This window comes from Chiloscyllium punctatum, chromosome 22 (genome assembly GCF_047496795.1).
Source record: "Chiloscyllium punctatum isolate Juve2018m chromosome 22, sChiPun1.3, whole genome shotgun sequence".
Taxonomy (NCBI): Eukaryota; Metazoa; Chordata; class Chondrichthyes; order Orectolobiformes; family Hemiscylliidae; genus Chiloscyllium; species Chiloscyllium punctatum.
In genome coordinates, this window is record NC_092760.1 from 59,259,028 (window position 1) to 59,389,477 (window position 130,450).

A 130,450-nucleotide genomic window follows, 5' to 3' on the forward strand; every position below is an offset into this window, starting at 1 on the left:
TTCTGATGCATCTTGTGGTCTCGTGATCTTCTGATGTGTGTGAGGCTAAGCACAGGAACAAAACCAGGAGGGTCCGAGTAGAACTGAAGAGGACAGACTGTAGTTCAGTTGGTGTCTAAAGAGAAACAAGGCCATTACTTCCCTACCTAACACTGAAGACAGTCAAAGAGTCAAAGAGTCATACAGCACAGATCCTTAGCCATGCCAACCAGGTTAACTAAATTTGACTAATCCCATTAATTTGCATTCGGCCCATAGCCCTCTAAACTTTTCTTATCCATATACCAGTCCAAATGTCTTTTAAATGTTGTAATTGTACCCACCTCTACCACCCTCTCTGGCACAGGTCCACACAAATACTCTTTTCTTTTGAAGCTCTGTAACAGATCCTATTTCAAATATTGCTTGCAGATGTTTGAAAATGAAAGGCTGAAAGATAAAATTTCTGCGCAATTCTTTTACCTGCAAAAAGCACAATTTCAATTGAGTTAGTTTTGTGCCAGGAACTGGGAAGGTTTACATATGTTGATCTATGAACTGCTCGTGTGGAGTACTTAGGTATGGGGAAAGTGTTCAGCCCGAATCACAAAGAATGCCAATTTCATAACGTATGCTGCGTATGCTGGTGAGTCAGAAACAAAAAGTGAAATTGCTGGACAAGCTCAGCAGGTTTCGCAGAATCTGTGAAGAGAAATTAACTTCAATGTTTTGGATCCAGCAACACTTCCTCAGAACTAATTCCAATTTCCTGTTCAGGACACGTGTCCACAAACCAGTCACATGTGCTGTAGTGAGACCTTTTGTTTTTACTCATGTGATGTGGACATAGCTGGCCAAGCCAGCATTTATTGACCATTCTCAGTTGCCCTTGAGAATGTGCCAGTGAACTGCTTTCTTGTACCACTGCTGTCTTTGTGCTGTAAGTAGACCCACAATGCCCTTTGCAAGGAATTCCAAGATTTTGACCCAGTAAAAGGGAAAGAACTACGATATTTTTCAAAATCAAGGTTGGTGAATGGCTTGGAGGGGAATTTGTACATGATTATTGACTGACCAGTAACATCCCTCAGGACATGGACCCATGCTTTAGCCTCTCTATTAGCCACTCCAGAGTCCCATTTTGACTCTTACCATGATTGGCTTTTGGAATTATGTTGTTTGAATGCAGAGTATGCAGCATGCAGAGGAGATTGTGAACAGAAATCTGCACACAGCCAGTAAACATAACCTTCTGGTAGAAGCATCCATCAAAACCATCAGATCCAACACCTACCTGGTCAATGCAAAGCCTACAAATCTCAGCTGCCCTCTGGATTCTTTGGCAGGGGTGCTATTTTTTTATTCCTGTTGATTTATTTAGTTGGAGAATTTGAAAGTTTGGCAACTAACATGGAATCAGCTTATTGATGCTGACAGGATTCTGGGATTTGGAGTATGGCTTTTGGAGTCTGAGGAGATGAGTTTGGGCACAGATGCAGAGCCAGATGAGTCTGGGATAGATAATGCAGATGACATACTGTAAGTAATCCTGCTTGTGACTAAAAAGAAACTATTGAAATGCATCACTGGCCTCCTCATGCTGAAAACATGCAATACACTTAGTTTATATTATGAAGCACTGAAATCAATGTTACTTTGAATATCACTTCCATATGTTTGAAACGGAATTGACATTTTTGGACTGTACAACTATGCTGAAAGATAAAAGGAGCTGTAAACAGCTGTACATAAAAGGCAATTGGTGATGGGGTACTGGCCTCTGAAGAGTTGTTTCAAAGATCACTGCTTTAAACAGATTGCATATCCATCGGGAACTGTAGAGATTTGTATCAAGGGAGATGGTAGGAGTCATGGTTCAATGAATAAGAGAGATGAGGGAAGGGGGTGGTACTGGGCTCAATAATTGCTGCAGAGCCCAGCAGCAACAACACACAGCAACCAGTTAAGAACTGAGTGAAACCTGAAGACTGGTCAGACTTTGTATAATGTAAAGGTTTGTAACTGGTTTTCTGGATGTCGCTGGGAAGATTATTACTCAAAGAGTCATAGAGATCTACAGCACAGAACAAGGCCATTCAGCCCATCAGGTCTGCAGTGGTCAAAAACAACCAATTAACTATTTTAATGCTATTTTCCAGCACTTGGCCCATAGTCTTGTATGTCTTGGCATTGTACGTGTGCATTTAAATGATTCTTAAATGATATGCAGGTTTCTGCCTCTCTCATGTTTACTTGCAGTGAGTTCTGATTCCCAACAAGCTCTGGTGAAAAAGCTTTTCCTCATATTTCCTCTTAATTTTCTGTCTCTTAGTTTAAATCTATGCTGCCTTGGCATTTATCCCTCAATCAAGGGGAAATGTTTCTTCCTGTTCTACCCTATCTATGCTCCTCATAATTTTCTACATGCCCTCTCTCAATCCCATCTGCTCTGAAAAAAACAACCGTAGTCTAACCTACCTCATAGTTAAAGCCAATGCAACATCCTGGTAAATCTCCTCTGCACCCTTTCCAGTATTAACCATTCCCTCATATACCCAAAGCGTACACAATACTTTCACTGTGAACTACTACCAGCTCCAGGTCTGATATTGAAAATTTAATGATATAATTTCAAATTATTATTTGATGGGTAGAATTAAGGTTTCTCCCACCTCTGACTCTCCCTCTGAAAGCTTTCGATCCCCCAGTTTCTCTACCATCAGGCTGTAACTTTTGCCTGTTTTCACCTCTATCCATTTTCTCTCCCTACATGTGTTGTGAAACCAGCAAAACTGATAGATCGTTGGCCTAAGGACAGTTGACCATGACTCTGATCTTTTGCAATCATTCCTCTGGCTGAGTATCTAACGGATGTTCTTCATTCCTACTCAACTCCTTAGCTTTCCATTAACTGACCTGCGTCGCACGGGGAGAATGTGCAAACTCGGCACAAACACTCACTGGAGGCTGGGATCGATCGCGGGGTCATTACAGCTGTGAGGCAGCAGTGCTGGCCACCATGCCATTCCCTAACATGATTGTAGGAATGTAGTCTCGTGACCTCTTATCATGGAAGACAGCTGCTCTGTTGAAATAAATACTTCCTTCCCTGCATTTTTAACCAGTCAATGTTATCTTTTTGACATGCTCTGAATCTGTGGATGTTCATCTGACTCCCATGGAGTTACATGGAGCTCATTCCAATTTTACTCAAGGAAATGTGTCGATATTAACCTAACATTTGCTGAAGTGAAGTGAAATGAAAATTAAATTAGAATGAAGTGGGAAGAAGAAAGCATGTAAAGCTTAATGATGAACTAGTGATTAGGAAACAATCATAGTTTTTGGAGTGTTTGCGTTAGATAGAAGCGTGTTTGCTTACATCAAGCAGTGAACTCAGGCGGTAAGAGCTGAACTGTTACAGTAACTCTGGAAAAGCTAACGTTTTGGTTAAAACAGGCACAGTGAATCAGATGTCATAATGTGAACCATTTATTGACTGAATTTGTGATTGTCACGGAATTATGCTGTGTAAATATCACACGGTTGATTAGATGGCATCAAAATGGCGAACAGCAACCGTAAACTAGGATTTTATGTCAAAGTTTATTATGAACAAGCGTGTCTTTCCAAAGGTTTAGGTTGATCCAACCGACCTCAAAAAATGGCACTTTTGTGATGTTTGCTATTTGTCAAACTGACCATTATCTAGAAACTGGGTAGGGTTTTAAAAAAATGTAAATGCAAAGATCCGATGTGTGGAAAGCCTACAAATCAGCTTGCCTCCCGGAAAAAAAATTAACTAGCTCAAGGCGTCAACAGCTGAATGAGAAGTTGAGATGGAGTGTGCCAACCACCTACTCCTGTCTGATCTACGCACAAGTCCATGTAAAATAGTTCACTTGTGATTGTAAGCATTGTATTGGTAAGACTTTTACAGAGGTTTTTGTAATGTACTTTGTTTTAATGAAGAACATTGGGTACATTCTGTTGTTAGAACTGCCTTGGGTTACTGGTAACCGGAGCCATACCAACGGACCACAGAAAATGGGAATAAAAGCCTATAAAACTCAATCAACAAATCTCAATCTGCTGATACGTCTGTGTTGAAATGCATTAGCTTCTCAAGTCAATTTGTGAAGAAGTTGAATGTCTTGATTCACCCTCTGTGGTTGTCTTCTTAATAAACTAGACATGTTCAGATCCTCGGTAGTATCAATTAGGGGATTTCAGAATTACGTACCATTATTTCTATTGCTCATAATAATTCTTTAATAGCCATTGGCTTAAAATGTTGCTTTTAATCTTGTCACTCATTGTCTTGCAACAGTGCCAAGTCTGTAGTATCAATTTGTTTTGCATACTATTTTGCGGTCTAATTAACTTCAGTTAAAGATTTCTCAATGTGCTACGTGCGTTGTACTATTCAGTCCCGTGCTCGGTTTATGTTTCTTCTGCTAAACATCATTGACTCCTTCTAGTAAAGTGACTGATTCCCAATTATGGCAATGCTGTAATGATTTCATCGAATGGAGGAACTACTCAATGGCTGAATAGCCTACCCCTGTTCCAATGATGTGTTTATATGTAAACTGAGCAGTTTTGATTAGCGACAGAAGGTTGAAGAGATCTGACAGTTTTGACACCTTCCCTAATGGGGACATTTTAATTAATCAGTGAGGGGGGAAACCTAGGAAACAGAATTTGTATTGGCATCCATCTGTTGTATTGTAAAACTGAGACCCTGAGCTGCCGATCTGATTGAAAACATCCTGCAGGTTGGATAATTGGACACCCTACTCGTGAGTTGGCTACAGTAACTGTTGTGCAACAGACTCAGGAGCTGGTAGAGCATCTGTAAATGGTGGGTTGCAATGGAAGTTGAACTAAGAACAGAGAAGAGAATGAGAAAATAGTGGTACGGGAAAAAGAAGAGGAGGAACTAAGAATAGAGGGGAGAAATCTTGGCAAGAATTTAGGCACTATCAAGAGGAGAAACTGGGCAAACACGGGGTGCAGGAATGGCAAGGGTTTGCGGAGAACCTGGGGGAGAGGGAGACCAACCTGGGTGGAGGGTGGGGAGTTTGTCGCAAGAGGGCTTCAAACACAAGGTGAAACCTGGAAGAAACTGGGGCTGGATGTGAAGAATTTGAGGAGAAAGAGAGAATGAATTGGTGATTTAGAAAGTGGAGAACAAATACGGAAGGGGAGAACCTAGCAAGAAGAGGTGAAACTGATGGAGATGTGGTGAGGGGTGGAAACAGATGGAGAAATTGGGAAACAAGTGGGGAAGGGGTGGGGGGGGGAAACATGGTAGGCAACCAGGAGGAAAGGAGAGAAACTGGGGAAGAAAATGGAATGGGAATGGTGATGCTCATGAGGCATTAGGAGAACCTGAGTGAAAAACAGATTTAAAAAAATGAGAATTGGTGAGGAAAGGCAGGTAGAAATGCAGGGAAAAGAGAGGAGGGGGAGATTAGGTTTTGATCACATAAATGTTGGAGAAATCTCTAGCAAGTTTTACAGAGATATAGTATTGCCAAGAAACAGAATTTCCACTGCAACCCACCATTTACAGATGATCTACCAGCTCCTGAGTCTGTTGCACAACAGTTACTGTAGCCAACTCACGAGTAGGGTGTCCAATTATCCAACCTGCAAGATGTTTTCAATCAGATCGGCAGCTCAGGGTCTCACGGTTTTACAACACAACAGATGGATGCCAATACAAATTCTGTTTCCTAGCTTCCCCCTCACTGATTAATTAAAATGTCCCCATTAGGGAAGGTGTCAAACTGTCAGATCTCTTCAACCTTCAGTCGCTAATAAAAACTGCTCAGTTTACATATAAACACATCATTGGAACAGGGGTAGGCTATTCGGCCATTGAGTAGTTCCTCTATTCAATGAAATCATAGCTGATCCATGGCTTAACTCTACTGGTCCATATCCCTCAACATCTTTGTTCAGATTTAAAGTTAACAACTGACAATTAACATCACACAGGAAACGACCAGTAGCCTCATTAAGATAGTTCCACAAGGCTGTGATAAATTGCTCACACTTTTCAGACACTCAGTAGATGCCTGGAGTCCTGTAGCTACCAAACAGAGATGTTTATTACATCTAATTGATTTATTGCAGAGTCGAATTGAAAGCACTTACTTCTCGCTCACAAGATATGCCAAGGCAGCTCAAGAGGATAGTTATGAATATCTGAATGTTAAAGACCTTCAATCTTCTGGCTTTATTTTGCCTGTTTCTTACCCGGAACAAACCAGTCACAGTCATGAGACAATAACACTTCATGGACGTAACTATGAAGTCATTCCATGGAGGGGAGTTGCAAGTTCAGGGGCTTCTGTTTTTTTTAAAAACTATAACAAATAAAGTGTTTACAAGTGAACACAGGAAACTTGCCGGTAAGTCTGCCATCAATTGTTTTATTAACACAGTTAAAGCGTAAAGAAATAAATCTGTATTATTGAGATGCCATAACTTTAAAGATATCAGCTACAGAAACATCATTGACAGAAATGAGCAACAATAGAATGTGTGAAAAGACTCTGGTAGCAAAACAATTCAAATCATGGAGAATAAAGCAATGAGGCATTTGATTTAACCCATATTATGTTGATAGCGTGTTGGAATACTTAATATGCCAGCAAAGAGCAAAGCAATGATGATTATGAAAATCAAGATGCTCAGAACTGTGGCTGCAATGTTGAGACCTCGTGATGTTGATGCATAATTCTTAGCTCCCTCTACATCTCCCACGACTTTGCGATCTCGGCTCTGAAAGAAAACAAGTGTTAATTTGTTAAAAAAAACAGCCAGGTTTGAAAATCTCAGTGCTAGCCGTATGCTTAAAGTTCTGATACTTTTGTAAACTGCTTTGCAAACTACCTTGCAGTGAAGAATTGAGTTCTCACTGTTGTGCATATTTCCTTTGACATGATGAAAGAATTCTAGAGAATTCTTGCACCTTGAATTATAATAATTTCAAGCATTATATACCAAATGGGTTTGTCACATTCAGTAAATTGCTTAACATGACAAGAAAGACCACCGATTTTTCACATCCAAAAAGTAACATTGCAAAACAGTGGAATATTTCAAATAACCCCTTTTTACAGTGACATTGAAATAAAAGATTGGCTGGATTGCCCAAGCTTACAACTGCAGATCCGACCAAAAAAAAATCTGAGAGTGTTCAGCATGAATGTTGCACAACAGTTGTGCTCAGTAAAATGTCAGCCGTTGTCTGGTCTGACAGTTCTGATCAAATGGCCTGGACTGTATCTTCATGACACATAGTTCAGACTACAGTAACCAAACAACCCAGTTAAGATAAACAAAAACAGAAATTGCTGGAGAGCTCAGCAGGTCTGGGCAGTATCTGTGCAGAGGAATCAGAGTTAACATTTCTGGTGGAGTGACCCTTCCTCAGAACTGCTCACACCTAGGGAATCTACTCCTTCTTCAACAGGCAGTCTTGGTAAAGCCTTCATGAGATTACACATCTGCTTTCCCCTTTTGAATCAAAGTTAATCAAGGATGTTAGCAGGGACTCCGTTTTAAGGGATTGGGTCAATCAGGACTGCTTTCCTTTTCAAGAGGTGACTAAATAGGGATCTTTCAAGATGAAAGATTTTGATAAATTCGAGAAGAACGGACTCCCTCTGGTTTGAGAATTTAACATCGATGAAAAAAAAGAAGAAAAAGAGAAATGATTTCACTCAGTTCTCAGGATGTGGAATATTTTGTCCTGAAAGTTACTGGAAGCTCAAGCCATGAATAACTTGGGGCAGGAATTTGGGGATACCAATTAATAAGAAGGACATTTAAGCAGGGCTGAGCGACCAAGCATAACAGCCAGCACAAGGTGGACAGGTCAAATGGTCTCTTTACATGCTGCACTCTGTTTCACGATCCATTGTCTAATCGTGTTTTATCAGATTGTGACAGTTCACTGAATAAGAAACGAACCCAAATCTTACATGACGGCAGCTATGCACCGATACCGGAACACAGTGGGATATATCAACAACGCCCACTCTATTCAGAAACTGCGAAATACTCCTGACAGTCACATTACCGAACAGCCGCCTCTGCAGCCCCCACCTCCCCGTCCCAGGGCTCCGTTGCCACAACCCCACCCCTTGTCCAGGTTCTACAGCCTCCCTTGGGGTGGACTGCCCCGAGTCCGCACTCACTTTAACCGAGAAGACCAGCGCCACGAAGCCGAGGCAACAGAAATTCAGGTAGAAGGAGTTGAACATAGACCAGAGGAAATGATCTCGGACCGAGGTCACATTTGGGCCGACGTTCACGACGGTGCTGGTCACCGTCTGGCCGAACTGCTTTTGCCCCTGGTATGGGTAAGGGCAGGGATTCATCGCCACTTGATCACCTCTGTATTCCATTTTAGTGCTGGCCAGAGCGAGAGCAAACTGCACATAATCGGTTCTGGACTCCGTCATTTATACAGTGGGGTGGAGCGAGGGATCGTGACCACCTCCAACATCCCGATTGACAGACATTGGATTCCACTCAAGAGATAGGCGAGGTCCCGGCTCAAGCCACACTGCTCCAGGGAACAACATCTCTGAACAGATGGATTATAAAATACCATCCGCGCCCACTGAGTGATCATTGGATAATATTACGAGAAAGTGAGGACTGCAGATGCTGGAGTGCCAGAGTTGAAAAATGTGGTGCTGGAAAAACACAGCGAGCCAGGCAGCATCCGAGGAGCAGGAGAATCGACGTTTCGGGCATAAGCCCTTCTTCAGAAATGTTACGAGAGACAAGGAAGAAGTCTGAAGCTTTGTGAGCAAACTTCAGGCAGAATTTTTTGCCCACGAGACAACTGAACTGCCTCCTGAGATCTTAGTGTTACAAATGCTCCACGAATGTGGAGGCTGAAGGCGTAGGTTGGAGCAAACTCAGTGGACACTGACAGTGTAGAATCACTCTGTTACATGAGGACCTTGAACTAAGTTGTGGTTATATATCAGAAAAGTGTGACATGTAAAAATATGATGTCGAAGTTTGGCGTGGATAAAGTGTCAATCATGCACCTGCAACATAACACTTTCTTTGTAATAATGACATCACGTATTTGCAATGCACGCACTGTGAAAGTGTTGGTTCAAATGCCGGGCATAGGTGATGATCACCATGTTATTTGCACTTGCAAATGTTCCTTTGTTCACCTTTGGGGTTTTGGTGTTTTTGCTGCCTTCTTGAACTGTCGCAGTCCATGTGCTATAATGCCATTAGGGAGGAATTCCAGCATTTTGATCCAGAAACAGTGAAGGAACAGAGATCTATTTCCAAGACAGGATGGTGAGTGGCTTAGAGGTGAACTTGCAGGTGATGGTGTCCCCATGTATCTGCTGCCCTTGTCTTTCAAGATTTATGATTGTGGGTTTGAAATGTGCTGTCTAAAGATCTTTGGTGAATTTCTACAGTACATCTTGTAGATAGTATAGAATGCTGCTACTAAACATCAGTAGTGGAGTGACTGAATTATGGTGATTCTGGGGCCAATAAAGCAGTTTGAACTGCAGTCATCCAGGCAAGTAAAGAGTGTTCCATTACACTCCTGCTGTGGACAGGCTGTGGGGGGTCAGGAGGTATTGAGCAGTGTTTCTGCCCTTCTATTACAGTCTCTGGCTAGTTCAGTTCAGTTTATGGTCAATAGTAACCCACAGAACATTAGTTGTGGGGAATTCAGTGATGGTAACACCATTTTTTTCAAGAGCAATGTTTGGATTGTCTCTTACTGGAGATGGTCATTGCTTAACATTTGTATACATTGCAAATATTACTTGCCAGTTTTCAGCACAGGTCTGGATATTGTCCAGCTCTTGCTGTTTTTGAACATTGACTGCTTCAGTATCTAAGCAGTCACGAATGGTGCTGAACATTGTGTAAGCATCAGCGAATATCCCCACTTCTGACTTTATGATGAAGGAAAGATCCTTGATGAAACAGCTGAAGATGGTTGCCGGTAAGACATTATCTTGAGAAACTCCAGCAGAGATGTCCTGAAGCTGAGATGACTGAGCTCTAACCATCACAGCTATCTTCCTACATGCCAGGTATGACTCCAGGCAGCGGAGAGTTTACCTCCTGATTTCCATTGCATTTAGTTTTGCCAAGGTTCCTCAATGCAACCTTGACCTTAACTGTATATAGAGATCTCAATGAGGCAGAATTTATCACCACTGACTTTAAAAAGACAGACACTTGCCACAATACAATACTTGAGAGATTTTCAAGGGTACTGTAAGTCATGAATCAAGCCTCTCTACACCCCCACTGTGAGTATAATGCTAGGTGCTACATCATGCAATCATAACTTGCAAATAGTTCATTTTGGATTCGGATGGGAAGGGTTCAGAGTACACAGAGCAATCACAAGATACTGTCATCTGTTGGTCACTTTACCAAGAAAGTAGATACCTCAAAGACCTATTAGACCTCAATAAATGTCCCTCACTGTTGGGGTATTGCATGTCTCATTGTTTAAAAATGTGTGTGCAGCTGTCATCTGCAGAGTATTCCACTCTCTGACTATTCTCTCAGCTAAGAGCCTATTCTGCACTTTATACTCCCGACATAGTTCCCTGCCAGCAGGAAAGATTAATGGTAAATCAGAGGATTAGGAAATCGAACAAACAATCTAAAAACCAACAAACAACCAAAAAAAAACTTAAATGGAGAGAAGATAAACTTTGAGGCTACTGCAAGTAATACCAAGGTGCCAGAAACAAATATATAAAATCAAGATAGGGAACAAAATGAATATAGGCCGCATCAAGAAAGAGGTTAGGGAAGTAATAATGGGGAAGCAAGCATTAAAGTGGAATTGAATAAATAATTTGCATCAGTCTTCACAGCAGAAGACACTAAGAACATGAGGGAGGAAAAAGGAATTGAAGAAATAAAGGCACTAGAGAAAAAGTGCCATCAAAACGTTAGTCTATTAAATCCTCTTGCTTTATCATTGATATATTAATGATTGCATCTTGATGTGCAGGAGCAATTTCAAAGTTTGCAGATAATGCAAAACTCGAAAGAATCTTAAACTGTAAGAAGGGCAGTGCAGAATTCCAGAAGGACATTGATAAGTTGATGGAGTGAGCAGACTGATGGCAGATACATTTCAGTAGTGTGAGGAGATGCATTTTGGTAGGAAGAATATTGAAAGACAATGTTAAATAGGGGTACAACTCTAAGGGTGGTGCAGGAGCAGAGAGACCTGGTGTATATATGCCAAGATTATTGGAAGTGGCAGGACAGAGAGAAATAACAGTAAGCAAAGCAGAGATCAGTGGCTTTATTAATATGAGCATAGCATATGTGAGCAGGGAAGTGATTTTGAACATTTTTGTTTGTTACACCTCAGTTGGATTAATGCAGCTGCATTATAGGAAGGATGTGAACACACTGTTGAGACTGCAGAAATTGTTTACAAGAATAGTTCCAGGGATGAGGAACTTCAGATATGGGAATTGAGTGAAGAAATTGGGACTATTCTCTTTGGAGGGAAGATGGTTAAGAGGAGATTAGTTAATGTTTTTCAAAATTATACATGAACTGGATAGTGTGTGCATGGAGAAAGCTTTCCTACTCATAAAAAGAACAGGAGTGCATAGAATTTCAATGATTTGTGGTAGGAGCCAGCCTGAAATGGGGAAAAACATTTTGACTCTGTGAGTCATTAGGATACAGAATATACTGCCTGGATGTATGATGGTGGCAGGTTCAATTGAGGCATTCAAGAGAGAATTAAATGATTGTTTGGGTAAAGATAATGTGCAAGAGTATAGGGAAAAAGCAGGCAACTGGCATCAGATAATGATCTTCCTTTAACAAGCCAGTGCAGATATGATAAGCTGAATGTTCTTCTGCACTGTAACATGAATCCTTCACAAAAAGATGTAATTGCAGAGCATTTGGAAATGCATAATATGATCAAGTAGAGTCAGCATGTCTTTATGAAGAAGAAATCATGCATGACAGATTTATTAGGATATTTTGAGGAGATAGCAAGCAGGATACATAAAGTGGTTGCAATACATTTGGATTTCTAGAAGAAGTTTCATAATGTACGGTAAGTTAAGCTACTTAATAAGATAAGATCCTATAAGTGGCAACACTATACAACACTTTTCACTGTAAGTTGTAACAAAATACACTTGATGATAAATAAATCAAATCAAACCAAGTCAATATATTTTGGGACTCTGGAAAAGCTTGTAATGTGTGTGACATGTAAAATGCGGAGGTTTTGGATCCACAAGACACTCAGGACAGTCAAATCAGCATGAAATGCTAGAGGGTAGCAGTCCTTGAACAACATGTGGGTGATTTGGAACAGTGACTGTCCTCACTGCACACCACACAAGGAGAGGTTTTTGGCACAGTTATTACAGACAGTGATCACTCCACATAATGAAAGGTAAGCAAGGAGGAATATAGATCTGGCAGGTGAGTGGGTGATCATTTGCTTAAAGGAAAGGAGACAGGAGGTCCAGGAAACCCAGGGCTCCTTGGAGCTGACTGAAATCTTAGAAGCCTATTTAGTGAACAACACGACTGTGCTGGGTGGATGACTCGAGGGAAACTCACAGTACCATGGTGCCTGAGGCTACTGTGAGAACAGTGAGAGGGAAGCTGGTAGGCAGATTAGTAAGGTAGTGGTCGTGGGTAATTCAGTAGTTTGGGGGAGGGCAGTTTAGTTTGCAGCCGAGATCATAATCTGTTGATTCCTGGTGCAAGGGTTTGGGATATAATGAAACGTCTAGATTAATTTCTAGAAAGGGAGGGTGAACTACCAATGGTTGTGGCTCATGTGTGAACCAACAACATAGGGAGGGATAGTGTGGAGGACTTGCAGGCTCAGTTTCAGGGATCAGGGAATAGGTTGAAATGCCAGACCTCCAGGGTAGCAATCTCACAAATATTACTTGTGCCTTGAGTTTCTCCATTCAGGAGAAGGCAGACCAGAGAGATGTGTGTGGATTGAGAGATGGGGTAGAAGGGAGGGGTTTCGATTTTTGGGACATTCAGACTTCAAAGTGTGTATCATCATCCTGGTGTACTGTGGCACAGCACAACTGGAGCAGACAATGAGTGGAAGTGCCGAATGCTGGGGAACTGTGAGAACGGGAACTGTCCTCGGAGCAAGAGGAGAAAGACATTAAGCCGCAGAAAGTTCTCCCTTTGCATAACACAGCTGTACCAGTTTGTTCAGGTCAGAAAGGATTTGATTGATACCCCGTTCCAGTAAATGAGGAAAAAGACAATGGTGAAATGTGAAATAGTTATAGGTCATCATGTCAGCATTTTGATTGCATTGTTGGGTGTGGGCTGTAGCCTGTATTTGTTTTGTTTGTGTTCGGTTTTGATGTCCGTAAATAAAACCTCATCTTTGGAATTGTTTGAATATTTGCCCGTCTGTGACGGTCTCCGACTGGGCTTCGATAAAATGCTGCTTAGCAGTCTGCTTTGGGGACAGAGTAGTGGAGACTAACAGTAGTAAGGAGAAAGTGAGGACTGCAGATGCTGGAGATCAGAGTCGAAGGGCGTGGTGTTTGAAAATCACAGCAGGTTAGGCAGCATTAGGAATCATTCCTGATAAAGGGCTTAGGCCCGAAACGTCGACTCTCCTGCTCCTCAGATGCTGCCTGACCTGCTGTGCTTTCCCAGCACCACAATCTTCGACTTAAAGTAGTAGTGTGGCTCATGACATAAGCTGTGGCTTGGCGGTTAGATGGGAAAACGAATTTAAACCTATGTGCCAAGGTGTGAAGGGCCTGTTTCCACACTGCAAGTAATCTAATCTAATCACAGAAAGTGTGTCAGCCATGTGTTGTGAGCAGTGTAGTGTGTTTCTGACTGCTGTGCCATTAAATTGCAGGTGAAGAGCAAACCCAGAATGCCAGAATGATTGGGTGTTTGGCTGGTATTTAAAGATGGCACTGATGCCAGACATGGCTGTTCTTTCCGAGATGTCTGATGCGTTGCCCCTTCTGTAAGTACAGTGACATAGTGGAGTTGAGCTAGCATTGGGGGATAGGAATGCTGTGTGGCGTGACAGTAGTTAATGGGGCAAGTTTAGGGCTATACCACGATTCAGCCAACATGATTCAGGCCACGACTTGCTTTCCTGCTTTTGTAAGGTCAGGAAAAGTGGGTACACTTCCATCCAAGTCACTAAGATAGATTGTAAACAGTGCATGCTCCATCTCTGTGGCGCTAACCTCAAACTGACTAACTAATCCTGCCATCCTGTTCATCACTCCAACCGCGAATAGGCAAAATTACTCAGCATTTGTGACTTGTTAAGTGGACCGATTGCAGACTAGTTAGTTGGGATTCTTGGAGGAGGTTCTTGACGCTTTTGCTCCACCCCGCATATAAATAGCCGGCTCCAGTTCGGTTCACAGTCTTTTTTTTCCATCAACATTACGACCAAGATGGAGTTCCGAGCTGACAATGTACCGCTGAGCACCCGCAGCTACCCTTACCAGGGGCTGAAGGACGACGAGCAGACGGCGAGCACCACCGTCGTTAACGTGGCCCCGAATGTGACCTCGGTCCGAGACCACTTCCTCTGGTCCATCTTCAACTTCGCCTTCATGAACTTCTGCTGCCTGGGCTTCGTGGCGATGGTCTTCTCGGTCAAAGTGAGTTCGGGCCTAAAGGGCAGACAGTCGGGGGAAGAGGGGAGACTGTGACCCTGGGGGGGGGGGGAGGAATCAGAGACCCCGGGAGGGGGAAGGGGGAGAAGGTTTAGGGGAGGGAGAGGCGCCGTCTCGCCGCAAAAATGCGCCCCATGAATGGGCGAGAAGCAGCCGCTGGCCCCCGGTCTGCTGTCCTCCGGAAAGCCGGTCTCGGTGTCCCCGGTACACACCCAGGTTGGTCCCCACGATGACCGGCTCGGATGGCTTTGGAGGGCAGTACCACACCGTGTCTGCTGATTGCAGCAAGTCGCTGGGGCTTTTTTTTTTGACCGTCTGTTTCTTTCGCAGAAACTGCGGATGAAGTACATTGGCGCCGTGACGTTTGTGATTTATCAAATAATGAAATCATCCGGCGGGGGTGGGGGAGAAGTCTGTGCGAATTGCAACTGGGTCACTCGTTCACTTCTGTCTTTTGAAATCTATGGTTGAATCCGTTTGCTTAAAAATCCTAGCTATTCCTTGTACTCAAAATAATTCTGTTGTTACCTCCCATCCTTTAACCGTTCGCTTGCCTACTTTTGCTGCTGTCCCTTCAGGTAAATAAATCGGTGAATGATTGCTTAACTAGAGCATTTGGGAATACGTGTTTGTTATACTGTTGATTCGGAGAGTAAAATATCAAACACATCAGTTTAACAGGACGAACTACCTGTGCTTGTCTTTGATTAGAATACCGAGACTACACACAGCAATTGGTGGGTAGCTCAGATAAATCATCTACTTCGAAATGACCTTTCCAACTTATTCACGTATCTCCTGGTGTAGAAAGATGTATCAATCCAAGTCTTGAAAAGACGTGATGACTCAGCACCCACAGCTCTATAGGGTGGAGAATTCCAAAGATTCTGAAGAAAGATCTCTGGAATTGTTAACTCTGCTCACACTCCACAGATGCTGCTCGACATCAATTTCTCCTTTCTGCTTTTCCAAAGATTCTCAAACCTCAATGAACAATTAACTTGGTCCCTTCATCTTGATAATGTGATGCTATATCCTAGATTTGTTGGAATTTTTTTATGGCAAAAGTGGATAGATTCTTGACTGACAAGTCAAAGGATGATGGGGGTAAGCAGGAATGTTACAGGAGTTGAGGCCACAATCTTATTAAATGTTAGAGCAGACTCAAGGAAATGAATGGCCCACCCCTTGTGGTTCATATTTGCATGCCTGAGGAAGTATTTTTATGTTGGACTTTGTCCAAGACCTTTTTTTGAGTTTCATACAGTTCAATGAAGTCACTTCTCATTTTTTTTCTAAATGAACAAATGGTATTTCCAATTTTGAAACCACCTGTCAATACAATCCTCTCATCAAAACATCCAGGGTAATGAAAATCATTACAGAGCTCCTCCTTTGGTAAGGCAACAGTACTCCAGGTATGGCCTCCCCAAGGCCCTATATGGTTCTAATAAGTCTCCTTCACTCTTGTACTCAAATACCTTTGGAACAGATGCATCTGTCTTGTTGTGGCAGGATGCTAATTATCTATGATTCAACAGCAGGAGAAAGTGAGGGTTACAGATGCTGGAAGTCATCATCCTGATGAAGAGCTTATGCTTGAAGCATCTCCTGCTCCTCAGATGCTGCCTGACCGGCTGTGTTTTCTTCAGCGCCACACTTTTTGACTGATTCCAGAGCAGTCAAGTTTCTGTATGCAAACATTGCTCAGTTTCTCACCATTCAAAACATATTGTTATATTTTTCCTCCTGAACTAGATAGTGTCAATTTTGCATTTGTGTTCCTTCTGGGTGTGTGTGGGGAGCTAGTTGTGCTTCTGTGTCTGTGGGTCGTACAGTCTTCCCATTTTTTGCTTTCTACTGTGTCCGTTATATTGCTTGAGCCAGACTTTCACTTATGAAAGGTGTTTGGAGCTGGTTAGAAGGTTCCATTCTTAAAACCTTTGTAAACCTGCAACTATATCAATAGGAGAAGCAAGCGATGACCACTATGCTGGTTGCACCAGTGCTCCAAGAGACATGAGTTCAAGTCCCATCATGAGATTTTGAAATTTGAATTTGTTTTTTAAATCAAAAATTAAAAAGCTGGTGTGAGTAATGCTGACTATGAAGGGGTGGCACAGTGGCTCAGGGTTGCACTGCTGCCTCAATGCCAGGGTCCTGGGTTCAATTCTACCCTCTGGTGATTGACTGTGTGGGGTTTCATCCCACAATCCAAAAGTGCACAGGTTAGGTAGATTGGCCATACTAAATTGCCCTGTAGTGTGTAGGGATGTGCAGGCTAGGTGGGTTAGCCATGGCAAAAAACCGCATGTGGGGTTATGGGGGCTAGGTCTGGGTGGGATGCTGTTTGGAGGGTCAGTGCAGACTTGATGGGCTGAATGGCCATTTTCTTCAATGTAGGGCTTCTGATTCTAAGCTGAGATTATCTCAAAAATCTAATTGGTTCACTCCTGTCCTTCAGAGAATGAAATCTGCCATCCTTAGTCAGTAAAGACTGTCTAGAGCCACACCATATGGTTTACTCTTGAAACCTTTGAAGTTGTCCAATAAATGACACAAATGATCAACTTGTAGATGTTTAAAAAGCCTTCATCTTCTCAATGATACTTAAGAGCCTTAAATACCAAAATGTCAGCCATGATGTGGAGGTGCTGATGTTGGACTGGGGTGAGCAAAGTTAAAAATCACAACACCAGGTTATGTCTAACACACATCACCAAGGATGAAAATAGAGAACAAGTTATAACCATCTGCTGAAGAAACTCTTGGTTTGTTGGAAGATTCCATTCGGACTGGGCCTTAGTTCTTGAATATCAACACCAACTTAGCCATCCAATCTTCTGAAACCCTCATCTTCTTTCAACTGTGCTAAGCAACTAACTGGTGAAACATGTATCAGATAGTAATTATCCTGCAGCTGTCAATTCTCACATCCTGACTTTTGAAACAATCTGAAATTCTATATGGAATTTGATAAATCATTACTGGGTAGAATTTGTACCACTACCGTAGCTGCTGATCTGACAGGATGCCCAAAATAATGAAAAATGCTCTTGTTAAATTAGGTAGAGAAAGATTACTCTTGGAGATGGGAGTTCTTCAATACAGGGTCAAGGCTCCAGAATACACTAAGTCGAACAGCTTAATATCTTTGTTCCTCATGGAAACATACCTAACACACTCAACTGTTTATTTGCAAGGGATCAAGCTGAGATCTCCTAATTTAGTTTTATGCATGACCTTTAAACTTGGATACTTTCATCTATTGGTTGTGATTTTCAAGATCAGTCAGTTTAGCTCCAGGACATCCAGGATAGACATTTTCTATTCAATTTGTTCAGTGATGTTGATAAAGGGCTGGTATAGTGGCTCACTGGTTAGCACTATTGCCTTACCATGTCAGTGACCTGGGTTCAATTCTACCCCAGGGGGAACTGTCTGTGTACAATTGCCCCATGTCTGTCTGGGTTTCCTGCAGGTGCTCTGGTTTCCTCCCACACTGCAAAGATGTGCAGATTAGGTGAATTGGTTATGCCAAATTGCCCATATGTCCAGGGATGTGCAGATTAGGTAGATTAGCCTGGGAACATAGTTTCAGGGATAGGATAGGGAGTTGGGTCTAGGTGGGATGCACTTTGGAAGGTTGGTGTGAATTCAGTGGGCTGAATGGCTTGCTTCCACACTGCAGTGATTTTGTTTTCAGACCTCTGGAGCAGGTGGGACTTGAACCCAGGTCTCTTGATCTAGGGTAGGGACACCACCACAACATCACAAGCCCTGTTTTTAACTGCTCAGGATAGTGTCATCTTCAGCTGCTTAATGACCTTTTCTCCACCATATGGCCAGAAAGAGGGATGTTCTATTCAGCACCGTTTGTGACTTCTCCAGTACTAAAGATACACAACCATGCCCAAACGCAGCAAGACCTAGATGATATCTAGACATAAGCTTACAAGTGGAGAGTAAACTTTGCTCTGTATAGGTGCCAGTTAATGACCATCTTCAAGAGAATCTAACCATTGTTCCTATGCATTAAATGGTATTACCATCACTAAATATCCCATTGTGAACATTCAAGGAGCTACCATTGACATAAATACCTTCAATACAAGAGCACACCAGAGACTAAAATTCCACAATGAGTAACCCATTCCCGACTCCCTACAGCCACCATCTGCAATGCATAATTCAGGAGAGTTATTGAATACTCCCCATTGCTTGGATGAGTGCAGCTCCAACAACATGCAAAAAACTAGATACCATTTGGACAAAGCAGTTGCTTTATTGGCATCATCTCCACAAACACACCATCATCACCAACTCCATGGTAGCACTGTATATCATCTAAAGATGTACTACTCCCAAACCCATGACCAGGACCATCAGAAGGTTGTGGGAATACCACTACCTGCAGTTTCCCTTCAAGCCACATACCATCTTGACTAGGAAAAATATCATTGATCCCCTAGTTTTTACTGGATCAAAATCAAATAACCCTCTCACAAACGGTACGACTACCTACACCAAAATAAGCTGCTCAAGAAGGCAACATGACCATCTTTTCATGAACAACTGGGCAGGAGCATTAAATGCTGACCCAGCCAGAGCTCAGTGGAGTGCACATCCAAGATAAAATAAAAATCAGAATAATGATTTTGTTTTCAATTCTTTCTGTGGCCTCACCCCACTCTATCACTAACTTCCTCCAGGGCTTCAACCAGTGAACATTTGTATCATTTCCATCCACATAGATAATTCATGTGCACTTATGTTGAAGCAATGTGTAGCAAGTCAAAGGGCAGGTTTAGGGGTGGGTCTTTGGGAGGGAAATGGTGACAACAAACATTTGAAAAGAAGGGGTGAACCAAACATTTGAGTAATGTTTTTATAAAAAGCAAATGGATCAAATGGTCACCCACACAGACATGCAGCTCAGAGGGTGTGGTCTGAGATACCAAAACTCCTGCAGTTGTTTGAGTAGAATCCCTACAGTGTGGAAACAGGCCATTTGACGCAACAAGTCCACACCAAGCCTCCGAAGAGTAACATGCCCAGACCCATTCCCTACCTTATTACTCTTCCCCGACTAATACACTTAACCTACCCTATGGGCAATTTAGCATGGCTAATTCACCTAACTCACACCTTTGGGCTGTGGGAGGAAACCAGAGCACCCATAGGAAACCCACAGTGTGCAAACTCCACACAGCCAGTTGCCCAAGGCTGGAATCAAACCCAGGTCCCTGGTGTGGTGAGGCAGCAGTGCTAACCACTAAGCCACCATGCCGTACTGTTACCTTGTGTGCATCTTGGATTTTAGACAGTCATTTTTGGCTGAGCCTTCAGCTGGCATTTCTTCCCTAAACCCCTCTACCCATCTCTCCTGCTTTAAGACATTCCTTAAAACCTACATCTTTGACTAAGTTATTGGCCAGCTCTGCTCAGGCCTTATCATTTGGGTTGCATGTCAACATTCCCATGAGGTACTGTCACTTTTTGAATGACATTTACACATTCTCTATAAAGAAAACATCCTGTTCACATTCTGGTATTTTGGCTCCACAGTTAGGAAATGGTGGTTCAATTGATGCATTCAATTGCAGACATCACCTGGAACTATTTTTGAAGGTTTTGGATGGCTGTCAGCACTTAACAATAGGCAATACTGAATCCCTTTTTTAATGTGGCAAAATAAATCTCTTGCTGGATGTTTGAGGAACGGTTTCCTTCAGAACAATTTTTCTTTATTTCAGTGTCAGATTTTGTAAGAGAATATTTTTATTTAGTGCCGTTCATTTATGTGAGGCATCCAAAACCCTTTTAAAGCTTACAGGTGATAGAACGTGTCAGCCCAACCAGGAGTGATAGAATAAGAAGTTAAAAACAACAAAGACATTGTTCATCTGCTGGTGAAACTGTCAAAGGTATAAATGACATTGAAAGCTGTTAAAGGTGGAAATATTAAAGTGTAGTTGCTGTTAGCTATGCAAATATGGAAGCCAGGTTTTACATGGCAGGATGCTGAAACAGTAATATGATAACTGTGAAACCAGTTTGGTAATTTTTGCTGAAGGGTAAATGTTTAACAGGACAGGAAGAAATATATAATCCATAATACTTCTGGCATCATAGCATTGCTAAGTCAATGTCAATTAAGATTGTGTTTCAAGTCCTGAAGTGTGGTCTGTAAGTTGAGTGCTTCTTTAGAGTGGACCAAACTGACACTTTATTTTAATTTGACAAAGCTGACTGACAGTCCAATTCCCTTATCCACTGTCAAACCAGCTCACCAGAGCAATAACGGATAGGCAATGAATGCTGGCTGGCCAGCCAGCAACACCCATGTCCCACAAGACAATAAAAGAAAATGGACAATTCCAATCATTCTACTGATGATAACAGTGGAAGAATGTTTCCTCTTGACCACTTCCCACCTTGACTGGAGAACCTTTAAGGATGAGCAAACAAGACTAATCTTTCACTTTAATGTCACTGGAAAGAAGGTTATTTTGATTAGGTTTGTCTTCAGATGTGAATCATAAGGGATTGTTTCAATTGTTTTTGCCTAATATTTGAGTTGAGAAAATATGTTGGCATTTATTGTTGAACATTACTGATTTATAATGGATGAGTATTTTCCTGATTTCACAATGCAAGTGAAACTGGATAAAACAATTTGAACACTAAATGTCCCTTTATTAGAAGAAACCATGCATACATTAAACTTATGACAACTTGCAAGCACTGACTGTTGTGTCTCATCAGTGGTCATTGAGGTTTGCAAGTCTTGTTGCATATATTCATAGTTGTTTTCTTTTTTAGTCTAGAGATCGGAAAGTTGTGGGAGATGCAGAAGGAGCTCGGCATTATGCATCTACAGCTCGAGCACTCAACATTGCGGCCACAGTGCTGACTGTTCTTGTCCTTATAATCGGCATTGTGATGATCTTCGTTAGCCTGTCTATGGTGAATAGAGTCATTGAACATGAAAAACAAGAGCACCCTGACGTCTTTGGAGGTTGGAATTGAACATAGCACTGGTGGCACCAACTCACCATCCAGGAGCTGTTTTGCAGGAGCTTTTAATTCAACAGCTTCATGTACTCAGTCTATTGCTTCTTTCTTTCTACACTGTCTAGGTGGTGCTGACATGTCCAAATCATGTCTCAGCAACAGATTACTTTTACATGAAATTGCCCAAGTGTGGCCTTGATTGTATTAATAAAGCAATTGATGACCAATTTGAGGACTTTTGAAGTTTAATGACAAGTTTCCTATGTCCAACACTAAACACTTCCCCCTCAATGGCTCCCTCAACAATACACACTTTCACTTCACTTCTTGTAAAGATTCTATTCTTCCAGTTTCTGTGGTACATTTGTTTAGATGATGCAACCTTCCAGAGAAGAACTCTACTGTTTTTTTTCTTTCTCACCTTTGTTGACAGAGCCCATGAGTGTGTTCTTAACCACCTTCACCTTGCTGCTACTACCAAATGGAAATTTAGAGCAATGGATCAAGAAAGAATGCCAATCAGCCCATCGTGTCTCTTCTGCCTTTGTGACAGCAACTCCGTCAGTACCATTCCCACCTTTACACCATTCCCTGTAAATTCCAATCCTTTTTGAAAGCTAAAAATAAATGTCTTCACTACCTTTTGCAAGCATTGCATTCCAGATATGAACCAGTTAGTACATGAAAAGCTTTTTTGTCATCTTTGGTTCTTTTGTCAATCACCATAAATTTCTTCTCTGATTATTGACTCTTTGCTATTGGCCCAGTTTCTCCAAGTGCTATGACCAGGCTGTTTGTAATGTACTTCTGACTCAACTCCCATTTTCCACCTTATGTAAACGTTGACTTATTCAAATCTGTTTCCTGTATCTTTATTCTTACCACTTCTTTCACTTATACCTGTGCTTTTTGACTTGCACGACCTTCTGATTAAATAGTTGCACAATATAAACATTCTTATCCTTGTTTCCAAATTTCTTCATAACCTTGCTGCTTCCAACATTGTAATTTCCTCTCAATCATCTGAGATCTCTACATTTATCTAATTCTGGCCTCTTGATCACCCTTATTTTAGTTCCGACAGTGACTGTCTTCAGTTGACCTAAGCTCTAGAATATGTTTCTGACTTAGCTCTACCTCTCGCTTTCCTTCTTTAAGACACACACTTCTAAAACACAAGCATTTGATTTTGAACAACACTATATGGTGCTCTGTGATGTTTTATTACATAGTCATAGAGATGTACAGCATGGAAACAGACCCTTCGGTCCAACCCGTCCACGCCGACCACATATCCCAACCCAATCTAGTCCCACCTGCCAGCACCTGGCCCATATCCCTCCAAAACCTTCCTATTCATATACCCATCCAAATGCCTCTTAAATGTTGCATTTGTACCAGCCTCCACCACATCCTCTGGCAGCTCATTCCATACATGTACCACCCTCTGTGTGAAAAAGTTGCCCCTTGGGTCTCTCTTACATCTTTCCCCTTATCCTAAGCCTATGCCCTCTAGTTCTGGACTCCCTGACCCCAGGGAAAAGACTTGGCCTATTTATCCTATTCATGCCCCTCATAATTTTGTAAACCTCTATAAGGTCACCCCTCAGCCTCTGACGCTCCAGGGAAAACAGCCCCAGCCTGTTCAGGCCTCTCCCTGTAGCTTAGATCCTCCAACCCTGGCAGCATCCTGTAAATCTTTTCTGAACCCTTTCAAGTTTCACAACATCTTTCTGATAGGAAGGAGACCAGAATTGCACGCAATATTCCAACAGTAGCCTAACCAATGTCCTGTACAGCTGCAACATGACCTCCCAACTCCTGTACTCAATATTCTGACCAATAAAGGAAAGCATACCAAATGCCACCTTCACTATCCTGTGTCTCCACTTTCAAGGAGCTATGAACCTGCACTCCAAGGTCTTTGTTCAGCAACACTCCCTAGGACCTTACCATTAAGTCTATAAGATAAATCCTGCTAAGATTTGCTTTCCCAAAATGCAGCACCTCGCATTTATCTGAATTAAACTCCATCTGCCACTTCTCAACCCATTGGCCCATCTGGTCCTGTTGTAATCTGGGGTAACCCTCTTTGCTGTCCACTCCACCTCCAATTTTGGTGTCATCTGCAAACTTACTAACTGTCCCTCTTATGCTCGCATCCAAATCATTTATGTAAATGACAAAAAGTAGAGGGGCCCAGCACTGATCCTTGTACTTAAGGGTGCCATCTTAAAACAAAACAACAAAAACAGAAATTGCTGGAAAATCTCAGGAGGTCTGACTGCATCTGTGGTCCAGTCACCCTTTCTCAGAACTGATTATAACTAAATTTCTTATGCAGGCAATAGGGTAGGGAGAGGGGGGAGCGAGTAAACGATAGATGCAGGCAGAGCCCAAAGAGCGAGAAGGACAGTTAGACAGACAAAGGAGTGGATAGTGATCTCCCTTGGAGAAGGAATAGCTACTAATGAGTTGTGTGTAATAGCAGGCCCATATGATAACAAAGCCTGGTGTGCTGGGTTGGTGTAAGGCTGTGGACAAAGGTGCCTCATGCCCTAACATTGTTGAACTTGACATTGAGTCCAGAGGCTATAGAGATCCCAAGCAGAAAATGAGGTGCTGTTATTCCAGCTTTACTGGAGCATTGCAGCAAGTCTGAGACAGATGTTGACCAGGGAGTTTCATTTCATTTCAATAGAGTTTACCACGTTAAACACACTGCATTTGTGTTTTTTTTTTGAACAAACAATGGTTATTACATAGAAAGTCAGCATAGGCTTTATAAAGCCAAATCGTGCCTGAATTCTTTAATTATCAAACAGGGTGGTTGAGGGCAGTGTGCATGTATGAATTTCAAAGAGTCTTTCATAATTTTATCAGCAAGATTAAAGCATACGGAATCTTAGAGACAATGGTGTCATTATTGTGGAAATGGCTGAAACTGAGAAAGCGGAATGTAGTGAATAATCGTTTTTTAGAGTAGAGGAAATTATACAGTGCTGTTCTCCAGGGAATAAAGGTGAAATCAATGCTATTTTTGATTTATTGATTCTATGACCTAGGAGTTGCAAATCATGCAAGATGTAATTTTATTGTGAAATTAACATGAAACTCATAAATGTAATTAGTGAGGAGGACAGAAACAGACTTCAAGTCTGTGCTGTAGCTTCAAATGTTTAACCATTTATATCCATGATTTAGATGGGGGGCGGGGGAGGTGAAGGTATGGTAACTAAATGTGCCGATGACACAAAGATAGGTTGCCTGAGTGGACAAAAAGTACAATGAGGAAAAATATAAAGTTGTTTACTTTGGCAGGAAATATGTAAACAGAATATTAAATGGAGAACAACTGGAATTTTGAGGTGTGGGGGAATCTCGATATTCTGTTGCATGCATTGCAAAAATCAGTATGCAGATACTGCATATAATTAAGAAGGCTAATGGAATACTATCCTTTTATTGCAAGAGGAATTGAACATAAATTTAAGGATATTATGCTTCAGTTATTCAGCATCTTAGTGAGACCTCCTTTTCAATATTGTGTGGAATTCTAGCCTCCTTATTTAAGGGAACATGTAAATGTGTTGGAGGTACCTCAGATCAGGTTTACTAGATTGATATCACATATGAGTAGCTTGTCTTGTTGGAGAGGCCGGATGTATTTCTACTGGTGATTAGAATAATGAGGGGTGACTTGATTGAAGTGTATAAGATCCTGAACAGCCTTGACAAGAAGGATGTGGATTCTTGTGGGTGAGTCCAGAACTAGGGGACACTTTAAGAATAGGGATCACCATTTCAGGGCCAAGATGAGAATTTCTTTTACAGTATTTGTGAAACTTTGGAATTCAGCTTTAGTAGGTGGTGGAAACAGGATCATTTTACACTTTTGATGCAGAACGGATAGATTCTCAATCAGCAAGGGAATCTAAGGTTATCAGAGGTAGCTGGAAATCTGGAATTTGAAACACAAACACATCAACCATGTTCCTGTTTTAATGATAGAACAGACCCATGGGACTGAATGGCCTAATTCTGCTCCTGCTTCATATGTTCATACGTGGACATAAATAGATTGGTGAATTAGACTGAGAAAACTTATTATGAAAAAGTGATATGTGATACATTTTGAAATGAATAATCTGATGAGGCAATATGTTTAACATTTGAAAGACTTTAATAAAGGAGAAATAAACAAATTGTTTCGAGTCGCAGCAGAGTCAGTCAGTAAGCAGAAGATTTAAGATAATTGCCAAAAAGGGGCAGAAGATAAAGTTTGTTTTTGTCCTGATGCCTGAAATCTATTGCCTGAAAAGGTAGTGAAGCCATTGCAATATTCTCTTTATGAAAAGATTCAAGTGAATGTTGTAATGGAAAATATCCATGGTCTAGGGAAAGAGTTGGAGTGGGATTAATTGGATAGAGTCAGCATGGGGCCTGTTATGATGTAAGATAACAATGATTACACAGACTGAGGCCATTCGGCGCCTCTTTCTGAGCAGGCTCTCTGAAAGAGGAATTTGCCAAGTGCCATTATCTCATCACCCATTTAAATGCCCAGATCTAAACTGCCTTCAACAGTCAGACAGTGCATTTCAGATCCTTGTGCTGTTTTGAAAATGTTATTCTCATTTTTATTTGTTTCAGTAATGTAGCACCCAAGTTGTTTCAATTTAGTGAAACTGTTGAAACAATTGTGTCAGTTTTTTTTCAGGGCTCACCCTCAAGACCTTGAATCTAACTCCTAGTTAATCAACAGCTTCACATCAAGTACAATACCTTACGTAGCTGGTTAGCCAACTATTACTGTATTCCTGGAAAAACCCGAGGCCGTTGCTCTAATGTATCGTCCCATCGCCCAACCTTCCCATGTTTTTCCAGCTTCATCGTGAATACCTCTCACTGGGCCCCAAGTGTCAAGGTAGCAAGCTCTCACAAATTTTGGCAATTGTCAATATTTCAGCATTATGGCCATTTGTTCAAATACTTCGAACATATTCAAAACATTGAGCAGATGTTTAAAGAAACTCGCTTAAAAATAATTTAATCACTGGTGAATAGATCAGAACTGAGTGCTGAAGTTTGTACTGAACAAGTAATTGCAAGCAGAATAACAGGATATCAAATTTCATTAAATTACTACAGCCTAGCAACAGGATTTTCTCCTACCACCCAGTTAACTGTTTTCATACCAGTCCATTGTAATCCTTCATTATCACCAAATACAAAAATCTCCTGACCACTACTTTACTGATGTTCTTATAGTCAAAAACTCTATAATCTTGACCCTAAATGTCAATGGGTAGCACCCTAGTCTCTGAGTTAAAAGGCTGATGTTTCTAGTTCTTCCAAATTCTTCAACCTTTGGGGAGCACGGTGGGCTCAGTGGTTAGCACTGCTACCTCACAGCACCAAGGACCAAGTTCAATTCCAACCTCAGGTGAGTGTCAGTGGAGTTTGCACGTTCTCCCTCAGTCTGCATGGGGTTTCATCCCACAATTCAAAGATGTGCAGGTTAGGTGGATTGACTGCTAAATTGCCCATAGTGTCCAGTAGTGTACAGGCTAGCTGTGATGGCCTTTGGAAATACAGTGTTACAGGAATAGGGTGGGGGTCTGGGTGGGATGCTCTTTGGAGGGTCCATGTGGAGTTGATGGGCTGAATGGCCTGCTTCCACACTCTAGTGAATCTATGAACGACTAAGGATAAACTTTCATATAAAATTGAAGGAAAAATGTTTGGCTGGTCACACAGTACAAGGGAAGCACCATATTATCTGAGGAAGGACTGAAGGAACATTTCAAAATTGGAGGATGAGAACTGAGGAGTGCATTTGTGGAAGGAAATTGGCAATGTTAGATGGTCAGCCTTGAGGAAGTGCTGCACCATCAGAAGAGGAAGAGCTGAAATAATGGGGAGTATTATTGCACTGTTGAATGGTCAGACTGGGGGAGCACTGCACAGTAAGAGGATCAGTACTGAGGGAGCACTGCACTGTCGGAGGGTCAGAGCTGACCGAGTGCTGCACTGTCGGAGGGTCAGTACTGAGAACCGGTTACAGAATCTTAGAGTCATAGAGATGAACAGCGCGGAAACAGACCGATCCAACACATCCATGCCAACCCGATATCCTAACCTAATCTCATCCCATTTGTCAGCACCTGGCCCATATCCCTCTGAACCCTTCCTATAAATAACACCATCCAGATGTCTTTTAAATGTTGTAATTGTACCAGCCTCCACCACTTCCTCTGGCAGATCATTCCATACGTGTACCACCCTCTGCATGAAAAGGTCTCTTTTATATCTTTCCCCTCTCACCCTAAACCTATGCCCTATAGTTCTGGACACTCCCACCCCTGGGAAAAGACTTTGTCCATTTATCCTATGCATGCCTCTCATGATTGTATAAACCTCTATAAGGTCACCCCTCAATATCCGACACTCCAGGGAAAACAGCACCAGCCTAATCAGCCTCTCTCTGTAGCTCAAACCCTCCAACCCTGGCAACATCTTTGTAAATCTTTTCTGAACCCTTTCTTCAAGTTTCACAACATCTTTCCAAAATGAAGACGAATTGCATGCAATATTCCAACAGCTGCAACATGACCTCCCAACGCCTGTACTCAATACTCTGACCAATAAAGGGAAGTATACCAAATGCCTTCCTCATTATCCTATATACCTGCGATTCCACTTTCAAGGAACTATGAACCTGCACTTTAAGGTCTCTTTGTTCAGCAACACTCCCTAGGACCTTACCATTAACTGTATAAGTCCTGCTCTGATTTGCTTTTCCAAAATGCAGCACCTCACATTTATCTAAATTAAACTCCATCTGCCACTCCTCAGCCCATTGACCCATCTGATCAAAATCCCATTGTAATCTGAGGTAAACTTCTTCGCTGTGTACTGCACCTCCAACTTTAGTGTAATCTGCAAACTTACTAACTATACCTCTTATGTTCACATCCAAGTCATTTACATAAACGACAAAAAGCAGCAGACCCAGCACTGATCCTTGTGGCACATGTCTTGGCACAGGCCTCCAGTCTGAAAAGCAACCCTCCACCATCTACCTCTGTTACCCTCTGTTGTCTACTTTTGAGTCAGTTTTGGCTAGTTTTCCCTGTATTCATGAGATCTAACCTTGCTAACCAGTATATGACAAGGAACCTTGTCGAACACCTTACTGAAGTCCATATAGATCACGTCCACTGCTCTGCCCTCATCAATCCCCTTTGTTATGTTTTCAAAAATCTCAATCAAGTTTGTTAGACATGATTTCCCATGCATAAAACCCATGATGACTATCTCTAATCAGTCCTTGCCTTTCCAAATACATGTAAATCCTGTTCTTCAGGATTGTCTCTGCTAACTTGCCCACCACCAATGTCAGGGTCACCGGTCTTTCGTTCCCTGGCTTTTTGTTGCAACTTTCCTTAAATAGTTAAAGGAAAGGCTTGACCTTACACTGTCACAGGATCATCACTGAGGAAGTGCAGCACTGTTGAAGGATTAGTCATTTTTCTTATCAGGTCAATCATGCTGAATAAATTAAGTACCTTCAGCAAGGAAGTTTGTCTTTGACCACTATTTGTACAGATAAACATGAACACACGCAATGCTAGCAATTCCCGTGGAGATAAATCAAAAACATTTGTGCTACCATTCAGTCATACTTCTAGAAAATTTGCTGTCCCCAAATTGCCTCATTATCATCTGAATGTACACGCTCAACAGTGTAGGATCAGGGAAGTTTGTATTTGAATGTGTTTGGATACTTTCATTTCATTTTGTGTTAAATGCAAGTGCAAGCCAATCCTAATCGAAACCCCTCACAGCAAAATTTTCTGAAGAATGGCCATCACAGTCAGTTGTCACATCACTCTACTCCTCTTACCCAGTCCCGGAATTCCACATTTCTGGGACAAACTTCCAAAACATGCCTCTTGAGAAGTGCACAATTGATCTGATGATTGAGTCTTCCATCACAGTATGGGATAGTTTTGGAGGTCAAACCACACCTGACCTGTATGGCAGTAACAGCTGTATTCCAGGCTTAAAGGATCTAAAGGTACTTGGACAAACTGGAGAGAGAAGGGAAGATTATGAGGGGGTGGAATGGTAAATGGAAGCGAGAGTAAGACGTTGGTAGGTGGGTGAGGGGTTAGGCTGTAGATGGGTGGAAAAGAATGTAGGTTGTTGGATGAAGGGGTGCGAAGGTGGGTAGGATGGCTGGGAAGTCAGCGTAGGGATAGTCTGGAGGGTAGGTGATAAGTGATAGCAAATACGTTGATGGAGTAGGAATGAGGGGTAGAATGTCAGGTACGTGAGGGTAAGGGTAGTCTGGTGGTGTTGGGTCAGGCCTGGGGTAGTTGGATCAAGTAGTGTCAGGTCAGCGGAGGTATCGGGTAGGAGGTGGTGTCAGATCAACAAGGTGTCAGGTCAAGTCGGATGCTGGGATGTTGGATTGGGTCTGGAGGATGTCAGGGCACAGTACATCATGATCTGGGACTTTGCCATTACTGAAAGGATTAGGGAAATATATTCAAAAGACACTTTCAAGAGTAAACTGCAGAAAAAATTGAAGAGGAATATTTGGGGGACTATGGTAAAATAGCGAAGGAGTGGGTTAAATAGATAGCTCTGACAAAGAGATCAGAGACATGATAGATTAAATGGCTTCTGCATCATTCATGATTCTAGTACCGTAGTTCTCTACTGTATCGTTAACCTTACAATCATCAGAGGTCACTTATTTCTATTTCATTTTCTAAAACAAGACATATAATTCTCTGTCAAGATGCATGACAAACTGCTCATTCAAACAGATGGATTTTAAGAAGTGTCTTAAAGGAAGATAGAGGTGGTGGAGTGAATGGACGGTGTTGAATTTCTGTTACATTTTCTTGTTACATTAAATTCAGCTGTCAGTTCTAGATAGGAAAAATTGACTTAAGGACAGAAGTCAGCAAGTCATGCTAAATTCTTATTTTTCTGACTAGACGATGATAGTGGTGTTCCACAAGAATGAATGCAGAGTAGAACTGAAAGTAATAATGTCAAACTTGGAAGAGCAAAGTGAGGGTTTTAAGAGTTGACCGTAACAAGACATTGACAGACTAGCAGAATGAGAGGCAGTGGCAGAATGAGAGGCAGTGGCAGATAGAGTTTAATACAGGAAAGTGTCTGGTGATGCCGAAGAGATAGGGAGTGGTAATACAGACTTAATGGTGCAATTCTAAAAGAGTATGCAGGGATTGAGGAAACTGGGACAAAATGTGGGTTGACCCTTGAAGATGTCAGAACATATTGAGATATTGTTCTTTTACAAGCATAAAATATGTTTTAGCTTTTTGCCACGTGGATGAGTTGGTATATACTGACACAACTTCCTCTTTTTCAAATCACGCAATTTCGCACAATTTAATGGCAATGTAATTATTAAAATAAGAGTTGACAAAATACATAGCAGAAGACATGAATAGCATTCCAGACTTACTAAATAATCAAAGGGAAAAAAAGGAGGAAAAGTTCAATAACAATCACCAGAAGCAAAAAGTTCCAGGGAAACTAATGGAGCTAAAGACCAAGAAGTCCCTGAATCTGAAGGGATATATTCTAAGATATCAATAGAACTAGCACTGGTATGAATCTTCACAGAAGCCTTAGATTCCAGAACAGTTCTAGAGGATTCGAAAATTGCCAAAGTGAACATTTATTTAAAAAGAGCAGACTAGTTAAAACAAAAAAAAGGCCAGTTAGCTTAACATCTGTTGTTGGAAAAATGTAAACATCTATTTTAAAGGATGTAATAGCATATAGAAATAAACAATTTCATCAAGCAGAGTCAGAAGGGGAAGGGAACTCTGAGGAAGTGGCAAACAGGATAGCAAAAAGGGAAGCAGTGGTTGTAATATATTTGGGTTTTCAATAGGTATTCAATAGGTATGAGGTAGCGCACATAAGGCTTTTTTAATAAGAGTCTATGGTGTTGAAAGTAGTATATTAGAATGGATAGAGGGTTAACTTACTCACAGAAGACAGAGAGTTGGGATACGGGGGGGCAATTTCAGGATGGCAACCAGTAACTAGTGGAGTGCTCAGAGGTCAGTGCTGGAGCCACAATAATTTACAATACATATTAATCACTTGAATCAGGAAAGTGAATGTACGTAGCCATGTTTGGCGACATGAAATGGGTGGGGAAGCAAGTGGTGAGGATGATCTAAAAAGCCTGCAGAGGGCTAAGACAGGTTAAGTGAGTATAATGTGGGGAAATGTGAGATTATGCACGTTGCTGGAAAGAATAGAGAAGCTGAATATTATTTAAATAGAGAAAAGCTGCCGAAAGCTACAGCACAGAAGGATTTATTTGGGCGATTTTATTGATGAATAAAAAAAGCTAGCATTCAAGTTTACTAGGTAATAGGGCTAGCAAATGGAATGTTGGCCTTTATTTCAAAGGGAATGTAGCATAAACAGGAGATTTTGCAAAAACTACCCAAGGCACCAGTCAGACCACAGCTGTGAACAATTTTGCACCCCTTATCTAAGGAAAGATATACTGACCTTGGAGCCAGTCCAGGGAAGATTCACTCAGCTGATACTGGGTATGGAGGGATGTTGAGTATGTTGCGCCTGCACACACTGAAATATAGAAAACCTTTTTGAACGTATAAGATTCTTACAGGATTTAACAGCATAGATGAGGAAAAGTTGTTTAACTTTATGTGAGAATCTAGGACCAGAGCGCATAATTTCAGAACCTAGGGAGTGTTGCTGAACAAAGAGACCTTGGAGTGCAGGTTCATAGCTCATTGAAAGTGGAGTCGCAGGTAGGTAGGATAGTGAAGAAGGCGTTTGGTTTGCTTTCCTTTATTGGTCAGAGTATTGAGTACAGGAGTTGAGAAGTTATGTTGCGGCTGTACAGGACATTGGTTAGGCCACTGTTGGAATATTGCGTGTAATTCTGGTCTCCTTCATATCGGAAAGATGTTGTGAAACTTGAAAGGGTTCAGAAAAGATTTATAATGATGTTGCCAGGTTTGGAGGATCTGAGCTACAGGGAGAGGCTGAATAGGCTGGGGCTGTTTTCCCTGGAGCCTCGGAAGCTGAGGGGTGACCTTATAGAGGTTTACAAAATTATGAGGGGCATGGTTAGGATAAATAGACAAAGTCTTTTCCCTGGGGTTGGGGAGACCAGAACTAGAGGGCATAGGTTTAGGGTGAGAGGGGAAAGATATAAAAGAGACCTAAGGGGCAACTTTTTCACACAGAGAGTGGTACATGTATGGAATGAGCTGCCAGACGATGTGTTGGAGGCTGGTACAATTGCAACATTTAAGAGGCATTTGGATGGGTATATAAATAGGAAGGGTTTGGAGGGATATGGGCTGGGTGCTGGCAGGTGGGACTAGATTGGGTTGGGATATCTGGTCGGCATGGACGGGTTGGACCAAAGGGTCTGTTTCCATGCTGTACATCTCTATGACTCTATAACAAAGGGTCACACATTTAAGATAGAGTTGAGGAGAGAGTTCTTCTTTCAGAGAGTAGTGAATCTGGAAATCTATACCACAGAGGGGTCTAGAAGCTGTGTTGTTAAATATATTCAAGGCTGAGACAGACAAATTTTTAATCATAAGGGATTCAAAGGTTACGGGGAAAGTGGGGTTGAGGGTTATCACGTGAGCCAGGATCCCATTGATTGGTGAAATGGACTCAATAGGTTGAAGGGCTCAAAGTGTGCTCCTCTGTCTTATGGTCTTATGATCTGATGCTAATTGCTTCACTGCAAAGTGTAAACCCAAAACAACATGTCCTGAACCGTTTCCTTCTACTTCCTACTCATATTACTAAGTAGAAGCTAAATTACTTGACTGGTTTCAGTGCATTACTGAGAAAGGGAAGAAGTGAAGCTCACCAGCTTCATTGGTGACACATTAGCATTGGAGATGGCTGAAGGCACTGCGTACAAGGTGCCAATGCTCTGCAAGTGCTAGTATTTGTGCTGAAGGAATGGTCCACTCCTACATAAGCTATTCCAGTACACCCACAAAACTGCCATATATCCAGAGATTTGGAAAATTGCCTAGGCATGGACTGTCTCCAAAAAGCAAGACAAATTCAACCTGGCTAATTACCACAACATCAGTCTACTCTACATAATCAGCCAAATGGTAGAAGGATCTATCAAAAGGCACCTATTCTACAACCTCCTCACTGTCTCTCTGCTTTGGCTCCGCCAGGGCCACTCAAGCTTCTGACCTCATTACAGGTTTGGTCCAAACATGTACAAGGGATCTGAACTTCAAAGGTGACGTGAGAATATCTGCCTTTGATATTACAATCACATTTGACCAAGTGCTGCAACATGAAACCTTAGTAAGACTGGAGTAATTGGAAATCAGGGGAAACCCTGCTTGGCTGGAATAATCTCAGTCCCAGGTCACCACAGCGGGAGTTCATCAGAGTAGTATCCTGGGTACAACCATCTTCAGCTGCTTCATCAATGAACTTTCCTCCATCACAAATTCAAAAGTTCATTAATGATTGCACAATATTCACTAACATTTGAAAAACCTAAGATACTGAAGTAGCCCATGTCCATATGCAGTGAGACTTAGACAATATTAATTTCTTGGGCAGCTTCCTTGAAATTTAATATTCGTACCTGAACTAACCATATCCAAAAAGAGAGAATCTGTTTTCCCTTGACATTCAATAGCATTTCTATTGCTGAATCACCTTCTATCAACATCCTGGTGGTTACCATTGAACAGAAACGAAACTGGACTAGCTATTTCAAAATCACGGCTAAGAGCACAAGTCAGAGGCAGAGAATTCTGCAGTGAGGAATTACCCTCCTGAATCCTCAATTCCTGACCACCATTACTGTCACAAGTGTAATGGAATACTCCCAACTTGCCTGGATGGGTGCAGATTCAACAACATTCAAGACGCTTGACACCATCCAAGATCAAGCAACACACTTAACTGGCGCCCATCAATCACCTTACGCATTCATCTCTTCATCACTGATGCACAAAGGCAGTAGTGTGTATCATCTCTAAGATGCATGTACATTTTCACCATGGTTTCTTAGACAGCTCCCTTCAAACCCACAGTCTTTCAACTAGAAGCACAAGGGCAATAAATATATGGGAACACCATCAGCTACATATTCGCCTCTAAGCCATTCATCTTGCTGACCTGTAACCGTATCCCCTTATTCTTTCACTGGGTCAAAATCCTAGAATTCTCTTTCACTCTCCCACCATTTCCCATTCACTCCATTTTCTCTCCCCTTCTATCATCCTTCTTCTCGATTCACCTTGGCCTCTTCTTCACTCCCTTCTCACTCTATACCGTTCGCCTCCCTACTTTTCACAAATACCTTCACTCACCTGTCCAGTGTTCAACACCGACAGCGTCTTTATTTGTACCCTTTATCACTGGGAACAGGTCGCTTATTTGCACCCTCTTCCATCTTTCAGCCTTTTCCTCTATTTCATGTTTTCTCAGTCTTGCACATAGAATAGTAACTTGGGTTGAAGTAACATTGATACAAACTCATCATGACATTTTATACCATATGACATACTTGTTGATGAAGCTGGAGCCTCAGGAGGCCTAAGTATGATTAGTCTGACTTAACCACCGGGCATTTAATGAAGTGGTATTCCAAGCAGAACATGCTCAGCCCATGTCCACCGCTGTCATGGGCTCCATTTCTAGATGTGGGGACCGAAAGCATCTGAAGAATTATAGAGTAATAGTTACTGATACTCATAAAGGTTTTGCATTTAAGGGAGGGGTAATCTCCCATACAAGCTTACTTTTGCTTGATCCACGTTGTTTTAGAGCTGTGTAGGCAAACAATATCCTGATCCTAATTGGGCATGTCAGGAATCAACTTCCAGTGATGTCATGAAGAACCCCATGGTTTCATCGTTTTTCAATATCAAGGGCAGAGTTACCACTATTGGTCCTATCACTGGCCAGTCAGCTTGTTTCACATTGGGCTGAATTTTACAATTTTTGGCTGTCTGAGTTGCATTGTTGGAGGGCTTTTGGAAGCCTAACAAGTTCTCTCCCCTTTTCTTAGCAAACTCGTCCCATTATCTACCTACTCTGTCCCTTTGGTGTCTCTTACTGTGGGATTCTATCTCATCTTCCCAATCCCAAAACAAGTGGGCGGCATGGTGGCACAGTGGTTAGCCACTGCTGCCTCACACCGCCAGAGACCTGGGTTCACTTCCCGCCTCAGGCGACTGACTGTGTGGAGTTTGCACATTCTCCCCATGTCTGCATGGGTTTCCTCTGGGTGCTCCGGTTTCCTCCCACAATCCAAAAATGTGCAGGTTAGGTGAATTGGCCATGCTAAATTGTCCATAGTGTTAGGTGAAGGGGTAAATGTAGGGGAATGGGTCTGAGTGGGTTGCACTTCGGCGGGTCAGTATGGACTTGTTGGGCCAAAGGGCCTGTTTCCACACTGTAAGTAATCTAATCTAATCTAAGTCACCCACTCAGCGGATATCCACCAAAAGACTGTACCCTTTGCTCCTTTGAAAGGTTGCTGTGTCCCTGAGCAAATGTTGATGATCCAGCATTACCCATCACTGGCACAGCAGCCACAAGCCAAGCTGACGCTCACTCACACACACCATTCTCTGACACTAGAGGCAGTTTAAGCACCTGTTCATTGCTGCATCCTGGGAGAAAGTGAGGACTGCAGATGCTAGAGCTCAGAGTTGAGACTGTAGTGCTGGAAAAGGTCAGGCAGCATCGGAGGAGCAGGAGAATCGAAGTTTCGGGCATAAGCCCTTCCTTAGGAATGAGGCTTGTGAGTCGGGGTTGAGAGATAAATGGGAGGGGGGTGGTGGGGTTGGGGCAAAGGTAGCTGGGAAAGCAATAGGTGGATGAAGGTGAGGGAGGAGGAGATGGGGCAGAGGACGATACCAAGTTGGGGGCTTGGGACTGAGATAATGTTGGGGGAGGGGAAAATGAGGAAGCTGCTGAAATCCACATTTATCCCATGTGGTTGCAGAGTCCCGGAATATGAGGTGTTTTTCCTCCAGGTGTTGGGTGGTAACGGTTTGGTAGTGGCGGAGGCCTAGGACCTGCATGTCCTTGATGGAGTGGGAGGGGGACTTGAAGTGTTCAGCCATGGGGCGGTGGGGTTGGTGGGTGTGGGTGTCCCAGAGATGTTCGTTGAAACAATTCGCAAGAAGGTGTCCTATCTGTCTGATGTACAGGAGACCACACTGGGGGCAACGGATGCAGTAGATGACATTGGTAGAGATACAGGTAAATTTCTGACGGATGTGGAAGAATCCTTTGGGGCCTTGGACGGACATGAGGGGAGTGGTGTGGGCGCAGGTTTTGCACTTCCTGCGGTGGCAGGGAACGGTGCCAGGAGTGAGGTGTGGGCTGGTGGGGGGTGTGGACCTGACGAGAGAGTTGCAGAGGGAATGGTCTTTTCGGAATGCTGATAAGGGTAGGGAGAGAAATATATCTCTGGTAATGGGGTCCATTTGGAGGTGGTGGAAGTGGCGGAGGATGATGTGTTGTATGCAGAGGTTGGTGGAGTGATAAGTGAGGACCAGTGGGGGGGGGGAAGGTTTTCGTGTTGCATTGGGAGGGTTAGGGTTCAAGGACAGTAGTGCAACGACCCCTCAAGCCTCATTCCTGATGAAGGGCTTTTTGCCCGAAACATCAATTCTCCTGCTGCTCAGATGCTGCTTGACCTGCTGTGCTTTTCCAGCATTACATCCTGTCTGACCTCCCTCTATGTCAGTGCTACCCGGTCCCCAATGCCCACTGGAGACCTGCAACTTGTCTTTCTCCAGAAGGGGAACATCACACATAGGCAAGCAATTGGACAAGTCCAAATGTGAGCTTTTATTTGCAGAATGCAAGCACAAATAAAATCAATAGAGGTTGAAGTTTGCACTCACAACACAAACCAGATATTAGTGTCATGACAACAGCTGTTTTACAGCCTGCAATTGCCTGCTGCACCCAGCTCTCATCTATTAGAGGTGGCTGTCGATGAGATTCTGTCTGACTTGTAGCACCCGACACTGCTGACTTCTGTTATGGACAGCAATAATTTCCTCTGCCCCACAGTCCTCTTCCTCCTCTTCCTTCCATTCCTTCAGTTCCTCAGCTTCCAGCCTGTTGCCTTGTTGCTTGTTCCAATCTTGCAGTGCACGATGATCCAGCATACTCTGTCTGGACTATACTGGAGGAGCACTCTCAGACCAATCCAAGCAGTGGAGACACGTCTTCAATAGTCCAATTGATTCCTCTACCACAGCCCAGACTGAAGCATTGGCGGCATCAAACCTGCACTCCTCATCAGTCAGGGCATTACCTAAAGATGGCACGGGCCATAGTTACAGTAGGTAGCCCTTGTCCCCAGCTTTGTAATGGCTCCTCGACCCTCAAACATAACATCGACACAAGAGATTTGCCAGGACATAGGATATGCGACAGCTGCCAAGGTAATGTGCACACACTGTCCAGGAAAAGGTAATGTTGAACACAGATCACCTGAACATTAATGGAATGGAAATGTTTCCTGTCATTGAATTCTGCAGTGGAACCTTATAGCCCTGACAGTGCCATGTTTGTACATTTGATGGCATCCTGCACCTAGGGGTGCCCAGCCAAGCAGTAGGGGGATCAAAAAAAGTAGAGGCTACTTCACTGAATGTTTTTAAGACAAAGATAGTTAGATTTTTGAACAGTAAAGGAATAAAAGATTCTGGTGAGTGGGTAGTTAAGTGGAGCTGAGTCCACAATCAGCCATGATTTTATTGAATGGCAAAAAAGGCTCAAGGGGCCAGATGACCTATTCCTGCTCCAATTTCTTATGTTCTTAAATGAAGCAATGTGATCTTACACAGATGGCACCATTTGATGCTTTTGTGGGCACACAAAGGTCCCACACAGGTCACCCTTTGATCCCCGAAGGAGCCAATAATATAGAAGCTCAAATCAGCAGTCACTTTCACAGCCACTGAGAGAGGGTGGCTCCCGATTCCTGCAGCCTTGAGGTCCCACTCCAGCATCCAGTACGTTTCTGTCACAGTGTCCTGGGTCTTACAAAGCCAGCAACGGTGCTGCGCCTCGCTTATTTCCAGGAAATGGAGCCAAGGCCATAATACTTTGGGCCTCTTACACAGCCCACCCATCCTGAGAGGCCTCTATGGCAGCAATCTCTCTCTGAGCTGGGTGCTGCTCCTCCTGGGCTTCCATCAGACTTGGTCCTCCTGTATTTGCCTTCGCCTTCTTACACAGTCAGCCACAGTGACAAATATGCCATCAACATATGGACCAGGAATCTCAGTGAAAATTGCCTACCAAGGATACAGAAGGAGGAAAGCTGCTTCTGAGATCTCCAAAAGATCACTGATGCCTTACTCTGCAGACAAGGGCGAAGCACACATCACCATATTGTGCGATATACTTCACTGTGATAATGAAGACATGTCCTCGTTATACATCCACATTCAGGCTCAGCCTGTGCAGCAACTCAGTGCATTCAGTGATGGATGATGGATAAGGAAGCAACTTTGTGCAGCTCAGGAAGAACCCTTAGAAGGTGCATGATTAATGATCCTCCTTCAGTCAGCATTGGCCATTTGGAGGTTATTGCTGTTCACTTGCACATTACTAAGATCCCTAAGTTCAATTGACCAACACCAATGGCATGTTGCAAACTGCTTTTGACTAGCATCTGACCCCTCAACACTTTCATAAATGGGAGGTGAAATGATTGCAAATTAACGTAGCTGGGCTTTGCAAACATCTGTTCATGTATTTACTGCTACAATGTTCTAGTATCTCACAAATGTAGGACTCGGACTCTTTCCCATCAAACTGACATTTACTCCTCTCACCCTGAGCATTGTCCCAGTTGTTTTTAAGAAGGACTTCACATCGAGAGAATGGAGAGTGATGGCATGGAAAGCAGCTTGAGGTGGACAGCATCAGTACCAGACCCTGGTCGCTAGATAAATCCCCCAGAGCACCCATGTCCCCTTTAATTCGCAGGACCCCAATAGCCCATTTCCATCTGTCCACTCATGTACAGACCCATCACTTCCCTGCTTCCTGAACCGCGACATTACACCTTCAACCCTCACCAGTTTCTGACATGAACTGATTGGATGTGGTTGAATGAACATGCAATGTGTTTGTCAGGTAGACAGCTGGTGTACTTATTAAGCTAACATGTACCATTCACCCAGATGACCCCCTCCCTCAGACAGATCCCTATTGATAAGCAAGACAAGCAGCCTGTGTGTGTGTCTGAGCTAAAAGCACATCAGTATGGTAATGCTGATAGCCTTTGGATCTGGCTGAAGTGCCAATACATCTCATAGCAGTATACTGGAGATGTACCATGAGTGGACTACACCTCCTCCCACCTGCCCTCCTGTAAAAACGTTATCCTTTACTCCCAATTCCTCTGCCTCCACCATATCTGCTCCCAGAAGGAGCTATTCCACTCCAGGATATCCCAACTGGCCTCCTATTTCAAGGATGCAATTTCCCCTCCCACGTGGTCAACAATGCCCTCCAATGCATCTCCTCCACTTCCTGCACCTCCACCCATGAACCCCACCCTTTCAACCACAACAAAGATAGAACCCCCCCCGGTCCTCACCTTCCACCCACTAATCTCCAGATACAACGCATTATCCACTGCCATTTCCACCACCTACAATCAGACCTCACCACCAGAGATATATTTCCCTCCCAACCATTATCAGCATTCCACAGAGACCACTCCCTCTGTGACTCCTTCATTAGCTTCATGACCCCACCAACCTGCCCTTCACTCCTGGCACCTTTCTTTGCTGCTGCAAGAGGTGTAACACCTGCACCCACATCTCCCCCTCATCTCTGTCCAAGACCCAAAAGGATCCTTCCATCCGGCAGAGATTTTCCTGCACCTCTAAACACCTCATCTACTGTGTCCGTTGCTCTTGATGTGGTCTCCTCTGCATAGGGAAGACAGGATGCCAATCGTGGAACTTTTCAGGGAACTTCTCTGGGACCCATGTACCAAACAACCCTTCCGCCCTGTGACTGAACACTTCAACTCCCCCTTCCACTGAGCCAAGGACATGAAGTTCTGGGCCTCTTCCACGCCAAATCCAAGCCACCTAACAACTGGAAGAAAGTCTCATCTTCCACCTTCGGACCCTCCAACCACACGACATCAATATCAACTTCACCAGTTTCCTCATCTCCCATCCCCCCACCTCATCCCAGACCCAACCCTCCAACTCAGCACTGCCCTCTTGAACTGTTCTACTTGTCCATCTTCATTCTCACCTATCTGCTCCACCTTCCCTTCTGACCTATTAACATCACCCCAAATTTCATCTACCTATCACCTTCCCAACTACCTTCAACCCACCCTCCTATTTATGTCTCAGCCCCCTTCCCCCCGCCACATTCCTGATGAAGGGCTTATGCCTGAAACGTGGTTGCTCCTGCTCCTCGGATGCTGCTAACCTGCTGCACTTTTCCAGCACCACACTTTTTGACTCTGACTCTGTAGGGCCTGCAGTCCTCACTTTCTCCTGGTAGCAATATGTTGGCAAATGCCAAATGCCACTGTCTGTGGATGAGAGATGAGTGTGGCTAGTGCCCAACGATCTTGCCCTGAGATGTAAAATGGAGGTCATTTAGATGCAGCAGCAAGCTGAATCCGCTAGGTACCTGCTCTGGTTTCCATGTTGGGTTTTATGGCCTATTTGGTGAGTTTGATAAATAAAAAGCTGAATATTAATGAGGCAAGTTGAGCAAAAATCTTGATGTGTTGCAGCTACCTAACAAGGAACCCACCATGCCAATTGTGGAAAGCGTAAAAGATGGAATGAGATATTCCTGATGTCTTACAGTAGCTGCAGTAGATAGCCCCTTGACATCCATTAGGATACCAGTTTGGATTGCCAAAATCCCAAGGCCATTTTCTGAGAGAAAATACAGGAAGGCCTCAGAATGTTATGTTACTGTCTGCTCTGTTGAAGTGGATGACTGGCAGAGGTTTATTTGCAACACTGGTACAGGTTTCTTTCCTCTTGCTTCAAAAATCAATCACATGTGATGAGGTTAATCAGTATGATTTATTGATGTGCTGATTTGACAAGCCCTTGATATTTTATGCGCACTTACTTTTACATCTGCTCAAGAATGTGGAGCTGTGGGAGTCACTGTGGACCCAATCATGCCTCTCCACTGAGTGGTAAAAATGGCAAATCAAATGGCAGCTAACAGAGGCTGGGGGGATTCTTGGATACAACCCTTGCCACTGCTGAGTCTGTCTCCTCTCCATTATGTGAAGACTCTGCAGTGATGTGTTGTACCTGATGGAAGGGGTAGGACACTATGAAAACTTTCAGACAATAGCGACAATAGACAAGGGCGATTTGGTGAGGTTCTCTACTTAAAAATTTTGCATCTTAGTTGCACTGTAAGGTGCACAGAGATAGCTTAGTTTACTTTGCGTTGAAATATAGATCTGCTCTTGAAATACAATAACATCGGGTTCTGCTCAGACACATTCTTTTTTCTACAATGCAAAAATATACTTTATTCATAAAATCATCCATAACTTCCTCCAAGAGGGACTAAAACAATCTTTGTAGAGAAGGAAACAAACAACACGTTGGGACCTGACATTCCCCAGAGCTTCTGCACAGTTGCAAAACAAAGGCATTTTCTACTTACGCAGGAGATTATTTACATTCATTTTGGGGTCATGAATGGGTCTGACCACAGAACAGATCCTCGTTATAGTTTAACAGAAATACATTAGACGGCGGCCTTTCCCCACTGCGCTTTGCCGACAGCTACTCCAGGCTTTTGTATATCTTTCAGCATGTAGTCCTGGACCTTGAAATATGCAACCCAACAGGATCCACTCTCTCTCCTTTTCCTTTGAGGACAGACTCATTTTTTGTAACACCGGGACACTTGGTGTTTGCATACCGAGGGTCTATGCACAGCTTGGTGCAGCCACAAAGGTGGCCAACAGGATGAGGGCAGTGTTGAGTACGTCCTTTCCCCCACTTATCCAGAGTCTTATCTATGGTGTCCCTTTGGCGATAGTACATCTTTGACCTCCAGTTGAAGTGGCACAGGCTCGGTGAATGGTCAAGATTTGCACAATGTGCAGCAACACCAAGAGAAGCTGGTGACCTGATGACCTGGTTTTTACCCACAATGGAGAGGGTGCTATGTGCCCATAAACCCAGTTTCTGCCTCACCTCGATGATAAAATCCTTCCCTTTGTGTACGCTCCGGCCTCTCCAAATCATATTCCCAGCACCTTCAGGTAATCTGTCCTGACAGTGAAGGGGATAACGCATTGGTCAGCCCAGTTCCCAAAGAACTTTAACCTTGCTCTTGCCTCGATTTACCTTGGCTCCCGAGGCCAGTCGACTTGGTCACAGATGCTCACGAGACCTCTCAGACTTGTATCTTTCCTCATGGATTTGGCAAAAGAATGTATACAGCACACAAACAAGACAGGAGAGAGTGGGCAGCCCTGCTGTCTCTGGATCTGATTGTGAAACTTGCTGATTCCCACCCATTGATTGAGACTGCACTAATGATGTTGGTGTAGAGCAGTCAGATCCAATTTTGGATTCCCTCCCCAGTGCTCATTTTGGACAGCACGTCTCACAGATACACGTGTGATATGCTAGCAAATGCCTTCTCCTGGACCAGACTGATGAGGCAGGTGACCACCACCCTGAGCTGCACATAAACAATATTATCCCTGAGGAGTACATGGCTCTCAGAGATCTTCCTGCCTGGTACAGCACTGGTTTAGTTGGGATGAATCAACAATCTCAGAGTAGACCTGATCTACTTGGTGGTGACCTTAAAGATTTTGTAAATCTGCATTCAGCATTGACACTGGTGACCAATTTCTACTTTGCTCTTTTCTCTCCCTTCAGCTTGTAGATTAGATTCCCTACAGTGTGGAAACAGGCTCTTCAGCCCAACAAGTTCACACTGACTCTCCAAAGGGTATCCCACCCATGCCCATTTCCCTCTGAATGATGCACCTAACTCTACGGGCAATTTGGCACAGCCAATCCACCCGACCTGCACATCTTTGGACTGTGGGAGGAAATCAGAACACTGGGAGGAAACCTAAGCAGACACAGAGAGAACATGCAAACTCCACATAGGCAGTTGCCTGAGGTGCAATTGAACCTGGGTCCCGACGCTGTGAGGCTGCAGTGCTAACCATTGAGCCACCGTACCCCCCAGACGAGGGTGATGATACCTTTCCTCATGGATTCACACATGCTACCTGTCGTACACCTCCAGCAGGTCCTGGTCAATCAATTCCCACAGAGCTGAATTCAACTTGGCTGGTAAGCCATTGCTTCTCAATAGGACCCAAGGGCCTTGGTCACCTCATCCAGAGATAATGGCTCATCCAGCCTCTCCATGTGCTGCTGCGTAAGATCTCTGTGATAAAGGATAAGAATGACTGGGGGTTACACTGTCTCTGGACTTCATGTCACATAGTCTGGCATCAAAGGTTTTGCTGATCCTCAGGACGTCAGACAACATGACATTACCAAACCACCTTTTCCTTCAGGCTGCTGATCACAGAGCTCTCCCTCTGTGCATCTTTGGGAAGAAGATCATGGGCACATCTTATTCTGCTCAACAGTGCAGAGCTTTGGACCAAAAGATCATCTTGGAGGCCTCTGAGACAAAGAGCACGGCTTGCTGGCTCTTCACCTCCTGGAGATCCTCTGTAACATCAACCATCATTGAGTAAGTTCTGCATGCTTTTCTAGAGTTTGGACTGTTTTCAGGAGACACAGGGAAAACTAAAAATGCTAAAATCACAGCAAGTCAGGCAGCATCAGTGGAGAGAGAGAGCGAGCAGTACTTAGGCAATAGTGTGGGGATCGAGTGCTGCGGGAGAAGATGCAGGTTAAGTGATCAGAATGTGAGAATAGCAGAACAATGGTGTGTTCAAGTACAAAACTGGAAAGAACAAATAGTCCCATTGGATTGGGGGAGGGGAGAGAGACACGGTGACAGACAATGCAACAAGTAAAGCTAAAAGGGAAGAAATGGGAGTGAGTTCACAGTCTGAAGGTGTTGACCTCAATATTGAGTCCAGAAGGTTGTAAAGTGCCTCGTCTTCAGATGAGATATCGTTCCTCCAATTAGTGCTGTCATTCAAATTTTGAGCAAACACCAAGATATCATTTGGCTGGTGGTGAAAAGGGCATTGCCCATCAGATCCTTCATCTCCACACAGACTCTCTGCGCCACAGCATGCTGCCCTCAAAGTGGCTGCAGGGGGATACAGATTGTCACACATCTCCTTCAGCTCCGGCCATGGCTCGAGTAATTTGAACATCTTTCCGATCCCTCGCTCCGATGATGATGATGACATTTCGACCTCAGGTGCTACCACATTGTCTTGTATTTGTCCCTTTGGCGGAACAGTATGTTGGTGATGAGGATATTGTGTTCACGGCATTTGGTCAGGAGAAGAGTACCTTTGGGGTTTTGCTTCCTTATTCCCTCTTTCCCAAGAACATTGTCCCAAAGATCACTGAAGTCGATTATTTGTCCAATGCAGGGACTTATGAAACAGACTAGTCAAGGTTGGAGTAGAATTTCTCCTTGTCCTCAGCTGCTGCATCAAGCGTTGGAGCAGACGCACTGAATACTGTGACATACTGGTTCCAAGCAAGGGTGAGTCGGAGTATTATTAGGCATTCGCTTATTATGCCGGGGTAATTAGATCACTTACAGTGTGAAAATAGGCCCTTCCGCTGAACAAGTCCACACCAACCCACCGAAGAGCAACCCACCCAGACCCATTCCCCTACACCTAACACTACGGGCAATTTAGCATGGCCAATTCACTTAGCCTGCACATTTTTGGATTGTGGGAGGAAACCCACGCAGACACGGGGAGAATGTGCAAACTCCACACAGTCAGTCGCCTGAGGCGGGAATTGAACCCGGGTCTCTGGCGCTGTGAGGCAGCAGTGCTAACCACTGTGCCCCCATGCTGCCCAATCTTTGAGTTAGTTTACCAGTTCATTTTTGACGGCGAACTCAACTCAATGGATGCAGTGTTCTTCTTCAGCCTTTCCAGAACAAGGTGTAGCCACCATTTTGCTCTCTAAGCTGTCCTTCCCCTACCTGCTGGGTTTCACTCAGGGCGGTGATGTCAATATTGTGGCACCTGAGTTCCCCGGCAACGATGGCAGTGTGGTGTTCCGGTCTGTCACTAATGGGACTGTCCATAAGAGTCCTGATGTTCCAGGTACCAAATCTCAGCCTGAGGGTATGGAAGGTGTCTGTGTGAGTGTTCTTTTAACATAGGGAAACTATTCCACACTGACTACCACACAGGTTTAGCAGCACAAGGTCCAGTGATGAGGGGGGGGTCCAAGACAATTGGAAAGCAGGCACTATCCACTAATAGCAGATCAGCTCAATCACCCATCCTCTAAAGCTCAATCACAATCTCAAAATCCTCTGATGACTCGCAAAAAATATTTCCCAGGATTTTCCTGAGAAGGGAGGGATTGCGATATGAAAATAGATTGGAAAGACCGGGATTTTTTCACTGGAGGGTAGGAGGTTGAGCAGTGACCTTATTGAGGCTTCTAAAATCATGAGGGCATAGGTAAGGTGAATGACAAGGATCGTTCCCTCAAAGTGGGGGAGTTCAAAACCAGGGTGCTTACTTTTAAGGCAAGAGGAGAAAGTTCTAAAAAGGACATGAAAGGCAATGTTTTTACACAGACAGTGGTTTGTGTGTGGAATGAACTGCCTGAGAAAGTGAGGGATGCCTATCCAGTTACAACATTTCAAAGATATTTGGATAAGTTCATGAACGGTTGGAGGGATAGGAGTCAAGCATAGGCAGATGGGACAATTTGGTTTGGGAACAGGACTAGTGTGGGCTGGTTAGATTGTCGGGCCTATTTCCGTGCTGGCTGACTGTATGACTCTATAGCTTACATTTTGTCTGTGCCAAAAGGCTAAGAAGCTATAAGTTTCATGAGCTGCAAAAGATCTTGACATGCTGCTTTTTCAAGATGATGTCCATTTCCAGGATGCAGTGACTAGTTTTTGTGCATTCATGAGGCTTTTCAAAAGACATTTACCTGCATAAATCAGCAGTACCTCCTGAGGAGACTGTAGACAGCTGTGTGGAACTGAGATTTCAGACAGATGTTACGTTGTATGTTTTGCAAATCGTATCATCCTCAACAAATAGTATTATCCTGCGGTCGGTTAGGATTTCACAATGCAAGCTAAACATATCATTAACTCCGTAAAAACAATGACTGCAGATGCTGAAAATCAAATACTGGATTAGTGGTGCTGGAAGAGCACAGCTCCGCCAATGTGGTGGAGTCATTACATTTCTCCTCTGTTGCACTGTCTATAATGCTCAACTGAGAACATTTTGCAATCTTAATATATGCTGTAATATTGTACATATGGAATGTACAATGTTAATGGTCAGAGTTGGACTGTCAATTTAAGACACCTAAGAGTCAATGGGGATGAGTGCTTCTGTTGCACTGTCTGTAATGTACCAGATAAAGTGTTCAGCAATATAAAACTTATCAAACTTTTAATAAGAAGATATGTTCTTAAAAAGATAAACCTGTTCTCTGTCTAATTGCCATAATGGCTCAGTGGTTAACACTGCTGCCTCATAGTGCTAGGGACCTGGGTTCAATTTCCAGCAACAGTGTGTGTGGAGTTTGCATATTTTCCCCATGTCTGCGTGGGTTTCCTCCCGCAATCCAAAGACGTGCAGATCTGGTGAATTGGCTAAGTTGCCCATAGTGTTCAGGGATGTTTAGTTTACCCAGGAGTAAAAGTAAAGTAATAAGGTAGGGGGAATGGGCTACTCTTCGGAGGGTCGGTGTGAACTTGTTGGGCCAAATGGCCTGTTTCCACACTGTAGGGTTTGTATAATTTTGTCCATGTGATGTTATCATTGCATAGAAAGTAAAATATTTGAGACAATAAACACATATATACCGATCACACTTGGGTCAGTCTGTAAGTAGACAATTCTTTGTCCTGTAAACTTGAATAAGTTTGGAAGAAGGTGGGATTGGTGATCACCCTGTAAGTGCCTGTCACTCAGGGTTGTTAAGTGACTCGTTCCACTTTGGTGTTCTTCGTCACTGCCTACAGCCTGCCTCCGCTCCCATTGTTCAGGTACTTGCTAAACCTCAGCAGGAATATGGTGATATATCTCTACAGGCAGAGATATCTTCTGAATGGGTGGAATGGTCCACTAATGCTCCTTGTACGTGTCAAGTTGGATGTGCTTGCAAAATGACATCAGATAAGCAACACGTGTGCAAACACAGACTATGAAGACAGCCTGATAGAATTGGCTAGTCAAAGTAAGTCTGCCACTATCAGGCAATATGCAGTAATGGGGAAAACAGTGACATGTTTTTATTTTTATGTCATTTTTGCATTGAGACAATAGGGAAGCACAATGAAGATTAGATGTTAAAACACAGGATTTCCCGTAGAGTTGAAATCTGGCACTGATTTCTTTTGTTTGTTTTGTTATGGACAGATTTGCATTGAGATAATAAACTGAGGTACTGTGATTCAGAGGATTAATAGTTGAACCTAGAAATTCAAGTAATCTACCAAATTACCAGCCACCAGTCAATTACAAATGATGGCAAACAGTGTATCTGCTCAATATTTCTGCCTCACGTTAGGACTGGCATGAATTACTGCTTTTCTAATAGCTGCCAGTAAGCAGTGATTAAAGACTGCTAAATGTCAGTAGACAGCATTACTGGTGCCAACTGATTTTCTTTACTGGGCCCAGGTTTCCATTGTTTTGTTTTACAACCTTATCACCATGATGCACTGTCTTTCATGTCCTGTGGACCCAAAACCTAAAGCCCAAATCCACACAGCCTCCGCCCCGCTCCCTCGGAATGGTTCCAGTAATTCTGATTGTTGTTCTGTAGCTTCTGCTGTGAAGCGTGTGAAAGGAAATGGAGGGCAAGGCAGGAGTGAAGTGGCCTGTGGTGCCACACAAACTCTGCCAGACTGCTTGGGTGAGGTACATGGAGGAAGGATGATGACGTTTATCTGTTTCCAAGGCAATGCAAATCTCCGTAAAAAGGAGATTAGAAAGCTCCAAGGAACCAAAACATAATGGCTTGGAACAAACAGCCAGTATTTTGCACAAGTTTAAACTTGGAGGGGATCCAGAAGAGTCAGCTGGTTTTACTTGAGCTCAGTTAAAGTTTTTAACTGTACCCATGTCCTCTTTTTACTGTTGTGTTGATACTTGCTGTTGATTCTTAGTTTACAATAAACACATTGTTCAGAGGCTTAGGTCACAGCTGTTGTAAGTTAATTAATCTGCAACAGCTCCTTCCAGTTAGCAGTTGTCTAGCTTTGCTGCACACAAAATCAAGAACAAAATAAGACTGCAGTTTAATAAGTAGGGCTTATGTTACTGAACCAAAAATCCAGAGAACATGAGTTAAAATTTAAAGCAGGTCAATTAGAGGATTTGACTTCCGTTTTTCATTTGTATCCCCGGACATGAAGATGTTGGATTGTCATAAAACTCCCCACAGTTCACCAATGTCCTCCAGGGAAGGAAATCTGCCATCCTTACCTGGTTTGGCCTACAAGTGACTCCAGCCCACAACAACATAGTCGAATCTCAAATGTCATTTAAGTGGCTGAGTAGGCTGTTCAGTTGTATTCAGGAAGGCAGCTTACCACTACCTTCTCAAGAGCGATAAGGGATGGGCAATAAATGTGCCAATGATGGCACATTTCCAACAGTTTATGTTTTAAAAATAAGGCTTGTGTTTCTAAGAAGATTTGATCTGCACCACTTTTAATGAACATTAACAGTTTTTATTAAGTATACAGGTAAAAGGATAGTACTGCAGATACATGAAATCTGAAAGAAAACAGAGAATGCTGGAGAAATTCAGAAGGTCTGGTAGCATCTGTGGAGGGAGAAACAGAGTTAATGTTTCGAGTCTGGTATAACCCTTCTTCAGAATGGAGGTATAAATTAAATGCATCACCTTATACAAGCGAGGGTAAAAGCAGATAACCTTGTGAAGCCACCACACCCAGATCTCATTTCTGATGTCACTGACAACATAGTCTACTAATATTATGTTATTATTCAATCACGCCACAAATATAGAACATAGAACTGGACAGCACAGGAATGGACCCTTCAGCCCATGACGTTGTGCCAAAACATGACACCAAATTAACTTAATCCCTTCTGCCTGCCCCTGCTCACCATTTCTTGGTTATTCATGTGTTAATCAAAAAGTCCCTTAAAAGTCTCTCTCATACCTGCCTCCACGACCATCCCTGGCAACATGTTTCAGACTCTTACCACTCTGTAAAAATCTTCTCTCTCACATCTCCTTTGAACTTTCCCCCCTCACCTTAAATGCATGCCCCTAGTATTAGAATTTCAATTCTGGGAAAAAGATTCTGACCGCCAATTTTATAGATTTCTGTCAAGTCTCCCCTCAGCCTCTGCCACTCCAGAGAAATGAACTTAACTTTTTCTAGCCTCTCCTTATAGCTCATACCCTCTTATCCAGGCAGCATCTTGGTAAACATCCTCTCCAAAGCCTCCACACCCTTCTTGTAATGTGGCAACCAGAATTAAATACAATACATAACTTTCTGACTCTTGCATTCAATGGCCCAAATAAGGCAAGCAAGTCATCCACCTTCTTTACCACTCTATCTACTTTCATGGCCACTTTCAGGAAGCTATGGTCTGGGATGCCATGTTACCTCTGTACGTTAATGCTGTTCAGAGTCCTGCCATTAACTGTATACTTTTCCTTAACATTTTGATACCCCAAAGTACAACACCTCACACTTGCCCAGATTAAACTCTATCTGCCATTTCTCCAACCATATCTGCAACTGATCTATATCTTGCAGTATCCTTTAACAACGTTCTACACTATCCACAACCCACCCCAATCTTTGAGTCATCTTCAAACTTGCTACTCAACCTATGTTTTCATCCAAATCATTTTATGAATCACAAAAAGCAGAGATCCGAGTACAGCTCCCTGCAGAACACCTCTGGTCACAGACTTCCAGCCAGAAAAACACCCATCCATCCTGACCTTGTGGAGGTTTGTAGAATAATGAGGGGCATGGATGGGATGAATAGACAAAGTCTTTTCCCTGGGGTGGGGGAGTCCAGAACTAGAGGGCTTAGGTTTAAGGTGAGAGGGAAAAGATATAGAAGAGACCTGAGGGGCAACGTTTTCACTCAGAGGGTGGTGCATGTATGGAATGAGCTGCCAGAGGAAGTGGTGGAGGCTGGTACAATTACAACATTTAAAAGGCATTTGGATGGGTATAAGAATAGGAAGGGTTTGGAGGGATATGAGCCAAGTGCTTGCTCTTTATACTACTGCCTAGCTCCCTAATTAAAGTCATAGCGATGTACAGCAAGGAAACAGACCCTTCGGTCCAACCCATCCATGCCAACCAGATATCCCAACCCAATCTAGTCCCACCTGCCAGCACCCGGCCCATATCCCTCCAAACCCTTCCTATTCATATACCCATCCAAATGCCGCTTAAATGTTGCAATTGTACCAGCCTCCACCACAGCACTGGTACCAACATGTACCCTGACCTCAATCTCATCACTCTCCCTTTTCAGGATGCCATGTTGTAAGGCTCTTGTGGTGCAGAAGTCGGCTGCCTATCTCAAGGCCAAAGAATCCAGGTTCAAATCCTACTTACCCCAGAATTGTGTCATGACATGCCTTAACAGGGTGGTTTAGAGCAACTAGTATTATAGCCCAGAGACAGTGGAAGAGAATTTGAAGAAATAAAGTGGTGGATGGAGGTTCAATTGAGGCATTCAAGAGGATGATTATTTGGATAAAAATAATGCAAGAGTATGTGGTGAAAGCAGGAGATTGGCACCAGGGGCAATGATGTTCATTTAACAAACTACTTCTAGCACAATACACCAAATAGGCTAGCAGTAACACTTCGATGATTGCATGAAAATGCAATGCTAATACTGCCTTATTTCTGATTGGTTTCACACACACACACACTGATTCATGGGATAAATCATTAAAGAGCCACCAAAGAGGATTAAGGCATTAGAAAGGGTCAGTATGATCACAGATTGATCCAATCTCAGAGTTGCATAAATATAATGCCACTTATCAAAACAAAGGAGACAGAAAAAAGCACAGGAACTGAACAAAAGATTTCCCTGTTTGGAAACACTGTGAAGCTTTTTCAGCCTCACTTCCTTGCTCGTGATATCATTAAAATAGTGCTGGCAACCAGCCTGAAGCGACTCCACCCCCACCACCACCAGCAATATCTGTGGCGATCAATCCATTAATAAAGCAAAATACTGCAAACATTGGAAATCTAAAGTAAAAACAAAAAATTCCTGGAAATACTGCAGGGAAGGCAGCTGAATTGAGGTGTCCAGATCAATTGGATGGCACTGTGCTGTTAGAACAAATTCAGGAAGAAGTTCTATGAATCAGTGGGCAGATAAGGGTTGGGGTCAGGACTCAAAATAAGTCCAAGGAGCTGAAAAAGTGAGAAGGTAACTACCTGTCTGTTAGGGGATACTGTTAGGGACACCGAAGAAACCTATGTTAGTAAGTTTGTGAATGATACAAAATTAGGAGGCATTGTTGATAGCGAGGAAGGTTATCAAAAATTACAAAGGGATCTTGATCAGTTGGGGAATTGGGCTGAAGATTGGCAAATGCTGTTCAAGTGTGAGATGCTGCACTTTGGAAAGTCAAACCGAGGTAGGATATAAACAGCAAACGGTAAGGTTCTGAGTAATGTTTTGGGACAGAGTACAAGTACAAATCGTTCTTTGAAAATGGTGTCACGGGTAGACAGGTGATGAAAAAGGCATTCAGCATGCTGGCCTTCATGAGTTGAGATATTGAGTATAGGAGTTGGGATGTTATGTGACAGTTATACAAGTTGTTGGTGAGGCCGCACTTGGGAGAACTGTGTACAGTTTTGGTCACTCTGTTACAGGAAAGACATAGTTAAACTGGAAAGAGTGCAAAGAAGATTTACGAGGATGTTGCTAGGACTAGTAGACGTGAGTTACAGGGAATGTTTGGCCAGGATAGAACTTTATTGCTTGGAACATAGGAGAATGAGGGGTGACCTTATTAGGGTGTATAAAATCATGAGGGGCATAGATAGGATGAATGCATATAGTCTTTTTCCCAGTGATGGGGAATTGAAAACTAGAGGGGATAGGTTTAAGGTGAGAGGGGAAAGATTTAAGAAGGACCTGAGGGGTAACTTCTTCACGCAGAAACGTACGGACATGGAATGGACTGCCAGAGAAAGCGGTTGAGGCAGGTACAATAGCAACATTTAAAAAAAACATTTGTATAGGTACATGGATGAGAGGGGTTTAGAGAGATATGGACCAAATGCAGGCAATTGGAACTAGCTGAGTGGGCACCATGGTCAACAAGGAGAAAGTGAGGACTGTAGATGCTGGAGATCAGAGTCGAGAGTGTGGCGCTGGAAAAGCACAGCAAGTCAGAGGACATCTGAGGAGCAGGAGAATCGATGTTTTGGACATAAGCCCCTCATCAGGAAATCAACAAGGACCAGTTTAGGCTGAAAGGCCTGATCCTTAATACTTCAGTGCAGATGTGAAAGTGCCACAAAACAATATTTACTTAATGTAACTGAACAAGATTGGAGCTCAGGGAAACCTATGAATGAATCTCGCATAGTGAAGTTGGCTGTTGATGGAAAACAGTTGTGCTGGTGAATAATTTATGGACTGCAATTTTCAGAGACCCAAGGTGCACAAGCCCAGGAAAGGAAGGTGATCAAGAGGAACAGGAGCAATTGTTGAGGGAGCTGATAATGGAGCAACTCTTGAGACGAGACTTGGTCTTGATCAAGTGAAAGTGAAGAACTGTAATTTGTATCATAGATAGTCACAGGTGAGGTGTCGGAAGACTGGAGGTTGGCAAAAGTGGTGCCACTGTTTAAGAAGGGCGGTAAAGACAAGCCAGGGAACTACAGACCGGTGAGTCTGACCTCAGTGGTGGGCACATTGTTGGAGGGAATTCTGAGGGACAGGATGTATATGTATTTGGAAAGGCAAGGACTGATTCATGATAGTCAACATGGCTTTGTGCATGGGAAATCATGTCTCACAAACTTGATTGAGTTTTTTGAAGAAGTAACAAAGAAGATTGATGAGGGCAGAGCAGTAGATGTGATCTATATGGACTTCAGTAAGGTGTTCGACAAGGTTCCCCACGGGAGACTGATTAGCAAGGTTAGATCTCATGGAATACAGGGAGAACTAGCCATTTGGATACAGAACTGGCTCAAAGGTAGAAGACAGAAGGTGGTGGTGGAGGGTTGTTTTTCAGACTGGAGGCCTGTGACCAGTGGAGTGCCACAAGGATCGGTGCTGGGCCCTCTACCTTTTGTCATTTACATAGTTGATTTGGAGGTACAGTTAGTAAGTTTGCAGATGACACCAAAATTGGAGGTGCAGTGAACAGCGAAGAGGGTTACCTCAGATTACAACAGGGTCTGGACCAGATGGGCCAATGGGCTGAGAAGTGGCAGATGGAGTTTAATTGAGATAAATGCGAGGTGCTGCATTTTGGGAAAGCAAATCTTAGTAGAACTTGTACACTTAATGGTAAGGTCCTAGGGAGTGTTGCTGAACAAAGAGACCTAGGAGTGCAGGTTCATAGCTCCTTGAAAGTGGAGTCACAGGTAGATAGGATAGTGAAGAAGGTGTTTGGTATGCTTTCCTTTATTGGTCAGAGTATTGAGTACAGGAGTTGGGAGGTCATGTTGCGGCTATACAGGACATTGATTAGGCCACTGTTGGAATATTGCATGCAATTCTGGTCTCCTTCCTATCGGAAAGATGTTGTGAAACCTGAAAGGGTTCAGAAAAGACTTACAAGGATGTTGCCAGGGTTGGAGAATTTGAGTTATAGGGAGAGGTTTAACAGGCTGTGGCTGTTTTCCCTGGAGCATCGGAGGCTGAGGGGTGACCTTATAGAGGTTTACAAAATTATGAGGGGCATGGATAGGATAAATAGACAAAGTCTTTTCCCTGGGGTCGCGGAGTCCAGAACTAGAGGGCATAGGTTTAGGGTGAGAGGGGAAAGATATAAAAGGGAAAGATATAAAAAGATACAAGAGGGGAAACATATAAAAGGCAGGTGGGACTAGATTGGGTTGGGATATCTGGTCTGCATGGACAAGTTGGACTGAAGGGTCTGTTTCGTGCTGTACATCTGTATAACTCTATGACCAGGGTGAAGGGGTTTGCAAGGGAAGTGACAAACCCACTTGCCTCAAATCAATGGCTCATTAAGCTCTTTTAGGAACTTGTTAATGGGTGAGGGAAGTTGACACTGCAATTTTCATAACAGATCTTTACTCATTCACAGATGATTGCGTTCCTGGCTAGGCCAGGATTTATTGTCCACTCCAGAGGGCAATTAAGAGTTATCCACATTGCTATTGATCTGGAGTCACATGTCAGCCAGACCAGGTAAGGATGGCAGTTTGATAGTAGCACACAGATTACAGTCTCAAAAGGCGAAACTTGAACATTTGTATTGGATTAAATGTCAGAGATGGGCAACAGAATCTTGAGAGAATGTGAATGTACACCAATACAACCCAAGAGTAGACTGCCAACTTTGTTATGATCTGGTTAGAACCTTACAGTCTTTTTTAAAAATAGACAAGAGATGAGATCCAAAGGACTTACTAACAGAATAATCTCACAAGTTTCCAGTTTTGAACAAATAGTACTGTACAGGTGAAAATTTATTGTTAACACCCAGAATTAACAGATGGTAAACTGTAACTGAGCACCTCGCAGCCCACATCATGTCAGAAATAGAGACAGATCTCCTGAATTTCTCAATAACTCCTCTAAGACAGTAATGATATGGTGGGTCATTATCAATCATAGTAAACTTCAGAATAGATTAGAGTCATAGAGTCATAGAGATGTACAGTATGGAAACAGACCCTTCAGTCCAACCTGTCCACGCCAACCAGATATTCCAACCCAATCTAGTCCCACCCGCCAGCACCCGGCCCATATCCCACCAAAACCTTCCTATTCATATACCCATCCAAATGCCTCTTAAATGTTGCAATTGTACCAGCCTCCACCACATCCTCTGGCAGCTCATTCCATACACGTACCACTCTCTGCGTGAAAAAGTTGCTCATTTGGTCTTTTTTATATCTTTCCCGTCTCACTCTAAACCTATGCCCTCTAGTTCTGGACTACCCCACCCCAGGGAAAAGACTTTGTCTATTTATCCTATCCATGCCCCTCATGATTTTGTAAATCTCTATAAGGTCACCCCTCAGCCTCCGATGCTCCAGGGAAAACAGCTCTAGCTTATTCAACCTCTCCCTGTAGCTCAAATCCTCCAACCTGGCAACAAGCTTGTAAATCTTTTCTGAACCCTTTCACGTTTCACAACATCTTTCCAATAGTAAGGAGACCAGAATTGCATGCAATATTCCAAAAGTGGCCTAACCAATGTCCTGTACAGCCGCAACATGACCTCCCAACTCCTGTACTCAATACTCTGACCAATAAAGGAAAGCATACCAAATGCTTTCTTCACTGTCCTATCTACCTGCAACTCCACTTTCAAGGAGCTATGAAACTGCACTCCTAGGTATCTTTGTTCAGCAACACTCCCTACGACCTTACCATTAGGTGTACAAATCCTGCTAAGATTTGCTTTCCCAAAATGCAGCACCTCGCATTTATCTGAATTAAACTCCATCTGCCACTTTCAGCCCATTGGCCCATCTGGTCCTGATCCTGTTGTAATCTGAGGTAACCCTCTTCGTTATCCACTACACCTCCAATGTTGGTGTCATCTGCAAACTTACTAACTGTAAGTTATGCTCGCATCCAAATCATTTATGTAAATGACAAAAAGTAGAGGGCCCAGCACCAATCTTGTAGCACTCCACTGGTCACAGGTCTCCAGTCCGAAAAACAACCCTCCACCACCACCCTCTGCCTTTTACCTTTGAGCCAGTTCTGTATCCAAATGGCTAGTTCTCCCTGTATTCCATTAGATATAACCTTGCTAATCAGTCTCCCATGGGGAACCTTGTCGAACACCTTACTGAAGTCCATATCGATCACATCTACTGCTCTGCCCTCATCAATCTTCTTTGCAACTTCTTCAAAAAACTCAATCAAGTTTGTGAGACATGATTTCCCACGCACAATGTGGGATTATTCATGTTGATTATCCCTTCTCAGTCCTTGCCTTTCCAAATACATATACATCTTGTCCCTCAGGATTCCCTCCAACAACTTGCCCGCCACAGAGGTCAGGCTCACCTCTGGCTTGTCTTTACTGCCCTTCTTAAACAATGGCACCACGTTAGCCAACCTCCAGTCTCCGGCACCTCACCTGTGACTATCGATGATACAAATATCTTAGCAAGAGGCCCAGCAATCACTTCTCTAGCTTCCCACAAAGTTCTTGGGTACATCTGATCAGGTCCTGGGGATTTATCCACCTTTAACCATTTCAAGACATCCAGCACTTCCTCCACTGTAATCTGGACATTTTGCAAGATGTCACCATCTATTTCCCTACAGTCTATATCTTCCATTTCCTTTTCCACAGTAAATACTGATGCAAAATATTCATTTAGTATCTCCCCCATTTTCTGTGGCTCCACACAAAGGCCGCCTTGCTGATCTTTGAGGGGCCCTATTCTCTCCCTAGTTATCCTTTTGTCCTTAATATATTTGTAAAACCCCTTTGGATTCTCCTTAATTCTATTTGCCAAAGCTGTCTCATGTCCCCTTTTTGCCCTCCTGATTTCCCTCTTAAGTATACTCCTACTTCCTTTATACTCTTCTAAGGATTCACTCGATCTATCCTGCCTGTACCTGACATATGCTTCCTTCTTTTTCTTAACCAAACCCTCAAGTTCTTTAATCATCCAGTATTCCCTATACCTACCAGCCTTTCCTTTCACCCTGACAGGAATATACTTTCTCTGGATTCTTGTTATCTCATTTCTGAAGGTTTCCCATTTCCAGCCGTCTCTTTACCTGCAAACATCTACCTCCAATCAGCTTTTGAAAGTTCTTACCTAATACCATCAAAATTGGCCTTTCTCCAATTTAGGACTTCAACTTTTAGATCTGGTCTATCCTTTTCCATCACTATTTTAAAACGAATAGAATTATGGTGACTGGCCCCAAAGTGCTCCCCTACTGACACCTCAGTCACCTGCCCTGCCTTATTTCCCAAGAGTAGGTCAAGTTTTGCACCTTCTCCAGCAGGTACATCCACATACTGAATCAGAAAATTGTCTTGTACACTTAAGAAATTCTTCTCCATCTAAACCTTTAACACTATGGCAGTCCCAGTCGATGTTTGGAAAGTTAAAATCCCCTACCATAACCACCCTGTTATTCTTACAGATAGCTGAGATCTCCTTACAAGTTTGTTTCTCAATTTCCCTCTGACTATTGGGGGGTCTATAATACAATCCCAATAAGGTGATCATCCCTTTCTTATTTCTCAGTTCCACCCAAATAACTTCCCTGAATGTATTTCCGGGAATATCCTCCCTCAGCACAGCTGTAATGCTATCCCTTATCAAAAATGACACTCCCCCTCCTCTTTTGCTCCCCTTTCTATCCTTCCTGTAGCATTTGTATCCTGGAACATTCAGCTGCCAGTCCTGCCCATTCCTGAGCCATGTTTCCGTAATTACTATGATAACCCAGTCCCATGTTCCTAATCATGCCCTGAGTTCATTTGCCTTCCCTGTTAAACCCCTTGCATTGAAATAAACCCTAAAGGAGCCTTCCACATCCATCAAAGTTTCATCTGCACATCCACCAATATCATTTATTGTATCTGTTGCTCCCGATGTGGTCTCCTCTACGTTGGGGAGACTGGGCGCTTCCTAGCAGAGTGCTTTAGGGAACATCTCCGAGACACCCGCACCAATCAACCAAACCGCCCTGTGGCCCAACATTTCAACTCCCCCTCCCACTCTGCCGAGGACATGGAGGTCCTGGGCCTCCTTCACCGCCGCTCCCTCACCACCACACGCCTGGAGGAAGAACACCTCATCTTCCGCCTCGGAACACTTCAACCCCAGGGCATCAATGTGGACTTCAACAACTTCCTCATTTCCCCTTCCCCCACCTCATCCTAGTTTCAAACTTCCAGCTCAGTTACTGTCTCCTTGACTTGTCCGACCTGCCGATCTTCTTTTCCACCTATCCACTCCACCCTCTCCTCCTTGACCTATCACCTCATCCCCTCCCCCACTCACCCATTGTACTCTATGCTACTCTCTCCCCACCCCCACCCTCCTCTAGCTTATCTCTCCATGCTTCAGGCTCACTGCCTTTATTCCTGATGAAGGGCTTTTGCCCGAAACGTTGATTTCGCTGCTCGTTGGATGCTGCCTGAACTGCTGTGCTCTTCCAGCACCACTAATCCAGTAATTGAAATAAATGCAGTTTAATTTATTAGTCCTACCGTGTCCCTGCCTGCCCTGACTGTTTGACTCACTTTTGTTCTCAGCTGTACCCGTCTCAGATCGATCTCTTTCCTCACTATCTCCCTGGGTTCCCCCACCCTCCCACCTTACTAGTTTAAATCCTCCCAAGCAGTTCTAGCAAATTTCCCTGCCAGTATATTAGTCCCCTTCCAATTTGGGTGCAATCCGTCCTCTTGTACAGGTCACCTCTACCCCAAAAGAGATTCCAATGATCCAAAAATGTGAATCCCTCTCCCATACACCAGATCCTCAGCCATGTATTCATCTGCTCTATCCTCCTATCCCTGCCCTCACTAGCTCGTAGCACTGGGAGTAATCCAGATATTACTACTCTTGAGGACATCCTTTTTAAATTTCTACCTAACTCTCTATAATCTCCCTTCAGAGTCTCAACCTTTTCCCTTCTAATGTCGTTGGTTCCAATGTGAACAATGACCTCCTGCTGGCCCCTCTCCCCCGTGAGAACATTCTGCACCTTCTCGGAGACATCCTTGATCCTGGCACCAGGGAATCAACACACCATTCCGCTTTTTCTCTACTGCCCACAGAAACGTCTGTCTGTACCTCTGACTACAGAATCCCCTAACACAATTGATCTCTTGGAAGCCGACATACCCCTCGTTGCATTAGAGCCAGTCTCAATACCAGAAATTCATTTCTTTCAACCCTACTTTCAAGAAGTGAAACTATCACTGTATTCTAACAGATGAAAGGCTTAACAGACAATCAATTTTTCAATGTATAATTTCAGTTACATCACACTGTAAATTTTTGCTATAAATTCTGTGTGTTAGGATTGAGCCCTCCACTATCACCTGATGAAGGAGCGTCGCTCCGAAAGCTAGTGTGCTTTCAATTAAACCTGTTGGACTATAACCTAGTGTTGTGTGATTTTTAACCATGTGTGATGTGTTTTTGAGGGAATTTAAGGAACTGTGACTGTGTGTGTGTGTGTGGGGGGAGAGAAGTGAGAGGGCGTGAGTAATTCAGATAGTGTGAAAAAGTGTGTGAGTGCAGACTAAACACAAGCAGGAGGAATTACTTTATTTAAAAAGCACTAATAGCCTAATGAGAGCAGACGTCCATATAGCAGGTTAATGAGCAACCTCATTCCACTGAGATTCACCATTACCTTTCTCCTCTCCCTTCTCCTTTTCTGCTCCCATGGAAACTTTTGTGTCTGAGTTTGTGTAACATGAGGAGTGAAATTCGGCACTGTAATACCCGTAGGCAACTGTACATGTTTAAACAGAGAAATAAACTAGCTTCAGTGTTCTCTTGTAGTACAGTGGTCGTGAGGATCAGGAGGCCCTTGCTCGAGTCCTACTTGCCCCAGAGGTGTGTATTAATATTTCTGAATAGGTTGATTGCAAAATAGGTTACATTAAAAAAATTCAATGTAAACTTTTCATCAGAACTTCTTTAAGGCTGGAATATAAAATTTCTGCCCCCCTAAAAATACTGATGGGCCTCTAACCTCTTGCCAAGATCTCTGTTTTCTGTGTTATGATAAAAGCAACTCTTGTGTAACTGAAGCTTTTCCTGTATTTCCTGAGGTCAATTAGCAGGAAATGAGATCATACATTTGAGGGCATACTGGAATCTAGATGATAAAGCTTCACAACAAGACTTGTCTTTTTCATTCTTTAAGGGGATGTGGGCATCACTGAAAACCCCTTAACTAGCCTTTAATGGTACAGCTTCCTGGTCTATTTCACAGTCATTCTCATTGCTGGGTTCCGTGACGTGTTTCTGTGTTATTCTGTTAGTTTGCTTAACATGAACACCGAAGCAGACTTCTAACTGAGAACAAATACCAGAAGATTTGTTTACTAAATACTCGAGTTCTTACTAAAGCAATTAAACACATTACAATTCCAACACAGACACCTTCACAACTTGGGCTGTATGGTTAACAGAGTGAGAGACTGGCTCTTTTTCAAAGTATTTTCATTTCCAAAGTATTTGAGTTATTCAAGGTGAGGCTAATACCTTTATCCAAAAATGTCACATGGCATGCTATCACATGGATGCCTTCACTGAAAGGAACATGCTTGCCTGATTATTTATACAACAGTCTGGACTAACATGCTGGATGTACAAAATAAACCAATATCTATCTGAATAAGATTCAGGGTTTTCCGAAGGAATTAATGTTAATGTTGCATTTTTAAAAGATCTTTCATGGGATATGGACAATGCCGAGTGGACCAGTATTTGTTACCCATCCCTAATTAACTTTGGACTAAATAACTCACTTGGCTATTTCAGAGAGCAGATAAGAGTCAACCATTTTGTCACAGGTCTGGAGTCACATTTAGGCCAGACCAGGTAAGATTTCCTTCCCTAAAGGACATTAGTGACATTAGATGGGTTTTTACAACAATCAGTAGTGGTCACCATTAGGCGAGCTTTTAATTCTAAATGTCAATTGAATTCAACTGTCACCATCTGCCATGGTGGGATTCAAACCCCAGTTCCCAGAACGTTAGTCTGGGATTCTGGATTGCTAACCCAGTGACATTACCACTAGGTTACCATGCCCCCACACCCCCTCAACTTGAAAGGAGGGTATCCTCTGCCACTAATCGCTAGATAGGTCCAAGCAAAAAAGCAAAAACAACAAAGCCCTGGTGATAGCAAACTCCCTCAAACGACCCTTTTCCAGCACCACAACATTGTAGAGATGACACATACCACAAAGTACCAAGAATGATCATCTAGGAAAAGACCATATACATCGCACCATGTGACAATAGTAGATATGTTTTTACAATAATCGATTATTGTTTCATAGCCACTGCTACCGAGACTGAGTTTTAATTCCAGGTTAATTAACTGAATTTTAATTCTACTCGCTTTTACAGTGGGATTTGAACTTATGTTCCCAAAGCATTAGCCCAAGCCTCTGAATTACTCACCCAGTCATATTTCCACTGCATTACCCTTCAGCAGCATAAAGCATTCAAAGGTACATCACAGGAGCACTATCAAATAAAATTGGGTACTACACCAAATTTGGAGATATTTGCTTAAATAAATGTAAATAAACTGTGAATGTTGGAAATCTGAAACAAGGACAATGGTCCAGTACCCCAAGCAGCGCAATAAAACCACCAACTGAATGGCAGCATTGTGTGTAGTATCCAAGATGCACTGCAACAACTCAAGGTTCTTTTGATGGCCTATTCCAGTCATGTGACCCCTACCAGCCAATAGAATAAGGAGGGCAGACACATCAGAACACCACCATTCACCGGGCGGTGGAGATCCCCAGTGGAGGGCTCTCTACACGGGAGTCCTCCCCCTTTCTCTCGGGGATCTGGGGTGGAGGGTGCTGCACGCAGCAGTCCCCTGCAACCGCAGATTGCGGTGGTTCACGGACTCCCAGCCCAACTGCTTGTTCTGTGGTGCCGTGGAGTCCGTGGACCATGTATACATTGGGTGTGGGCGTTTGCACTCCCTTTTTGATTTTCTTAAGAACCTTCTCCTCTGTTTCTGGCTGCACTTCAGTCCCACGCTCCTGATCTTCGGGCACCCGGTACGGAGGAGGGAGGGCAGGTCCGAGGACCTCCTCGTGGGTCTGCTCCTGGGCCTGGCCAAACTGGCCATCAACAGGTCCAGGCAGCGGGCCGTGGAGGGGGTCGTTAGGGCCGACTGCCTGCCCCTCTTCCGGGGTTATGTTAGAGCCCGGGTGTCCTTGGAGAAGGAGCACGCGGTGTCCGCCGACACCCTGGAGTCGTTCAGGGAGAGGTGGGCGCCGCAGGGAGTGGAGTGCATCATTTCTCCCTCCAACTCTATTTTGATTTGATCCCTACCCTCCCCTTCACTGTTTTGCTCACACAGCATTGCCCTGTGGTTTGAAGGGCAGTGCTTGTCACTGGCCACTCGGGTGTTTTTTCTATCTTCCTGGTGGTGGAAATTGAATAAAGATTTGTGCACTTTGTGTCTTTTCACTGTGTCTCACACCTGCACACACACACCATGGGTGCTGGGGAAAAAAATAAGCACTACCGCACTTAGGCGGTAGTGTGGGGGTTAAATTTAAAAAAAAGAAAAAAAAAAAAAGAGAAAAAAAAAGAGAAAAAAAAAAAAAGAAAACAAAAAAAAAGAAGAATGAGTGAAAAAAAAAAAAAAAAAAAAAAAAAAAAAAAAAAGCCAGGAGCAAGCCCGGGTGTCCTTGGAGTAGGAGCACGCGGGTGTCCACTGACACCCTGGAGTTGTGACTGAGAAAAAAAAGAATAAAAAAAGAGAGAAAAGAAAAGAAAAAAAACAGAACACCACCATTCACCGGGCGGTGGAGATCCCCAGTGGAGGGCTCTCTACACGGGAGTCCTCCCCCTTTCTCTCGGGGATCTGGGGTGGAGGGTGCTGCACGCAGCAGTCCCCTGCAACCGCAGATTGCGGTGGTTCACGGACTCCCAGCCCAACTGCTTGTTCTGTGGTGCCGTGGAGTCCGTGGACCATGTATACATTGGGTGTGGGCGTTTGCACTCCCTTTTTGATTTTCTCAAGAACCTTCTCCTCTGTTTCTGGCTGCACTTCAGTCCCACGCTCCTGATCTTCGGGCACCCGGTACGGAGGAGGGAGGGCAGGTCCGAGGACCTCCTCGTGGGTCTGCTCCTGGGCCTGGCCAAACTGGCCATCAACAGGTCCAGGCAGCGGGCCGTGGAGGGGGTCGTTAGGGCCGACTGCCTGCCCCTCTTCCGGGGTTACGTTAGAGCCCGGGTGTCCTTGGAGAAGGAGCACGCGGTGTCCACCGACACCCTGGAGTCGTTCAGGGAGAGGTGGGCGCCGCAGGGAGTGGAGTGCATCATTTCCCCCTCCAACTCTATTTTGATTTAGTCCCTACCCTCCCCTTCACTGTTTTGATCACACAGCATTGCCCTTTGATGTGAAGGGCAGTGCTTGTCACTGGCCACGCGGGTATTTTTCATATCTTCCTGGTGGTGGAAATTGAATAAAGATTTGTGCACTTTGTGTCTTTCACTGTGTCGCACATCTACACACACGCACACACACCATGGGTGCTGGGGAATAAAAATAAGCACTACCGCACTTAGGCGGTAGTGTGGGGGTTAAATAAGAAAAAATAAAAAAATAAAAAATAAAACCACCAACTGAATGGCAGCATTGTGTGTAGTATCCAAGATGCACTGCAACAACTCAAGGTTCTTTTGATGGCCTATTCCAGTCATGTGACCCCTACCAGCCAATAGAATAAGGAGGGCAGACACATCAGAACACCACCATTCACCGGGCGGTGGAGATCCCCAGTGGAGGGCTCTCTACACGGGAGTCCTCCCCCTTTCTCTCGGGGATCTGGGGTGGAGGGTGCTGCACGCAGCAGTCCCCTGCAACCGCAGATTGCGGTGGTTCACGGACTCCCAGCCCAACTGCTTGTTCTGTGGCGCTGTGGAGTCCGTGGACCATGTCTATATTGGGTGTGGGCGTTTGCACTCCCTTTTTGATTTCCTCAAAAACCTTCTCCTCTGTTTCTGGCTGCACTTCAGTCCCACGCTCCTGATCTTCGGGCACCCGGTACGGAGGAGGGAGGGCAGGTCCGAGGACCTCCTCGTGGGTCTGCTCCTGGGCCTGGCCAAACTGGCCATCAACAGGTCCAGGCAGCGGGCCGTGGAGGGGGTCGTTAGGGCCGACTGCCTGCCCCTCTTCCGGGGTTACGTTAGAGCCCGGGTGTCCTTGGAGAAGGAGCACGCGGTGTCCACCAACACCCTGGAGTTGTGACTGGCCACTTGAGTGTTTCCTTCCCTTTGGAGATTGGATCATTTTGTGACTGTGACCGTGCAAGGACTGTTCCTGTTGCTGCTTGGGGCCTGCCTCCCTGCTGCTGCCTGGGACTTTGGAGAGGCCTGCCTCTGCTGCTGCTGCCTGAGGCCTGTCTCTACCATCGCTGCCTGGGACTCGCCCTGGGGCCCCTCCCCAGGACCTCCACCACTGCTGCTGCTGTTGTCTGAGGCCTGCCTTCCACCACCGCTGCCTGGGACTTGCCTTGGGGGCCTTCCCCAACAGGTCTGCCTCCACCACAGCTGCAACCGAGGAACTGCCCAGGACTTGCCGGAGGCCTACTTTCCACCACTGCTGTTGCCTGAGGCCTGCCTCCACATCCGCTGCCTGGGACTCGATTTTGGGGGCTGCCTGGGACTTGCCTTGGGGACCCTCCCCAACAGGTCTGCCCCACACCACAGTGACCAAGGGCCTACCTGGGACTCGCCCGAGGCCTGCCTCCACTGCTGTTGTCGCCTGAGGCAGGTCTTCACCGTCGCTGGTTGGGACTCTCCCAGCAACTTCAACCACTGCTGCTGCCGGAGGCCCGACACCACCACCAGCAGCTGAGGATGGCGAGCCCGAAGGTCGCGGGGCCCAGCCGCACCTACGCCGGGGTAGCCGCTGCCTTAGGCCCGGCTGGCCCAGCCCCGGCTGCAAACCACACCCCCTTCAGGCACCTCACAAAACGCCTGGGGGTCAAGGCCTATCCCCACCCGAACATGAGCATCGAGGCCTGCAGCAAGGCTATGGCTAGTGTGGTCGGCCCACTGGCCATAGTCGCTGCGGCCCGGATGTACGGGAAGGCCGTATTTTTCCTGAGGACCGAGCAGGCGGTCCACCTGGCCGTGGAGAGGGGGCTCGCTGTGGGCGGGACACATTTGCCCGTCGACCCTCTGGAGGTTACGGCCCAGAGGATCGTGATCTCCAACGTCCCGCCCTTTATTGCCAGCGAGCTCCTTCTCCCCCACCTCACCACCTTGGGGGAGATCCGGTCAGGGATCCAGCCGCTCCTGCTCGGTCTGAAGGACCCCGCCCTCCGGCACATCTACTCCTTCCGACGCCAGGTGTTTATTTGCCTGGCCCGGGAGGAGGTCACGGAGGGCTCCTTTACCCTCCTCCACGAGGGCGCGGCCTACCGCGCCTTCTGGACGGCGGACGGCATGCGGTGCCACCTGTGCCGCGAGGTGGGGCACATTAGAAGAAACTGCCCCACCCAGAAGGCCGCCCAGCCCTTGCCAACGGCTGACGGTGGTGCCGCTGCACCCACTCCCCCTCCCCCAAAGTCAACACCACAGGCCCCGGCACCGGAGCCTGAGCCGGAGGCTTCCGATCCTCCAGCCTCCGGCAGGAAGGGGAGTGAGCGTCCAGCCGGCCGGAAGGCGCTCAGGAAGGCGCGACGCGTCAGGCCCGCCCACGGGGAGACCACCCTATCCCCATCCCCGACACCCAGCCCACGACCTGCCCCGCCCCGGCACGACAATGCCCTTGCGGCCGTGCCAGCGTCGCCCCGGCGCGGGAACCCTGACCCCCAAACCCCCGAACCCGTACCCGACCCTGACCCCACATCTACCCCCCGCCCCGATGGAGAAACCCCTGGGGCTGCGACGCCCGCCCCGGGCACTGCAACACCTGGCCCGGGGGACCCTGAGCCCGAGCCCGAGCCCGAGCCCGAGCCCTGCCCCGCCTAGCCACACCCTGGCACTAACCTCGGGGGGACCATCGCTGCCCGATCTCCCGCAGCGACCGTGTCTCCGGGCCCCGGAGAGGGAACTGGGCCCCTGCCCCGCCCGCCATCACCTGATAAACCAGGGGCGGGGCAGGAAATGACACGGCTGACCCTCCCCACCCTGGCCACGCCCCCTGCCTTCCCCCAGCCAATCGTATTCCGGGAAAGGCTGGGGGGAGGGGCTTCAGGCCCCATGACCAACAAGGCGGGCGGGGAGGATAAGGCCCATACATCCCCCCCTGTATCTCTGGGGAAGAGGGGCTGGCCCTTGGAGGGGAGAGACAGTCCTGCAGCGTGCCGGCGGCGCTGCCCCTCTCCAGGGGACGGGCCCACGGGACCCCCCAACGATCCTGCACCGCGGCCTGACGACGACGACGACGACGACGACGACGACAACAACAACAACAACCCGAGCGGCGGAGGGGAGGTAGGTGCTATCCCCGCTCCTCCCTCCCAGACCGCTTTTCCGGGAGCCTTGGCCCTGGGGGATGACCTTTTCCCCGAGGAGCCAGGCGTCCCGGTGTCGGGAGGAGAGCGGGGCCCCGAGCCTCCGCCGCCCGACGACCCGAACGCGGGGCGTTCCGGGACGGGGTGCGCCGAGGAAGGTACCGCCGGTGACCCTGGGGGTGGGGTCGCCGGGGGTTCGAGGCCTGTTGGCGGCGCCAGACCAGCCCCCATCCTCTCGGTGGGGGAGGGGTCGGCGACCGAGGGCGACCTCCCGGAGGAGGGTTCGGGATCGGTGGCGGACACCGGGGACGACGCGGACTCCGTCTGCAGTGACATTTTTGAGTCCCAGGTGCCCCCCGCCGATCTCCCCCTCATCCCCCTCGAGGAACTCCGGGAATTTGTCGAGGAAACTCGAGGTCGCCGGGATAGAGCCCAACTGGCTCTCGACCACTGGAGCTCTTATGAAAAAGTTTATTGGTCGGCCCACGCTGCTCGCCAGGCGCCTGGGCTCGACGTCAACGAGCGAAAGCGAGTCAGGAACTTCCTGGGGGCACTTCTGGTGAGGGCGAGGGACTCCTGTGCCCCTCCCTCGTCCTCCCAGTAATTGTATTTGATTTTAACTGTACTGGTGGTGGTAGCACAACGCTTCCGACATGGAGACGACTATAGCCAGCCTCAACATCAACGGCAGCAGGGAGTCACAGCGCAGATTCCAGACCCCCTCGGTCCTTCGGGACGGGAGGTATGCGGTGTGCTTCCTGCAAGAAACCCACACTACCCCGGGAGACGAAGCCACCTGGCTCCTGGAGTGGCGAGGGGGGGGGTCTACATGAGTCACCTCACCCGCAGATCTGGCGGGGTGGCTATCCTGTTGGCCCCGCATTTTCAGCCGGAGATCTTGGGGGTCAGGGAGCCGGTGCCAGGCCGCTTGCTTCACCTGCCGCTTCGGCTGGGGGAAGCGATGCTTCACTTGGTGAATGTATACGCTCCCCTGGCCGGGCCGAGGCAAGCGAGCTTCTTCGAAGAAGTGTCCGCTCATCTCGCTTCCATCGACGAGAACCAGTGCGTCGTCCTCGGGGGAGATTTTAACTGCGTCCTCGAGGGCAGGGACCACGGCGGTGCCCGCGCTGGCTGTGCGTCGGGGAAGAGGTTGGCGGACTTGGTCAAGTCCTTCGACCTGGTGGACGTCTGGCGGAATCTCCATCCCGACTCCATCGCCTTCACCTTCGTGAGGCCTGGGGTCGGAGCGTCCAGAATCGACCGCCTGTACGTTTCGCGGGCGTACGCCTCCTGTTTTCCGAAGGCCTCCACGCGGCAGGTGTCGTGCACGGACCATCACCTGGTGTGGGCGGAACTCCTTCCGTTCGGCGCCAGGCTCGGCTCCGCGTACTGGCACTTTAACAACCTGCTGCTGGAGGACGAGCGGTTCCGGGACTCGTTTCGTCGTTTCTGGGCCGGCTGGAGAAGGAAGCGGGGAAGCTTCCCCTCCCTGAGGCTATGGTGGGACGTGGGCAAGGCTCACGTCCGCGTCTTCTGTCAGGAGTACGCGAGGGGGTCGACCAAGAGGCGGAAATCCAGGATCGCGGAGTTGGAGAGGGAGATGCTCGACCTGGAGTCACGCCTCGGTCAGCCCGACGCGGACCCGGCCCTGCGCGGGGTGTACGAAGAGAAGAAGGCCGCGCTCCGAGACCTGCAGCTCATCGGGGCTCGGGGCGCGTACGTGAGGTCGTGGATCCAGCTCCTCCAGGACCTGGACCGCGGCTCCCCCTTCTTCTACTCGCTGGAAAAAAGGCGTGGCACCCGTCAGCAGCTCCTTGTGCTGCTGGCCAACGACGGGTCCCTTGTCTCTGATCCGGAGGGCATCAGGGCCCACATCCGAAACTATTACACGGCTCTGTTCTCTCCGGATCCGTCCAGTGAGGATGCTCGCCGAGTTCTGTGGGAGGACCTGCCGCAGCTCAGCCCGGAGGACGCCGGAAGGCTCGACGCTCCCGTCACTTTAGAGGAGCTGACCGGCGCCCTCGACCGGCTCTCGAGGGGCAAAACCCCGGGGCTGGACGGGCTGACTGTGGAGTTCTTCAGGGCGTTCTGGGACGTCCTGGGGAACGACTACGCACAGGTCCTGGGGGAGTGTCTAAATGCCGGACAGCTGCCCCTTTCTTGGTGCAGGGCGGTCATCGTCCTGCTGCCAAAGAAGGGGGACCTTCGTTCTTTGAAGAACTGGCGTCTGGTCTCCCTCCTTAGCACGGACTACAAAATCTTCGCCAGGGCGTTGACTTCTCGTCTGGCTTCCGTGCTGGCCCACATGATTCACCCGGACCAGTCCTACACGGTCCCGGGCCGGAGGATACACGACAACGTCCACCTGGTCCGGGACCTGATCCATTTCTGTCGTCGGGCTGGTCTGCCGAGCGCCTTCCTGTCTCTCAACCAGGAGAAGGCATTCGACAGGGTCGATCACGAGTACCTGCTCGGGACTCTGCGGGCATTCGGGTTCGGGACGCGGTTCGTCGCCCGGATCCGACTTTTGTACGCCGCCGCAGAGTGTCTGGTTAAAGTCAACGGGTCCCTGACGGCGCCCCTTTGCTTCGGGAGAGGAGTGCGTCAAGGCTGCCCCCTGTCCGGCCAGCTGTATTCCCTGTGCGTGGAGCCTTTCCTGCGCCTCTTGCGGAGGAGGTTGTCGGGGCTGGTTCTGCGTGGCGCGGGCACGGGGGTGGTCCTCTCGGCCTACGCCGACGACGTGCTCCTCACTTTCACCGACCCGGCTGACCTGGGGAGGATGCGTGAGTGCCAGGCCGTGTACTCGGCGGCGTCTTCCTCCAGGATCAACTGGGCCAAGTGTTCCTGACTACTGGTCGGTCCGTGGCGGGTGGACTCTTTGCCGGAGGAGTTACGGGGGTTCAGCTGGAGTACCACCCATCTCCTCTACCTGGGGGTCTACCTCAGCCCGGCTGAGGAATCCTGGCCGGCCAACTGGCAGGAGCTGGAGGCCAAAGTCTCGGCTCGCCTAGGCCGCTGGACAGGACTGCTCCGAGTGCTATCTTACAGGAGTCAAGCGCTGGTCATAAACCAGCTGGTGGCCGCCATGCTGTGGTACCGGCTGGTCACTTTGGTCCCTCCTCCTGGCTTTGTCGCTGACATCCAGAGAACGTTGGTCGACTTCTTCTGGGACAAAAAGATGCACTGGGTCGCCGCGCAGGTTCTGAGTCTCCCTATTGAGGAGGGCGGTCAGTCGCTGGTGTGCGTCCGCACCCAGGTCGCGACGTTCTGCCTCCAGACCTTGCGGCGATACCTTTACGTCGAGCCTCCTCCTAGGTGGTGCGCCCTGGCGACGTATTTTTTCCGCCAGGTGCGTAACCTCAACTACGACACGCAGCTCCTGTTTGTCGACCGTGACGGTTTGGAGGTCGCCCTCAAGACGCTGCCTGTCTTTTACCAGGACCTGATCACTGTCTGGAACATGGTCGAATCGCGTCGCGCCTACCCTCCGGCTGGAGTAGCAGCTGTCGTCAGGGAGCCGTTGCTCAGGAATCCGCACCTCCGTACTCGCGGGTTCGAGTGGCTGTCGGAGGGGAGGGCCGTGGCGGCGAGGGCGACCAGGGTCGGGGACGTGCTGGGTGCCGGGGGTCTGGGCTGGACGCTGCCGCAGGACATAGCCAGCAGGGCAGCGGTAGACGTCCGGTACGTGGCCACCGCCATCCGACGCCTTAAAACGGCGGTGCTCGGACCCGACGTAGTGCACCAGTTGGAGGACGCTCAGGTGTGCGGTGGGATCCCGTCCGCGCTCACCCCGGCCCGGACGGAATTTCACATTGGCCCCAAGGTCCCGTACTTCCCGCGGGAGCCTGTGCCCCACAACCTGAGCCGCCTCCGGAATTTTAGTTTTGTTCCTTTCAAAGATATAAAAAGGAGGGCCCTGTATCGACTGCTGCTGCACACCGTCCACCTCTTCTCCCTCATCCACCGTCTGGACACGCCTTGGCGTGCCCATTTGCCACCGGGCGGCGGAGATCCCCAGTGGAGGGCTCTCTACGCGGGAGTCCTCCCCCTTTCTCTCGGGGATCTGGGGTGGAGGGTGCTGCACGCAGCAGTCCCCTGCAACCGCAGATTGCGGTGGTTCACGGACTCCCAGCCCAACTGCTTGTTCTGTGGCGCTGTGGAGTCCGTGGACCATGTCTATATTGGGTGTGGGCGTTTGCACTCCCTTTTTGATTTTCTTAAGAACCTTCTCCTCTGTTTCTGGCTGCACTTCAGTCCCACGCTCCTGATCTTCGGGCACCTGGTACGGAGGAGGGAGGGCAGGTCCGAGGACCTCCTCGTGGGTCTGCTCCTGGGCCTGGCCAAACTGGCCATCAACAGGTCCAGGCAGCGGGCCGTGGAGGGGGTCGTTAGGGCCGACTGCCTGCCCCTCTTCCGGGGTTACGTTAGAGCCCGGGTGTCCTTGGAGAAGGAGCACGCGGTGTCCACCGACACCCTGGAGTCGTTCAGGGAGAGGTGGGCGCCGCAGGGAGTGGAGTGTATTATTTCCCCGTCCAACTCTATTTTGATTTAGTCCCTACCCTCCCCTTCACTGTTTTGCTCACACAGCATTGCCCTGTGGTTTGAAGGGCAGTGCTTGTCACTGGCCACTCGGGTGTCTTTCCTATCTTCCTGGTTGTGGAAATTGAATAAAGATTCGTGCACTTTGTGTCTTTTCACTGTGTCTCACCTGCACACACACACCATGGGTGCTGGGGAAAAAAATAAGCACTACCGCACTTAGGCGGTAGTGTGGGGATAGAAAAGAAAAAAAAAAAAGAACAGGAACCCGCCGGGTGTCCTTGGAGAAGGAGCACGCGGGTGTCCACTGACACCCTGGAGTTGTGACTGGCCACTTGTGTGTTTCCTTCCCTTCTGGAAAAAAAAAAGAATACATAAATTCAAACAGCCCATGCAGTCCCTCAAGCCTATTAATCATGAACAAGTGGAAGCCATTCAAACCTTCAAACCTGTTCTATCCTACAATTAGATCATGAGTGTACCTTATCGGTAGTTGTAATAACAACAGATTTTTGAGGGTGGAAACTGTAAGCAATTATAATAAAAAACTGAATGGCATTTATGGCAGTTACAACAGGGAAAAGATCCCTCGAAAACTCATATCAACGGACAACTATTTATGCAGCTAGCCCCGAAACTACTGGATCATGTTTTTTCTGAGATCTGTAGTCAGAAAACAGAATATACTATAGTTCTGTTCTGGAGAAATTTAGGGAGAAGAACCTTGCCGGTAATGTTCAAACCCCATAAAAAATAAATAAAAACTAGGCAAAAATATTATCATGACCAATGGGTTTCAACACCATAGAAATTAGCTTCATAAAGTACAACTTTGCTCTTGGCAGTTTCTATTTCCTGAACTTCCAGGCCCAGCTAGTTTCTTGGAAATCATGTGATCTGGCAAACATTCAAAGGAGCCTGGAATCATTCTCCGCAATCTCATTTCCGGCAAATTCCCTGGCACATTTCCAAGCAGGGAGAAATGTCACAAAAGAAAATTATCCTGTTAGACGTGGGCAGGTCAGATGCATGCAAGGATTTGGAAGTTGAAAGATGTTTCAGAGCTGCAATCAGAACACAATACACTAAAATTTACAGGGAGACAATGAAACTGACTCAACTAAAATAGGGAGGCACTCTGGGAGAGTTCGATTCAATTACATTGGGACAATGAGACTCATTCATACTGGAACAAAAGTGCTTCAGAAGCCTTATTACTTACCTCTGGAGAAGGTGGAACATGGGATGGGGTGGGAGGAGAGTGAGTTGCGGTGCACGCTAACTCTTGCTGGCATTGTGAGGCACACATAGGGCTGAATGTTTTCCTGCTCCCTGGGGTGGGAAAACAGTGGACAGGGAAACTTAATAAAGTGTCGGTCAGACTGATGCTGTTTGGCTTGGGGGAAACGAGTGCTTGTTCCAGTGCCTCTTAAATATTACATTCAGATTTCCAAATTTTTGAGGGGGCTAATGGCTGGTTAATGACTTTGTAAGATGCTCCTTACACATGAGTATGCTAATTAGATATGTGAGAAAAGCCATCACTCTCATGAGCAAAAGACACACTCACTTCTGGTCCCACGTGCAGTGATTAGGATAATGTCAGCCAGGCAGATTTCATTGAGTATGAGTTCCTGGATGGGGGCTGTTAACCTGGTGTAATCAGGGAGTTCTGGTTGACAGATATAAACAGGAGTGATGTGGAAGAGCTGGCGTGGACAGGAGTGTCGGTGGTTCTGGTCACTCTCAGAGGCAGCTCTGTGCTAGCTGGGTCAGTGTCATGCACTACGCACATTCCAAGGTCCAGGATAACTTGCTGAGGGCAGCTGCCGTGAAGGTGCAATGGGGAAAGACCACTGTCTGAAGTCTTTCCGCTGAGGTTAAATAGGGGTCTGTTGTTATCAGACCCTCCTAGTGTCTCAAATATCTGTAAATACAGTACTGTATGTGTAAGAGAGGTATTTGGTTTGCTTGGAAAGAGTAAAACTCCAATGTTTGTTTCCTTGACATGCTACAGAACTGTACAGTACCTGAACTGCATTTCTGACTATGTACGTATACAAAAGTATTTTTATGAATAAAATATATTCTTGAAACTTAAAAAAAATGTAGTATGTAAGCGTAAATAAAGAGTGACTTGATGATGGGCTACCAGCCTTCATGGGTTAACTCATTATGGATGAACTTCCATCCAGCATGTAAGATTCTGCCAGGCTATGAGGCTCACTCAACATGGGATATTGAGACTCTGAAATGGACAGTGAGCTTTATATTGAGACAGTGTGACTCATTCATGTGGGCTGCTTTTCCTCACTTCAGATTTAATTCTCTTAGGGCGTAATTGATTTTTATTTAGATTTTGTTGTCACGTTTTTCATAGTGAGAATAAATAAAATACAGTGAACAGCTTTCATTTGTCATGACAAAATGATGCCATTTTGAATAATTTAAGAATAAGGGAAAATAAGGAATAACTTGAAAAGAGTCCATCAGTCCTCTGTCAGCTCATTACCATCAGGATATTAAACCATATGATAGTATTAATAAAACATGACTCCCTGAAATCTGAAATGAAACGAGTTAAAAGCTGAGCATAAGAAAAAGGAAATAAATCAATGTAAATATACCTTTGTCCTGTTTATATTGTGATCATGACTGAGGCTGGTTCATGGGAGAAAAATGCCATCTGCTGGAAGCTGTAAATACTGCACATCTGTGCAGCTGAAAATGCGAGTTCAGTCTGTGGTTAGAATCTTTCCCTATCTCAAAAAGATAGGCCTCTGACCAGCAGGCAGATTCAGAGAGATAACTTCTCTGCTCCCCGTTTCCATTACTCATCCTCCATTCTGCTCAATGACCCAAATGCAAGTTGAAGACAACATCCACTAGCAATCAGGGGCAGCGATGAGGAATGCATCTGTCTCCAGACCAAGGTCATGGCGAGACAACTAGAGTACATTAGTCATGTCAAAGTTCACCTTCTTCCCAGAACCATCCACGGAATGACACTCAAAATCTTTATAAGTGGCTGCACTTATATATTTTTGAACGCCCGGCCGTGAGGCTGCCCATGGATAGCCCAGTCTATCACTGACCTTGCTCATTTAACTGACCACAGATTTTCCACAGGGGCTTTGTCATTGACACAGAGGGATTTATTCATGCTGTGACAAATCAGGTGTACCAGCTTCCCACCTCTGCTCTGATGAAAAGCTTCATGTGCAAACAGGTCACATGCAATTTACTCTGCCTGTGAACAGGCCTGAGTTTTAGCTTTTCAATTTGATAAGTCAGCTATTTTTACAAACACATGTATGCTGTACTGGGCTACACATAAAGCAAGGAAACTGTGTTGCTTTGGATATTTTTTATCAACCTAATCAGTGATGTTATTATACACCCCTGGAGCAAGTGACTCAGACCTGCTTGGACACATGACCAATCTGCCACAAGAGCCTATCATTGTGTTCTACCACACTGTAGTACACTGGCTCAATTACAGAACACTAACTATAGATATTAGTAGTGACCAGCCTGCAACAAAAGATTGATTAGATGAACTATCTCAATTATGCGGTCATTGAAAAATAATTAATTAATAATCAGCAAGTAATAAAGGCTTTCCTTTTGTGAATTTCTATTAATCACATTTACTGTCTGTGTTTTAAAAAGCACTGTTAGAATAGTCTGTGGGAATGGAACAAGCAAGATAAGGTCTTATCAGGAACACTGCCCTTAAAACTGGAACCGGATGCACTCTAATGAAAAAAAAAGCCTGTTTATTTTAAAAAGGCAAATATTCAAAGACATTCCATTGTCTTTATGTTTAAGGCAGTCTGTGCTGTGGACAGATCTAAACAAATTGAATATGAACACATTATCAACAAATTCTGGTTCAAGGACAACTTTTAATTATGTTGGGAAAGGGGTGGAGTTGATGACAAACTAGGTATAAAAAGAAGGTTCCAAGAATTATTGTTTTCAGTATTTTAAATATCCTTCAGACAGTCAGAGTTCCTTCCTCAGCCCAAGATTTAGACCAATCTCTGAACCAGATTTTGGGGGCATTAACTCCTTTCTGTCAGTCAGATATTCTGTCAGTGAAAAATCTCGTGGTGGTTTATTCAGAGAAGGAAGAGATTTCCTATTTGGTAAACCCAGTTTAAAGTCTGCCTACGTGACTGATGAATTTGATCTTTTTATAGTCTTTTTAGTCAATTTAATTGCCCTTAGCTATGAAAGTACTTAGTGTTTTATTGTTCTATTTGATTATACATAAGAAGATTTGATTATATTCATTAACTCAGTATCTTAATCTTGCTTGATAGGGATATCTCTGTCAAATAGAAACTATCCAAAATGGTTTTAAGCCTTATGTGAGCTTAGCCAAATGGAAATTATCCAACTTTACATCGACCAAAGGTAAAATGTACTCTGGACAAAATGGCTCCCTATGCAAGGGCCTGCAGAAAAGACAGCAACAGCAGCAAACTCCCAAAAGGAAGAAATAGCATGTGCAGATCACAGATGGTAAACTCTATAGATGTAGCCTTCTGGTGGATCCATGAAAACACCACATTCAGCACAGATGATGCTAGGGGAACCAGAAGAATGAGAGGCTTTCAAGTATTGCTGGATTCTTCAAAGGGCAAGGCCAGGGTGCAAACTAAACATCATTAGGACAGCCAAGGAGCATTGTCAACAGAAAAGGATTCAATTTAATCAATATCCAGCTAAGTTGGTAACTTTAGGCAGAAGATTATGTAGATATGTGTATGGCATCCTGGAATTGGTCTTAACTTCAATGTACTTTGATAATCCCAGGTACCAGAGATGTTCTGCCTGATAATGGATTGCTGAGTTTTGGGAGAGGAGGGATACCCATTCAAGAAATAACTCATGACCCAAACTCAAAGTTTGTAAGTCAAAGAAGTCTCAAGTACTCATGCTCCCTCTCTGCCTCCTTCTCACATTACCCTTAGCCTCCTCTAGCACAGTCTTTGCAGGGCATAGATTTGGGCCCTTTGAATCTCTCTATACTGTGGGCAGTTCTCCAACCTCTCCACAGCCAGTGGTGCCACATCATTGATTGTTAGACAAACTCAACATTTCCTCTCCAAGAGGAGTTAAGTAGGTAAGTATGGCATGTTGCTTCAGCCCTTGTCCTCTTATGAACAAGATGTACCATTTCCCTGCAGAAAAAAAGGAAAATTGTAACAATTCTTTGTTTCATTTGTGTGACCACCATGTCCATTATTTGTGGCCAACACTTTTAAATAATCCTTGCAAAATAAACTGATTTTCCTCTCATCCAAGGATCCCCCACTACCAAGAAGTGCGGAATGACATGCCTGTTTCATGCCACCTTCCACACTTGGCCCAAACACTAGGCAATTCAACAATCAACACACATCCCATCCTCACACACTCCAAAATAGACCCAACTGCAAAATGTTTGTATATTCACTCTGGTCAAAAGCAAGAGGTCATTCAGTCTTTATGGCACTGAACCAAGTAATGTGCACGATCCCACGGCTAGTGATTCTGATTCAGTCTGCTTCGGTCTGGCAAGGAGGTCTCCTTTCGTTTCCATCATTTCGTATGAGGACAGCCTGAAGGAGACTTCACAGGGAGGCATCGTCAAACCACAGGGTTGCCTTTGGTATAGGCTCCTCCACCTGTTCTGCCTTCGTTCTTCACTGCACCTCAGGATACAGCTCAAAGGACACAGGTGGAGTTCCATCCTTTGTGGAGACACTAACAGAGTTAAACATTAGAGAAGTTTGTGCCTTTTCCTAAAACACTTATTATTCAGATGAGGAGTGGGATAGGTGTGTTTACATGTTCTTTACTCCCTGGCAATGAGAAACTGCGAGTACAATAGTCACCAAAATTGCAAAACATACTCTTACCCATATGCTGCTGCTATAACAATTCAACGTGCTTTCTGATCCTTTTTTTGTTTCCTCCTTCAAAACAGGTTCCACCTGCAGTTGCCCTGAATCCACACCTACAAGCCTTTCAATAAATGGCTCTGTCCAGTTTCTGAGACACAGACTCACCCTCTTGTCACTGAAAACACCTCCCTAATCATATAATTGGGTGCAGCAATCCCTCTTCACTAGCTTCCCTCCTGCCAGCCAACTGCTAATTTTCTCCAAACTCACTTTATCAAATGCGAAGAACAGCAAGAGCAGGAGTCAGCAAAATGTTCCACCTGCTGGGAAGAGCTGAGGCACTCGAGTCAGAAATGGGGTCAATTTCTTGAGTCTATTCAAGGTAGTTTTCTGAAACAATGAGTTGAAGTTTGCCAACTGGTGGATGGCACAGCGTTAGCTAGAGATGGGTCACCAGAACAAGTGGGCAGCCAGTGGACTGTACCCTCAACTTTACAGCAGGTGGTTGGTGAAGTTGCTGCCAATGGAATTGCTGTGCTTTTCAGGGTTTGAGTTCCATCCCAAGACTCGATAACCAAGGAAGGTGTGTTCACTATCAGTCAGGCAGATTGTGTACATGTTCTTCCTACAGCAATGTACATTCCTTGAAAGAACGAGAGCACACCACCACTGGAATATATTAACAGAGAAATGGAAAGAGTTGGATCAAGTTTAGAGTACCTAAACTTGGGCCCCCAGATGACTAATGAGATGGGAAAATGAAATAGGATGAGCAGTTTTACAATGACTCAAAAATGGAAATTGCTGGGAAAACTCAGCAGGTCTGGCAGCGTCTGTGGAGAGGAAGCAATTCTTAAGTAGGGTCACTGGATTCGAAATGTTAAGTCTGCTTTCTCTCAACTGATACTGCCAAACCTACTGAATTGTCTCAGCAATTTCTGTTTTTGCTTCTGATTTCCATTACCTGCACTACAATGTAGTGGATCATATGTTCTCACACCTTTGCTTCTAAGCGTCCCTTCTACGTTGTAAATATTTCTCTGACTCTTATGTTTTTATTCTGTACTACACAATATATTCATTTCTATTTGATTTAGTAAATCCATGGAAACATAGAAATTAGGAGCAAGAATAGGCTATTCAGCCCTTCGAGCCTGCACACCATTCAGTATGATCCTGACTGATCAGCCAACTTAGTACCCTCTTCCTGATTTCTCCCCATACCCTTTGATCACTATAGCCCTAAGAACTAAATCTAACTTCATCTTGAAAACATTCAATGTTCTGGCCTCAACTGTTTTCTGTAGCAGAGAATTCCACAGGCTCACCATTTTCCAGGTGAAGAAATTTCTCTTCATCTCAGACCTAAATGGCCTACCTCGCATCCTTAGATTGTGACCTTTAATTCTGGACTCCCCAGGCATCAGGAAGATACTTCTTGCATTTGCACTGTCTAATCCTGTTAGACAGAATTTTATAGGTTTCAACGAGATCCTGCCTCATCCTTCTAAACCCCTAGTGAGTAAAAGTCCAAAACATGTTTCAGTTATGGTGACAATTCTGATAAGCAGTGGACTTAAATTTGACACGGAATGAAATGGATGAACATGGAATTATGTTCTGCATCCTCTTCTTCATAAAGTGCATCAAACAGCTGGAGTGAAAAATACATTTGTGTAGCTCCACTTCCATCAGCATTCCAAACATTTCCATGGTTTTCAAAGTGAAGGTTGCACTGCCAGACAGTATCCTCCAGTGTTGGTTAGCTCAGTTGGCTGAATAGCTAATTTGTGAAGCCAACAATGTGAATTCATAGAATCCCTACGGTGTGGAAACAGGCCCTTCAGCCCAACAAGTCCACACCAACACCCCCCCCACCCCGAAGAGTAACTCACCCAGACCCATTCCCCTACTACTCTACATTTACCCCAGACTAATGCACCTAATCTACATTTCTCTGAACACTATGGGTAATTTAGCATGACCAATTCACCTAACCTGCGCATCTTTGGACTGCAGGAGGAAACCGGAGTACCCAGAGGAAACCCATTGAGACACAGGGATAATGTGCAAACTCCACACAGGCAGTCACCCAAGGCAAGAATTGAACCCGGATCCCTCGCGCTGTGAGGGAACAGTGCTAAACACTGAGCTACCATGCTGCCCCAATTAGTCACAATTTCCAATTGGTCTCGATACTCTTTGATGTACTAGACTTGGTTTTACCTTTCCCATGTCTTCCTCAGCTCTCTCCGGGAACCAATACAGTTTCTGTGGTTTGGGGTCAGGAACCTATATTACATAGCTCCCCATCTATTTTCCCACAATCAAGTTTGTGTTTGGCAAATGCTTCTGTGTTCTGAGCTATAATCTGCTGAACAAGTTTATCATTGTTCATTTTTTGCAGGCTTTGTCCACACTTCCCCAAATGTGCAGATTTGATCTCGGTAGCTTCCTACTGCAACTTGCCCATCCTTTACCCGCTCTCCCCAGCATGGCATTTACCATATCATGCAATTCACTGGGTCTTAGCAGAGCCCTGTTCTCACCATTTGTGCTCCTGATTCTTAAAGAGTTTTATTAGTACTGTCGGGTGGTTTCATACTATTTCCCCTATTTGTATCTCAATCAGGCCACTCACTTGTCCCACTTCCCAAATGTCCCATAAATCCACTTAAGATCAATGTATTCTGTATTTGCCATTTTATCCTTGTCAAATTCGTGGTGTTGATAATGATTCGGGATCCTCCTGTGTCCCATAAAAAATTAATGGGTGGCCTTCAACACTATGCTACACAAAAGGTCTCCCCATCTTGTGTTAGACACCCATTCTGGAGAGGCTGAGACTATATTTGAAGTTGGGGGGATACAGTCCCACTAATGGCCATATCTCCTGGATTATGCTGCAGTTTCCACCCTGTTCACAGGGTGGTGGTGGTGCCTTAGGGGCAGGGCATTCACTTCTCCATATATTACCTTGTTCTTTAAGGGACATGGCGCTCCCCCTCTGCTTACTCACATCTTTCTCCCATAAAACACACAACATAGGGGAGGCGATGGCCTAGTGGAATTATTGCTTGACTGTTAATCCAGAGACGAAGGTAATGTTCTGGGACCCGCGTTTGAATTCAATAAAAATCTGGAACTAAGAGTCGAATGATGGCCATGTATCCATTGTCGATTGTTGGAAAAACCAACCTGGATCACTAATGTCCTTCAGGAAGAAAAGAAGCTGCTTTCCTTACCTGCTCTGGTCTACATGTGACTCCAGACCCACAGCAATGTGGTTGACTCTTAACTGCCCTCTGGGAAATTAGGGATGGGCAATACATGCTGGCCTAGCCAGCAACGCCCTCAGCCTGTGAATGAATAAAGAATTGCGGCACAGTACAGGCTCTTCGGTCCTTGATGTTGCGTCGACCTGTGAAACCAATTTAAAATCCATCTAACCTACACTATTCCATTTTCATCCATATATTTATCCAATGACCATTTAAATACCCTAAAGTCTACTACTGTTGCAGACAGTGCATTCTACGCCTTTACTACCCTCTGAGTAGAGAACCTACCTCTGATATTTGTACTATATCTATCACCCCTCAATTTCCCATGCATCAGTCATTCTCCTCAGGATCCCTGTCTCCATGTGAGTGTTATCAGCAAGGTCAAATCTTCCTTGACTCCTCAGTTGCTAGGGTTCTTAGCCATCACATGATCATTCAAATTTGCCTCTTCTAATGCAATTCCATAAACTTCCTGAACACTGCCCATAATCTAGATGCAAAGGCGTTATGTGTTCACTATTTCTTTGGTAACACTTTTGGAGATCAGCCATGAGATTGCTCCTATTCACACCCATTATATTCATTATATGCTCTTTCAGCTCTTGGTTAGCGCACCCATCCTGCCTCTGTGTTTTAGATAGTGTGGATGGATATGTGAGTATAGACACATTATAATAACTTCCATTCTTCATCATCATCTAATCCATGTATCATCCTTTGCTGGGTGACCGCTTGGAACAATTCCCTTGGGTTGTCCCTAGTCCCCATGTTCCTATGTCCCTCGCTACTTTCCCTAACAGTTGCACACTACATGGGTGGAGTATGCCATCAGGGTTGGTCACACCAAAACCCCTGTTTGCATTATCTCCAGGTTGAGATAGTAGTTGTGATCAAGTTCATGGGGACAGGGGCTGTTGGCTGTAGGCCCTCACCATATGCTGGCAGGCCATTGGGATTCCAGTCCTAATCATCCTCGTGTCCGTACCTGGCTGCCTCCTCCACCAAGTCTCCCCAGTCTATGTCTCCATCACTGTCCTGTTCTCTTGGGTCTGGCCCAAAAGCACAGATCATCCCTTCCTGTACCTCTAACTGACTCTGAAACCTATAAATCTGTTTCATGCATTTTGTGTGATCTCCTGAGTTCCCCTGTTTCGCACAGGCTTCTTTTCATATTACAATCATGGCTGTTTTTTAAATCAACACACAGCTGTTTCCACCCATCCACTTCCTTCTTGGTTTCGTTTCCCCTTTTCTTGTCTCCCTCTCGTGCTAATCTTTCACACTGCAACTGGAACTGATTCATATATACCAGATATGCATTTCTCTATTCCTGTTAATCATCAACCCTATTGTTTAGTCATAGAGTTATAGGGATGTACAGCATGGAAACAGATCCTTCGGTCCAACTCGTTCATGGCGACCAGATATCCTAAGCTAACCTTGTCCCATTTGCCAGCACTTTTGGCTCATATGCTGGCTATTCATATTCATATACCTATTCATATTCATATACCCTTCCTATTCATATACCCATCCAGATGTCTTTTAAATGTTGCAATTGTATAGTCTCCACCACTTCCTCTGGCAGCTCATTCCATACACGCACCATCCTCTGCATGAAAATGTTGTCCGTTAGGCCTCTTTTATATCTTTCCCCTCTCACCCTAAACCTATGCTTTCTGGACTCCCCCACCCCAGGGAAAAGACCTTGTCTATTTATTCCATCCATGCCCCTCAAGATTTTATAAACCTCTATAATGTCACCCCTCAGCCTCTGACACTCCATGGAAAACAGCCCCAGCCTATTCAAGCTCTCCCTATAGCTCAAATTCTTCAACTCTGGTAACATCCTTGTAAATTCTTTCTGAACCCTTTCAAGTTTCAAAACATCCTTCCAATAGAATGGAGACCAGAATTGAAGCAATATTCCACAAATGGCCTAACCAATGTCCTGTACAGCCGCAACATGACCTCCCAACTCCTGCATTCAATACTCTGACCAACAAAGGAACACAAATCAAATGCCTTCTTCACTATCCTATCTACATGTGACTCTATTTCAAGGAACAAACTCTGAGGTGTCTTTATTCAGCAGCACTCCCGAGGACCTTGCCACTAAGTGTATAAGTCCTGCTCTGATTTGCCTTTCCAAAATGCAGCATCTTGCATTTAGCTAAATTAAACGTCATTTGCCACTCCTCAGCCCATTGGCCCATCTGATCACGATCCCGTTGTATTCTGAGGTAACCTTTTTTGCTGTCCATTACCCCTCCAATTTTGGTGCATCTGCAAATTTACTGACTATACTCCTATGTTCACATCCAAATCATTTATATAAATGTCGAAAAGCAGTGCACCCAGCACCGATCCTTGTGGCACACCACTGGTCACAGGCTTCCAGTCTGAAAAGCAACACTCCACCACCATCCTCTGCCTTCTACCTTTGAGCCAGTTCTGTATCCAAATGATGAATTCTCCCTGAATTCTATGAGATCTAACCTTGCTAATCAGTCTCCCATAGGGAACCTTGTCGAACGCCTTAATGAAGTCCATGTAGATCACATCTACCACTTTGCCCTCATCATACCTCTTTGTTACTTCTTCAAACAACTCAATCAAGTTCATGAGACATGAACTCCCACGCACAAACCCATGCTGACTATCCCTAATCAGTCCTTGTCTTTCCAAATTCATGTAAATCCTGTCTCTCAGGATTCCCTCTAACAACTTGTCCACCACCAATTCAGGTTCACCGGTCTATAGTTCCCTGGCTTTTCTTACCACCTTTCTTAAATAGAGGCACCACGTTAGCCAATCTCCAGTTCCATAATTTAGAACATGGAACATAGAACATAGAAAAGTATAGCACAGAACAGGCTCTACAGCCCACAATGTTGTGCCAAGAATGAATCCTAATCTAAAATAAAATAACCTAGCCTACACACCCCTCAATTCACTGCTGTCCATGTCCATGTCCAGCAGTCACTTATATGTCCCTAATTACTCTGCTTCCACCACCACCACTGCTGGCAATGCATTCCATGCATTCATAACTCTCTGCGCAAAGAACCTACCTCTGATGTCTCCTCTATACCTTCCTCCTAAAACCTTAAAACTATGACCCCTTGTGCCAGTCAATCCTGCCCTGGGGGAAAGTCTCTGGCTATTGACTCTATCCATGCCTCTCATTACCTTGTACACCTCGATCAGGTCACTTCTCTTCCTCCTTCTCTCCAGACAGAAAAGTCCGAGCTTAGTCAACCTCTGTTTGTAAGATAAGCCCTCCAGTCCAGGCAGCATCCTGGTAAACCTTCTTTGCACCCTCTCCAAAGCCTCCACCTTTTTCTTATAATAGGGCAACCAGAACTGGACACAATATTTCAAGTGTGGTCTCACCAGGGTTTTGTAGAGCTGCAACAAAACCTCGCGGCTCTTAAACACGATCCCCCTATTAAAGAAAGCCAAAACACCATATGCTTTCTTAACAACCCTATCCACTTGGTGACAACTTTGAGGGATCTATGCACTTGAACACCAAGATCCCATTGTCCCTCCACACTGCTAAGAATACTAACTTTAATCCTATGTTCAGCATTCAAGTTCGATCTTCCAAAATGCATCACTTTGCATTTATCCAGGTTGAACTCCAACTGCCATTTCTAAGCCCAGCTCTGCATCCTTATAAATGTTGGGCTGCAGCCTGCAACAGCCCTCAATAGTATCAACAGCACCTCCAACCTTTGTGTTATCAGAAAATTTACTAACTCATCCCTCAACCATGTCATCCAAGTCATTTATAAAAACTACAAAGGGCAGAGGCCCAAGAACAGAACCCTGTGGGACACCACTTACCACCGACCTCCAGGCAGAATACTTTCCATCCACAGCCACTCTCTGCCTTCTGTCAGACAACCAATTCTGAATCCAGATAGCCAAATGTCCCTGTATTCCATACCTCCTGACTTTATGAATGAGCCTGCCATGGGGAACCTTCACAAATGTCTTGCTGAAGTCCATATACACCACACCCACTGCCCGACCTTCATCAACCAGTCTCGTCACCTCCTCAAAGAACTCAATAAGATGTGTGAGGCATGACCTGCCCCTCGCAAAGCTATGCTGACTGCCTTTAATCAAGCTATATTTTTCCAAATAATCATAAATCCTATCCCTCAGAATTATATCCAAAACTTGCTGACAACAGACGTTAGACTGACTGGTCTGTAATTGCCAGGGATTTCCCTATTACCCTTCTTGAAAAGAGGAACAACATTCACCTCCCTCCAATCCTCCGGTACAACTCCCGTGGAGAGTGAGGAAGCAAATATGTTCGCCAGCGGCTTATCAACCTCCTTTATCGCTTCCGGAGCAACCTAGGATAAATCTGGTCTGGCCCTGGGAACTTATCAATCTTAATGTTTGCCAGAATTTCCAGCACATCAACTTCCTCAATCTCGATCTGTTTAAGCCTGTTTCCCAGCTCCTCAAAGTTCTCATTCACAACAAGGCCCCTTTCCTTAGTGAAAACTGAAGCAAAAATCTCATTTAGGACTTCCCCTATTTGCTTGGACTCCATACACAAGTTCCCTATGTTATCCCTGACTGGCCTACCTTCTCCCTGATCATTCTCTTAGTCCTCACTTATGACCTAAAGGCCTTTGGGTTCTCCATAATCCTTGTACCAAGCCTTTTTCATGCCCCCTCCTTGCTCTCCTCAGTCCATTTTTGAGCTCCTTTCTAGTAAGCCTGTAATCCTCTAAAGCTGTGCTAGATCCTTGCTTCCTCCATTTACGTAAGCTGCCTTCTTCCTTTTGACGAGAAGCTCCTCTGTTCTCGTCATCCAAGGCTCCTTAATCTTACCCCTTCTTGCCTCTCTCAGAGGGATAAATTTATGCATCACTCACAACAACTGTTCCTTAAACAGTTTCCACATGTCTGTTGTCCCCTTTCTGTGGTACAATTGTTCCTAATCTGTACTTCCCAACTCCTGTCTGATAGCGTCATAATTTCCTTTTCCCCAATTAAATATCTTCCCATGGTAACTGCTCCTTTCCCTCTCCATGGCTATGGTAAATGTGAGGCAATTGTGGTCACTGTCACCAAAGTGTGCTCCCACCATGAGATCTGACACATGTCCTGGCTCATTGCTGAGCATCAAGTCCAAAATGGCCTCTCCCCTTATTGGCCTGTCTACATACTGAGTAAGGAAACCCTCCCGAACACGGACAAAAACAGCTACATCCAAACCATCTGCACTAAGGAGGTTCCAGTCAATATTGGGAAAGTTGAAGTCACCCATAACAACAACCCTGCTATATCTGCATTTTTCCAAAATCTGCTGGCCTATGAATTCTTCGATCTCCCTACTGCTATTAGGGGGTCTGTAGAAAACCCCCAATGAGGTGGCTGCTCCATTGCTGTTCCTAACCTCCACCTATTCTGGGTCAATAGACAAACCTTCCTCGCCAATCTTCATTTCTGAAGCTGTGGTGCAGTCTCTGATTAGCAATGCTACACTGCTTCCTCCCCCCCCCCCCCATTCTTTTTAAATGTTCTAAATCCTAGAACATCTAGCAACCATTCCACCATGTCTCCGTTATGGGCACAACATCATAGTCCCAAGTACTGATCCATGCTCCAAGTTCATCACTCCTATTTCTGACATTCTTGCGTTAAAGCAGACACACTTTAACCAATCCTTTTAGATTAGATTAGATTAGATTAGATTAGATTACTTACAGTGTGGAAACAGGCCCTTCGGCCCAACAAGTCCACACCGCCCCGCCGAAGCGTACCCACCCATACCCCTACATCTACATCAACCCCTTACCTAACACTACGGACAATTTAGCATGGCCAATTCACCTGACCTGCACATCTTTGGACTGTGGGAGGAAACCGGAGCACCCGGAGGAAACCCACGCAGACACGGGGAGAACGTGAAAACTCCACACAGTCAGTCGCCTGAGGCAGGAATTGAACCCGGCGCTGTGAGGCAGCAGTGCTAACCACTGTGCCACCGTGCTGCCCACGGTGCCCACCGTGCTGCTTTTGTTTCATCACATGAAAAACCTCCTGATAGATTCACTACATTCCGTCGTTGCCCCATCTACAACTACACCCCTCTCAGTAGCTCTTGTTCCCACCCACCTACACATGGTAGGCTACTACACAAAATATAGAATCATGGGATTGAGGGTGATTGAGCACTTTGGATCAAAAATTGGCGAGCTGAAAGAAGGCAGAGGGTGGTGGTTTTTGAGAAATATTCATCATGGAGATCAGTTACTCGTGGTGTATTATGAAGATCTGTTTTGGGTCCACGGCTGTTTGTCTTTTTTATAAATGACCTGGATGAGGGGGTAGAGGATGAGTTAGTAAATTTGCGGATGACACTAAGGTACAGTTATGGAAAGTGCCGAAGGATGTTGTAGGTTACAGAGGGACAGAGGTAAGCCACAGAGCTGGGCTGAGAGGTGGCAAATGGAGATTAATGCTGAAAAGTGTGAGGTGATTCACTTTGGAAGAAGTAACAGGAATGCAGAGTACTGGGCGAATGGTAAGATTTTTGGTAGTGTAGATGAGCAGAGAGATCTTGGTGTCCATGTACATAGCTCTCTCAAAGTTGCCAGCCAGGTTGATAGGGCTGTTAAGAAGGCATATAGCTTTTATTAGCAGAGGGATTGAGGTCATGCTGCAGTTGTACAAAACGCTGGTGCAGCTGCACTTATTGTGTGCAGTTCTTGTCACCACACTATAGGAAGGGAAAGATTCGATAACCAATTGGCAGACATTGGGGCAGTACTTTATGCAGTTAACGATTTTATCTGGAGACCCACCCTCTCGGATCAATGATCGTTTATAACACCCAGCTGCAGTTCGGGAATCACAGACAGCTGCTCAGCCTATTGCTGCAGAAAGGAGCGGTGCTTAGGTTGGTACTAGTTGCTCTGTTGTAATCTGCTATGGAGGGCAAAGTGAACCAACCCATGATCGACCAAGAACTTGACCGTTTCCGAGGGCCACACAGCAGCGATGATGTACCCTCGACCGTGGTGACTATTGGAACCGGTACTCCGCCGGTCAGTGACCACGTTCTCTGGTCTCTTTTCAACTTCGTTCACTGCAACTTTTGTTGCCTTGGCTTTTTGGCTTTGGTCTTTTCAGTTAAGGTGAGTTTGTGGCTTTTTAATAAGTATGCGATCAAATCCACGCTTTCTTCTTTTCTTCTCTGTTGAGGAATGGGAGATTACAACCTGAGTCTCGTATTTTCGCGTGAATATCTTATTAAGACTGCAATGGTAGTTTAGGGTGTTGGAAAAATAACTTTGCCCAGATCTGGTCTCTCCTATACCCTTTGCCTGGGTTAAGTAACTGCACCCAGAAGGCAAATTGACTCCATAATGAGTGCAACTCTTTTTTTTAAATTCTGATAACCCCACTCTCTGCTCTTGCCCACTCATCTCAGACTTGAATTAAACTCATTCCTTTTGTGGAAACTTTCTATTCTTTAAACTGTTTTGTATTACCCTCTTTCAGATATGTATCCTGTCTGGTAACTTGTTTTGGTTTTCTAGACTTGTATTGCATCTGATAAATTGCTTGTCTTTATCAATTGGCAGATTTTAAATCTTAGTCACTTTTTAAAAAACTTTAGCATTTTTAAACTACCTCCTGAATTTTTAATGTCCTTTTTTGCCCTGTGAACAATCCCACGTTCAAGTCTTGGATGAAACCAGCCCATCTCTTGTCAATCCCTTAGTCACTCTTCCTCCAAGGCTGTGACATCTTAAAGCATGGTGCCCAGAATTAGATCCATTAGTTCAGGTTGGGGTCCAACCAAGTTTGTGAACAAAACATTCTAGTGAAGTGGGGGGAATTTGATATTCTGTTTTAAATGGATGTGAGCTAAATGACCACTATTTCTGCATGCTGAATTTTTTTTCTAATTGGGGTAAAAGGTCAGCTGAGAGAAACTGCATGTAGTTCTTTCACTTTTTTGGATAGTGTCCACATGACTGATTTTTATTACAGCAGCAAATACCTGGAGCAGATTGGTTTAAAAACTTGCACTGCAAGCTTGTTTTATGGAGTTGTTTGATCAGCTCATTCTAGACAGGGCTCTTTTTTTTTCTCTCTGGGTGGTATGTGGCTCAGTGGCTAGCATTGTTGCTTCATAGCACCAAGGATCCTGGTTTGATTCCAGCCTTGGGTGTCCATGAAGTTTTCATCCAATGCTCAGGTACTCTTGTGCTTTTTTTCCTGCCCCCCCCCAAAAAAAGCTAGGACAGTGGTTAGGTGGATGACTTTCTTCCCCATGAAGATTGTGGGGACTCTAGGTGAGATGTTTGAAGGTTAGTGCAGACTTGATGGGCTGAATGGCCTCTTTATCCAATGCAGGGATCTGATTCTATTTAAAATTAGTGCTTGTTCCCAGGATGGGTCTGTCATAAGCAACCAAAGGTGCTGAGCTTTCTTGAACTATTGTCCCTTTCCCTTCAAATAAGGGATTGGTTATTCCCAACTAGATGGGGGAATTCTCCAAGCTTGTCAACTGGGTGTTTTCTACACAGAGGATAGTGAATTCTATTGTTTAAACAAAGAAACTCTAGGCTGAAATTTGAAGTGCCAAATTTGACTTTTCCAATGAAATCCACTTTGGAGAAGCTAAAGAGGAGGACCTCTAAGGTAATGATCCCAGGATTACTACTACCAGTGCCATGTACTAGCCAGTGCAGAAATGAGGGAAAAAATAGGCAGGATGAACACTTGGCTTGAGGGATTTGTTGGACACGGATTCCTTCTGGGGAAGGTGGGTCTATTACAAAATGGTCTACATCTGAACCAGACTGGAACCAATGTCCTTGGGGAATCTTTGTGACTATTGCTGGGGAGGTTTTAAACTAATATGACAGGGTTCTGGGAACCAGAAGACAGTGAGGTGGAGACTAAGAATTATGAAGATAGTATTAAAGGGAAAAGTAGGCAGAGAGCAGATGTGTTTAAAAAAAATGGTGGCCTGAAATGCATCTATTTTAATGAGTATAGTGTGTAAGGCAGATGAAATTGGGTCTTGGATTGGTGCCTGGAGTATGACATTATTGCAATCACTGATTTGGTTGAAGGAAGGGCATGATTGGCAACTCTGTCCCAGGATATAGATACTTTGGACAGGGAGGGATGGTGTTGCATTGCTGGTCAGGGACAACATCATGCCTGTGTGAAAGAAGCGCACTATGGAGATCTTGGGTAGTGAGGCATTATGGGTGGAGCTGAGAAATAAGGGTGCAGTCAATGGCTGGGCCTGTTACAGGCCTCTCAACAGTAAGCATGTGATAGAAGAACAAATGGGTAAACAGATTATGGAAAGATGTAGAGGCAATAGGGTAGTGATGGGGATTTATCATTGACTGATACTTAATATCAGAAGTCTGGATGGGATAGAATTTGTAAGAAGTGTCCAGGAAAATTTTCTAGAGCAGTACCTCCATAGTCTGAGGGAAGGGGCCATATTGGACCTGGTACTAGGAAATCTGCCAGGACAGGTGGTAGAAGTTGCAGTAGGGGACAGTCACAACAATTCTGTAAGTTGTAGAATCTTCATAGTGTGCCCTAAAGGGAAGAGTACTAAACTGGGCCATGGTCAAATATATCAAAGTTAAGTAGAGGATTGGACACAGCTATTTGAAGGAAGTCCACATTTGAGTAGTGGGAGACCTGCAAAATGCAGGAAGGAATGTCCCATTGAAGGCAAAGAATAGGACCGTCAAGAATCATGAACTGTGGGTGACAGATTGTATGGCTTCCCAGGAGGAAAAGCAAAGTGTACATAAGGTCTATGCAGCTCAGAACAGGTTCTGGAGGAATATTGGAAGAGTAGGACAAGTCTTAAATGAGGAATCAAACAGGCTAAAAGGGGTCATGACTCTAGTGAGCAGAGTTAAGGAGAATTCCAAGCACTACTTGCATAAGAAACAAGTAGGTGACTAAAGAGGATTGGTCCACTAAAGAATTTCAACAAAGGAAGGCTGTCAAACCTGAGAATGGGTGAGATTCTGAATTAAGTTGTATCAGTGCTTAGAGGAACATGAAAGTTGAGATTAGAGATAGAAGTTTAATTATTCTGGATCATGTTGACATAAGTAGGGAAGATGTGTTGGGTAGGTTAAGTTAGACAGATCCCATCTGGTCCTGGGGATCTATCTCATGTTGCTGAGAGGAAATAGCTGGAGCCCTGACAGATATCTTTGTGACATCCTTAAATACAAGTAAGGTGCTAGAGGACTGGAGGGTTGCTCATCTTGTCCCCTGTACATGGGCAGTAAGGATATTCGAGTAACTGTACTCTGAGCCTGACATCAGTAGTGGGAAATTGCTGGAGAAGGTACTGAGGGATTGGATCAATCTCTATTTAGAAAAGAATGGGCTTATCAGTGATAGGCAACATGGTTTTGTGCAGGGGAGATCATGCCTTGACAAGAGTTTGTCAATGAAGTGACAACATTGATAGACAAAGGAAGGGCTGGTCATGTCAGTCATGGACTTTAGTAAGGTGTTTAAGGTTCCCATGGTAGAAAGCAGTGTGCAGGGTGTTCTACTAGGTGGATAAAGAACTGGTTGAGCAACAGGAGACATAGTAGCTGAAGGGAGTTTCTCAATGGAAAAAGTGACTAGTGGTGGTCCACAGGGGTCAGTGTTTGGGGCCATTGTTCATAATATAAACAAGTCTTCAAGAAGATGCTGTTGGTGGTGATACAAGATTGGAGTAGCAGAAAGCATGAGGTTATCAAATACAGGAGGATATAGATTGACCAGAGTTGGGCAGAAAAGTGGCAGATGGCTTTCAAACCAGACAAATTAGGTGATGCATTTAGGCAAGACTAATTCTAGAGTGAATTATCCAATGAATGAAGAGCCTTGGGAAAAGCTGGTGGGCAGAGATCTGGGAGTGCAGGTCCATTCAACCTTGAAGGTTACTGCACAGGTGGATAGTGGTCAAGAAGGCATAGTATGATTGCCTTCATTCAATGGGGTATTGAGTATAAGAGCTGGCAAGTCACTGGTTTAGCTGCATTTAGAATGCTTTATACAATGTATCCACAAGGATGTGGATGCTTTGGGGAAAGGTGCAGGGAAGGTTTGCCTGGTATGGAAGGTGCTAGCTATGACCAGTTGAGTAGGTTAGGTTTATCTTTAGGGGAGAAAAAGGAAATTGAGGGAGACTTGCATGAAGCTTACAAAATCATGAAGGGTATAAGAGAAGCTTTTTCCAGTGTAAAGGACTCAATAACAAGGTCACCTCTTCAAGGTAAGAGGTGGGAAGTTTTAAAGGGGATACGCACTTCACACAGGGTGGTAGGTGTCTGGAACACTGCCAACAGAGGTGGTAGAGGCAGGCACAGTAGCATCTCCAGATGCATGAGTAGGTGGGGAGCAGTGAGCCAAATGCTTAAGAATTGGGCAACAGGTTTAGACAGTTGATTTGGAGGGCCAGAGAGCCTGTTCTGGGCTGTAAATTTTGTTCATTTGAAAGGCTTGCATGCATGTCTGCTCTCTCATCTGCTCCCTTCTAGATGCAAACAGTAAACCTCCTGCTGATGTTTTGTTTGCACTCATCTATTTGATACTTTGACCCCCTCTTTTGGTGGTTCTCAAACTAAATTAAAGCATGACATTGATTAGTCAGCTAATATCTTGGTGTCATTGAATTGTACTGTTTCTGTTTTAATTGGTTTGTCATTGGGCTGAGACTTGAGTGCCTGCAGCCTTAGCACTACAAGATTAGAATCTTCAGAACTAGTCATTGACTTCCGTGTTAACCAATGAACAGGTGTAGGCCCTTGAGCCTGTTTTGCTAAGCAATGAAATCATGGCGGATCTGCTCAAACTCTATACCCATATCTTGAACTGTATCTCTGATTTGAACCTAACTGTCACTTGTAGGTATTTGGGACTCTAACTACTCTTGTGTAGAAGTGTTTGAATATCTTAATGGTTGGACCTTATTGGTTCAATAACATTCCTAGCTCTAGGATCCTTAATCAGTGGGAATAATCTTTCTGTTCTATAATTAGTCACAGTTCTAGAATGCCCACAATACAAACAGGCCACTTGACCCACAGTCTACACCAACCCTTGGAGAATCTCTGCCAGACCCTTACCCTATCCTCATAATGGCACACTTTCCATGGCAAACCCACCTAGACTACACATCTTTGGAGTAGTACAAAACTGAGTACCTTGCATATTGTCATGTCTGGGTTTCGACAAACTCTACCCAAGGCTGAAATTGAACCCACTCACTAAGTATTAACCACAGCCATAATGCTGCCCAGCCTTATTTGGAATTGGAGTAAATTTGTATTATCTCCCCTTCTAAAGAAAATAGTTGTCACATCTTACCTGCATTCTCACCCCTCTGGGTGATAGAGGATAGAGGCATTACTGAGGAAGCAAACTTCTATCTGTCTTAGGCAGTGATTAGATATTGCTGAAATCTGAAGTGTCACAACTTTCTCTCCTCTTGCAGTCTAGAGATCGTAAAGCTGTGGGAGATGTAGCTACAGCTGAAAACTACAGCTCAACATCCAAATCGCTGAATATAGCCACAACATCTCTGTCCATCCTTACTTTTGTGATTTTGTTCGGACTGCTGGTTGCTGGTGTGATCCAGATTCCCCGTTACTGAGGACCAAACTCTATTCCAGGATGAACATTACAAATCATTGATGGATAACAAATGATTGACCTTCTGTCATTGTGGTGTTTGAAGTATTTCTAACAGACTTCTCATTCTGTAATGAATACTTTGAAATATTATACAATAAACTACAGTGCTTTGGTGTGGCAAGTTAGCTCTTGTTTTAGCTGTATTGCAAAACCAGTCGGAACACTACTCAGCCAAGAACAGGCCATTCTGCACTCAGCCTGCTCATGACCTAGCTTGCCCTTAAGACTTGTCTAACATCAATTTACCTTCTTGCCTGAACCTTTTGTGATTTTTAAAAGTTCAACTTCTCATAACTTCATACAATGTATAGTATTTAACATCCAGCCCTGGACAGGCCCTATCTTTAATGTCATGCCCCTGGTTCTGCAGGGAATTTAGACTTAACAGACTAAGGTCTTTAAACACATGCTATCTAAGCAGTCTTCCAGACTCTTGAAGGAAGACTGGTTCAAGCCTTAGCTGGTCAAGAGACAATGACACCTTTTGAATAGACTGTCTGAGGAAAATGTGTCAAGAACACCCAGGCCACCCTGGATCTACAACTGAGGTCTATCTTCAGTTAACTAAAAGTTTAATAGTGTTTTCAGGCTCTACTTGAAGACTTTTAATCAACCTAATCAGATGTCTCCACTTCTGGAATAGACTTGAGCCTTCTACAAGGGACACCGCCAATGTGCATTCAGTGCTTAAATTTAAATCTTGTCGTTCTAGTTTCCACTCTGGGTATGTGCTCACTGGAGTCAGTTGTGGGCCTAGGTGCTCTGCTTAGGCAGTGGAGAAGTGCTTATTACTAAGTTAGTGCTCTTAACTGAGGGGACAGACTGGGCTAGGCAATCTCAAGCAGCCATTTTCATTGGGGGGGGCCGAAGGGTTTATGGGGCCAAGGTAACTGAACCCATTAAATACCCAAGTATCAACATTTTGGTGTCAATAGTTTCTCCTAGTTTATAATAGATTCAAAACTGTCAAATCTGGTAAATTGAAACTCCTTCCAGACACTAACTTCAAAGCCTGTCATGACCCAGACAGCACTAGGTCAATCTCATAGTCTAAGCTTTGCCCAGTATGTCAATGACCAAGTTTTCTTAGTGTTCAATAATTATCTTTGTATCCATGAAGAGCTGTTGGAGGTGGTAGCCAACAGCTGTGGCCAAAAGATGGTTGAGCCCACTTGAGCATGGGTTCAGAAGGTTGTTGCCTGACCATTGCAACACTTTAAAGGTATTTTCTCAGTACAGAGCGAGAATCAGTTGTTTTGTGAACCACCAACATGACCACAAATAGGGGTTTTGCTAACTGTTCCAGCATTCATTGCCCATTTTCTAAGCTGCTGCCAAACTAGGGCTCGTTGGACCATTTGAGGACCATGAAAAGGTAACCACATTGCTGTAGGTCTGGAGTCACAAGATAGACCAGATTAAAAATGGTGAATTGCCATCACTAAGACTGATCCAGAGATTTTTTGACCGCTTTGTTTTTATTTAAACAAAGTTATCTGCAATTAGCATCAGACTAGATGGTGTGGTGGAATATTCCACACTTGCCTTGATTGGTGTTGCACCCAGAATACAAGCTTGGTGCCATTCAGGTCAGACTCAAATGGTAGCTCATACACTACTCATGACCTTCACTGACATACAGGGCAAAAGAATGTACCAGCTATAAAGTGTACTCTAACAACTTGCCAAGGCTCATCCAAGCTCTGCAGCTGGGTTGGATAAGGGCAGCAAAGGCCACACCTGTATTTTCTTGCAAGTTGTATGCCATCCTGACTTTGCACAAAGAACAATATTGTTCTTTGTGCAATATTTACTAGGTAATTAATACTGGATTATCCAGCAATGTCCACATTTCAATGAGGGTAAGATGCCAGGTTGCCTTGACATTTAACTTTGTGGCCTGGCTTGTATTTACAAAGGTCTCTAGTGCTCATTTGACTGCTAATGCAATACTGTCTACCTTCTACTTGTGTCTTTAGAGCACAATTTATTGTGTTGGCAAGGCCAACTCTTTTTTTAACCACTTGCCTTGTATAGATTTCCTATTCTAGGACAACTTAAGTTGGTAAAAGGGTCTACTCTTTCCACAGCTTGCTTGCTTTCCTTTAGCATCAAGAATGTATAAAATGGTGGTTACTGTACAGCTAGAGTATTGTGCAGTATAGGAGGGATGTGATACTACTGGAGAGTAGATTTAGCAGAATGTTGCCTGAGTTTATGAAGAGATTGGATAGATGGGTTGTTTTCCTCATGATTAAAGGAGATAGGGTTTAACTTTGTTCTGCTAAAGTAAGTTTCTTTTAAGCTATAAACTTGGTGTCTGATATGTTATTCATAAAGTTCCCATTAGGAACAATGGGCAATTGTGAGCATTTATTCTAGCATACACATGGAGGGCCAGCAGTCCATTTCAGTACTCCAAGCATTCACTACTTTAGTCACATGTGCAACTTAAAATCACATGCTAAATACACTTTCTGGCTTCAGTTCATTGCCTAGATTACACACATATCTGACAATCTTATCTATCCAAGCATATCCCTTTATCCTTCTGATTATGCAGTCTAGACTGCATCCTTGTCTGTTGCCCACTTCTTTGCCTGACCATTTCCATAGTCTGTCTTACTCCTTTACTTGTCTAGAATAGAAACATAGAAAATAGGCACACATTTGCCATTTCACCCTTTTTGAGCTGTCTTTACCATTCAATATGGTCTTAACTGATCAGTGTTCCCACTTTCTATCCAAATCCATTGACTTAGTTAGTGCTAACAATTATATCTAACTGCTGCTTGAAAACATTCAATGTTTTGACCTCTACCACTTTCTGTGGCAGACAATTCCACAGCCTCATCACTTTCTGGGTGAAGAAATTTCTCATCTGTTCTAAATAGTCTACTCATGTTCTTAGCTTGTGACCTCTGGTGTTGGACCTCTGTTCATTAAAAATGTACCCTGTCTAGTCCTAAAATTTAGGTTTTTCTGAGATCCCCTCTTTTTCATCTAAACTCCAGTGAATATAGTCCTACACACATCAGACCTGGCATCCTAGAACTCAGTCTGGTTGCACTCCCTCCACAGACAGGATGTCCCTCTTATCAGGAACCCAAAACTGCTACATGAAGTCTCACTAAGGCCCTGTATTAGTTGCAGCAAGACATCCCATCGCCTGTACTTGAACACTGTCAGCATGAAGGCCACATACCATTTACCACCTTCAATCAGCTGTACCCACATGCTTGCTTTTAGGAACTGTGTCCAAGAACACCCAAGTCTCATTGCACTACCTCCTTTCCTAATCTGATAATAATCCATCTTCCTGTTTTTGCTACCAAAGTGGATAACCTTACATTTACTTCACTTCCCTCATACCTGCCTGCCCACTCAACTTGTCCAAATCACACGAAGCATCTTTGCATCCTCCTTTATAGCTAACCCTCCTGCCAGTTTTGTCATCTGCAAACTTGGAAATGTTACATCCCGTTCCCTCACTTAAGTGACCAATATATGTTGTGATTAGCTGGGGTCCACACACCGATCTCTGCATACCCCACTAAACACTGCCTGCCCTTTTGGTAAAAGACCATGTTTTCCTACATTTTGGTTTCTGATCACCAAAGAATATAATAACCACATCAGTATGCTACCCCTACTCCCATGAGTTCTAATTTACCTGCAAATCTCTTATGTGGGTCCTTTTTCAAGAGCTTTCTGAAAGTCTACTTAAATCATATCCACTAGTCCCCTTATCAACTCTGCCAGTTACATCCTCAACATCCAGTAATTTATCAAGCATAATTACCACTTCCCAGAATACACCTGCTAATCTTATGTTTGTTTGTATTTACAACTATATTTTCTCTTTTCTCTCCTCTCTTGAATGATTCCCTGTACCATGGTGCTGTGGTCAGTTTGCTCATCCTCCATACAGAGCCCACACTCATACACATGGAGCAAGAGTCTCAAATCTGTTAGACAAACTCAAGAACTGAGGTTGCTTCAGCACTACCTCCTGCATCTCTGGTCACCTAGATTTTTTAAAATTCCAGTTTTTTTTTTATTCACTTGGTTTAAACTCCTCCATGCAAACTGTTTTGGTAGTTTGTGGTAACTTGAAATGATCAATCACTGCAAACTGAGTACATATTTACGATTGTTTATTTAAGCCAATGCAGGGAAAATGCTACCCTAGTTAGAATCAACTCTAAGGAATACAGAAAAATTCAGTACTTTTACACCATTTGAGTCATGTCAGCATCTCATTGCAGTTTGGTTAATCTCCCTTTTTTCCCCAACATTAAAAAAGTGGTGTATATTGTAGTCATAGTCTTATTCATCCAATCAAGGATTGTTTGCTCCATTTATCAGTATCTGTCTACTCTCCTGTCACCTAATCCCTCTTGACTCCTTTAGGAATATACTATAAACATTTGGATTTATGTGGTATGAAGTTCCCTTGGAGGTTTCTCCTGACAACAGTCCTAAAGGAATATGAGGTTCACTGGAAATTTGCTGAATATGAATAAATACATCTCTCTTTAACCCATAATAGCTAACTAAATCTAACAGTGAGATCTGAACCCATGTCTGAAGAGCATTACTCTAGAGTATTGTATTACTGGTTCGGTGACCATGTGAATACACCTCTGCCTAAAGCTAGCATACATTGTATCTCCTCATCCAAATCATTGATACAGATCACAAATAAGACCCAGCACTGAACCCTATGGCTCTCTATTGGTTACAGTTTGTTAACTTAAACATGACCTATTCATCGCTACTTTCCATTTCCTATTAGTTAACCAATACTTTTTATCTATGCTAATATGTTACATCCTCCACCACATGTTCCTATCTTGCATAGCACCCTTTGACAAAACATCTTACCAAATGCCTTCCTGACTCACTGAAGACTATTCACCCCTCGTAATTATGATAAAATACTCCGACGATACTCAAGAAGCTTGACACAATCCAGGAAAAAAAAACTTGATCATCACTCTAACCACCACCCCAATATTCACTGATACACTGTACACCATCTACTATATGTGGTACAGCAATTCACCAAGGCACCTTCAATAGTAACTTTCAAACCCATAACCTTTACCACTTAGAAGAAAAAGGATACAGGATGCATAGGAATCCAACACTTGCAAATTCTTCTCCAAACCACATTCTATTCTGTCTTGGAACTATATCACTGTTCTTTTACTGTCACAGGGTCAAAATTCGAGAACTCTCTTCCTTGCAGAACTGTGGGTGTACCTACAATACATGGACTGCAATAGTTCAAGAAAACCACTCACTGCCAACTTCTCAAGGCAACTAGGGATGGGCAATAAATGTTGAACTAGCTGGTGGCACCTTGATCTCATGGCTTCTTTTTAAATTAGCTATGCAAAAAAATCAAAAATGTGCAAGAATTAAATGGTATTGGGGTTGGGGGTGATTTGGTAAAGGGGGGGAAAGTGCTTCAGAAATGTGTTTAGGAGAACTTCCTTCATTAGTATGTTTTTGATGCAACTTGGAAGCAGGTATTGCTGGATCTGGTCCTGAGGAATGACATGGACTAAGCATCTGTGGAGAACATTTGGATAAGAGTGATTATTGTAAGAAGTTTTGGATTGATAATAAAGAGCAAAGAGTATACTTAAATAGGACGATAAGGAATCTCACTTCAGTGAAATGGATCGATGGTTAAACTTTAAAGAAATGACATTTCAAATACAGGCTGGAACAATCTAACAAGGTGTAAGATTAGGAAATCAGAGACAGTTCTTTGGATGAGGAGAGAGGTAGAGAATAAAATATAACAAAAATGGCTTGATGCATATCTTGTGAATTCTTCAAGTGAAAACAAAGAAAATCAATTAGTTGAGAGCGGATATGGAAAGACAAATAAGACAGGCAAAGAGAGTGGAATAAGATTTAGCAATAAAGATAATCAAAAAGCATTTCTCGCGTGGAAACGTGAATTAGGTGGCAAGAAAGTGGAGTCTATTTGGGGCAATGAAGGTGACATAAATTAATCTGGATGGCTTCCGTCCAGATAACTAAGGGAATTGAGAGTCGATGTAACAAAGAAGACTTTCAAAAGTAATCTATAGTGGAGATGTCAGAGGATTCGAGATGATCACATAAGCTTATTAAAGTAATTAGAGTCATAGAGTCAAAGAGATGTACAGCATAGAAACAGACCCTTCGGTCCAACCCACCTATGCCGACCAGATATCCCAACCCAATCTAGTCCCACCAGCCAGCATCTGGCCCATATCTCTCCAAAGCCTTCTCATTCATGTACTCATCCAAATGCCTCTTAAATGTTGCAATTGTACCAGCCTCCACCACTTCCTCTGGCAGCTCATTCCATACACGTACTACCCTCTGTGTGAAAAAGTTGCCCCTTAGGTCTCTTTTATATCTTTCTCCTCTCACCCTAAACCTATGCCCTCTAGTTCTGGACTCCCCGACCCCAGGGAAAAGACTTTGTCTACTTATCCTATCTATACCCCACATAATTTTGTAAACCTCTATAAGGTCACCCCTCAGCCTCTGACGCTCCAGGGAAAACAGCCCCAGCCTGTTCAGCCTCTCCCTGTAGCTCAGATCCTCCAACCCTGGCAACATCCTTGTAAATCTTTTCTGAACACTTTCAAGTTTCACAACATCTTTCCGAAAGGAAGACCAGAATTGCACGCAATATTCCAACAGTGGCCTAACCAATGTCCTGTACAGCCGCAACATGACTTCCCAACTCCTGTACTCAATACTCTGACCATTAAAGGAAAGCATACCAAATGCCTTCTTCACTATCCTATCCACCTGCGACTCCACTTTCAAGGAGCTATGAACCTGCACTCCTAGGTCTCTTTGTTCAGCAATACTCCCTAGGACCATTAAGTGTATTAAGTCCTGCTAAGATTTGCTTTCCCAAAATGCAGCACCTCACATTTATCTGAATTAAACTCCATCTGCCACCTCGCAGCCCATTGGCCCATCTGGTCCAGATCCTGTTGTAATTTGAGGTAACCCTCTTCGCTGTCCACTACACCACCAATTTTGGTATCTTCTGCAAACTTACTAACTATACCTCTTATGCTCACATCCAAATCATTTATTTAAATGTCAAAAAGTAGAGGGCCCAGCACCGATCCTTGTGGTACTCCACTGGTCACAGGCCTTCAGTCTGATAAACAACCCTCCACCACCACCCTCTGTCTTCTATGTTTGAGCCAGTTCTGTATCCAAATAGCTAGTTCTCCCTGTATTCCATGACATCTAACCTTGTTAATCAGTCTCCCATGGGGAACCTTATCGAACGCCTTACTGAAGTCCATATAGATCACATCTACTGCTCTGCCCTCATCAATCTTCTTTGTTACTTCTTCAAAAAACTCAATCAAGTTTGTGAGACATGATTTCCCACACACAAAGCCATGTTGACTATTCCAAATCAGTCCTTGCCTTTCCAAATACATGTACATCCTGTCCCTCAGGATTCCCTTCAACAACTTGCCCACCACAAAGGTCAGGCTCACCGGTCTATAGTTCCCTGGCTTGTCTTTACCGCCCTTCTTAAACAGTGGCACCACGTTTGCCAACCTCCAAACTTCTGGCACCTCACCTGTGACTATTGATGATAAAATATCTCCGCAAGAGGCCCAGCAATCACTTTTCTAGCTTCCCACAGAGTTCTCGGGTACACCTGATCAGGTACTGGGGATCTATCCATCTTTAACCGTTTCAAGACATCCAGCACTTCCTCCACTGTAATCTGGACATTTTGCAAGATGTCACCATCTATTTCCCTACAGTCTATATCTTCTATATCCTTTCCCACAGTAAATACTGATGCAAAATATTCATTTAGCATCTCCCCCATTTTCTGTGGTTCCACACAAAGGCCGCCTTGCTGATCTTTGAGGGGCCCTATTCTCTCCCTAGTTACCCTTTTGTCCTTAATATATTTGTAAAAACCCTTTGGATTCTCCTTAATTCTATTTGCCAAAGCTATCTCATGTCCCCGTTTTGCCCTCCTGATTTCCCTCTTAAATATACTCCTACTTCCTTTATACTCTTCTAAGGATTCACTCGATCTATCCTGCCTGTACCTGACATATGCTTCCTTCTTTTTCTTAACCAAACCCTCAATTTCTTTAGTTATTCAGCATTCCCTATACCTACCAGCCTTCCCTTTCACCCTGACAGGAATATACTTTCTCTGGATTCTTGTTATCTCATTTCTGAAGGCTTCCCATTTTCCAGCCGTCCCTTTACCTGCAAACATCTGCCTCCAATCAGCTTTCGAAAGTTCTTGCCTAATACCGTCAAGATTGGTCTTTCTCCAGTTTAGAACTTCAACTTTTAGATCAGGTCTATCCTTTTCCATCACTATTTTAAAACGAATAGAATTATGGTCACTGGCCCCAAAGTGCTCCCCCACTGACACCTCAGTCACCTGCCCTGTCTTATTTCCCAAGAGTAGGTCAAGTTTTGCACATTCTGTAGTAAGTACATCCACATACTGAATCAGAAAATTGTCTTATACATACTTAAGAAATTCCTCTCCTTATTTCTTATTTCTCAGTTCCACCCAAATAGCTTCCCTGGATGTATTTCCAGGAATATCCTCCCTCAGCACAGCTGTAATGCTATCCCTTATCAAAAATGACACTCCCCCTCGTCTCTTGCCTCCCTTTCTATCCTTTCTGTAGCATTTGTATCCTGGAACATTAAGTTGCCAGTCCTGCCCATCCCTGAGCCGTGTTTCCGTAATTGCTATGATATCCCAGTCCCATGTTCTAACCTTGCCCTGAGTTCATCTGCCTTCCCTGTTAGCCCCCTTGCATTGAAATAAATGCAGTTAAATCTATTAGTCCTACCGTGTCCCTGCCTGCCCTGACTGTTTGACTCACTTCTATTCTCAGCTGTACCTGTCTCAGATCGATCTCTTTCCTCACTATCTCCCTGGGTCCCACCCCCCCACCTTACTAGTTTAAATCCTCCCAAGCAGTTCTAGCAAATTTCCCTGCCAGTATATTAGTCCTCTTCCAACTTAGGTGCAATCCGTCCTTCTTGTACAGGTCACTTCTACCCCCAAAGAGATTTCAATGATCGAAAAATGTGAATCTTTCTCCCATACACCAGCTCCTCAGCCATGCATTCATCTGCTCTATCCTCCTATTCCTGCCCTCACTAGCTCATAGCACTGGGAGTAATCCAAATATTACTACCCTTGAGGACATCCTTTTTAAATTTCTGACTAACTCTCTGTAATCTCCCTTCAGAATCTCAATCTTTTCCCTTCCTATATCGTTGGTTCCAATGTGGACAATGACCTCCTGCTGGACCCTCTCCCCCATGAGAATATTCTGCACCCTCTTGGAGACATCCTTGATCCTGGCACCAGGGAATCAACACACCCTTCTGCTTTTTCTCTGCTGGCCACAGAAACGTCTGTCTGTACCTCGGACTACAGAATCCCCTAACAGAATTGATCTCTTGGAAGCCGACGCACTCCTCGTTGCATTAGAGCCAGTCTCAATACCAGAAACTTGGCTGTTTGTGCTACGTTCCCCTGAAAATCCATCACCCCCGACATTTTCCAAAACAGCATAACTGTTTGAAATGGGTATATCCACAAAAGACTCCTGCGCTAGCTGCCTACCTCTCTCACCCTTCCTCGAGGTAACTCATCTATGTGACTGTATCTGAGACTTTCCCCCCTTCCTATAACTGCCATCCATCACAAACAGTTGCTGTTGCAAATTCCTCATCGCTTCTATCTGTCTCTCCAACCGATCCACTCGATCTGATAAGATTCGCATCCAACAGCATTTATGGCACATATAATCCGCAGTAACCCTTAAACTCTCTTTAAACTCCCACATCTGACAAGAAGTACATATCACTGCAAAGGCCATTTTTGCTCCTTCACAATCTACAGATCCAGAAAATAACACTGTCTTATTCCTCTACGAACACTGTCCCAGGTTAAATTAATAGCTACGGCTTATATTTTAAGTTTAATCAAGAGACTTATCTCCAAAAACATATAATCAAGAAATAATCCACTATACTCACTACTGCAGCCTTTCTCTTGGACAGACTTAAAACAACAATTTACTTATCTGATTCTGTGCTGTGAACTTCGCCCAAACAGTTCCTCCAAGATTAGTTGTGAATTTCACTGTTTGTTAATTTTCCCAGATGCAATCCGATGTCCAGCGATACATGAATTCAAACAGCAAAGGCGGTAACTGTGCAGGTTTTTTTTTCTCTCTCACTATCTCTCTCTCTCTCTCTCCTGCACTGTCCTCACCATGCGCTTCCTTTGTCTGCTCTTCTCCCTTTTAAACTGCTGTTGTTTTGACTTTTTTTTTCCAAAGTTCCAAAACAATGCAACAGCATATAATACAGTAATTGCTGTTCCTGGAATTCGAGGGAATCACCTCCAACACCTAAAATACCTCAAAAAACGGAGTAGCTCTTACAGCCAGAAATTTTTCCCGTCCTCCATCTTGGATTACCCAGAATCAAATTAGATCGGGATATTCTGAGAAATTACAGGATGGCCAGTTTAACGTTAAAGGTGGGCAATGTATAGTATTAGAAACTCATGGAAAAATTAACAGATACTTAGATAATTAAGGAGAGCTAGCACAAATGTGATCATGTTTGATTAAACAAATAAAATGTTTGGATGAAGCAGCAGAGAAGACTGAAAGGGATTGCATTCCATGTTATCTATTTGTGTCTTAACAAAGAATTTAATGAAATATCACAAGCCATGTTAACAGAAATAAGTCTCATAAACTGTGGCGGAGTTATAATTTTTAAATGATGTAAGGACATAAAAGAATGGACTTTTTTTTGACTGGAGGATGGTAAAATGGTCAGGTTTTTTTGAGATACACAAACATTGTGAATATTGAAGTACAGGTTAAAATTTCAACATTTGTCATTATACTAAACTTGCAGGTATGGTAAACATTGAAGATGATACCTGTTGACTCCAACAGGAACTGATAAGCTAGCAGATTGGGTAGAAAGGTGGCAGATGGAAGTTAAAACAGGAAATGTGGGGTACTGTGTTTTGGCAGAAGGGCTGATGGAGGTAATGCACACTTGATTATACTGTTCCATAACAATGTCCCTCTGGAATGCAGCTGTTTTGTTCATATTTGGACCAAGGCTGTAATGAGATCAGGAGCTGAGAAACCTTGGCAAAACCCATGCTGAGTTTTAGTAAGCAGTTTAAAGCTGAGCAAGTGCCCAAAAGCATTGTCAACTACGTCATTCTTCACCTTGCTGATACCAAGAATGAGCTGATAGGGCAGTAACTAGCCAGATTAAATTTGTTCTGCGTCTTGTGAACAACACATATGTGGGAGATTTTCCACACTGGCATCTGTGTTGTAGCTGTATTGGAACAGCTTGGCTGGAGGCACACCGAATTCTGTAGCACACATCTTGAGGACTATTGTCATGGCTCGTTGCCTTTGCAGTGTCCAGTGTCTTCAGCCATTTCTTGAAATGATATAGAATGTCATTTGTGATGCTGGGGGCCTCAGGAGGAAGCTGAGATGGATAATGCACCTAGCAGCCTTGATGGTTACAAATGCTTCAGCTTTGTCTTTTGTACTCCCCTATTGTTGAGAATGGGAATATTTGTGGAACCTCCTTTAGGACCTTTCATTGTTTACCAATTACTTTCCAAACTTTCTTTTATCTAAGGACATAACATAAATTACTTACAGGCTTAATCTTACTTCTTGTGTGAATTTTTTGAGGGTTTTTCATTATGAGGACAATTGAGTTTTCCCACCATATCTTGCCAAACTCGCCCCATTAACACTACCCCTTTGGCATCCTTCTCATCCAGTTCTAGCCCCATCTTACCAGGCACTGTTCTCAGAATAACTCGCCACTATCACCTATTCTGGAATTGACCAGCATCTCTGGCACCAGTGCCATCTTCAAAAGGCTGCTGTGCACCTGGACAGATGAGTCAGTCTGGAGATGCTGTGCACAGTTCCTGAATATGCCCTGGATATTGTAGAAAAGGAAAATTTGACACCTGACCTTGCAGGCAGGGAAGTCCTGTTCCAGGTAGTTGGTACACAGCTCTATTCTCTCAGGACCAGCACAACAGGCCACAACACAAGACCATGCCAGCTTGATCCCAGGTTGCCACCCAGTCAGTACAGTCCCAGCTATCTGGAGGAATACACAGCAATGCAGGAGGAAGTTCAATGTAGTTCTCCAACCATGAGCATAAGTGCCACCACATTTTGTCTAATACATAGGCGGCACGGCGCTCAGTGATTAGCACTGCTGCCTCACAGCACCAGGGACCCATGTTCGATTCCTGCCTCGGGCGACTGTCTGTGTGGAGTTTGCACGTTCTCCCCATGTCTGTGTGGGTTTTGCACATTCTCCCCGTGTCTGCGTGGGTTTCCTCCGGGTGCTCCGGTTTCCTCCCACAATCCAAAGATGTGCAGGTCAGGTGAAGTCACCATGATAAGTTGCCCATAGTGTTAGGTTCATTAGTCAGGGTGAATATAGGGTAGGTGAATGGGTCTGGGTGGGTTATTCTTCGGAGGGTTGGTGTGGACTTGTTGGGCCTATGGACCTGTTTCCATACTGTAGGTAATCTAATCTGAAAAGAAATCCTGACCAATTCCAGTACCAATTCTATCCATTCCTATCCAACGTCTGAATCTTGTGGTGCAGAAGTATGTCCCCAACCCTGAACAAAGAGACCTAGGTTCAATTCCCACTGGCTCCAGAGGTGGGTAATAACATCACTGAACAGGTTGAGGAAAATAAGTTAAATTTTTTCAAAAATTAAAAGGTAGGGGTCCTTTATCACTTCCATTTTGGGCAGCATGGTGCACAGTGTTTGGCACTGCTGTCTCACCGTGCCAAGGTCCCAGATTTGATCCCTGCCTTGAGTGACTGTCTATGTAGGTTTCCTCCTGGTGCTCTGGTTTCCTCCCACAGTCCAAAGATGTACAGGTTTGATGGATTGGCCATATTTAATGTGGTGTTATGGGAATGGTGTGAGTCTGAGTGGGATGAATGATCATTGGGGGGTTGGTGCAGACTGCTGAGCCAAATAGCCTCTGCCTGAACGGTATGGATTCTATAATTCTACTAAGTTTAGGGTGGCATGGCGGTTCAATTACACCTTGGTGACAGGGTGTGTGGAGTTTACACATTCTCCTTGTGTTGAGTGGGTTTTCTCTGGATGCTCTGGTTTCCTCCCACGATTTAAAGATGTGGAGATTATGTGGATTAGCCATGGGAAAGACAGGGATAGGGTAGGGGGTGAGTCTGAGTGGGATGCTGTGCGGTGGGTAGGGTGTGGACTAGATGGACTGAACAGCCTGCTTCCACATTGTAGGGATTCTATGCAGTGGGTTATTCTCAACAGCATGATAGACCTTGTCAAACTTCTCATCTGTTTCTGACACAAATTTTGCCATAGCTCGTGTTGTTCAGGCCCCTATAAGATTTTGAAAAATGTGGTGCTGGAAAAACACAGCAGGCCAGTCAGCATCCGAGGAGCAGGAGAATCAACGTTTCGGGCATAAGCCCTTCAGGAATGAGGCTGGTGTGCCAAGCAGGCTGAGATAAAAGGTAGGGGAGGGAATTTGGGGGAGGGGCGCTGGGAATATGATAGGTGGAAGGAGGTGAGGGTGAGGGTGATAGGCCGAAGAGGTGGTGGGGGCGGAGAGGTTGGGAAGAAGATTGCTGGTCAAGAGGGTGGTGCTGAATCCGGGGGTTGGGACTGAGATAAGGTGGGGGGAGGGGAAATGAGGAAGCTGGAGAAATCTGCATTCATCCCTTGTGGTTGGAGGGTTCCTAGGTGGAAGATGAGGCGCTCTTCCTCCAGGTGTCGTGTGGCCAGGGTCTGGTGATGGAGGAGGCCAAGGACCTGCATGACCTTGGCGGAGTGGGAGGGGGAGTTAAAGTGTTCAGCCACGGGGTGGTTGGGTTGGTTGTTGCGGGTGTCCCAGAGGTGTTCCCTGAAACGTTCCACAAGTAGGCGGCCTGTCTCCCCAATGTGTAGAGAAGACCACATAGGGTGCAGCGGATACAGTAAATGATGTGTGTGGAGGTGCAGGTGAATTTGCGACAGATATTGAAGGATCCCTTGGGGCCTTGGAGGGAGGTGAGGGGGGAGGTGTGGGCGCACGTTTTGCACTTCTTGCGGTTGCAGGGGAAGGTGCCGGGAGTGGAGGTTGGGTTGGTGGGGGGTGTGGACCTGATGAGAGAGTCGCAGAGGGAGTGGTCTCTCCGGAATAATGGGATGGGTGGGGAGGGAAATATATCCCTGGTGGTGGGGTCTGTTTGGAGGTGGCAGAAATGACGGAGGATGGTACGATGTATCCGGAGGTTGGTAAGGTAGAAAAATTCTACCCCACCAACCTCCGGAAAAATTTCACCCCACCAACCTCCGGAAAAAACAAATGGCCTCCTTCTTCAAAGACCACAATTTCCCCTCTGACGTGATCGACGATGCTCTCCACCGCATCTCCTCCACTTCCTGCATCTCCGCCCTTGAACCCCGCCCCTCCAATCGCCACCAGGACAGAACCCCACTGGTCCTCACCTTCCACCCCACCTACCTCTGGAAAAAAGGAGAACCAATTCCACTAACGAACAACCCAAATGGCCTCCTTCTTCAAAGACCGCAATTTCCCCTCCGACATGGTCGACGATGCTCTCCACCACATTTCCTCCATTTCCCACACCTCCGCCCTTGAACCCCGCCCCTCCAATCGCCACCAGGACAGAACCTCACTGGTCCTCACCTTCTACCTCACTAACCTCCGGAAAAGCCGCCCAGACAACCCCCAGATTCAGCACCGCCCTCTTGACCTGCAATCATCTTCCCGACCTCTCCGCCCCCACCCCATCTCTGGCCTATCACCCTCACCCTCACCTCCTTCCACGTATCGTATTCCCAGCGCCCCCCACCGCCCCCAATTCCCTCCCCCCTACCTTCTTTCTCAGCCTGCTTGGCACACCAGCCTCATTCCTGAAGAAGGGCTTATGCCTGAAACATCGATTCTCCTGGTCCTTGGCTGCTGGCTGGCCTGCTGTGTTTTTCCAGCACCAGCATCTACAGTCCTCACTTTTTTTCTATAAGATTTTGCCCTATTTCTCAAATGGGGTAAATTGCAATCTTGCTAAACTTGCTGGTTCTATTCCTAACTACACAGTCATAGAGATGTACAGCATGGAAACAGACCCTTCAGTCCAACTCGTCCATGCCAACCAGATACCTCAATTAGTCTAGTCCCAATAGCCAGCAGTTATCCCACATCCCTCTAAATCCTTCCTATACATATACCGATGTAAGTGACTTTTAAATACTGTACCAGCCTCCAACACTTTCTCTGGCAGCCCCCTCCATATATGCACCACCCTCTGCGTGAAAAAGTTGCCTCTTAAGGTCCCTTTCAAATCTTTACCCTCGAGCTCTTTACCCTCCCACGGAAAAGACCATGTCTGTTTGCCCTATCCATGCCCCTCGTGATTTTATAAACTTCTATAACGTCACTCCCCAGCCTTTTTAATTCCTTTAGGCGTACAAGGTCTCCATCTTTTGATTGATAATTATCTTGTGGATGTTTTCTCAAACCCAGCCCATCTTTCTTTTAAAAATTCAATTCCCAAAACAAATGAATCATGAAATTAACATTTTTACAATGCAAAGCATATAGACACTTGGGTTCATAAATTACGATATTGAGTAAAAAGCAGGGAGTCCATTTTAAAACTGCACAAGGCCCTGGTTAGGCTTCAGCTATAGTACTGAAGAAGAATGCAATAAAGGACATTTTAATGTGTTGAATCCTCACTATCTTTTAGCAACATAGAGACATAGAAACGAGGAGCAGGAATGAGCCGTCCAAATCTTCAAGTCTGCTTCACTATTCAACAGGACTAAGAAAACCTCCTGGATGTCCTGCAGCATTTCTCAGGCAGCAACTGAGAAGCAGGAGAATCGACGGTTTGGGCATAAGCCCGAATTCCTGATGAAGGGTTTATGCCCGAAACGTCAATTCTCCTGCTCCTTGGATGCTGCCCAACCTGCTGTGCTTTTCCAGCACCACACTCTCGACTCTGATCTCCAGAATCTGCAGTCCCCCCTTGCTACTACTTCCAGCATTTCTCAGGCCTGGATAAGGAAAGTGGACAATATGTGTCAATGAAAGAAGAGGAACATCATTGACAGGACAGCTGATGGCCTTACGTACATTGACATTGCTGGCCACAAACATCAAGATCTTGTATCCTAACAACATGGTAAAGCCCCAGGCAGTGGACTGGGAAGGATTAGGAACCTAATGAGCAACTACTGACAGGAGCTGATTTCATGTAATCAAGGTCATCGTTAAGAAGCCAGTCTACAACTCCTCTCTTCTATTTATGAAGAAGGTGTGGAAGATGGTGAGAGAAGGCATAATTGGCAACCACTTCCAGCATGCTGACTTCATATAGGCTACGATTGCACAAGAAATGGAAAACAAGAAGAAACAGGGTGCAGTCAACCAGCTAGATGACAAGGCTTTTTCGCCTGCCTGTAGGAGGCCATCACAGAAATTCCAACAGGGACAACAGTGGAAAGCTACACCAAGGTGGACAATAAAATATACTCCACAACAAAAGTGATCACTGGAGGTGGTGTCACCGTAGTGTTAATGAGCTAGTAATCCAGAACCCAAACTCATGTTCTTAGGTCATGGGTTCCAATCTCATGAGGGCAGATGGTGAAATTGGACTTCAGTAAAAATCTGGAATAAAAAGTGGCCATGTAACCACTGTCAATTGTTGTGAAATCCATCTGGTTCACTAATGCTGTTTAGGTAAGGAAACCTGCTATCCTTATTCCGTCCACATGTAACTCTAATGGTGAGCCTGGAGTTCGTCCACTCCGTTTGCTTTTTATTTTGTTTCTTTTCCTTTTTCTCCTCTTTTCTCAATTTCTTTCTCTTCTATTTATTTTACTCACCTTTTGGTGAAGAGCAACGGCATTGGCAGTGGCGAGCAGGCCCAGCAGAATGGAGTCAAGTGAACCAGGCAGGGCGGATTGGTGCAGATCCAGCAGCACATACTGGAGTGGGCCCAGCAGCGAGAACTCAAGTGGGCCTACCAGCAGTGAGGACTCGAGCAGGCCCGGCAGTAAGGACTGGAGCAGGCCAGGCAGTGAGGACTGGCACGTGCCCAGCAGCGAGAACTCGAGCCGGCCCGGCAAGGTGGACTTGAGCAGGTCCAGCAGCACAGGGTGGTGGTGGTGGGGAGGGGGGGACTATGTGTGGGTTTGGGTTCGTGTCAGCATTTGCATTGTTGAGGTGGTCCTAGCATCGACGCGTGGCTGCTGCAACAAAGACAAGGTTGGGTTCCTGGCGGCATCTGCTTTCTGGTGCAAGTTTGTGGAAGCAGCAACTGAGGCAAGTTTGGATCCAGTACGAGACTTGGTGGCATCAGCAGCAGCTGCATTGGCGAGGTCCAGTGAGGACTCAGTGGCGAGGGTGTTGCTAGAGGCAAGATGGCACCGAAGAGCAGCAACTTTTATTTCAGTGGTGGCAGCACGGTCAAGGGGACTCTCTATTGGCAACTAGGCCAAGAGCCCATGACAGAACAAAAAGGCTTGTAAATTTGGACACTCTCTTTGTTTCTTTATTTTTCTGCCTTTATATGCCATATTTTCGTTTATTTTTTCATGTTTTAAGGTGGCGCCGAAGACAGACAACACTATGCAATTCTTCTCACTGTATTTTGTAACCAGATACATATAACAACACATAAATCAAATAACTCTTCTCAGTGTATTTGAAGATGGGCCAAAAAATGGTACCTATTCAGCCGCACCCAAATTCCGATAAAAAAAAAGGCAATCATAGAAGCAGTGTGTTCTTCAACTAAGAGGTTTGAGCATGATCATGAAGAGTCACATGAATGCCTCCAATCATCTGCAGGTTTCCCTGACGGAAGCTCAAAGGTCGTTGTGACATTCTGGAATCTTGCACCACCACAAGAAAACAGAAAAGATATTTAACTGCAGAGCTGAAATCACAGATAGTATCAAATTCATATGCAAGCTAAGAGTTTTTGTCAGTAATCAGTACCTTTTTCAGAACTAACTCACATCATATTTCAATATCTTTACTGAGAAGTCACCAATAGCCCTACCAGACCCTTCGGACTGTGAGAGAGAGAGAGACATAACTGGTTTAACCTAAGGGTCACTGTGCCTCAGACAAGGGGAGAAGGAGAGTCGTTAAGTCAATCTCAACCAACATGGGAATTGAACTCATGCTTTTGCTGTCTATCTGCATCACAAACCAGTTGTTGGGCCAACCGAGCTAACCAACCACAGCCCATTAGGAGCGATGATCAAATTGAAACATAAATAGGTTTTTCAGGTACTTGCTGAATAACTTTTTTAAAGTATGGAACAAATTTATAGATAAAACTGAGCAGCATAGGGACATCCTTGTGATGCAGAGGTAGTATCTCTATCCCTAGTCTGGGAGACCCTCATTCAAATTCCGCCTATTCTGTAGGGGTGTAATAACATCTCTGAACAGGTTGATTTGGGGAGAAAATGAAGGGTCTCTGCACTCTCAAATTTTGGGTGGGGCTGCAATTTAACTTGTTGCAATTTTATAAACTAATGAAAAGCTAAGGTTCGAGCACTTATTCCAGGGTACACAGCTGGTCTAGTCATCATCATATGAGACACAGATGTTCAAAATCATAGATGGTTTTGTTAGAATATGGAGAAATTGCTTTAGGACAGTAGTAATTTCATTTTTCAGAACAAGCTGTGACGAAACTTTTTTGTTGACATTTATCTGGTTTGTATTGAGTCTTGTGACTTGTTTCTCCTGTTCTGCCGGAGATTCAAACATTTGATGAATGCGTGACATTCCCTGCTTTAGAGTCATAGAAGTGCACACCTTGTCCATGCCGACCAGATATCCGAAATTAATCTATGAACGTTTGCCAACACTTAGTCCAAATCCCTGTAAACTCTTCCTATTCATATTCCCATCCAGATGCCTTTTAAATGTTGTAACTCTACCAGTTTCCACCATTTCATCTGGCAGCTCGTTACATACACACACCACCATCTGTGTGAAAAAGTTGCCCCTTAGGTCCCTTTTAAATCTTTCCCCTCTCACCCTAAACCTATGCCCTCTAGTTTTGAACTTAACCCACCCCAGGGAAAAGCCTGTGTCTGTTCACCCTATCCATGCCCCTCATGATTTTATAAATTTCTATAAGGTCACGCCTCAGCCTCTGATGTACCAGGGAAAATAGCCCCAGCCTGTTCAGCCTCTCCCTCAAGTTCAACCCCTCCAAATCTGGTAACATTCTTGTTAATCCTTTCTGAACCGTTTCAAGTTTCACAACATCCTTCCTCCACATAATAAAAACAATATTCTGAAATTTCAATCTCCACGGCTTTGTAAAAAGCCTCGTATCATGTTTTCAGTTACCTCTTTCCCTTTTTCACATTTTCTAACTTTGTGTAATCCTGAACATTGATCTTTATGCCTCTGTTATTTACCAATATTAAGAAATACACCCTTTACCATTTTGTCCTTCTCTAACACAGCTGGAGTGCAGTTTCCAGATGTTCAAGCAAAACTTTTCTGACCTTCTCCCAGGCTTTACCTGTTTAATTGTTAACCAAAGAAAACGAAATGCATGCGCAGAGTGACAGGCTCATTGTCAATACGTTGCTATTACTTGCTGGAGCAGAGTGCATTTAGCAAAGTCTTTAGCAGTTAAGAGTACCCTCTACTGCTTAGAGAATGAAACAGCATCACAGAAATGGGATCAGATACAAAAAGAGCAATAAGATGGAAATGAATGTAACAATAAAAATCTTGCAAATAGTTTTTGTTTCTCCTCACACTTGTGCATATGTGTGTGTTAGTTCGTTAGCAGAGTAGATATTCTTACGTATTTGAATAGTTAAACTATTTATCATTAACCTTTGGATAAGTAGTTTTTGGCAATAAACCAGCTATCTGTGGTTAAGTAAATAACCTATCTGAGTTGTTCTTAACATTTAGAATCTGTTACAGTCTAAGATTTGTAGATATTTTTAGTCAACTTATTAGGACATGCTACGACACACTTCTGAAGCAAGTGGAACTTGAACCCACAGTGGCACGATGGTTAGCACTGCTGCCTCACAGCGCCAGGGTTCAATTCCAACCTCAAGCAATGTCTGCGTGGAGTTTGCTCATTCTCCCCATTTCTGTATTGGTCCCCTCCAGGTGCACTGATTGCCTCCCAACATCCAAAAATGTGGATTGGCCATGCTATTGAAAAAAAAAGAAATTGCCCCGTAGTATCCAGGGATGCGCAGGTTCAATGGCAAAAACTCCATGGGGGGAGGGGAGGGTAGGTCTGATGGCCTGCTCTTTGGATGATTGGTGCAATATGATGGGCCAAGTGACCTCTTTCTTCTCTGTTCAGATTCTAAGATTCACGGATAAGATTCTAAGGTTCACCACAAAAACCCTCAAAAATATTTCCGATCAACCTGTTCATAAATGTTATTACAAACATCCAGGAAGGTAGGGCACTACCATTAAGCTGTAATGCAGATAATGTACCTGTTACTGAGTAGTTTGGGCTCAGGGAGAAGCAGTGCGCAACTAAGAATTCAGTGCAACAGAGAGCAGGACCATAAAGCGCATGGACAGGACTTGCCTAGTGCACCTGAACTAAGTTTAGAGCTCAGGAAAAAAAAAACAAGAGCAGTACCATAGAGTCATAGAGATGTACAGCATGGAAACAGATCCTTCAATCCAGCTTGTCTATGCCAACCAGCTATCCCAACCCAATCTAGTCCCATTGCCAGCACCTGGCCCATTTCCCTCCAAACCCTTCCTATTCATGTACCCATCCAGATGCCTCTTAAATGTTGCAATTGTACCAGCCTCCATTGTTTCTTCTGGCAGCTCATTCCATACCCGCACCACCCTCTGCGTGAAACAGTTGCCCTTTAGGTCTCTTTTATATTGTTCCCCTCTCACCCTAAACCTATGCCCTGAGTTCTGGACTCCCCGGCCCCAGGAAAAAGACTTTGTCCATTAATCCTATCCATGCTCCTCATAATTTTGTAAACCTCTATTAGGTCACCCCTCAGCCTCTGACACTCCAGGGAAAACAGCCCCAGCCTATTCAACCTCTCCTTATAGCTCAAATCCTCCAACCCTGGCAACATCCTTGTAAATCTTTTCTGAATCCTTTCAAGTTTCACAACATCTTTCCAATCAAAAGGAGACCAGAACTGCATGCAATATTCCAACAGTGGCCTAACCAATGTCCTGTACAGCCGCAATATGATCTCCCAAGTCCTGTACTCAATATTCTGACCAATGATCGAAAGCATATCAAACGCCTTCTTCACTATCCTATTTACCTGCGACTCCACTTTCAAGGAGCTATGAACCTGCATTCCAAGGTCTCTTTGTTCAGCAACATGCCCGAGGACCTTACCATTAAATGGAAAAGTCCTGCTAAGATTTGCTTTCCCAAAATGCAGCACCTCGCATTTATCTAAATTAAACTCCATCTGCCACTTCTCAGCCCATTGGCCCATCTGGTCCAGATCCTGTTGTAATCTGAGGTAATCTTCTTTGCTGTCCACTACACTTCCAATTTTTGTCTCATCTGCAAACTTACTAACTCTACCTCTTATGTTCACATCTAAATCATTTATTTAAATGACAAAAAGTAGAGGGCCCAGCACCAATCCTTGTGCTACCCCACTGGCCATGTGTCTCCAGTCTGAAAAACAACCCTCCACCACCACCCTCTGTCTTCTACCTTTGAGCCAGTTCTGAATCCAAATGGCCACTTCTCCCTGTATTCCATGAGATCTAACCTTGTTAATCAGTCTCCCATGGGGAACCTTGTCGAGTGCCTTGCTGAAGTCCATATAGATCACTTCCACCATTCTGCCCTCAACAATCCTCTTTGTTACTTCTTCAAAAAACTGAATCAAGTTTGTGAGACATGATTTCCCATGCAAAGGCATGTTGACTATCGCTAATCAGTCCTTGCCTTTCCAAATACACATACATCCTGTCCCTCAGGATTCCCTCCAACAACTTGCCCACCACTGACGTCAGGCTCACTGGTCTATAGTTCCCTGGCTTGTCCTTACTACCTTTCTTAAACAATGGCACCATGTTAGCCAACCTCCAGTCTTCCAGCACCTCACCTGTGATTATCGATGATACAAATATGTCAGCAAGAGGCCCAGCAATCACTTCCCTAGCTTCCCACAGAGTTTTAGGTAACACCTGATCAGGTCTTGGGGATTTATCCAGTTTTATGCGTTTCAAGACATCCAGCACTTCCTCCTCTGTAATATGGACATTTTTCAAAATGTCACCACCTATTTCCCTACATTCTGTATCTTCCATGTCCTTTTCCACAGGAAATACTGATGCAAAAAACTCATTTAGTACGCCCCGCCCCATTTTCTGTGGCTCCACACAAAGGCCACCTTGCTGATCTTTGAGGGGTCCTATTCTCTCCCTAGTTACCCTTTTGTCCTTAATATATTTGTAAAAACCCTTTGGATTCTCCTTAATTCTACTTGCCAAAGCTATCTCATGTCCCCTTTTTGCCCTCCTGATTTCCCTCTTAAGTATACTCCTACTGCCTTTATACTCTTAGGATTCACTCGATCTATCCTGTCTATACCTGAATATGTATCCTTCTTTTTCTTAACCAAACCCTCAATTTCTCTAGTCACCCAGTATTCCCTATACCTACCAGCCTTTCCTTTCACCCTAACAGGAATATACTTTCTCGTTATCTCATTTCTGAAGACTTCCCACTTTCCAACCATCCCTTTATGTGCGAACATCTGCATCCAACAGCTTGATCAAGCTAACTTTCTTAGAAGTGAAGCTGAGACTGAGAGTAAGTGCTGGAGTGCAGTTTCTAGAATCTAGGTGAAGCTAGGTCCAGAAAAAGAACATGAGCAATCATTGAGGTAGTCCATGATAGAGTGGCCTTTGAAGTAGTTTTAATGTCAGATCTATCAAATTAAACTTGATAACTCATAGTGTGATTAACATTGGGGTTAACTGATAAATCCAATGATCTATCTTGACTGCACTTGTTATTTAATGTGCCCTTTGTGGTGTTTAACCATAGTTGTGCTCTGTTACTCACATTTACTTCTGTCTCATTCTGGCAATGTTTCCTGTACACTGACCATACACTCTTACTCACAGATGACTCCAAGAGCAGATTACTTGGATCACCACAGAGCATGATCCATGACCGTCAACTGTGAACACCTTAATCTACAGACATTGGCATCTGACATTTGCTAGTTCCTCATGACCATCGTGGTACCTCTCCAAACCAATTGAAGTACACACATGCATTACAGGGCACAAGTGCAACAAGGTTGCTGCAAGAAAACCGCCAGTTTACTGGGCTGCTTCTCATGGTTGCTCAATTATTATCTGCAGTGTGTAACTCGCTTCCTATCTCGCTCGTACCTGTCCACGATCTACAAGCAATAAGTCAGGGTGTGATGGAATTCTATCTGTTTACCTGAATGAGTAAATCTCTGACAGCACTCAGTAAGCTCAACACCATCCAGTACAAAGCAGTCCACTTGATCAGCAACCAATGATGAACAGTGGCAGCAATAAGTACCACAAACAAAATGCACTTCAGCATCTCACCAAGGCTGCTTTGACAGTGCCCTCCAAACTTATGACCTCTACCACAGATATATGGGATAACCATCAACTGCAAGTTTGCCTCTTAAGTCACACACCATTCTTCAATGCAGCTGGGTTGAAACCCTGAATTCCCTTGCAAACAGTAACATGGGTGTAATAACAACACAGAGACATTTGCATTTAAAGCTCCTTTATGCAAACTCACCAACCTCACACACAGAACTGGCAAACTCTAAGTAGGGTGACTTTATTTGAAGACTCCAACTAATTGTTATGGACTAGGCCAGACCACTCAAAACATTTTTAAGCAGGCAGCCCAGACCATAGCTTTGCAACTTGTTTCGGTAAGTGTACAGTGAAAATTGCCCAGAGTAAGTTAGCTAGGTTGACTACTAGATTTTAAAACAGACAAAAGGTTATTCACAAAATTACATAATGAAACACAAAGAACCATATACAGAACCCCTATAGAACTCAGTCTATCCAAACTAGACTTAATTATGCTGTTCCGAATATAGAAAACAGTCCCAATAAGCAAACTCCCTTTAAATACCAGTATAAATGGAACACATGCTTCCAGGTTGAAGTTAGAAGGAGAGACAGTTTCCACACAGTTCACTGTTGAAGTCCTAACCAGTTCTGGACTGAACTGCTCAGCTCAGCTAGAGAGCTGACCGCTCCCCTTTCATTATACAGGTCACTTCCAAAACATAACCACTTTGGCCTGAAGTCTCATCTGTTTACATATAAACAAAAGGCCTCTCAAAATCCTTTTCATCTCAGTACCAAACCAGTCTGATTGGAGCCTGGCCTGGTTTATTACCTCCCTGAAAAAGAATCAAGGACAGAGTATCATTGAGCCAAGGAACACCTTTTAGAAAAAAAGGGACTAGCTTTGTGACATAATACACTGATAGTTCAATTGACAGATCTTTCTATGGATTCACCAACTTAAAATAATTCACAGCTACAGCTTTATATCACTCACTGATAAGTACTTGCTGGTCACATGCTGCTTTACATTCTGATTCCTTGACTTTATTCATATTCCCTTAAAGTGATATATCAACAAATTTCAGTGATTCCAGATGTCAAGTCACCAGCAACAGCTCAAAGAAATTATGGAGCATGCCCCCAGTCCTATGGGAAAGTTTAAAAGAAGCTGGTGAGCACTAATTGAAGAGTCACATTTACTCCTATACATAGAGAAAAAAAATGTGAAACTTTGCGGGAGAGGATTGCGTGTTTGTATGTATGTGATGTTATTCTCTGTCAGTTAAAGTTTATAAAGTACATAAAACATAGAAGCATTGAATGAAAGTGAAGGACAAGGCTGTTTGGGCCTTCAAGCCTGCTCTGCCATTCAATATGATCATAACTGATCATCCAACTGAGTATGCTGTTCCTGTTTTCTCCCCCTATCCTTCTGATCTCTTTAATCCTAAGAACTAAGACTAAATCCTTAACAATCCTCAATGTTTGGCCTCAACAGTTTCTTGTGGCAGAGAACTGCACAGGTTCACCACCATCTGGGTGAAGAAATTTCTCCTCATCTCTGTCCTAAAAGGCCTACTCCTTATCGTTAAGACTGTGACCCCTGGTTTTGAACTCCAGGGTCAAGAACACCCTTCCTAGAAGTATGCAGTCTAATGCTATTCAATTTTTACAGTTTTCTATGAGATCTCCCCCTCATTCTTCTAAACGCTAGTGAATTTATTTTCAACCGAGCCAACCTCTCCCCATAAATCAGTACTGCCATCCCAGGAATCCATGTGGTAAATCTCCTGTGTACTCCATCAGATAAAGAGACCAAAACTGTTTGCAATATTCCATCTTAACAAGGTCCTGTACTTAAATCTTTTGGCTATGAAGGCCAACATACTATTTGCATTCTTCACCACTTGCTGCACCTGCATGTTTACTTTCAGTCATTGGTACAGGAGGACACTCATGTCTTACTGCATCACCCCCTTTCCCAATCTATTGCCATTCAGATAATATTCAACAAAAGTAATAATCTCACATTTTTCTACATTATACTGCTTCTGCCATGCATTTGCACAGTTACTTAACATGGCCAATACATTTTGAAGCCTCTCTGCATCGTCCTCACAACATACATGGACAGCACAGTGTCTCACTGGTTAGCACTGCTGCCTCACACAGCCAGTGACCCTGGTTTGGTTAGAGCCTTGGGTGACTGACTGTGTGGAATTTGCATATTCTCCCTATGTGTGCATACTCTAAAAATGTGCAGATTAGACAGATTGGCCATGCTGAAATTGTCTGTAGTGTTTCAGGGATGTGTAAGGTAGGTGGATTCGCCATGGGAAATGTGGGATTACGGGGATACGGTAAGGGTCCATTTGGGATGTTGTTTGGAGGGTCAGTGCCAACTCAGTGGGATGAATGGCCTCCTTCCCCTACTGAAGGGATTCTATGATACCCTCCTATCCACCAGCTTTGTGTCATCTGCAAATTGGACACAGATGGATTCCTGGGATGGTTTCCTCATCAAAATCATTAATGTATATTGTGAAGCACTTATCCCTGCAAATCCCACGAGTCATTATGAAAAATACCTAATAATTCCTACTCTTTGTATTTTTTTACTTGCCAGTCAGTTCTCAATCAATTTCAGTACATGACCTCTAATCCCAACATCTGGTTTCCAGTTCAATTCTTCACCACTTTCAGAACTAGAACACCACAAATGTCAACCATGCTTCTCCACTTACAAACTAAGTTGTAAAGTAAGCAGCAGACCACACCTCCTGTTCATCGTACAGGACACCTTGTAATGGAACTGAGCACAATGCATGAATAGTGCACTACACAGGGAATGCAAGCATCCACAAAAAGGCTGGGCACTGTGCATTATACAAGGACCATTGCAAATACAGAACAGAGGCTGTATATCATTTGGGTACATAAGTTGTACAGATACAATGTAAAGTACAGGACAAGGAAAATACATCATCCAGAGAGTATGCATCCTACAAGGACTATATATCAAATAAGAATTGCACATGATACAGGACAGGGATCATGCACCAGACATGGACCATGACAGTCATAGAGTCATAGAGATGTACGGCATGGAAACAGACCCTTCGGTTCAACTCGTCCATGCCGACCAGATATCAAAACCTAATCTAGTCCTATTTTCCAGCACTTGGCCACTATCCCTCTCAACCCTTCCTATTCATATACCTATCCACATGCCTTTTAAATGCTGTAATTGTACCAGCCTCCACTACTTCCTCTGGCAGCTCATTACAAACACACACACACACACACCCTCTGCATGAAAAAGTTGCTCCTTAGGTCCCTTTCAAAAAAGTAAACATAATAAATGCTGGAAATACTCATCAGGTTAGGCCTCATCTGAGGAGAGAAGAACAGAGTTAACATTTTCAGGTCCATGATCTATTGTCAGAAGAAAGGGCTGGAGTTGCCATCACAAAATCTCACAATATTGAAAGTCATTTCTCTCATTTGTGCATGCGTGTGTTGGCTGGTCAGAGGAAAGCTGATTTCACTTCTGTGAACACAGGCTGGCTCAGTCATAGAGAGATATACAACATGGAAACAGACCCTTCAGTCCAACTCATCCATACTGATCAGATATCGCAAATAAATCTAGTCCCATTTGCCGGCACTTGGCCCATATCCCTCCAAATCCTTCCTATTTATGTGCCCAGCCAGATGCGTCTTAATTGTACCAGCATCTACCACTTCATCTGGCAGCTCAGTCCATACACGCACCATCCTCTGTATGAAAACGTTAATCCTTAGGTCCTTTTTAAATCTTGCCCCTCTCATCCTAAACTTATGCGCTCTAGTTCTGGACTCCCCCATCCCAGGGAAAAGACCTTGCCTATTTACCCTATCCATGATTTTACAAACCTCTATAAGGTCACCACTCAGCCTCCAACGATCCAGGGAAAACAGCCCCAGCCTATTCAGTCTCTCCCTATAGCTCAAATATTCAAACCCTGGCAACATCCTTGTAAATCTTTTCTGAATCCTTTCAAATTTCACATCATCCTTCCTTTTTCTTATTTTGAAGCGAAGTTTAGGGTGTTGCATTCTTGTTGCAATTTGATTGATCAAAATAATTGACTTTAAGCAAGACACATTTTATTTTTACACTACAGTCAAAATACAGAGAAATTTTAAAAATTGGCATAACTGTAACTCCATCAAAATGCTTCACAGAATAATACATATATTAATTACTAGTAATTAACTGTATCACTATAGAAACACCTTCTTCATAGAAGCAAATTCAGTAAAACAGATTGTTTCACATGCAATTCTAGCAGCAGGAAGAGAACCCCAGCTTTTAGCTGTAACAGAGAAAGGAATAAGAGCTTCCACATCCAACTTCAAGACCCCAGCAATGGCAGAAAGCTAAAACTAAAACTCCTGGTTCTGTGGGAGCTTGAGCCCTCCCATTCAGGCTATTTCTATTGTTCCAACTTTAAAAAAAACCCAAGGCCTTACAAGTTGTTTACTTTATTGGCTTTGAGCAAACTGCTTGATGAAGGGCTTTTGCCTGAAACATCGACCCTCCTGCTCCTCGGATGCCTCCTGACCTGCTGTGCTTTTCCAGCACCGCACTCTCGACTTTAATCTCCAGCATCTGCAGTCCTCACTTTCGTCTGCATGATTCTTCTCTCTCAATCTTACTTCATTAAAAAACCCAAAACAAAATACACCTCTTAGAGCCATGGTAACGTCACATTGAGCATCACGATAAAAGCTATGCACCCTGAAAACATCTGGCTATAGTGTCGGTGATTTGTGTTCTAGTGCCAGCCACTCCTCTGGCCAAGCTGTCCCAGAAAGCCTTCTTTTGAAGGTTGCTAACTGAATAGAATGAGATTACTGTAAGCCTAGTTTTGACATGTGGGTGTTACTGCTGCGGCTTCTTTTTGGCACTGATTCAATGCAAACCTAAAAATGAGATGACATCCTTGCGAAGCTACAACACAGGACTATGTGCTTGCCAAACAGCATTTGCAACAATTGATAGACAGTGAAAAGCAATTCCACAACTAATAAATTGGATCCATTGTCCTGCCATATCCAGTTGTGGTCGACAATTTGGGAAAGTCATGATACTCCCTGGGAACCATTGGGCTATTCTCATATACAGAGGGATGACTGGTGTGTCAAGTGTGCGGCATGTTGTTAAGTAGGGACCATGGAATATGAAATGAGTGTCTATTTTTTGAGGTACTGTAACTTCACCTGAGGCATGGTGACCGACAGGTTAAACTTGCTGACATCCTGCGAGTGAACAAAAAAATCCAAAAGTTTGTCAATGAGATAGGGTTTATGGAGCAGGGAAAACATCCTCCTCAAAGAAAACTAACCACTGCCACCTAACCAAGTGCTCTCATTGATATAGGACCTCAAAAAAAGACACTCATTTGATATCCCAGGGTCCCTACTTAACAACGCACCACACACTTGACACACAGCTCAATGGTGCACAAGTGGTGAAGTCATAGATCTCAACCTTTCACTGAATATCAGGATAACAATCAGCTACTTGAGGAGTGACGAGAGTCAATGTGGAACATAAGTAACAGCTCAAATTGTGACTGTGGCCATCAGACTCTGACAATTGCCCATGTACAGAAGTCCTGTCCAGGGCAAAGGTGATCAGATAAGACTGGCTGAAATAACAAATTGTGCAGGGAATGCGTGTGAGTGGGATGAGACAGAGTTGAATATTAAGATACTCAAACAGTGAGAGGGCAAGGGCAAGATAACTGTGAGATACTAAATGTTATTAAAGTCAATTTTGAATCATCATTTGGGAAATAGTGCTGGAGGCAATTTAACTGGAGCATGCCATATAAATTTGATAAGCAACAACAAATCCATAGTATGAATATAACAAGAGAAAACCTTTTTGATTTATTGCTTTTCTGACATATTTAAGTCAGGATGTCTCACATATTCATCCTCAAACCTGTCCCACGATTCAATTAAACCACTCCCAGTTCTTGCGCCATATCAGTGAATGCTGTTGCATAACAAAGATCTATCCATTTTGATTTTGAAATTTTTAATTAACTTCCAACCTCAGCATGTATTAACAAAGAACAAAGAACATTTACAGCCCAGGAACAGGCTCTCCAAGCCTGAGCCAATCCAAATGTACTGTCTAAACCTATCGGTCAATTCATAAGCATCTGTATCCCTCTGCTCCCCACCTACTCATGCATTTATCCAGACGCATCTTAAATGAATCTACCGTACCTGCCTCTGCCACCTCTGCTGGCAATGTGTTCCAAATGCCCACTACCCTCTGTGTGAAGCACTTGCCACGTGTATCCCCCTTAAACTTTCCACCCCTACCTTGAAAGCGTGATCTCTCATTATTGAATCCTTCACCCTGGGAAAAAAGCTTGTCTCTATCCACCCTGTCTATACCCTTCATGATTTTGTAAACCTCAATCAGGCCCCCCCTCAATCTCCTTTTTTCCTAATGAAAATAAACCTAACCTACTCAACCTTTCTTCATAGCCAGCACCTTCCATACCAAGCAACATCCTCGTCAACCTTCTCTGCACCCTCTCCAAAGCATCCACATCCTTTTGGTAATGTAGCAACCAGAACTGTACACAGTATTCTAAATGCTGCCAAACCAATGCCTTGTACAATTTTAACATGACTTGCTAGCTCTTATACTCAATACCCTGTCCAATGAAGGCAACCATACTATATGCCTTCTTGACTACTCTATCCACCTGTGCAGTAACCTTCAGGGTACAATGGACCTGAACTCCCAGATCTCTCTGCCCATCAACTTTTCCCAAGGCTCTTCCATTCATTGTATAATTCGCTCTAGAATTAGACTTGCTTAAATGCATCACCTCACATTTGTCTGGATTGAAAACCATCTACCACTTTTCCGCCCAACTCTCCAGTCTATCTATATCTTCCTGTATTCTCTGACAGTCCTTATGCTTTCTGCTACTCCACCAATCTTCATGTCATCTGCAAACTTGCTGATCATACCAACAGTGCCCTCTTCCAGATAATTTAGGTATATTACAAACAACAGTGGTCCCAACACTGACCCCTGTGGAACACCACTGGTCACCTTTCTCCATTTTGAGAAACTCCCTTCAACTACTACTCTCTGTCTCCTGATGCTCAACCAGTTCTTTATCCACCTCACGAGAACACCCTGTACACCATGTGACTTCACTTTCTCCATTAGTCTACCATGGGGAACCTTATCAAATGCCTTACTAAAGTCCGTGTATATAACATCAACAGCCCTTCCTTCATCTATCAACTTGGTCACTTCCTCGAAGAACTCTATTAAGTTGGTAAGGCACAATCTCCCCCGCACAAAACCATGTTGCCTATCACTAATAAGCCCATTCTTTTGAAATATAAATAGATCCTATCCCTCAGTACCTTCTCCAGGAACTTTCCCACCACTGACGTCAGACTGACTGGTCTGTAGTTACCCAGAATATCCCTTTTACCCTTCTTGTACAGGGGGACAACGCTCCAGCCCTCTGGCACCTCACCTGTATTTAAGGATGCCACAAAGATATTTCCTCTCTCGCCTCCCTCATCAACCTGGGATAGATCCCATCCAGTCCTGGGGATTTGTCCACCTTAATAAGCTCTAGCCTACCCAACACATCTTCCCTACTTATGCCAACATGATCCAGACTAATCAAACTTCTATCTCTAATCTCAACATTCATCATGTTCCTCTCCTCAGTGAACACTGATGCAAAATAATCATTCAGAATCTCACCCATTCTCTCAGGTTCGACACTCCTTTGTTATCCTTTAGTGGACCAATCCTTTCTCTAGTTACCCACTTGCTTCTTATATAAGAATAAAATGTTTTGGGATTCTCCTTAATTCTGCTCGCTAAAGCTATGTCATGACCCCTTTTAGCCTGCTTGATTCCTTGTTTAAGACTTCCTATTCTTCCGATATTCTTCCAGGGCCCGTTCTGTTCTCAGCTGCCTAGAATTTATGTGTGCTTCCCTTTTCCTCTTGGCTAGTCGTAAAATTTCTCCTGTTATCCACGGTTCACAAATCTTGCCCTTCCTATCCTTTGCCTATCCCGCACTATCTTTAACCTATCTTTGAAAGCCTCCCACATCTCAAATGTGGACTTCCCTTCAAATAGCTGTGTCCAATCCACATTTCTAAGTTCCTGCCTAATTTCATATAATTGGCCTTGGACCAGTTTAGTACTCTTCCTGGTCCACTCTCTTCTTTATCTACGAGTATTCTAAAACTTACAAAATTGTGGTCACTGTTCCCAAAGAAATCCCCCATCGCAACTTCTACCACCTGTCCTGGCTCGTTCCCCAGTACCAGGTCCAATATGGCCTCTTCCCTCGTCGGACTATTGACATATTGCTCTAGAAAACTCTCCTGGATGCTTCTTACAAATTCTACCCAATCCAGACCTCTGACATTAAGTGTATCCCAGTTAATATTGGGAAAATTAAAATCTCCCATCACCACTACCCTATTGCCTCTACATCTTTCCACAATCTGTTTAACTATTTGTTCTTCTACCTCACGCTCACTGTTGGGAGACCTGTAATACAGCCCCAATAGTGTGACTGCACCCTTCTTATTTCTCAGCTCCACCCATAATGCCTCACTACCCAAGATGTCCATAGTGTACTCCTTTAGCACAGCCATGATATCGTCCTTGATCAGCAATGCGACTCCACCGCCCCCTCCCCTTTTACTTCCCTCCCTGTCCTGTCTGAAGCATCTATATCCTATATTAGGGGACAGTGTTCCAGATGTCCACCATCCTTTGTGTGGACATAGTGCTTCCTGATTGACGTACCTCTAATTTTAAGAAGATGCTTGCTTCTGCCTTTCCCCCGTGACTTTTTCTGATATACCCCATTAAGTCTTTTAAAAATGTTAAATATCAAATCATCTCAGCTCAGGGAGAACAGCCTAGTCTATGTAGCTGGCTCCTTTAGTCTCTAAACCCGTGAGAAATCTGCACTTACGCCTTTAAATGTCAGTACATCCTTCCTGAGGTGCAGTGCCCAGACAGAACACAGTTCATTAGATGGGATCTGGCCAACTTTACATGATCAAAAAGGAGTTTCCTGGTTTTTGTGTTCAGCACCTTAGAAATAGAGGCTGTGTTCATGACGGTTGTCGACTAACATTTAATGATGTAAGTATTTCAAACTTAAATCTCTCCACGTTTCTGAGTTCAAACTATCTTGAAAATACTCTGATTTACCTTTTTTTTTATTCAATCATGGGAAGTGGGCATTGGGCTAGCATTTATTGCTCATTCCTAGTTGCCCTTGAAAAGAGGGTGGTGAGCTGCCATCCTGAACCGCTGCAGTCCACCTGATATAGATAGGTTCCCTTGGGAAAGGAATTTCAGGATTTTGCGGCAGCAGAAGTGAAGGAATGGCAATATGGTTGCGAGTCAGGATGGTGAGTGATTGAAGGGAAATTTGCAAGTGGTGGTGTTCCCATATAATTGCTGCCATTGTCCTTCTAGACAGAAGTAGTTGTGGATTGGAATGCACTGTCCAAGGATCTTTGGTGAATTTCTGCACAGTATCCTGTCCTCCCTCAAGTCTTTGTAGTTACCTTTATTCAATTGTAATACCATTACATCTGACTTCAGCCTCTCCCTCTCAAACTGCAAGTATGAATTCTATCATATTATGGTCACTGTTCCCTAGAGGTTCCTTCCCCTTAAGCATCCTAATCAATTCAGCTTCATTATATATCAAAAAATCCAGAATTACCTATTACTTAATGGGTTCTACTATAAACAGCTCCAAAAAAAAGTCTCGTGGACATTCTACAAATTCCTTTTCTTGGGATCTGCTACCAACCTGGTTTTCCCAGTCCATTTCATATTTAAGTCCTCCATGATAATTGTAACAGTACCTTTCTTACAGACTTTTTTTGTTTCTTGCTTTATTTTCTGCTCCACACCCTGATAATGTTACTGGGCCAGTAAATAACTCTCATGCCATGTGGTTCCTCAACTCTACCCATACAGATTCTAAGTTTACAACTTTTATCACTTCTTGTTTTAACTTAGTTTAATTTTAACTAACAAGACAACCTCATCCCCTCTGCCCATCTATCTATCCTTTCAGTAGGATGTGTATCCTTGGATATTTTGATCCTAGGCCTGATACCCTTGCAGATGTGTCTCTGGGATACCTACAACATCATTTCTACGAATTCCAATCTGTGCTACAAGCTTATTTATCTTGTTTCATACACTGCATGCAATACCTTCAGTCCTATGTTGACTAACCTCTTCTCATAGTTGTCCCCTTATCTGCTGTGCCTGAAGTTAGATTCCTGACCCTTTCTACACACTCTATCCCATTACACATTCTGGAAACTTTAATAACCTCTCTTCCAATTTAATGCTCTTTCATTTTTGATAATAATCTGTTGTGTGCCTACCTTCTGTAAGTCCATATAGGCAATAGCAATAAACAGTCCCCTTATAAACAAGGCAAAATATCTAATTTGGATACAGTTCAATATTAAAAACCCATTCATATCCATCTCATATCCAGGTCTCAGTAATGACTATTATATCATCATTTTAATCAAAGAATAATACAGTACAAAGGAGAACATCAGTCCATTATGTCTGTGCTGGCTGTTTGATTGACCCATTCAATTAGTCTGACCCATCTGTTCTTTCCTAAATAGTCCTCCTTTTTTTTTCCCCCTTCAAACATTTATCATTTCAGTTTGTAATTCCATAAGACCATAAAATCATAAGAAGCAGGAACTGGAGAAGGCCATTCAACTGCACCAGCCTGATCCACCATTCAATAGGATCATGGTTGATCTGACATTCCTCACCTCCATTTTCTTACCTTTTCCCCTTAATCCTTAATTTCCCTAAGCAAGAATCTATCTATCTCAGACTTAAATATACACAAGGACTCTGCCCTCACAGTTTCCTGTGGCAACTATTTTCAAAGAGTCACAATCCTCTGGGAAAAGAAATTCCTCCTCATTTCAGTCTTAAATATGCACCCTTTGTTCTAACACCATGCCCTCAGGTCCTCTCCTCTCCCATGGGAGGGGAAACATCCTAGGCATTTACCCTGACAAACCCATTAAGAATTCTACAAGTTTCAATGAGATTGCCTCTCACTCTTCTAAACTCCAGTAAGTAGAATCCCAATCTGTTTAGCCTTTTCTTATAAGACAATCCCTCCATTCCGGGGATAATCTAGCAAATCTTTTCTGAACTGCCTCCAATAAAATTGTACTTTTTCTTAAATAAGGGACCAAAATTGCTCACATTATTCTGATATGGTCTCACCAACACCTTGTACAGTTGTACAGTTCCCTATTTATATTCTTTTTTGCTCTTTGATATTTTCCTCTCTTTCTAATCTATAACTGGTCAGTTCTACCATTGTGATAACACAAGCCTTTCGCACTCTTCACTGTTTAAAGATCTTCTATAAAGTCTACTTATCCCTTCTGTGAGGACCCTTGTCTTAGCACAGGTCAGATATAACACATACCTGTGTTGGAATTCATTTGCGCCATGTCCAAGTGCAAATGTTCCATGAAATGGAAGACCTGTTCATGGCTTACATTTGCACAACATAAATGGCAGGCAATGACCATATCCATAAGAGAGAATCTAACCATTGCACCTTGACATTCAACAGTATTACGACTGCTGAATCCCCCACCATCAACATCCTGGGGTTAACCATTGATCAGAAAGATAACTGGACTAGCCATTTAAATTCTATGGCTACAACAGCAGATCAGAGGCTAGGAATCCTGCAACAAGAAACTCACCTCATGATTTTCAAAAGTCTATTCATCTGCCAGAAGACATAAGTCAGGAGTGTGATGAAAACTCCCACTTTCCTGGATGAATGTAGCTCTAACAAAACACAAGAAGCTTAACATCAAGCAGAACAGAGCAGTCCACTTGACTGGCACCACAAACATTCACTCCCCAACTTCCAATGCTCAGTAACAACACTGTGTACTATCTCCAATGTGCACTGTAGAAATAGGCAAGATCTTCCAAACCCATGACCCACTACCACCTGGAAGGATGAAGATAGCTACTATATGAGATCACCACCACCTGTAAAGTCCCCTCTAAGTCACCCACTACCCTGATTTGGAAATATATCACCATTGCTTCAGTGTCATTGCTACAATAAATGCAGCATCTTTCATTCTTCTAAACTCTAACAAATATTGGTACAATTTACTCAACTATTCCTCATAAGCCAATCCGTTCATCCCAGAAATCAACCTCATGAACCTCCTCGGACTCAAACTCAATGTATGTATATCCTTCCTTAAATTAAGAGACCAAATCTGTATGAAGTCCTTTACATTCTGTAAAGTTGTATCAAAACATCTTTACTTTTATACTCCAATCTCCTCATATTGAAGGCCAACAATGTCCCCAACACTTTGCCTTTATTACCATGTGTTCTGATTTGCTGGACTTTAAAGTGTCACAAAATGCCAATTGGAAATCCAAACACACTGCACCTCCTGGCTCCTTTTCAAAGATCACAGAATTGTTACAGTGCAGAAGGAGGCCATTTGGCCCATCGTGCCTGCACCAACTTCTTAAATGAGCATCATAATCTAATGCATTTTCCCATTTCCCTCCTTATCCACGCTCACATTATTATATGAAATGGGGGTCGTGTTTTACAAATAAGTGTCGCTCACTTAAGACAGAGACGAAAAGAACTTTTTCTGTGGCCGAAGGGTCTGTTTCCATGCTGTATGACTCAATGACTCTTTAGAATTCTCTTCCTCA

General features: G+C 44.3%; 3 protein-coding genes and 1 long non-coding RNA gene across 4 annotated transcripts; 2 read left to right on the forward strand and 2 right to left on the reverse strand.

Moving 5' to 3' along the window:
• Positions 1-6,402: 6,402 nt before the first annotated feature.
• Positions 6,403-8,477, reverse strand: LOC140493685 (dispanin subfamily A member 2b-like). The gene is made up of 2 exons (XM_072592413.1): positions 8,196-8,477; positions 6,403-6,774 (listed from the first exon to the last, which is right to left on the reverse strand). Exons 1-2 carry the CDS (start codon positions 8,460-8,462, stop codon positions 6,598-6,600), a joined length of 444 nt encoding a protein of 147 aa, XP_072448514.1. The 5' UTR covers positions 8,463-8,477; the 3' UTR covers positions 6,403-6,597.
• Positions 8,478-14,438: 5,961 nt separating this feature from the next.
• Positions 14,439-21,943, forward strand: LOC140493686 (dispanin subfamily A member 2b-like). The gene is made up of 2 exons (XM_072592414.1): positions 14,439-14,684; positions 21,525-21,943. Exons 1-2 carry the CDS (start codon positions 14,475-14,477, stop codon positions 21,729-21,731), a joined length of 417 nt encoding a protein of 138 aa, XP_072448515.1. The 5' UTR covers positions 14,439-14,474; the 3' UTR covers positions 21,732-21,943.
• Positions 21,944-29,631: 7,688 nt separating this feature from the next.
• LOC140493370 (uncharacterized) lies at positions 29,632-73,252 on the reverse strand. Its single transcript, XR_011963652.1, has 3 exons — positions 73,151-73,252; positions 32,298-32,375; positions 29,632-29,812 (listed from the first exon to the last, which is right to left on the reverse strand). It is a non-coding gene; the product is annotated as an uncharacterized lncRNA (long non-coding RNA).
• A 14,646-nt stretch (positions 73,253-87,898) lies between these two features.
• On the forward strand, positions 87,899-93,959 carry LOC140493372 (dispanin subfamily A member 2b-like). The gene is made up of 2 exons (XM_072591768.1): positions 87,899-88,281; positions 93,639-93,959. Exons 1-2 carry the CDS (start codon positions 88,075-88,077, stop codon positions 93,795-93,797), a joined length of 366 nt encoding a protein of 121 aa, XP_072447869.1. The 5' UTR covers positions 87,899-88,074; the 3' UTR covers positions 93,798-93,959.
• Positions 93,960-130,450: the final 36,491 nt, after the last annotated feature.

Excerpts from the sequence above, each read along its gene's own strand:
- LOC140493372 (XM_072591768.1), top strand. The coding sequence starts at position 88,075 with ATGGAGGGCAAAGTGAACCAACCCATGATCGACCAAGAACTTGACCGT. Across the intron at positions 88,282-93,638 it reads CTTTGGTCTTTTCAGTTAAG|TCTAGAGATCGTAAAGCTGT; the intron begins GTGAGTTTGTGG and ends CTCCTCTTGCAG.
- LOC140493685 (XM_072592413.1), bottom strand. The coding sequence starts at position 8,462 with ATGACGGAGTCCAGAACCGATTATGTGCAGTTTGCTCTCGCTCTGGCC. Across the intron at positions 6,775-8,195 it reads CGCTGGTCTTCTCGGTTAAA|AGCCGAGATCGCAAAGTCGT; the intron begins GTGAGTGCGGAC and ends GTTTTCTTTCAG.
- LOC140493686 (XM_072592414.1), top strand. The coding sequence starts at position 14,475 with ATGGAGTTCCGAGCTGACAATGTACCGCTGAGCACCCGCAGCTACCCT. Across the intron at positions 14,685-21,524 it reads CGATGGTCTTCTCGGTCAAA|TCTAGAGATCGGAAAGTTGT; the intron begins GTGAGTTCGGGC and ends TTTCTTTTTTAG.